At 46.0% G+C, this 126,654-nt stretch overlaps 1 protein-coding gene across 1 annotated transcript; it reads left to right on the top strand.

The window, feature by feature from the left end:
- Positions 1 to 27,385: 27,385 nt before the first annotated feature.
- On the top strand, positions 27,386 to 65,887 carry LOC309560970 ((3R)-3-hydroxyacyl-CoA dehydrogenase-like; the record flags this gene model as incomplete). Its single annotated transcript, XM_082264673.1, has 9 exons — positions 27,386 to 27,488; positions 36,262 to 36,464; positions 36,542 to 36,658; positions 52,206 to 52,301; positions 54,913 to 54,998; positions 57,323 to 57,407; positions 57,491 to 57,533; positions 63,929 to 64,003; positions 65,654 to 65,887. 9 exons carry the CDS (start codon positions 27,386 to 27,388, stop codon positions 65,668 to 65,670), a joined length of 825 nt encoding a protein of 274 aa, XP_082120799.1. The 3' UTR covers positions 65,671 to 65,887.
- Between the last annotated feature and the right edge of the window lie 60,767 nt (positions 65,888 to 126,654).

Here is a 126,654-nt window from a genome sequence, read left to right as displayed (position 1 = left end):
ACAATATTTTTCAAATTTTTTTATATGAAATTCCCCCCCAAAAAAAGTAAAAATCAAAATTTTTTAACATTTTCGGCCAATTTGTTTTATGCTACATATGTTTGGTAAAAAAAATCGCAAAAAGCGTATTTTGATTGGTTTGCGGAAAAGTTATCGCGTTTACTAACAAAGGGAAAGATTTTTGTCATTTTTGGTGTTTTTTTTTTTAACGCGTAATGGCGGCGATCTGCAATTTTTTTTTTTTTTATTTTTTTTTTTTGCGGTACTGCGACATTGGGGCGGACATATCGGACCCTTGACTGACATTTTTGACACTTTTGGGGTTACCAGTGACATTTCTACAGTAATCAGTGCTATATATATGCACTGTTACTGTAAAATTACACTGGCAGTGAAGGGGTTAACTTTATTTGAGAGGGAGGGGCTGTGTGTGTCCCTAGGGGCGTGATTCTAACTGTCATTGGCTGTGGCTTGAGCTGTAGGAACACTGATCAACGGTCCTACATAGTAGAACCGTATGATCAGTGTTTCTACACAGGGGAGAATGACAGGCAGCTTGTTTACACAAGCTGCCTGCCTTTCTCCCTCTCCCCCGACGATCGCAGAGTGAGCGGCGGACATCGGGTCTGCCGGTCACGCGCGCGGGGGGGGGTCCGTGACCGCGGCGCGCGCTCGTTTCCCAGAGCCTCACAGGCTAGTGACGTATATATACACGTCACTTTGCCTGTGAGGGGCTGACCGCCGCAGTATATCTACTTGCGGCGGTCGGCAAGCGGTTAAATAAAGTTAAAAGAAAAAAAATATATTTATAATTTATTTTTATTTTTTTTAACCACTTCTGGACTGGAAGGATTTACACCCTCAATGACCAGGCCGTTTTTTTTTTTTTGCGAAACGGCACTACGTTACTTTAACTGACAATTGCGCGGTCGTGCGACGCTGTACCCAAATTAAATTGATGTTCTTTTTTTTTCCACAAATAGAGCTGTCGTTTGGTGGTATTTGATCACTTCTGCGATTATTATTTTTTTTTTTTTTGCGCTAAAAACAAAAAGAGCGACATTTCTGGAAAAAAAAAAATCAATATTTTTAACTTTCTGCTATAAAACATTCCCATTAAAAACAAATGTACAAATCCAATTTTTTTTTATCATTTTAGGTCAAATTGTATTCTGCTACATATTTTTGGTAAGAAAAATCCCAATAAATGTATATTGATTGGTTTGCCCAAAAGTTATCTCGTCTACAAACTAGGGGAAAGATTTGTCCTTGTTTATTTCTTTGCTACTAATGGCGGTGATTAGCGATTTTTAGCGGGATTGCGGTGGACAGATCTGACACCGAACAGTAATCGGTGCTAAAAATATGCACGGTTTCTGTACTAATGACATTGGGGGGGTGGAGGGGTTAACACCAGGGGCGATCAAAGGGTTGAATGTGTCCCTAGGGAGTGCTTTCTAACTGTGGGGGGGGGCTTATGGAACACAGGATCCCTGTGTTCATAACTGACAGAACAGCGGTCTGCCGTGTTTACAGCGGCAGACCGCTGTTCTGTCTCCACAGGGAGCGATCACGTGTGCCCGACCTTGACTGCGAGTGCCCGACAGCGAATGGGCGCGTGCTCAACCCTGCTAGTGGTCCTGCGATGCGACGTGCAAATGCGTTGTTTCGCTGGGCAGAGCCAACATGCTGCCGTAAAACTATGGCGGCTGGTCGGCAAGCGATTAATGTGCAGAAAAAAAAAAAAAATACATTGTACTCTTCTTTCCTCCATCTTTCGTGGTGCAGCGGGTGACATCATCCTCCCCAGGGTATGCTTCTCCTAGGTCTGCTAAGGTCCCGGGGCAATGCTGCTCCAAGGGCTGATGAGGTTCTAGAGAACACCACTTCATTGTCATAGGGAGGAGTGCTACTACAAGGTCCAACGAGGTCCCAGGAAATGCTACTCCAAGGTCTGTCAAAGATCTACTACTACAAAGTCCTTGGGAATTCTACTTTATAGTCTGAGGAGCTCCTAGGTTTGCTACTATAAGGTCCAAGGGAATGCTTCTTCAAGGTCTGATGAGGTCCAAGGGAAAGCAACTTTCTGGTCCAAGAGAATGCTACAACAAGGTAATAGGGAATTCTTCTCCAAGGTCTGGTGAGGTCCCAGGGAATGCAGCTGCATTGTCCAAGAGGGTCCAAGGGAATGCTACTACAAAGCCCTAAGAAATGTTACTCCAAGGTCCGATTAGGTTCCAGGGAATGCTACTCCTAGGTCTGAAAAGGGCCCTGGGAATGCTATTGCACAGACTGAGAGGGTCCAAGGGAATACTACGCCAAGTTCAGATGAGATCTTAGGGAATGCTACTCCAAGATTCAACAAGGCCCAAGTAAATGCTACTCCAAATCTTCCAGCACAGTGCTGGGAGTGTCTTCTTGGCCAGATTTGGGGAACTCTCCATTCCCAAGTCTTGCTGGAGAGAGGACAATGTCATCCTGACTAGGCACTGCAGGTGGTAGCCAGGGAAAGGTGAGGGTACTATTATTTTTCTGTTAGAGGCATTTATTTTTTTGCAGCGGTTTTGCAAGGCAAAGGGGGGGGGGGATGAAAATGATAAAGCAGATCTTACTTTAATGGTGGAATGTCTGCTTTGGGTGTGTGTGTGTGTATGTGTATATATATATATATATATATATATATATAATTCTGTAAAAGATGGAAAATACCAGTATGTTGTAGGACAGGGGTGTCCAACTCCATTTCATCACGGGCCGCATCAGCATTATGGTTGCCCTCAAAGGGCCGGTTATATCTGTGATAAGACTAGAGGTCCAGAGCACCCCATGCCCCCTTACATGAGATGTCAAGAGTCACCCACCCACCATCAGAAGTCAAGAGTCACCCACCATTCCTTACATCACAACGCACACCCTTACCCTGTGCTACTGCCAGGAAGAAAATGCGGGTGGATCTGGGAAGAAGTGCAGGGTCTGGAGGAGGGCTGGAGTCAGCTTCCAGAGTCTGCTGAATGCTGAGACCAGGGGAGGCAGAGACAAGGTAGTGTTGTGGCTGCTTGGAGAGGTGCAGGATCTGTAGGAGGAGTTCTGCACTCCTCTCTGCTGCAGACTGCAAAGAAAAGGGGGGGGTAGTGGGAAAAGACGAGCCTTTCTGCAGCTGCACAGAGGAGTGCAGGATCTGGCAAAGGAGTTCTGTCCCCTCTGCTGCCGACTACAGAGACAAGGTGGGGACAGAGACAAGGGGGGTGCCACTGCTGCAGGAGAGATGCGAGGGCCACATGAAATGGCCTGGGGGGCCGCATTCAGCCCGGGGGCCTTGTGTTTGACACCTGTGTTGTAGGAGATCTGTTGCCAGTATAAGGACTAAGATAGAGATTTGTGCTATAGGGAAAAATGTGATTTTACTAAACAAGAAAATGTTAAAAAATACACCATTTTATTGGTTGTGATCCTTTAACACTCCTGAGCCCTTTCATGTCCTGGTGAAGGCAACAACTTATTCAAGCCAGAGACAGCCAGGCAAATTGTATTTTTTAAGAAGCAGTCAACATTGCAGCCCCGTCCGTACTCAATACATGTTTCCTTTTAAAGCTCAATTGAACTTTCAGTTTAAATCTGGTAAATATATTCCAGGTGCATCAAAACAAAAGTTGTGTGAAATCGTCCCTTTTTTTGTGTGTGTGTAAAGCAGCCACAGCCTGAGCATAAAATCCTGTCCTTTACCAGCATGCTGTAGAGCAGCTCTGTGTGGAAGCAGTGGTCTTTCTGCAGACGTCTGGCACATTCCCTGCTGAGTCAGCCCTATAGCTCTGCAATAAAACTGACTCTCCCTGCTGCATAGAGAGTTCTTCTTCCCCACAGAGAACAAGGATCCTTCTGTCCCCTGCCAGCATGTTGCAGAGGCTTTTCTACTCGCACTGTGGCTGCTTTCTAAAGAAAACGAAGTGTAAGACAATGCACACCTTTTTTGCTATTTTGCACCTGCTGCAAAGCTATTCTGACGCCAGGAAAAAGCGGCATCAAAAACGTGCCTTTAGCAGCATTTCGCATTACCGTCAATGCGTGTCTAGGTGCGTCGGCGCCAGTGTTAATTTCGTCGACTAAAACCGACTAAAACGTTTTCGTCGACTAAATTAACACAAACACAATTTTAGTCTACTAAAATACGACTAAAACTAAAACAATTCAGATGACTAAAATACGACTAAAACTAAAATGGCATTTTAGTCAAAAGACTATAACTAAAACTAAATTGAAATTTGCTGCCAAAATTAACACTGGTGCATGCTCAAAGCTTAATACCATAAATAATAACATATTAGATTTTTCACTCCAGGACCAGCAGTAGTATATAATGAGTTTGGAAATTGTAGAGAAATGCTTAAATAATGCATTACAAATTACAATTGAACTACACCCATTCGATTATAGATGACTAAAATGAGTTTTAGTCAACTAAAATGTACTGGAGTTTTAGCCGACTAAAATGTACTGGAGTTTTAGCCGACTAAATACGACTAAAACACTTGCAGAAGACTAAAATGGGACTAAAACTAAATTGAAATTTGCTGCCAAAATTAACACTGGTCGGCGCTTGGCAGCGTTTTTTTTTAAATAAACCCAACCCTCTTCTATTTGTGACCAATCACATTTTAAAAAACTCCTGACGCTGCTAAAAGCCGATATACAGCGTTAAGGCGCGTTTAGCAGCGTCAGGCGTTTTTACAGCTTAACGCTGCTGCTCCTGAATGCACTGGCCCTGGGTTTTTTTTTTTGCAGCTTAAAAATGCCTACGCCACTTGGAGCTCCTTAAAGCCCGTGTGTGCATGAGGCCAAAGAATAACATGGAGGGGCGTTTTTAGGTTGCCAAAAAAAAAAAAAAGTCTGACGCTCCTAACAGCAGCTGCAAAAACGCCCTGTGTGCATGGGGCCTTAAACTGAAAGTAAGTTCAGTTGGGCATTAATAAAATATCTCATCAGTGTATCTTCCTTTTTTTTTTTTTTTTTTTTTTTTATATAGTTTACAAAAGTGATAGAGAGTAGAAAATGTTCATTGTTTCGAAGGGTCAGACAGTCTTAGTACACCAAACTGAATCATTGTTACACAACCGCTCTGCTCTGTATAGGATTAGAGGTGATGGGGAGGGGTGATATAATGTATATATGTAATGAGTCTCTACCAGACATGGAAACCTTTATGCTCATCCAGCTGTAGAGGAACTATTAAGTCACAGCTTGCTGAGACTTGTAGTTCAGCAACAGCTGAAGGGAAATGTGCTACTGTTGTAAACAGTAAGAGAATGCACTAGAAGCTAGTGTCTGAACACCCGTTACAGTGTAACCGGTTTTCTTTCTGTGTTTTTTTTATTTTTTCAAATGTTTGTTCTGAAAGGTAACAGAACTTACATGTCATATAAGAGGTGGCGCCTCCTGGCTCACAGGCAGTGGCATTGCAGCTGACTGCTCTATGCACAAGCTATCTCTTTGTATCCAAGTGCTTTCCATGGGATGCTGGAAGCTTTTAATGTTTGGTTCTTGAAGGGTTTTCTCCTTTTTGTTTTTTTGTTTTTTAAGTAATTTAGACAGAAAATGGAATAAAAAGAATGAAAATGGCATCAGTCTCTGTATCTTTTTTTTTTTTTTTTTTACCCCAGGTGCTGTTGGTGATCCATACAGGGAGTGCAGAATTATTAGGCAAATGAGTATTTTTGAGGATTAATTTTATTATTGAACAACAACCATGTTCTCAATGAACCCAAAAAACTCATTAATATCAAAGCTGACTATTTTTGGAAGTAGTTTTTAGTTTGTTTTTAGTTTTAGCTATTTTAGGGGGATATCTGTGTGTGCAGGTGACTATTACTGTGCATAATTATTAGGCAACTTAACAAAAATCAAAGATACAGTATACCCATTTCAATTATTTTTTTTTACCAGTGAAACCAATATAACATCTCAACATTCACAAATATACATTTCTGACATTCAAAAACAAAAACAAATGTGACCAATATAGCCACCTTTCTTTGCAAGGACACTCAAAAGCCTGCCATCCATGGATTCTGTCAGTGTTTTGATCTGTTCACCATCAACATTGCGTGCAGCAGCAACCACAGCCTCCTAGACACTGTTCAGAGAGGTGTACTGTTTTCCCTCCTTGTAAATCTCACATTTGATGATGGACCACAGGTTCTCAATGGGGTTCAGATCAGGTGAACATTGAGGCCATGTCATTAGCTTTTCTTCTTTTATACCCTTTCTTGCCAGCCACGCTGTGGAGTACTTGGACGCGTGTGATGGAGCATTGTCCTGCATGAAAATCATGTTTTTCTTGAAGGATGCAGACTTCTTCCTGTACCACTGCTTGAAGAAGGTGTCTTCCAGAAACTGGCAGTAGGACTGGGAGTTGAGCTTGACTCCATCCTCAACCCGAAAAGGCCCCACAAGCTCATCTTTGATGATACCAGCCCAAACCAGTACTCCACCTTGCTGGCGTCTGAGTCGGACTGGAGCTCTCTGCCCTTTACCAATCCAGCCACGGGCCCATCCATCTGGCCCATCAAGACTCACTCTCATTTCATCAGTCCATAAAACCTTTGAAAAATCAGTCTTGAGATATTTCTTGGCCCAGTCTTGACGTTTCAGCTTGTGTGTCTTGTTCAGTGGTGGTCGTCTTTCAGCCTTTCTTACCTTGGCCATGTCTCTGAGTATTGCACACCTTGTGCTTTTGGGCACTCCAGTGATGTTGCAGCTCTGAAATATGGCCAAACTGGTGGCAAGTGGCATCTTGGCAGCTGCACGCTTGACTTTTCTCAGTTCATGGGCTGTTATTTTGCACCTTGGTTTTTCCACACGCTTCTTGCGACCCTGTTCACTATTTTGAATGAAATGCTTGATTGTTCGATGATCACGCTTCAGAAGCTTTGCAATTTTAAGAGTGCTGCATCCCTCTGCAAGATATCTCACTATTTTTGACTTTTCTGAGCCTGTCAAGTCCTTCTTTTGACCCATTTTGCCCAAGGAAAGGAAGTTGTCTAATAATTATGCACACCTGATATAGGGTGTTGATGTCATTAGACCACACCCCTTCTCATTACAGAGATGCACATCACCTAATATGCTTAATTGGTAGTAGGCTTTCGAGCCTATACAGTTTGGAGTAAGACAACATGCATAAAGAGGATGATGTGGTCAAAATACTCATTTGCCTAATAATTCTGCACTCCCTGTATGATGTTGCAGTGATGGAGAGGTGTTAAATGTGGTCTGTCTTTAACCACAAAAATGAAATGTTTCCTATTAATAGAAACCAAAAGAAGAGCTAGCCCTGGTTTGCCATAATCCAAAGAAATCAGAAAAAAGGGGGGAATGGTATAGCAGTAGCTAGACCAGAGAAAAGCGGACTTTAAAGGCATATGAATGGATAGGCAGTGATTGTTTAAAAAGTAAACATATTTATTGATTTATTTAAAACAAACATATTAAAAGAACATAAAGAGGGGTGCAATCCCTCAATATGGATTCATAGATATGGTGTTTGCATTATCATTACACAACATTTAATTGTTTGAAGGTGCAGATACAATACTAGTCTGAAAAGGGTCGACTCGTTTCGCAGTATGCTTCGTCAGGACCACAGACAATTGTACCACCTCTTCTAAGGTGCAGAGAATTATTAATAGTTTGTTAAATATATTTTATCTTTGATATTCATTTTCTGGTTAGCTGCTTGTGTAGCTTAGAAAATTTTATCTAAACTAGACAGCTTCTTCCTGTTCTTCCCTGACAACGCTATCTCCCTTTATCTGAATTTGCTAAGCTGTCTTTTACTTCCTGAAAAGGTTGTCAGTCTTTCTTAGACCGGGATGCCTAGACCTGCCCAGCCCTGCCCCCATCCCACCTATTTTTCACAGAACATCATCTTCTCCTGTCTTCATAGCCTCGACCGTCGCAATATTTTAAAGAAGGTTCAAAGGAACATTTGTGAAAGTTTTTAGAATGATACTGATCAATTTCTGTTGCTCATTACATGTGAGTAATGAGTTTTAGGCCCCGTTTCTACTAGTGCAACTTGTCATGCGACTTTGGACATAGTCGCATGACAAGTCACAGCCCATTGATTTCAAGTGAGACTTTGAGTGCAGCTTTGATCCAACTTTACACTCTCTGGATCAAAGTTGCATCAAAGTAGTGCAGGTACCTTTTTCAAGGTCGCTGATTTTTAAAGTCATGTAGATGGGAACGGGTGCCATTGAAATCAATGGGCTGTGACTTGTCATGCTACTTTGGACACATTCGCATGACGAGTCACTAGTGGAAACGGAGTTTTAAAGTCTACATTTCCATTATTGCAATTTAGAGTGCAACTTTGATCCAACTTTACGCTCTGGATCAGTTGCATCAAAGTAGTGCAGGTACCTTTTTCAAAGTCGCTGATTTTCAAAGTGGCATAGATGGTAACAGGTGACATTAAAATCAATGGGCTGTGACTTGTCATGTGACTTTGTGTATCCAAAAATGCATGACAAGTCGCACTAGTGGAAATGTAGACTGTTTGGTTGTCTGTACTATGATCATTTTAGACTGTGAGCTGAGACCCCAGAGCACTTCCAGCTATACTGACAGTTACACCCCCCCCCCCCACCCCCCCACCTATTCAGTTTCCTTCTCCTATGGAGTCAAGCACAGCTAACTGTATATGTGACTCATGGAGTCTTTGGACACATCTCTCCGCCTGATCCCCTCTCTGAGGCTTCGGGGCCCTCTGGGTCCCAACCAGCCATTGATGCATTGACGGCGATCCTGGAGACCTTTGTGTCCCAGGTGGAGGTGGCTTTAGGGCGATGGGCTAGCAAAGCGCTCCCGCCTTCCCCTGCCTCATCTGTCTCACCAGATCCTGAATCTGATTCAGCTGCCACGGATGTGGGTTTCCCTGCTGGGTCTGCGACCATGCGCCATGGAATCCTCAGATATTGAGGATGATTTCTCCACATCTGCAACCGCGCACGAAAAGGCGCTGGTGGAAGCACTGATTGTATTTGTGCGTGAGACCTTAAAGAAGGAAGACGAAGCTGTGAAGGAGGCGCAGGTTCCCTTTGGCACTCACAAGCCATCCAGAGCGACAAAGGTGTTTCCTGTCCCTGCCTATTTTGACAGAATTGTTGATAAAGAGTGGGGACGACCAAAGCGTCCCCTTGGGTTCCTAAGCGATTTGCTAGGCGATACCCCTATGAGGAGTCCCTTATTAAGAAGTGGACTGTTCTACCGGTGGTGGACCCTCCAGTTTCCAGATTGAACAAGGCAACCATGATTCCGGTTGAAGAGTCCCCCGTCTTTAAGGATCCAACTGACAGGAAGGCAGAGGCTCTGGCCCGCAATATGTACACTCTGGCTGGTTCGGCCAGGTCTCACAGGGGGAAAGCTTACCTTTCCTCCGCAGGCTACTAAGGGCAAGGACCCTCGTCGCAGACTTGGGCCCTCCTTCTCCGCAAAGCTAGACTATCTGGGTTTGACCGTGGACTCGGCCTTAGCCAAAGTGCTCCTTCCTCTGGACAAACTCCAGAAATTGCAGGCTGCAATTTGTCTCCTGCTGTCCAGCAGATGGTCATTCCTCCGGATTTGCATGCGGGTGCTGGGCCTGATGGTGTCTACCTTCGAGGCGTTTCCGTTTTCACAGTTCCATATGAGGTCCTTGCAAAGGGAGATTCTGGCCAATCCAATCTGGCTGAGAAGGGGAACGAAGGAGTCCTTGATATGGTGGCTTTATTCTCTGGCACTTTGGCTGGGCTAATCCTTCCTTCCCCTTGTAATGGACAGTGGTCACCACGAATGCCAGCCTGTCAGGCTCGAGAGGCGTCCTCCTCTGCAAAAATTCTGCTCAGGGGCTTTGGACACTGGAAGAGCCCAGACTACCGATCAATGTCTTAGGAACTCTGAGCAATCAGAATGTGCCTGAACTATTGGACGGATCGTCTTCTGGGATGTCCAGTGCGCATTCAATCGGACAATGCCACGGCCGTGGCTTATGTCAATCACGAGGGGGGCACCAGAAGTATCCCGGCGGCTCTGGAGGTAGCCGGCATTCTAAGGAGGGCAAAACGACTCGAGTATAAGCCTAGTGTGGGAAATGAAGCGGCTACTGGATAACCACGAGATACAAAACAAGGGCTGCGGGCATGGTACAGGAGACGGTTCGGGCACGGCACAGGTGACAATACAGGCACGGCACAGGTGTTAGAACAGGCATGGCACAGATGGTACAGGCATGGCACAGGGGATGCAGTGCTGTGGGCATAGTACAGGAGAATACAGGGGCTGGGGAAGAGTCTCACTTACCTGTCGGAGAGGCGCCTTACATTTAAAAAATGGCGCCAACACGTCACCGCGCATGCGCTGCCGATGCTCGGGAAAGCCCGTATATGTTTGGCTATTCCCGGGCAGATGGCGCATGCGCGGTGACATGTTGGCGCCGGGCAGTGCCATCTTTAAAAGGTAAGTGAGACCGTGACTAAAGTATAAGCCAAGCGGGGCTTTTTCAGCATAAAAAAACCTGCCCGGCGGACATCGGGTCCGCCGGGTACACGCGCTGGTGGATCCGTGAGCGAGCGGGAGCGCGCCTCTGGCGGCGTGCGCTCGCTCCCTAGAGCCTCACAGGCTACCGACGCTTTGCCTGTGAGGGGCTGACTGCCGACGTAAATAGTCGTTGGGCAGTCGGGCAAGTGGTTAATGGGGGCACAGACAGCAATAAAAACTGACAGGGGTTATAATCCCTCTCCACTCTAATCAAAACAAAAACCTCAAAAATATTCCTCAGTAGCCAAAAAGGATCTAAATTTGTTGCTTGCAACAAATGCCTTTGCAAATTTAGATATTTCCTTGTAAAAAGTAGCAGTGACATCATCAATGTTCTGTACATACCCTGTGAATAGAACAGAGCTGTGGGAGGGACCCAGCAGGCTCCACCTACTACAGTCTGCCTACAGAAAACTACAAGAGGGGTGGAGACCAGACCAGTCACCCTGCACAAGGAGAGAGAGCAGCAGTGACTGGTCTTTGGAAGTCTTACACTGGATTACTGCACTGATACTGAAGAAATACACAAAGCACACTAAGATGCAAGTAAGAATACACATGACTTTCTAAACAAAGGGTCAGTTTACTGTCATTGAGACTTTAGGGGGGCTGGCGTTGGCTTCAGTGGGGGGTATAGTGCCCCATAGTTGGTGGCAGTTGGAGGAATAGTGCCACACTGTTGGTGTCAGTTGGAGGAATAGTGCCCCACTGTTGGTGTTAGTGTGAGGAATAGTGCCCCATCGTTGGTGTCAGTGGGAAGAATAGTGCCCCATCGTTAGTCAGTGGGAGGAATAGTGCCCCATAGTTGGTGTCAGTGGGAGGAATAGTGCCCCATCATTGGTGTCAGTGGGAGGAATAGTGCCCCATCATTGGTGTCAGTGGGAGGAATAGTGCCCCATTGTTGGTGTCAGTGTGAGGAATAGTGCCCCACTGTTGGTGTCAGTGGGAGGAATAGTGCCCCACTGTTGGTGTCAGTGGGAGGAATAGTGCCCCACAGTTGGTGTCAGTGGGAGGAATAGTGCCCCATAGTTGGTGTCAGTGGGAGGAATAGTGTCTTGTATCAGTAATAGTTACACTGCCCCAAGGGCCAGATAAAGGAAAGCATAGGGCCACAGGTTGGAGACCACTGTATTAGACTATATTTGCTCAATCCGGAGTTCAGCTTTAAAATAGAACTTTCTTTTTTTAGAGGAAATCCTCTAATGGTGACACCAGTTCTTGAGACCCTGGTGACAGCAAGACATTTCCCCTCACTTTCCTGTCTTGGTTATAACCTTCCCTTAAAGTGAAAGTACAGCCAAAGCTCGTTTGGTTGTACTTCTGTGGATCGCAGGAGTGCAGTTAATTCTGCACTCCTGTGACTCATTTTCAGCAGACAGCGGGCTGAAGCTCACCATCGGCTGACGTCACAGAGCTGGAAACCTTGTGTGTGAGCCACTAAGGCCTGGATAGGGTGCCAGTGCCGGTACACTGCTGTGAGTGCTGGCGGGGGAGGGAGTCTGTCCCAGCTCCAAACATCAATGTGTAGGATTATAGATATCCCTTAAGTAGCACATCAAAGCAAGCCCGCTCGTGATGGTGTGTGCCAACCTCGGCCTGGGTTCCTGCCAGGCCACACCCCCCAATGCATTTCACTCCGCCTCTCAAAGCTTAATCATGGGAAAACTCTGCTTTACAGTCAGGTCCATAAATATTGGGACATCAACACAATTATAATCTTTTTATAATTATTATCTTTTTATGTCACAATTCTAATCCATTGTGGTGGTGTATAATAATACACCACCACAATAGATTTGAAATGAAACAAACAAGAAGTGCTTTAACTGCAGACTTTCAGCTTTAATTTGAGGGTATTTACATCCAAATCAGGTGAAAGGTGTAGGAATTACAACAGTTTGTATATGTGCCTCCCACTTTTTAAGGGACCAAAAGTAATGGGACAATTGGCTACTCAGCTGTTCCATGGCCAGGTGTGTGTTATTCCCTCATTATCCCATTTACAAGGAGCAGATAAAAGGTCCAGAGTTCATTTCAAATGTGCTATTTTCATTTGGAATCTGTTACTGTCAACTCTCAATATGAGATCCAAAGAGCTGTCACTATCAATGAAGCAAGCCATCATTAGGCTGAAAAAACAAAACAAACCCATCGGAGAGATAGCAAAAACATTAGGTGTGGCCAAATCAACTGTTTGGAACATCCTAAAAAAGAAAGAACGCACCGGTGAGCTCAGCAACACCAAAAGACTTGGAAAATCACGGTAAAAAACTGTGGTGGATGACCGAAGAATTCTTTTCCTGGTGAAGAAAACACCCTTCACAACAGTGGGCAGATCAAGATCACTCTCCAGGAGGTAGGTGTATGTGTGTCAAAGTCAACAATCAAGAGAAGACTTCACCAGAGTGAATACAGAGGGTTCACCACAAGATGTAAACTATTGGTGAACCTCAAAAACAGGAAGGCCAGATTAGAGTTTGCCAAACATCTAAAAAAGCCTTCACAGTTCTGGAACAACATCCTATGGACAGATGAGACCAAGATCAACTTGTACCAGAGTGATGGGAAGAGAAGAGTATGGAGAAGGAAAGGAACTGCTCATCATCCAAAGCATACCACCTCATGAGTGAAGCATGGTGGTGGTAGTGTCATGGCATGGGCATGTATGGCTGCCAATGGAACTGGTTCTCTTGTATTTATTAATGATGTGACTGCTGACAAAAGCAGCAGGATGAATTCTGAAGTGTTTCGGGCAATATTATCTGCTCATATTCAGCCAAATGCTTCAGAACTCATTGGACGGCGCTTCACAGTGCAGATAAGCAATGACCCGAAGCATACTGCGAAAGCAACCAAAGAGTTTTTTAAGGGAAAGAAGTGGAATGCTATGCAATGGCCAAGTCAATCACCTGACCTGAATCCGATTGAGCATGCATTTCACTTGCTGAAGATAAAACTGAAGGGAAAATGCCCCAAGAACAAGCAGAAACTGAAGACAGTTGCAGTAGAGGCCTGGCAGAGCATCACCAGGGATGAAACCCAGCGCCTGGTGATGTCTATGCGTTCCAGACTTCAGGCTGTTATTGACTGCAAAGGATTTGCAACCAAGTATTAAAAAGTGAAAGTTTGATTTATGATTGTTAATCTGTCCCATTACTTTTGGTCCCTTAAAAAGTGGGAGGCACATTTACAAACTGCTGTAATTCCTACACCGTTCACCTGATTTGGATGTAAATACCCTCAAATTAAAGCTGAAAGTCTGCACTTAAAGCACATCTTGTTTGTTTTATTTTAAATCCATTGTGGTGGTGTATAGAGCCAAAAAGATTAGAATTGTGTCAATGTCCCAATATTTATGGACCTGACTGTAGGAGATATTTACATTACATGCAGCCAGTGACATCACTGGTGCACACGCTCTGAAGGAACGGTCACCCGTGCTGTTCCTTCCAAGCCCTATGCATGCGTGTGGGAGTGACGTCATCGCAACTCCAGCCAGTCACAGAGCCAGAGCCCGACAGCAAGACAAGTGAAGATGGAACAGTGGCACTAGAACACCTTTGTTTTACCTTTGTGCATACTAGCATATTATGACTTTACCTTGCAAGAAAATAAAAAAAAAGGCCAGCGTTATACAATTGCTTTAAAGGCTGTACTACTCCTGTGGATCGCAGGAGTGCAGTTCGTTCTGTACTCGGCAGGCTAAACCCCACCATCAGCTGATGTCACAGAGGCGGTCCAGGCTCGGGCAAGATTGTGATGAAGTCAGGATTGGCCCACATGCCTGGACCTGCACCAAGCTGCTCCCACCCTCTCCACAGCCCGGCAGAGCAGCGAGCATGGATGGGGCAGCAGAGCAGCGAGCCGGTGACTGACAGCAGCTCTTTCCTCAGGAAACTGTGAGAACCGAGCGATCAGCAGGGTTTGATTGCTCAGTTCTCAGTCTTAGAGCCAGCTGGAGACAGATGCAGCATTGGACGGATGCTGCATCCTCCTAGGTAAGTATGATTTGGGGAAAAACAAGTCCACGCTTCTCTTGCCTTTAGTTCTACTTTAACTCTTTTTACTGCATCCAGGGGTCCTGCACATACTCTTGGCAGCTGCAGCCATCAGGACTGTGTGTGCATCCCACAAGAGTCAACTGTTTAATGAAAGTGATCCAGCCGCACAATTGCTTTCTGTGACACCCAAATTGTGCCCCCTCCCCAACGCGACCCCAGTGCTCTGCATGGGAGGGGTGTCTCCAGATGGAGAGATTGGGGACCAGCAAACGTCTATTCACTGATCTTCCCTAGACAGGATAACCCTGGAAGCGAAGTCTAAAACATCACATAGGGTTTCTGGTGTCACTTTTCTCTAACTCTTGCAGCCAGAGATTGAAGTTAATGGAGGGTGATCAATGCTCCATTAGCTTTAAAGGAAAGCAGGTGAGACAACAGAGGTCTAAAAGACCCCTGATGTTTCATTAAAGAGAACCTGTCACAAACACAGGAATATCGCATAGGGGATTTTGTGCCAGGTCTTCTCCTACCTGATCTCACTAATGGCTGAATGGAAATTCTCTCAGACACACTCCTTCATATGGAAAGTCTTCCTAGGAAGAATGGAGGCTATGGTAAGCCACAAAAGGGGGGGGGGGGGGGAGATTACAAATATTCATGGTTTTGGAATGGAATGTTTAAAGCTCATCTCCAGGAAACTTGAAAATGATCCCTTGTAGGTGTGCTGCGCCTGTACTGCAAAGGTTAATTGCTCGTCTAAGTATAGCTGCGCGTGCGCGATTCTGGATAAAATTAGAGTCACAATTTTTTTGCTTAGAATAAAGATCACGATTCTCTGTTTGCATTATACAGAAAAATTGGGCTAACTTTACAGTTTAATGAATTAAAAAAAAAAACTAAAGTGTATTTTTTCCCAAAAAATTGCATTTGAAGACCACTGCGCAGATACAATGTGACATAAAATATTGCAACGAACGCCATTTTATTCTCTAGTGTCTCTACTAAAAATATATATATAATGTTTGGGGGTCCTAAGTAATTTTCTAGCAAAAAATACTGATTTTAACTTGTAAGCAACAAGTGTCAGAAAACTGCTTTAGTCTTTAAGAGCCAGTTCACACTGGGGCGACTTGTCAGGCGACTTGATCGCCTGACAAGTCGCCGTGGGTCGCCTGCCATAGATTAGCACAGGACCCGTTCTAATAGGAGCGACACAAGTCACTCCGACTTAGAAAAAGGGTCCTGTACTACTTTGGGGCGACCTGCATTGACTTCAATGATATGACCCCGGCAAGTCGGGTCGCCTGTATGTGAACCGGCTCTAAGTGGTTAAACTGACCTCATTAACAGACTGAAGTTCATCCCTTTGATCTAAAAGAACAAAACGATACAATGTTTCTCTTTATTTCTCAGTGCTGAGCAATGTTGTGATAAACATTTGTAGCTGCTTTTTTTTTTTTTTTCTTTGACAGCTGTGAGCAGAGAAGAGCTCTAGTCTATACTGTTACAAGAATCTTGAAAATGCCGGTGATCTGTCGAATAATGCCTCCCGTCGAAAAATTCATCCAAAGGCCTGCGCATGCTCAGTAAGTGACGTCACTCCAGCTGATCTGTCGATCAGCTGGCGGTGACGACACTGGCATGCACAGTTTGTCGGATACATTATCCAACCAGAGACAGAGAGCGGCGGGACGAGAATCTAATGTCAGATTCTGCCTCGCTCTCTGCACTATCTGCGCATGCGCCCAATGGACATCTATTCTTATTGGGCGGATTATTCTCATTTTAGATTCATATTGGCAAATGGTGGGAATATTGTCGTGATTACAGAACACACAGCTCTGACCGGGACACATTAAAGGGGCACTCTGATGGTGTAAAGGAGGACTCTGACGGGGACACTGATGTAAAGGAGGACTCTGACAGGGACACTGAAGTCAAGGGAGACTCTGACGGGGACACTGATGTAAAGGGCAACTCTGACGGGACACTGATGTAAAGGAGGACACTGATGGGGACACTGAAGTCAAGGGGGACTCTGGCGGGGACACTGATGTAAAGGGGAACTCTGACGGGGACACTGATGTAAAGGGGAACTCTGACGGGACACTGGTGTAAAGGGGGAACTCTGACGGGGAGATTGATGTAAGGGGGGAACTCTGACGGGGACACTGATGTAAAGGAGTACTCTGACGGGGACACTGATGTAAAGGAGTACTCTGACGGGGACGCTGATGTAAGGGGGAACTCTGATGGGGACACTGATGTAAAGGGGAACTCTGACGGGGACACTGATGTAAAGGGGAACTCTGACGGGACACTGGTGTAAAGGGGGAACTCTGACGGGGACACTGATGTAAAGGAGGACTCTGACGGGTACACTGATGTAAGGGGGAACTCTGACGGGGACGCTGATGTAAGGGGGAACTCTGATGGGGACACTGATGTAAGAGGGAACTCTGACGGGGACACTGATGTAAAAAGGAGTACTCTGACGGGGACACTGATGTAAAAAGGAGTACTCTGACAGGGACACTGATGTAAGGGGGGACTCTGACGGAGACACTGATGTAAAAAGGAGTACTCTGACGGGGACACTGATGTAAAAAGGAGTACTCTGATGGGGACGCAGATGTAAGGGGGGACTCTGATGGGGACACTGATGTAAAGGGGCACTCTGATGGGGACACGGATGTAAAGTAGGACTCTGACAGGGACACACTGGATGTAAAGGAGGACTCTGACAGGGACACACTGGATGTAAAGGAGGACTCTGACAGGTACACACTGGATGTAAAGGAGGACTCTGACGGGCACACACTCGATGACACTGATGGGGACATGGACACAGGCTAAATGACGGCGGGGACACAGGCTTGATGATGATGAGGGACACACTGATGTTGCACAGATGAGGCACAATGAGCACTGATGAGGCACAGATGGGCATGGATGAGGCACAGATGGGCATGGATGAGGCAGGGGTGGTGCCGATCGGTGTGTGAGGAGAGAGCTGAACTGGGCATGCAGCGGTTTGTTGACAAATGATCGGGCCGTCATTGGATGAAGCGCTCACGTGGTAAAGGGCCCCTGTCGTTGGCCCTTTACCACAATCCGCGGGAAGCACAGTTCTGGGAGGAGGTCCCTGTACGCCCTCCCAGAATAAGCTGACCGCGCTGTAGCCGTCACTGGGCAAGTAATTAATCCCCATAGCCTTAGCTATCCGATAGGACCCATGAAGCGGGGCTTTGCATTACCTATGTTCCGCAGTATTTGGCCAAAGACGATTACCATGCCAGTCCCTGTGAAAATTAGGCATTGCCCCCCAAAAAAATTGTGTTGCTACAGGAGGTCCTCTAGTATAAGTTTGCCAAGTATGGTGCCCTTAACCCCCTGTAGTTTGGGCCCTACATTTATAGTAGCTATGTTAAGGGCAGGGTCTTAGTCTGAAAATTTGAGGGGCTACAGCTTGGACCCCAAATGAGTCTGGGGGACCCAAATTTGGCACAGAGGTAGGGGGGGGGGGGCTTCCTTTACCACCCCAAACAATTTGGGGTTTGTTAGCCCAAAAATTCCCTGGTCAACTTTTTATAGGGCCCCTTGAGAGTATGTGGCCCCTGGGCCGTACGGCACAGCAGGGATTGCTGGATACCTCAGGAATCCCTTGACTATTCTGTGGTGGTCAGCTAAAGTCTACCCCAATGCAGGTCCCTGTGAAAATTAAGCATTGGCCCCAAAAAAATGTATGTGTCCCCTGGGGATCATATAGTATCCCTGTCCAAAAACCTGGTGCCCCTGGGCACCGTGGTTCAGCTACCACAGGGCCCTGCATTTAGGCTAGCCTGGCCCCGCTATGTTAATCTATGGTGCAGCCGCAATCGGGAATTTGATGGGCCACAGATCGGGCCCTGAATTAGTCCAGAGGCCCAAATTTGGCACAGGGGTAGGGAAGGTCTTCCTATACCACCCCTACAATTTTGAAGTCACTAGCCTGAAATTTTATGGTCAACTATTTAGGGGGCCCCTTGGGAGTGTGTGGCCCTCGGGCGCTACTGCGGAGCTGGAATTAGTGAGTGCTGCAGGAATCTCTGGACTCTTAGCTATTTAACAGTTTTTGCAGAGCGGGGCTTTGCAGTTCCTGCATCCTGCGGTGGTCAGGCAAATTCCTGCCCTATGCAGGTCCCCATGAAAATAAAGCATTGGCCCCAAAAAATGTTTGTGGCCCCTGGGGGTCCTCTAGTAACCCTGTACCAAGTTCGGTGCCCCTGAGCATCGTTCTGCTACTACGGGGCACTACATTTAGGCTACCTTGGCCTAGCCTATGTTAATATATGGCACAGTAGGGAATTTTGAGGGGCCACAGCTTTGGCCCCAAACATATCCAGGGGCTCAAGCTGTGGGAGCCTGAACTCTTTCTGGGCCCAAGCTGTGGACCCTCAAATTCCCAACCACGACCGAGCAATAAATTAACATGGTGGGCCAATCTACCATAAATTTAGGGCCCTGTTGTACCCGAATCACGGGGGTTACGGGCACCAAACTTGGTACAGGGATATTAGATCTCCCCCAGGAGACACACATATTTTGTTGTGGCCGATGCCTAATTTTCACGAGGACTGGCATGGGAGTCAATTTGCACAAATACTGTGGAACATAGGTACCAGTCAGCCCTGCTCTGCAGGTACCATTGGATAGCTAAGAATATGGAGATTAATATAGTACCCAGCAGTCCCTGCTCCACGGTACTGCCTAAGGGCCACACACTCCCAAGAAGCCCCTGAAAAAGTTGACCAGAATATTTGGAAATAGTTGACAAGAAAATTATGGGCTAGCGACTCCAAAATGTTTGGTAAAGGGAGACCTCCCCTACCTCCATGCCAAATATGGCCCCCCATACTCATTCGGGGCCTGAGCTGCAGTCCCCCAAAGGTCCAGACTACGATCGTGCCAAAGTTTAACATAGCGGGCAAGCTACTATAAATTTAGGGCGCTTAACCACGGGGGTTAAGGGCACCATACTTGGCAAACTAATACTAGAGGACTTCTAGGAGCCACACAAATTTTTTGGGGCCAATGCTTCATCTTTACATGGGCTGGCATGGGGATCGACTTTGGCCAAATCCAGCAGAACATAGGTAATGCAAAGCCCCACTTCATGGATAGCTAAGTCTATGGGGATTAATATGGTACCCAGCACTCCCCGCTTTGTGGTATTGACTGACAGCCATATGCTCCTCAGTAACCCCATAAAAATTTGACAAAGATATTTTGGGCTAATGACTCCAACATTTTTGGTATGGTAATGGTAAACCTCCCCTACCTCCCTGACAAATTTGGACCCCTGGACATGTTCAAGGCCCGAGCTTTGGCCTTGCAAATGTGCCAACTCCAAGCTTGCCATACTGCACAAAGCTGACCAAACCCCGGGGTCTAGGGGCACCAAATTTGGCACAGGGATACTAGAGGCCCCCAGAGATAGACCTCCCCTATCTCTGTGCCATATTTGGGACCCTAGCCCCTCAAAGTTTGCCTACTGTGACTTCACCTATAGTAACATGATGGGCCCCCACTCCTCTAACCGCTTATTCGTTCCCACCACTGACAGATCCCCCATCTTCATGTTTAAGCCACTGTGAAATCCCCAGGAATAAGCACTGACTGTGTCCCCCCCCCTCATCCAGCCTGAATCCCCCCATCATTCAGCCTTTGTCCCCGTCGTTAATTCAGCCTGTGTCCCCCACCATCATTTAGCCTGTGTTCCCACCGTCATTTAGCCTGTGTCCGTGTCCCCGTCAGAGTCCTCCTTTACATCGAGTGTGTCCCTGTAAGAGTCCTCCTTTACATCGAGTGTGTCCCTGTCAGAGTCCTACTTTACATACGTGTCCCCATCAGAGTGCCCCTTTATATCCAGTGTGTCCCCCCTCAGAGTGCCCCTTTACATCCAGGGTGTCCCCGTCAGAGTCCTTAACATCCAGTGTCCCCATCAGAATCCCCCCTTACATCAGTGTCCCTGTCAGAATCCTCCTTTACATCAGTGTCCATGTCAGATTCCTCCTTTACATCAGTATCCCCGTCAGAGTTCCCCTTTATATCAGTGTCCCCCATCAGAGTTTCCCTTTACATCAGTGTCCCCATCAGAGTCTCCCTTTACATCAGTGTCCCCATCAGAGTCCCCCTTTACATCAGTGTCCATGTCAGAGTCCTCCTTTACATCAGTGTCCCCGTCAGAGTTCCCCTTTATATCAGTGTCCCCCATCAGAGTTTCCCTTTACATCAGTGTCCCCATCAGAGTCTCCCTTTACATCAGTGTCCCCATCAGAGTCTCCCTTTACATCAGTGTCCCCATCAGAGTCCCCCTTTACATCAGTGTCCATGTCAGAGTCCTCCTTTACATCAGTATCCCCGTCAGAGTTCCCCTTTATATCAGTGTCCCCCATCAGAGTTTCCCTTTACATCAGTGTCCCCATCAGAGTCTCCCTTTACATCAGTGTCCCCATCAGAGTCTCCCTTTACATCAGTGTCCTCATCAGAGTCCCCCTTTACATCAGTGTCCCCGTCAGAATGTATGGGAATGGACGATTACTGACTTGATCTTGCAGAGTCCTCTGCGGCAGAATCTGCCTCCTGGGGTAGATACAGGCCTGAACAGTGGCGGCTGGTGAAGTTTTAAGATGGGGGGGCGCAAGACCCCGCCCTTCTATTTTGGCCCCTCCCATTTCTCAGAAGCCACACCCCTTATAGACCCCACCCATTTTGTCCCCTGTATTTTGCTTGCGTGAACCAATTCTCCCAATATATCACATATTAAGGGCTCCATCAGTACTAGTATATCCCATAATAGGGAGCAGGGGCCCTATTATGGGATACACTGACAGAGTGGCACAAACCCCACAGTACAGGCCCCTTGTACAAACCCCACAGTACAGACCCCCTAGCACAGACCACACAGTACATGCCCCCTTTCAATGTAGTGACCAGCGTACATGCCCCCTTTCAATGTAGTGACCAGCGTACATGCCCCCTTTCAATGCAGTGACCAGCGTACAGGCCCCCTTTCAATGCAGTGACCAGCGTACATGCCCCCTTTCAATGTAGTGACCAGCGTACATGTCCCCTTTCAATGCAGTGACCAGCGTACATGCCCCCTTTCAATACAGTGACCAGCGTACATGCCCCCTTTCAATGTAGTGACCAGCGTACATGCCCCCTTTCAATGCAGTGACCAGCGTACATGCCCCCTTTCAATACAGTGACCAGCGTACATGCCCCCTTTCAATGTAGTGACCAGCGTACATGCCCCCTTTCAATGAAGTGACCAGCGTACATGCCCCCTTTCAATGCAGTGACCAGCGTACATGCCCCCTTTCAATGCAGTGACCAGCGTACATGCCCCCTTTCAATGTAGTGACCAGCGTACATGCCCCCTTTCAATGTAGTGACCAGCGTACATGCCCCCTTTCAATGCAGTGACCAGCGTACATGCCCCCTTTCAATGCAGTGACCAGCATACATGCCCCCTTTCAATGCAGTGACCAGCGTACATGCCCCCTTTCAATGTAGTGACCAGCGTACATGTCCCTTTCAATGTAGTGACCAGCGTACATGTCCCCTTTCAATGCAGTGACCAGCATACATGCCCCCTTTCAATGCAGTGACCAGCGTACATGCCCCCTTTCAATGCAGTGACCAGCATACATGCCCCCTTTCAATGCAGTGACCAGCGTACATGCCCCCTTTCAATACAGTGACCAGCGTACATGCCCCCTTTCAATGTAGTGACCAGCGTACATGCCCCCTTTCAATGTAGTGACCAGCGTACATGCCCCCTTTCAATGCAGTGACCAGCGTACATGCCCCCTTTCAATGTAGTGACCAGCGTACATGTCCCTTTCAATGTAGTGACCAGCGTACATGTCCCCTTTCAATGCAGTGACCAGCATACATGCCCCCTTTCAATGCAGTGACCAGCGTACATGCCCCCTTTCAATGCAGTGACCAGCGTACATGCCCCCTTTCAATGCAGTGACCAGCGTACATGCCCCCTTTCAATGCAGTGACCAGCGTACATGCCCCCTTTCAATGCAGTGACCAGCGTACATGTCCCCTTTCAATGTAGTGACCAGCGTACATGTCCCTTTCAATGTAGTGACCAGCGTACATGCCCCCTTTCAATGCAGTGACCAGCGTACATGCCCCCTTTCAATGCAGTGACCAGCGTACATGCCCCCTTTCAATGTAGTGACCAGCGTACATGTCCCCTTTCAATGTAGTGACCAGCGTACATGTCCCCTTTCAATGTAGTGACCAGTGTACATGTCCCCTTTCAATGCAGTGACCAGCGTACATGTCCCCTTTCAATGTAGTGACCAGTGTACATGTCCCCTTTCAATGTAGTGACCAGCGTACATGCCCCCTTTCAATGTAGTGACCAGCGTACATGTCCCTTTCAATGTAGTGACCAGCGTACATGCCCCCTTTCAATGTAGTGACCAGCGTACATGCCCCCTTTCAATGCAGTGACCAGCATACATGCCCCCTTTCAATGCAGTGACCAGCGTACATGCCCCCTTTCAATGTAGTGACCAGCGTACATGTCCCCTTTCAATGTAGTGACCAGTGTACATGTCCCCTTTCAATGCAGTGACCAGCGTACATGTCCCCTTTCAATGTAGTGACCAGTGTACATGTCCCCTTTCAATGTAGTGACCAGCGTACATGCCCCCTTTCAATGTAGTGACCAGCGTACATGTCCCTTTCAATGTAGTGACCAGCGTACATGTCCCCTTTCAATGCAGTGACCAGCATACATGCCCCCTTTCAATGCAGTGACCAGCGTACATGCCCCCTTTCAATGCAGTGACCAGCATACATGCCCCCTTTCAATGCAGTGACCAGCGTACATGCCCCCTTTCAATACAGTGACCAGCGTACATGCCCCCTTTCAATGTAGTGACCAGCGTACATGCCCCCTTTCAATGTAGTGACCAGCGTACATGCCCCCTTTCAATGCAGTGACCAGCGTACATGCCCCCTTTCAATGTAGTGACCAGCGTACATGTCCCTTTCAATGTAGTGACCAGCGTACATGTCCCCTTTCAATGCAGTGACCAGCATACATGCCCCCTTTCAATGCAGTGACCAGCGTACATGCCCCCTTTCAATGCAGTGACCAGCGTACATGCCCCCTTTCAATGCAGTGACCAGCGTACATGCCCCCTTTCAATGCAGTGACCAGCGTACATGCCCCCTTTCAATGCAGTGACCAGCGTACATGTCCCCTTTCAATGTAGTGACCAGCGTACATGTCCCCTTTCAATGCAGTGACCAGCGTACATGTCCCCTTTCAATGTAGTGACCAGCGTACATGTCCCCTTTCAATGTAGTGACCAGCGTACATGTCCCTTTCAATGTAGTGACCAGCGTACATGCCCCCTTTCAATGCAGTGACCAGCGTACATGCCCCCTTTCAATGCAGTGACCAGCGTACATGCCCCCTTTCAATGTAGTGACCAGCGTACATGTCCCCTTTCAATGTAGTGACCAGCGTACATGTCCCCTTTCAATGTAGTGACCAGTGTACATGTCCCCTTTCAATGCAGTGACCAGCGTACATGCCCCCTTTCAATGCAGTGACCAGCGTACATGCCCCCTTTCAATGTAGTGACCAGCGTACATGCCCCCTTTCAATACAGTGACCAGCGTACATGCCCCCTTTCAATGTAGTGACCAGCGTACATGCCCCCTTTCAATGTAGTGACCAGCGTACATGCCCCCTTTCAATGCAGTGACCAGCGTACATGCCCCCTTTCAATGTAGTGACCAGCGTACATGTCCCTTTCAATGTAGTGACCAGCGTACATGTCCCCTTTCAATGCAGTGACCAGCATACATGCCCCCTTTCAATGCAGTGACCAGCGTACATGCCCCCTTTCAATGCAGTGACCAGCGTACATGCCCCCTTTCAATGCAGTGACCAGCGTACATGCCCCCTTTCAATGCAGTGACCAGCGTACATGCCCCCTTTCAATGCAGTGACCAGCGTACATGTCCCCTTTCAATGTAGTGACCAGCGTACATGTCCCTTTCAATGTAGTGACCAGCGTACATGCCCCCTTTCAATGCAGTGACCAGCGTACATGCCCCCTTTCAATGCAGTGACCAGCGTACATGCCCCCTTTCAATGCAGTGACCAGCGTACATGCCCCCTTTCAATGCAGTGACCAGCGTACATGCCCCCTTTCAATGCAGTGACCAGCGTACATGTCCCCTTTCAATGTAGTGACCAGCGTACATGTCCCTTTCAATGTAGTGACCAGCGTACATGCCCCCTTTCAATGCAGTGACCAGCGTACATGCCCCCTTTCAATGCAGTGACCAGCGTACATGCCCCCTTTCAATGTAGTGACCAGCGTACATGTCCCCTTTCAATGTAGTGACCAGCGTACATGTCCCCTTTCAATGCAGTGACCAGCGTACATGCCCCCTTTCAATGCAGTGACCAGCGTACATGTCCCCTTTCAATGTAGTGACCAGTGTACATGCCCCTTTCAATGTAGTGACCAGTGTACATGCCCCCTTTCAATACAGTGACCAGCGTACATGTCCCCTTTCAATGCAGTGACCAGCGTACATGTCCCCTTTCAATGCAGTGACCAGCGTACATGTCCCCTTTCAATGTAGTGACCAGTGTACATGCCCCTTTCAATGTAGTGACCAGTGTACATGCCCCCTTTCAATACAGTGACCAGCGTACATGTCCCCTTTCAATGCAGTGACCAGCGTACATGCCCCCTTTCAATGCAGTGACCAGCGTACATGTCCCCTTTCAATGTAGTGACCAGCGTACATGCCCCCTTTCAATACAGTGACCAGCGTACATGCCCCCTGCAGAGGTATGGCAGTGGGAGAGATGGGATCAGGCAAAGGGATGGCGGTGGGAGGGATGGTCATGGGATGAGGCAGAGCAGAGGGGGATGGCGGTGGAAAGGCTGGATGGATGGATGGATGGTCATGGCCCATGATGACCATCCATCCAGCCTTTCCACCGCCATCCCCCTCTGCTCTGCCTCATCCCATGACTCATGGGATGAGGCAGAGCATAGGGGGATGGCGGTGGAAAAGCTGGATGGATGGTCATGGAGGACTGACAGGACAGGAGGACCACGAGGACTCACCGGTGGTGATGTCTTCTTCCAGCAGATGACCTCCAGTGGTCTGGTCTCCTCTCCGGTGCCGCCGTCACTCCCGTCCGGTGTCCACCCGAGTCCAACTCCATCGCCCGCGGTCCGGTCCACTGCTGCGAGTGACGTCAGCGGGGTCAGCGTTGGATGTCCTGGATGCTGTGATTGGTCCAGGCTGGAGGCTGGACCAATCACAGCCAGGAATCCACGAAGTGGGGGTTTCCAAGGAATCTGCCTTGCGCCCAGGTTACGCCCCCCACGCCCCCCAGAAGGCAGCCAATCGGCGCCTCTTCTGGGTGGTAACCCCACCCCCCCATCCCCTCCACATCGGCTGGCGGCGGCGGCGGCGAACGCAATTTTTTTTTTTTCAAACTTTATTGCTCGTTTTGCAATCTTTTTTTTTTTTTTTATCTTTTTTTTTTTCTTCCTTTTTTCAGGGGGGGCGGCGCCCTGGCGCCCCCTATGCACCGGCCGCCACTGGGCCTGAATGGGTCACTGATTGGGTTTCCTCCACTGCCCAATGAGAATCCACTCATGGAGCCAGTGGGGAGACTCCCCTCTCAGCAGAGACACCTTGGAGATATGACAGCCATGATGAAAATCATGGCCCTGCAGTTAGGCAGCCAAAGCCCACTACACTTTACCTAGCACCTACCTGGTAGGGTGCTATATATCATACAATCATTCCATAAACACATACCACATACACTGCATATATCATTTCAAGAAAATATGCTTATAAAATAGTTTACAATTTGCAAAAAAAAAAAAAATATATGTCCCCGGATTTAATTTTAAAAATATGGTCACCTTAATATAGATCAGACCAAATTGAGGGACAAATGAGGAGGAAAAAGGGACAGAGGGACTTTGTTTCAAATCAGGGACAGTCCCTCCAAATCAGGGACAGTGGGGGAGCTATGTTTTAACATGTGAGCAGAATATGAAAAGAAATTGCCCCGGTAGGCAAATGATTGAAGACAGCTGTGCTGGAATGAAGGCAGGAGGGACATTTCTCTCCTTGTTTAGGCTCCATATACACAGGACGTTGTTAAAAGTCCCTTTGAATGCTGGAATTTTTAGGACGTTTGAAACGTCCGTTCGGTCGCGTTTGTACCCGCGTTTAGCGGGCGTTTAGCGGCGCTTGCGGGCGTTTGCGTTTAGAAGCGTTCCTAGAGGTCAAAAAAATTATTCCCCTTCAAAATGGAAAAACACGAACGCTAAACGCGGGTCATCGCGTTCGGACGCGTTTGTGCGTTTGAAACGCCGGGAAACACACGTTCAAACGCAAATAATTGCGTTCTAAAAAAAGTCCCTGAACGCAACTGCCTGCAAATGACTGTAAACGACCTGGTGTACATGGACAGATAAGATAAAATGTAGATGGGTTCAGGGGCTTCGGAAAAAAACGCCCAACTGCTCCTAAACGACCATTTCCAGCGTCCCGTGTACATGGAGCCTTAGTGTTTTACAATTGCTTGCTGTTCATCTCAGAGCTGCAACCAGCTTGTAAATTGTGGCACATTGCTATGCTGCAAACTGCAAGACAATCTATCTTTCTTTCCTCTCTAAGGTGTCAGACGGTTTATCCTCTCTCCTCTATGGTGTGAGACAGTCTATTCTCCCTCCTCTATGGTGTCAGACAGTCTATTCCCCCTCCTCTATGGTGGAGGTCAGTGGCAGGGAATCATGGCTGCCTCCAGCAGGCTGAAGTCCACATTGGCTCTGGTGACAGGTCATTGAATTATATTCTCATTGCTGTTCCGAGATACAATTTTACTGTCTATATTTTGTACTAATATATATATATATATATATATATATATATATATATATATATACACACATATACACACTATACTATATATGTATATACTATTATTTATATATATATATATATATATATATATATATATATATATATATATATATACACACTATACTATATATGTATATACTATTATTTATATATATATATATATATATATATATATATATATATATGTGTATATATATATATATATATATATAATATGCGTGTGTGTATGTGTATATATATATATATATATATACACACTATATGTGTGTGTGTGTGTATATATATATGCTATATGTGTGTGTATATATATATTCTATATATGTGTGTGTGTATATGTATATATATATATATATATGTATATATATATATGTATATATATATATATATATGACACTGCCTCTTACCTGCTTTACACAGCTCTCTGATCTCTTCCTGCCTTTTTACCTGATTCACCTTTAGGACCCTGCATCTGGGGGCCGTGCGACTGCCCAGGGCTGAATGCTGTACCAGGTGGCATCTGCATTTGGGACCCCGTCCATTCAAGAATGAGGTTCCAAAGCACAGCTCTTCTGCTTTCTTTTATATTTTTTTGGCAGACTTTATAACTTTTTCCTTTATAAAAAAAAATCTTTAGTTGGAAAACTGCAATGCCTGTCTTCACCGATCTCCTTCTGCGGTTTTTATTTTTTTGCGCTATTAAAAAAAAAAAAAAACACATATTTAGAAAAAAATATATATTTTTTACTTTCTACTATAAAACATATCCAATAAAAATGTAAAAATAAAATACAATTTCTTCATCAATTTAGGCCACTATGTATTCTGCTACATAGTGAAAAAAAAAAAAATCCCAATAAGTGTATAATGAATGGTTTGCGCAAAAGTTATCACGTCTACAAACTATGAGATATTTTTATGTAATTTTTATTTATTTATTTTTTACTAGTAATAACTGCAATCAGCAACTTATAGCGGGACTGCAATATTGCAGCGGACAAATCGGACAGTGGCACTTTTGATGCTTTTTTGGGGACCAGTGACACCAATTCAGTGATCAGTGCTAAATAATATGCACTGTCACTGTACTAATGACACTGGCAGGGAAGGGGTAATCAAAGCATTAAATGTGTCCCTAGGGAGTGCTTTCTAACTGTGGGGGAGGTGTGTGTACTGTAAGAAGATAGAGATCCGTGTTCCTCCTTAGCAGAAACACAAGATCTCTTTCTTCTGTCACAGAATGTGATCTGCTTTGTTTACATAGGCAGTCCACGTTCTGTCTTCCTTGGGAACAATTGGTGGGTCCCGGCAGACATTGGGTCTGCCAAACCCGCTAATTGGCTCTGGCTGTGTCCAATCACAGCGGGAGCTGGTCGCCAGCGACGTGCGTGCGCACCCCAGACCAACAAAGGTGAAGTCACATACAGGCAGGGCCGGGACAAGGGGTGGGCAGGAGAGGCGGCTGCCCTAGGGGCAATGGTTTATTGCAGGGATGTGGGCGCCCTGACCCTAACCCTAAGGGAAGGGGGGGCGCAGCTTGGCAACTTTGCCCTGGAACTGGATGGCCTTGTCCCGCCACTTCATACAGGTACGTGATTTCACGCAGAGAGGCTGTTAAATATCCAAAGCTTGAAAAGGAATGTCACAGATTTTTGTATGAAATTCAAGAGATTTTTTCATGTAGATCCTAACCCAGTCACTAAAATCTAATAGAGGCTTTCACATAATAATTTTATTACCAAAGTTATTTCCAATACGTCTGCAGGTTTCAGTATTCATTGGTGATCCTGCCATGAAGGTCTGTGTTCAGGCACTTCCTGTTACAGGATGACAATGCTCTGTCCTTGTTTCCAAACTGCTCTTCTGCTTTGTCACCCTCATCTGCTTCCCTGGTGAAGATTATAGGTGGCCATGAAAGTGCACATTGCACATCTCTAAGAAACGGTCTGTGGAAATTCACACAACTATAGCTGGAGTGCAATGGAATGTTGTACTGTGTAAAAATGGTAACTGTTTAAGATAAACTGGGGCGGATGTATTTACTAAAACTGGAGCGTGCAAAATTTTTGCGCAGCTGTACATAGTAACTGATTAGTTTTTAGGTTTTAGGCCCCTTTCACACAGGGGAGTCCCTCGGCGGACTCCGTTTTTCTCAGCGTGGGATCGATCCGCCGATCCCCGCTGAGCAGGCGGATGGTAGCTGTGTCTCCGCGCTGTGTGCAGAGACCACAGCTGTCAGGTCCCCGCTGTTCTCTATGGGGGAATCGGATGGGAACGGACCGCCTGTCCATTCTCATCCGATCCGATCCGCTGGACGGATGGAAAATAGGGTTTTCATCCTTCCAGATTTGACGGATCGGATGTCAGTGGACATGTCTCCGCTGACATCCGATGCCCCATAGAGATGCTGTGGGCATCCGTTCAGATCCGCCAAAAAAAAGATCCGCCTGTGTGAAAGGGGCCTAACTGTCAAAGCTTAAATGAACGACCTAAAAGCGGAGTTCCACCCAAAAGTGGAATTTCCGCTTTAGGTAGCTCTAACCCCCGACATGCCACATTTGGCATGTCATTTTTTTGGGGGGGAGTGGGTACCTAGTTTTGACAGGTACCCGCTCCCACTTTCGCTTGGAGCGCCGCGGTGCCCTGAGCGGAAGTTCTCCTCTCCCCCTCCCTCCCTGCAATCTTCTGGGACATGTCAAAGGTCCCAGAAGACTGCCGGCCAATCACGACGCGTAGCGCAACTTGCGCATGCGCAGTGCGTACCCGGCTGTGAAGCCGCAAACTGTCACAGCCGGGTGCCCACACCAGTGATGCCGGCGCCGCAGAGCAGAAAAGGAAAACAGCAAAGCTTCGGGCGGCCGCATCGCTGGACCGTGGGACAGGTGAGTGTGTGTTTAGGCTGGAACTCCGCTTTAAAGTGGAGTTCCACCCTAAAATTATACTTACCTCCATCTTCTTGCTCCGGGTCACCTGAAAAACAAATGGATAATCGCAATTTTTTTTTTTTTTTTTTACTTACCTTGTTTAGAAGAAAATATACTTACCTTACTTCCTCTTCCTCCCCTCGGCGGCCACGGCGATTCGTCACTTCCTGGCTTGCAATGATTCCTGGGAGCTGAACGTCATCGCTCCCAGGAATCAATGCGCCTGCACCGGCCCCGACGTCAGTTCTGTTGCAGGCGTCGTCATACCTTGCTAAACAGCTTCTGGGCATGCCCAGAAACTGTGCAGGGATGACGCTGCGGCACCGGAAGTGACGGCGGGGCCGGTGCAGTGCATCGTGGGACCGAAGAAGACGGAAGAGGACACAGAAGAGGATCGCGCTGGCTTCAAGCTGCCCACACCTGAAATGGCAGCGCTGGACAATACATTTTCAAGGTAAGTATTTCTTCTAAAAGGTAAGTGCGACCCGGGACAGATCAGAGGCTATCCATTGTGGAATGCACTAGCCCTGACTGTCCCGGAGGTATTTTTATTAAAAAAACTATTCCCAGGGTGGAACTCCGCTTTAAGTTAGAAGTTGATTGGTTACTATGTACAGCTGCACCAGATTTTGAGTGCTCCACTTTTAGTAAATCTCCCCCCATGTTTTTTTAGCAAGTGTTAGATGTTACGGTTTACCTTCACATTAAGGGGTAGGTTTACTTTAACAGAAGACGATCCATACACTGTACTAGCAGCACCGCATGTAAACATCATTGTGCTCATAATGGCGAGTGGTTGACCAAAGAGAATTTCTTCCTTTTTCTGGGAAGCTTTTCTGGAAGAAGACTCAGAAGAGATTAACCACTTGCCGACTGCCTGCTGCAGCCCTACGTCAGTCGCGCACGTGGTGTTGGGGGGTGAGCACGCACCGCCAGCGGCGCGCTCCCGCCCCAACTAGGCAGCAGGGATGCTGATTCACGGGGCCGGCTCAGCCGCGCAAAACAACGAAAGCCCTACGTCAGCCGCACACGTGGTGCTGGGGGACGAGCGCGCGCCGCCAGCATCGCTCTCCCGACCCCCCTAGGCAGCAGCGATTGCCGAACCACGGGGCCAGCACGGCCGCGCAAAACGACGTATCCCTATGTCGGGCCGCGCACGTGGTGCTGGGGGGCGAGCACGCGCCACGAGCAGTGCTCTCCTGCCCCCACTAGGCAGCAGGGGGATGCCGATCCACGGGGCGAGCAGCCACAATCGCTCCCCGTTGAGAAAGAAGGACGGTCAGCTATTGTAAACACAGCTGACCGTTCTCTCTGGAACGATCACAGAGCGCCTGTGATCCTTCTATTAAGGATCACAGGTCTCTCTGATCATTTCACAAGTCCATCCCCCATACAGCTAGAAAACACCCCCTAGGCATACAGTTGACCCTTTGATCACCCATGGTCTTAACCCCTTCCCTGCCAGTGCTATTATTACAGTAACATTGCATATTTATAGCACTGATTACTGTAGTAATGTCGCTGGTCCCCCCCAAAAGTGTCAAAAATGTCGGGTCCGTTCGGTCCGCCGCAACGCAGATCGCTGCCATTACAAGTAAAAAATAAAAACGAAAAGTCTTTCCCCTAGTTTGTAGACACGATAACTTTTGCGTAATCCAATCAAAATACGCTTATTGCAGGTTTTGTTTAACCAAAAATATGCAGCAGAATACAAATTTGCCTATGAAAAATTTTGATTTTTAATTTTTTTTTTTTTTGGGAATGTTATATAGCAGAATGTGAAAAATATTTTTTTTTCAGAAATGTCCCTCATTTGTTTGTTCATAGCGCAAAAAATAGAAAAATAAAATTAGCAGAAGTGATCAAATACCACCAAAAGAAAGCTCTATTTGTGGGGGAAAAAAAGGACATCAATTTTATATTGGTACAGTGTTGCACGACCGCGCAATTTTCCCGTTGAAGTAACGCAGTGCCGAATCGCCAATAAATGGCCTGGTCATTAAGGGGGCAAATCCTTCCCATCCAGAACTGGTTAATCAGCATGGTCACATAGCCGCTCTGACCAATACAGATCTCTTCTTTCTTCGGAGAAGCCTTTCCAAGAAGAAGACTCAGAGGAGATTCTCATTGGTCAGCATGGTCACCTGGCCTAACTAACCAATGAGAATATCTTCCTTCCCATTCTTGAAGAAGGCTCAGAAGAGATTCACATTGGTCAGTGTGGTCACATGGCTGCACTGACCAATGAGAATCTCTTCCTTCTTCTGGGAAGCCGTTCTGGAAGATAAAGGCTCAGAAAAAAATGTCATTGGTCAGCATGGTCATGAAGCCAAACTGATGAATGAGAATATCTTCTTTCTTCAGGAAGTTGTGCTTGAAGAAGGTTCATAAGTGATTCACCTTGGTCAGCGTGGCCACATGACCGTGCTGACCAATGCAATCTCTTCTTTCTTCTGGGAAGCCTTTTCAAGAAGAATACTCAGAAGAGATTCTTTTTGGTCAGCGTGGTCACGTGGCCACTCTGACCAATGTGGATCTCTTCTTTCTTCTGGGAAGCCTTTCCAAGAAGAAGACTCAAAAGAGATTCTCATTGGTCAGCGTGGTCACCTGGTCAAACTGAGCGATGAGAATATCTTCCTTCCTGTTCCGGAAGAAAGCTCAGAAGGCATTGGTCAGTGGGGTCACATGGCTGCACTGACAAATAAGAATCTCTTCTTCTGGGAAGACGTTCTGGAAGATGAAAGCTCAGAAAAAATTCTCGTTGGTCAGCATGGTCATGAAGCCAAACTGATGAATGATAATCTCTTCCTTCTACCAGGAAGCTGTGCTGCAAGAAGGTTCATAAGTGATTCACCTTGGTAAGCGTGGCCACATGACCGCTCTGACCAATGCACATCTCCTTTTTCTTCTGGGAAGCCTTTCCAAGAAGAGATTCTTGTTGGTCAGCGGGGTCATGTGGCAACTTTGACCACTGCAGAATAGATCTCTTCTTTCTTCCGGGAAGCCTTTCAAGAAGACAACTCAGAAGACGTTCTCATTGGTCACCTGGCCAAAACTGACCAATGAGAATATCTTCCTTCCTGTTCCTGAAGCTGTGCTAGAAGAAGGTTCATAAGTGATTCACCTTGGTCAGCGTGACCGCACTGACCAATGCAGATCTCTTCTTTCTTCCAGGAAGCTGTTTCAGTTCTTTTTTTCTTCTGGGAAGCCTTTCCAAGAAGAAAACTTAGAAGAGATTCTCGTTGGTCAGCGTGGTCATGTGGCAACTCTGACCAATGCAGATCTCTTCTTTCTTCCCGGAAGCCTTTTCAGGAAGAAGACACAGAAGAGATTCTCATTGTTCGGAGTGATCGCCTGGCCAAACTGACCAGCAAGAATATCTTCCTTCTTCCATGAAGCCTTTGCAGAAGAGATTCACATTGGGCAGCATGGACACATTGCAACACTGACCAATGAGAATTTCTTCCTTCTTCAGGAAAGAAGGCTCAGAAGAGATTCTCATTGGTCAGCATGGTCACATGGCTGCCCTGACCAATGACATACTCTTCCTCCTTCTGGGAAGGCATTCCAGAAGAAGAGATTCCAATTGGTTAGCGTGGTCACGTGGCTGTGCTCATCAATTATTACCATTATTGACCATTGCGATGTTAACAAGCTCCAGGGTTGCTAGTACGGTGTATGGACCATCTTCTTTGAAAGTAAATTTGCCCTTTAACCACTTCCGCCCCGCCCACCGTACATTTACTGTGGCACTCTGCCACTTACAGGCAAAGCGACGTAGACCTACGTCGCTCATCCACGCAGACTGTAGAGGGCGAGCGCGCACCACTGGCAGCCAGCGCGTGTGACCGGCAGCTCCAATGGCCGCCGGTCACTCGCGATCTCCCGCAGCAGAGGGAGAAAGACAGACGCTGATGTAAACATGTCATTCTCCCTGAAGTAAGCACAGAGGCTATGCGATCCTGCTATGTAGGATCGCATGTCTCTGTGGTTACTTCACTAGCCACGCCCCCTAACAGTTAGACTCACGCCCCTAGGGACACACTTAACCCCTTGATCACCAGTAAAGTTAACCCCTTTCCTGCCAGTGTCATTATTACAGTAACAGTGCATATTTATAGCACTGATTACTGTAGTAATGTCACTGATACCCCCAAAAGTGTCAAAAATGTCAGTTAGGGGTGCGATCTGTCTGCCGCAATGTCGCAGTCCCGCAAAAAAAAAAAAAAAAATCGCAGATCGCCGCCATTACTAGATAAAAAAAAAAACTATAAAAATTACATAAATCTTTCCTGTAGTTAGTAAACGCAATAACTTTTGCGCAAACCAATCAAAATACGGTTATTGCGATTTGTTTTTTTTTACCAAAAATATGTAGCAGAAAACAACTTGGCCTAAAATGTTAAAAAATTTTGATTTTTAAATTTTTTTTGAGAATTTCATATAAAAAAAATGTGAAAAATATTGTTATTTTTTTCAAAATTGTCGCTCTTTTTTTGTTTAACCACTTTACCACCGGAGGATTTTGCTGTCTTACGTCCAGGCCACTTTTTGCGATTCGGCACTGTGCAACTTTAACTGACAATTGCGTGGTAAATACCCAAACTAAATTTACGTCCTTTTTTTTCCCACAAACAGAGCTTTCTTTTGGTGGTATTTGATCACCTGTGCGACTTTTACTTTTTGCGCTATAAACAAAAAAAGAGCGACAATTTTGAAAAAATAATATTTTTCACATTTTACTATATGAAATTCCCCCCCCCCCCCAAAAAATGTAAAAATCTAAATTTTTTATCATTTTAGGCCAATTTGTTTTCTGCTACATATTTTTGGTAAAAAAAATCGCAATAAGCCTATTTTGATTGGTTTGCGCAAAAGTTATTGCGTTTACTAACTAAGGGAAAGATTTCTGTTTTTGGTGTTTTTTTTTTTTAACGAGTAATGGCGGCGATCTGCGATTTTTTTTTTTTGCGGGATTGCGGCGGACAGATCGGACCCTTGACTGACATTTTTGACACTTTTGGGGGTACCAGTGACATTACTGCAGTTATCAGTGCTATAAATATGCACTGTTACTGTAAAAATGACACTGGCAGTGAAGGGGTTAATTTCTATTGGTGATCAAGGGGTTAATGTATGCCTGGTGCTTACTGACGTGTGTGGGGGGAGGGGACTATGTGACACAAGGACAGATCGCAGGTTCAGCTATGCTGAACCCTGCAATCTGACCCTGCCTGTCACTTAGGAGATCCGCCCGCTTGTGCTTACACAAGCAGGCGGATCTCCACACTCGATTCCCCGACGATCGGGGAAGAGCAGCGGCGATCGCCGCCGCTCCTCCCCTGGCCCGACTCCCGCTGTGACTGAATACAGCGTGGGCGAGCATCCGGAGGGGAAGGGGAATGTCTGGTGACGTAGGTCTATGTCGCCAGACGTTATCGAGCCACTTTGCCGCAGTAGAGCTCTAGTGAGCAGCGGCAAAGTGGTTAAAGCACAAAAAATAAAAATCGCACAGGTGATCAAATACCACCAAAAGAAAGCTCTATTTGTGGGAAAAAAAAGACATCAATTTCATTTGGGTACAGCGTCGCACGACCGCGCAATTGTCCGTTAAACTCACGCAGTGCCGAATCGCAAAATAGGGCCTGGTCATTGAGCAGCCAAATCCTCCGGGGCTAAAGTGGTTAAGACTCTTTTCCAGGCCCTTTTGGCTGCGAGTCACTTTTCAGAATGTAATTCGAATATCCTGTTTCTCTTTTATATCACAGGTGGGGGCAGCGGCATCGGACGAGCGGTGTGTCAGAGACTTTCCCAGGAGGGGGCTTCGGTTGCTGTGGTTGATGTGAACATCAACTCTGCCAATGGCACTGTACAGACGTTATCGTCTAACCTCCCCGGACAAGAGCATGCGGCATTCACCGCCGACGTCTCCCAAGGCGACAGCGTCAGTGCGCTATTGGAGCAGATACAGGTAGGCGGGAAGCGGCGTCGTATGATTCCGATGAGCCGGGCAATTCTCCTGATAACCTTTCTGTCTTGTCTCCTCAGTCTCGCTTCTCTGCCCCTCCTCGTGTTGCTGTCAGCAGCGCCGGAATCACCCGGGACGAGTTTCTGCTTCGCTTGTCAGAGGAAGCCTTCGATTCTGTGCTCAGCGTCAACCTCAAGGTAATCTGACAGGCTCCATTACACTTCTGACAGCCTCATTTATCAAATGAGAATTGTCTGCAAATAGTCCAATTCAGGGTTATGTTCTAAGTAATTTTCCAATGCATGTTTGGTGGCTTTGAAGCAACACAGACAGTCCTTCTTGCAAACGCTGGTAAACTACACTCACCGGCCACTTTATTAGGTACAACTGTTCAATTACTTGGTAACACAAATTGCTAATCAGCCAATCACATGGCAGCAACTCAGTGCATTTATGCATCTAGACGTCGTAATGATGACTTGCTGAAGTTCAAACTGAGCATCAGAATGACAAGGAAAGAGGATTGAAGTGACTTTGAAGGTGGCATGGTTGTTGGTGCCAAACGGACTGGTCTGAGTATTTCAAAAACTGCTGATCTACTGGGGTTTTCACACACAACCATCTCTAGGGTTTACAATGAATGGTCTGAAAAGGAGAAAATATCCAGTGAGTGGCAGTTGTGTGGAGGAAAATGCCTTGTTGATGTCAGAGGAGAATGGGCAGACTTGTTCCAGGTGATAGAAAGGCAACAGTAACTCAAATAACCACTCGTTACAGCTAAGATATGCAGAATACCATCTCTGAATGCACAAAGCATCAAACCTTTAACCTCCCTGGCGGTATGATTCTGTCAGGAATTCTGTTCCAAAAGCGGTACAATTCTTTTCATGGAAATTTGGCGTTATGTATTATAGGCCTACAATTCTTAGTAATTACTGACTTAAACCTGACCAAAACAAGTCTCTAGTAGACATCCCAGATGTGATAAATTTGAAACACAAACAAGTGAATTATAATCGAATCAATAATATTATTTTATAATTTAATATATAATATATATAATAAAATTATATTATTGATTAGATTATAATTCATGAGCTATATATTATATATATATGTGTGTGTGTGTATATAGATATATATATATATATATATATATATATATATATATATGTGTGTGTGTATATATATATATATAACGTATGAATTATAATCAAATCAATAATATAATTTTATATATATATATATATATATATATATATGTGTGTGTGTGTGTGTGTGTATAGGTATATATATATATATATATATATATGTATATATATATATATATATACATATAAATATATATATATATGTATATATATATATATATATATATATATATATATTTGCATATATATATATATATATATATATATATATATGCATATATATATGCATATATATATATATATATATATATATATATATGCATATATATATATATATATATATATATATATATATATATATATATATATATATATATATATATGCATATGCATATATATATATATATATATAATATATATATATATATATATATGCATATATATAATATAAAATGTGTTATGTGCAACTTTTTTTTTTTTTTTGAATTTCCCTCTCTAGTTCCGCTCCCATGCAGCATTGCTGCTGCAGGGAACGGAACTAGGAAGTCCTCCTACCGACAGACGAGCGGCGGAGATCTCGCTGGCGGTCACAGCAATGAGAGCTCATCGCTGGATCGCCAGGATAAGGTAAGAGAAGCTCCGCTGCGCTCTCTGCACGCTCTGCCCATTGACCCCGAGCGTGACTCGGGGATACCGCTAATAGCAGAAAATTCCTACCCCGAGTCACGCTCGGGTTTACCGCTAAGGCGGTTAAAGCAGATGGGCTACAGCAGCAGAAGACCACACCGGGTGCCACTCCTGTCAGCTAAGAACAAGAAACTGAGGCTACAATTTGCACAGGATCACCAAAATTGGACAATAGAAGATTGGAAAAACAATTCATGGTCTGATGACTCTCGATTTCAGCTGCGACATTCAGATGGTTGGGGCAGAATTTGGTGTAAACAACATGAAAGCATGGATCCATCTTGCCTTGTATTAATGGTTCAGGCTGGTGGTGGTGGTGTAATGGCGTGGGGGATATTTTCTTGGCACACTTTGGGCCCCTTAGTATCAACTGAGCATCGTTTAAACACCACAACCGACCTGAGTATTCTTTTTTGTAAATTAGTTTATTGAAACAGAAAAAGGCATAAGACAAGTCACATGAGAAATACAGTGATCAGGTCCAATATAAAACAAGGTACACAACTCTCAGTCTACATATCCAGCATGAAATAACAGAATAACAACATATTGGAACGTGAGGACGGATATAACACGACAACCCAGTATAATTACAGCTACCCCTGAGAACATAGCACAGAAAGAGATATGGAACCCAGTGTGTACCAAGGAGCCCAATGACCATGTTGGGGCAATCCACCGGCATCTAACATATGGCCGGCACCAGGTGCACGGGGGGCCCCGCCTCGACAGCCACCAAATCGCTCCTCAGGCACAGGGGGAACTGGTGTCAGTATGTCCGACTGGGAGCAGAACATGGATCAAACAGACAACTAGGGAATTATGCCTGGTAGAACAAACCAAAAATAGAGGAAACAGCGAAGGAGGAAAAAAAAAGAGAAAAGAAAGGGGGGGGGGGGACCGCGCGGCCCCCGGGCCACCCACATCATCAGAGCAGCAAGTCACGGTATTCCGCAGTAAATGTAAATTCGTGCCAGTAGTACCAGCGCTTCGAAAATTTCTCTCTGGTTCCCCGCTCCATTGCCATCAGGTCTTCCATTTCATTGATGCATTTAACTTTACGGAGCCACATGGCTACAGTTGGGGGCTGAGCCTGCTTCCAGAGGGGGGGATGCAACTTTTCGCTGCCGTGAGCAACAACAGCAGAATGGATTTCCGATAGGACGCCCTTGGGAACTCATGATGGTGGAGAAGGAAAAGAGCAGGGTCCAGCAATAAAGAATGGTCCGTGAATTTCTCGGCGATGGTGCGTACCAATGCCCAGAAAGGCCGCAGCAGCTCACACGACCAGAAAATATGAAGGTACGTCCCCTCCTCCTTCCCACATCGCCAGCAAGTGTCAGCACAGGTCGGGAACATCAGACTCAGCCTTACCGGGGTGTAATGCCACCGAGTCAGGCATTTGTACCCCACTTCCTGGTAACGTGAGCAGAGCGAAGTCTTATACGCGAAAAACAGTAGGCGTTCGACATGTTGATCGGTGAAGGTCAGGCCGAGATCCCGCTCCCAGCGTGCAATGTAGGGGGGTCGAAATGGTGCCTCGGGAGAGACCAGAGCCCTGTACAGCAGGGAAATAGTGTGTCGTAAAAGGAGACGGGACAGAGCAAAGATCTTCAAAATAGGTGAGACGTTTGGTAAACAGAGGAGCCGCAGGCAGAGACTGCAAAAAATGAGAAAGTTGGACCTGCTGCCAGAAGGTCAACGTAGAGAAGGCGGCGTCCGAGTGAAGGAGAGACCTAGGGACCCATGCCCCGGCACCACAAAATGACGGGCCTGGCCAAATCTGGCCTCCCTCAGGGACCGAAATCCCGGATGGAATATCCCCGGCGGAAAATCAGGCCTGTCAACCACCGGGAGAAGTGGGGACGGCAGAGTAGCCAGTTGGCCTCCGTGACACAACCGCCTACCGACCCGCAAAGTAGGGCCAATGGTCGGGTGGTCAGACAGTTCCCTAGGAAAGGGGGAAGGAGTCCACAAAGAGGACTCAGGGGGGGTCCCCACCGAGTGCCTCTCCAACCGCACCCACTGCTTCAGGGGGCCATGGCGGTACCAGTCAAGGATACGGGACAGGTGGCACGCCTCATAATAGGCCACGGCATCCGGTAGAGCCATGCCGCCGCTCAATTTAGGCATGCACAGGATGCGTAAGGCCAGCCTTGGGGGACCCCTATGCCACAGAAACTCCCAGAATAGTCTGTTCACCTTCCGAAGGAAGGAAGACGGGACGGCCACCGGCAAAGCCTGGAACACATATAGTAAGCGGGGCATCACATTCATTTTTATGATATTGCAACGCCCGAACCACGAAAACCTGCCACCGTGCCAGTCATCGAGATCTTTCTTAATCCGTGCCAGTACGACCTGAGTATTCTTGCTGACCATGTCCATCCCTTTATGACTACAGTGTCCCCATCTTCTGATGGCTCCTTCCAGCAGGATAATGCAGAAATACAAAAGCTCAAATCATCTCACCACTGGTTTCTTCACCATGACAATGAGGTCACTGTGCTCCGATGACCTCCACACTCACTACATCTCATCCAATAGAGCACCTTTGGGATGTGGTGGAACTAGAGATTTGCATCATGGATGTGCAGCTGACAAATCTGCAGCAACTGCATGATGCGATCATGTCACTATGGACCAAAATCTCTGAGGCATGTTTCCAACACCTTGCTGAATCTATGCCACGAAGAATGAAGGCAGTTCTGAAGGCAAAAAGGGGTCCAACCTGGCACTAGCCATGTGTATCTAATAAAGTGGCCAGAGGGTGTATATTTACAGTATCTCACAAAAGTGAGTACACCCCTTTACATTTTTGGAAATATTTTATTCTATCTTTTCATGTGACAACACTGAAGAAATGACACTTTGCTACAACGTAAAGTAGTGAGTGTACAGCTTGTATAACAGTGTAAATTTGCTGTCCCCTCAAAATAACTCAACACACAGCCATTAATGTCTAAACCGCTGGCAACAAAAGTGAGTACACCCCAAAGTGAAAGTGTCTAAATTGGGCCCAATTAACCATTTTCACTCCCCAGGGTCATGTGACTCGTTGGTGTGAATGGGGAGCAGGTGTGTTAAATTTGGTGCTATCGCTCTCACTCTCGCTCTCTCATACTGGTCACTGAAAGTTCAACATGGCACCTCATGGCAAAGAACTCTCTGAGGATCTGAAAAAAAGAATTGTTGCTATACATAAAGATGGCCTAGGCTATAAGAAGATTGCCCAGACCCTGAAACTGAGCTGCAGCACGGTGGCCAAGACCATACAGCAGTTTAACAGGACAGGTTCTACTCAGAACAGGCCTCGCCATGGTCGACCAAAGAAGTTGAGTACACGTGCTCAGCGTCATATCCAGAGGTTGTCTTTGGGAAATAGACGTATGAGTGCTGCCAGCTTTGCTGCAGAGGTTGAAGGGGTGGGGGGGGTCAGCCTGTCAGTGCTCAGACCATACCCCGCAAACTGCATCAAATTGGTCTGCATGGCTGTCGTCCCGTAAGGAAGCCTCTTCTAAAGATGATGCACAAGAAAGCCCTCAAACAGTTTGCTAAAGACAAGCAGACTAAGGACATGGATTACTGGAACCATGTCCTGTGGTCTGATGAGACCAAGGTAAACTCATTTGGTTCAAATGGTGTCAAGCGTGTGTGGTGGCAACCAGGTGAGGAGTACAAAGACAAGTGTGTCTTGCCTACAGTCAAGCATGGTGGTGGGAGTGTCATGGTCTGGGGCTGCATGAGTGCTGCTGGCACTGAGGAGCTATAGTTCATTTATGGAACCATGAATGCCAACATGTACTGTGACATACTGAAGCAGAGGATGATCCTCTCCCTTCAGAGACTGGGCTGCAGGGCAGTATTCCAACATAACGACCCCAAATACACCTCCAAGACAACCACTGCCTTGCTAAAGAAGCTGAGGGTAAAGGTGACTGGCCAAGCATGTCTCCAGACCTAAACCCTATTGAGTGTAGCAGTATTTCCAGGTCTGGTGCCTGATGTGGGTCTGCCATTGTTACCGGTAACACCTTCAACACATTTGAGTTGTGACCCCAGGGGTGAGAGCTGAGACAATGACCATTCCGGCATCTTTGGTTTGTTTGTTTTATTGTATTTAGGGGATGGGAGAAGGGAATGAGTGGGATACTCCTCTGGCTCAACTAGGTACACTTGAAGAAAAATGCCTGTTGGGCGCTGTATTGACGCCAGCTGAATGCCCACCAGTGCTTCCTGACACTTAGATGTTAGACAAAGATACTGTAGTACTGAAACTGTGCTGGAACCTCGACTTTAACTCAGAAGATCCAGGACTGTAGAACACTTGACTCCTGACACGGCTTTAGCTCAAAAGTCACTGAACATCTCCCTCCAGCCCTGCACTGGCTGAGGTAGCTCTGTGTAGATACTTGTGCTGCTGCAACTCTTAACATTGTACACTTCACACTGTACACTGACTCTTCAGGGCCCAAACTGCTGGCGCCCCCTTTTACACTTCAGGGTCCTCGCCCTAGGTACCCCCTCTAACACTTCAGGGTCCTCTCGCTAGGTACCCCCTTTACAACTAGCTGACACTGGATCCTAGAACCTTCTCCGGAGCAGTCCCCTCTGACACTAGGCAGACCCCCAGGGGCAGTCCACAGTACTCAAGACCTTTGTAGGCTTTCCTGGAACTGGACCACTCTCTCTCTCCACTGGTTCTCGGCACACCGGATCCCCTCTGCAGCTCAGCTTCACACTCTTTGGATTCCCAGGCCGCCACCCGGGACACCCGCTTCCTCTGACAGGAGGAGAGACAGCCGTACTCTCCCTCCTGGGACTCTGCTTCCCGCCAAAGACGCTGCGTCATGCGTTCCCTTCAAACTTATACCCACTCCCAGAATCCTCTGCGGCAGAATCTGCCTTCTGGGGTAGATACAAGCCTGACTGAGCCACTGATTGGGTTTCCTCCACTGCCCTATGAGAATCCTCTCACAGAGCCAGTGGGGAGACTCCCCCCTCAGTAACCTCACCTGGGGGACATGACAGTCCAGCTGGAGCCTTTTTTAAACCAATCTACTGAGCTGGCCAGAACCACCTCTGGAGGGAGTCTACTCCACATTTTCACAGCTCTTACGGTGAAGAAACCTTTCCATATTTGGAGATTAAATCTTTTTTTTCTCCACACGTAAAGAGTTGACCTTAAAGTGAACAACTCAACACCAAGTTCACTATATGGATCCCTTATGTATTTATACATGTTGATCATATTCCCCTTATTCTCCTCTTCTCAAGGCAGAATAAATTTAGTTCCTCTAATCCACAGGTGGCAAACACAAGGCCCCCGGGCCGAATCCAGCCCGCCAGGCATTGTCGTGTGGCCCGTGCAGCGGCCGTCACCTCCTGTTCTCACCAGCTGTTTTCCGCTGATACGGAACAAGTCTCCTTGCCAACCGCAGTAAACACTTCCTGCTCCCTCCTCTTCAGTCTCCCCAGCGGCGCCGGCTGCGTGAGTAGCTGAACGCATGCGCTGTTCCGGTATAGCCTGTCAGCCCAGGAGCCGTCAGGTACATCTGCCAGCATGTGTTCTAATCGACATCCAGCAGCTGCATCTTGAGGGCGGGCTTTTAAAGAACTTGTAGCAGTAGTGGCCATGAAAGCATTCTTGTACATGCCATCTTACCTCAGGTACAAAGATTACAGATGTGAGGTTTGCTTTTTGAAGGTGTGTAGAAAGATGTGTTTGAAGGCGGAGAGATTGGGGCAGAGAGCTGAGTGCAGGGATCAGAACCCAGGAAGAGGGGTGGAAATAAGAGGTTGCCCATTATGTACAGCGCACCCCTGAATCCCTACCCTGAGTACATATGGCACCCCTGAATCCCTGCCCTGAGTACATAGGGCAACCCTGAATCCCTGCCCTCTGTATGTAGCGCACCCCTGAATCCCTGCCCTGAGTACATAGGGCACCCCTGAATCCCTGCCCTGAGTACATAGGGCACCCTGAATCCCTGCCCTCTGTATGTTGCGCACCTCTAAACCCTGCACTCTATACGTAACGCACCCCGACTCCCTGCACTCTATACATAGTGCACCCTTTACTTCCTGCACTCCATATGTAGAGCACCCGTGAATCCTGCTCTTTGTACGCAGAACACCTCTAAACCCTGCTCTCTATATGTAGCGGACTCCTGAACCCTGCCCTCTATATGTAGCACACCCCGACTCCCTGCACTCTGTACATAGCGCACCCCTGAACCCTGTTCTCTGTATGTAGCGCACTCCTCAACCCTGCTCTCTATATGTAGCTCACCCCGACTCCCTGCACTCTGTACATAGTGCACCCCTGAACCCTGCTCTCTGTATGTAACGTAATCCTGAACTCTGCACTCTGTTCATAGTGTGCCCCAGATACAACTGGCCCTTTGAGGGCAAGCACGATGAAATTGAGTTTGATACCCCTGCTCTAATCTTTCCTCATAGCTGAGCTCCTCCATGCCTCTTATCAGTTTGGTTGCGGCAAATATATTAATTCCTCTGCATCAAAATCATTTATTTGACAAGCGCTGCACCAAGATAAGATGTCATGTGCGACAACTCGCATTTCTCAACATCCGCCTTTGGCTCACTATGCTTTAGGTATAAGATGACATTCAGAAGATTTGTCTGCCATATGATATATTTTTGTTGAGTGATAGTGACCTAAACATTAGGGCTGCACAATATTGAAAAAAAAAAGTATATTGCGATATTTTTTTTCCCAACGATATATATTGCGATATTGAGAGCCATGTTAATGTAGGGCAGTACTGCAGCCTTCTGATTGTACCATACAGGGTTAATGTAGGGAAGTAGTGCAGCCTTCTGATTGTACCATACAGGCCAGGGTTAATGTTAATGTAGGAAGGGAAGTATCACAGCAGGTTAAGAAGACAGTGTGGTGGAAGGCAGAGAAGTCAGGACTCACAGTGAGTAGAAGAACACAGCCTGATATCCGTCCCCTGACATGTTCAGTCTGCCCTGGAGATAGTTCTCCTGACTGAGCGGTGAGCGCCTTGATCAGCGGCACAGTGAACCAATCACGTGTGCCTGCGCCGTGAGCAGCGGCACAGCGAACCAATCACCCGTGCTCTTTACCACGTGATCAGCTGTGTCCAATCGCAGCTGTTCATGGATGTAAACAGAAACCGGTTATCAGCACTCCTTTCCTCAGGCTGACAGCCTAAGGGGAGGGGAAGAATGCCGATAACCGGCTTGTGTAAAAGGGACGTGTACACTCATAATCAGGGCATTCATTATCAGTGCAGGCCCAACAGTGCCCACCAGTGCTGCCAATCAGTAACTACCAGTGCTGCAATGCAGTGCCCATCAGTGCCCATCAGTGCAGCCTCATCAGTGCCCATCAGTGATGGAGAAAAATTGCCTGTTTACAAAATTTTATAACAACCTATGAAAAGTGGTTTTGTTTTTTTTCAAAGTTTTCGGTCTCAAGGCCCCTTTCACATGATTGGACTGATCGGGTGTAAGATCCTGGTACTTTCAGTACCTTTCTAGCCTCTTACTTCCGCATTGCGTTCCACCATTCAGGTAAGTGGAACGCATATAGCTGCATGTCTCTTTAACATCTCATGACGTCATCACTAGGCGCCGCTCTGAGCGGCTATTTCAACCGATGCTGTGCACTCACAAGGTGTTCGTGCAACCGCTCGTTATACATCCCTGTCTGACGCTGCCGAATCCTCCAGCTATCTTCCTATACCTGGATTGACCGGAGCCTCGCTACCTGATCCTTTACCTCGCTACCTGATCCTTTACTTCGCTTACCCGCTAGTGATAAGTACCCCGCAGGGGATCCCTTCCTATCAAGTCACATGCTATCTATTCTTGCATATTAAGAACTGTTGCTAAACTCTAGGATATATGCACTACAATATCTATCACCTGCATCGTTACCTAGATTGCTAGCTCTTGAGCCTACTACCACCTGTAACTTATATCCTTGCATTAACTTAGCATCTCCTGTACACTTCATCTGCTATCCCCTGCCACCTGTTACTTGTACATGATTGCTAACCCTCCTGCATACTATCTATCACCATCTGCTATCGCTCCTGCAACATTACTACCTGAGTGCCTATCATTAATTGCTATCACTACTCAAGCCTATTCCTTCAGTATATCACCTCAATACTATTGCATAGATATCTATCACTCCAGCAACATCTTATCTGAGTGTTTGTGTATGTGCATACTGAAGCGGGCTGAGCCACTATGATGAGTCAGGAGAGTTGGATAAGGTGATTCAACACATCTCTACAAGACTACTGAGTGGAAATTTTGCAGCTGCAAATCCAGTTCACTTAATCAAACCCCAGAGCGTTACAGATTGCACAAACCCCAGAAAAAATGGATTCAGCAGAATTAGCCACTCGTGTGATGCACCTAACACAAAAGGTAGATGCATTAATTGTTTCTCTTACCGAAGTGCAAAAAGAAAATCAGACTTTAAGACAGCAGATAGCCCGTGTATCACAGCTCACTGCTGCTCAACCCCGTGAGCCCAAAATAAACCCTCCACAAGTGTTTACAGGTGATCGGAAAAAATTTAGTGAATTTAAAAACGCATGTCAATTGCTTTTTAATTTAAAACCTCGTACTTACAATACAGACCAAATTAAAGTCTGCACCACTATCTCATATATGTCAGGTGATCCACGGGCTTGGGCAGACTCTCTCTTTGAGAAAAATGACCCTCTTCTCAACTCCTATCCTGCGTTCCTAGCAGAACTCTCTAGCCTGTATGAAGACCCAAATAGGCAGAGTACTGCTGACAGCCAATTGAGGGCTTTAAAACAGGGAAGGAGACCTGTTGAAGACTTCGTAGCAGAGTTCAAGAGATGGACCCTTGATTCAGTGTGGAATGATGCATCTCTGCGAACCCAGTTCAGGCTCGGGTTATCCGAAGCCGTTAAAGACGAGCTCGCCCGAGCGGATTTACCTGGCACTTTGGATGCCTTAATACAACTCAGTATCAATATTGACAGACGTTTACGAGAAAGGAAGGCTGAGAAAATGGGAGTACCATTACCCAATCCTTCTCGGTTTTTGTCCTTTGACCCTACTCCTATGGAGGTAGGAATCATACGCCAACCATTATCGTCTGTTGAACGAGCCAGGAGAAAATCTCAAAATCTCTGCATGTATTGCGCTTCCGCTGATCATCTGATAAGCGTCTGTCCCCTTGTCCGCAAAAAAGAGGGTGAGTGTTCACATGTATTACTGGCGGGATTAACAACTTCTTTTTCTAATCCTTATCTTTTCATTCATTTGATCTTACAGTGGGACCAAAATAGAATCACTACCAAGGCTATGATCGACACAGGATCTTGTGGGAACTACATTGATACTAGTTTTGTTGCTTTGAATAAAATACCTATTATTTCAAAACCTATTCCTGTCTCTGTTAGTTTAATTAACGGTATTCCGTTATCTTCTGGTCCAATTACCAATCAGACACAAGCACTTCTTGTTACTACTAACGAGTCTCATGTTGAGACCACCTCCTTTGATGTATTACCTTCACCACATTTTCCCATTATTTTGGGGCTTCCCTGGTTACACATACATCAACCAAACATTGATTGGAAAACGCGGACACTAACCTTCCCCTCTCACTATTGCGAGACCACGTGTAACCTCCAATCTTATAAAAAAATCCTGTCCATGGTGTCAGATGAAATCACACCACCACCATGCTATCAGGATCTATCTGAAGTCTTCCTTGAGAAAAATGCTCAAGTATCGCCTCCCCATAGGGACTATGATTGTTCTATTGATCTACTCCCTAATAGTAAACTACCTTTCGGACATGTTTATCCTCTATCTCAGGATGAACTTTCTCATCTTAAGGAATACTTGGATGAGAATTTAGCGAAAGGGTTTATTAGACCCTCTACTTCTTCCACAGCTGCAGGGCTTTTCTTTGTCCGCAATAAGGATCTAAGTCTCAGGCCTATCATTGACTATAGGCAGTTAAATACTATCACAATAAAGGATCGCTATCCTTTACCTCTCATTCCGGAACTCATTGAACAAGTGCGTGGAGCCACCTACTTTTCGAAGTTGGACCTAAAAGGGGCATACAATCTCATCCGTATCCGTAATGGGGATGAGTGGAAGACGGCATTCAGAACTAGATACGGACTATTCGAATATCTAGTGATGCCCTTTGGATTGTGTAATGCTCCCGCAGCATTCCAGCGGTTTATAAATGACATCTTCAGAGACCTACTCGATGTTTGTGTTGTAGTATATCTGGATGATATACTCATTTACTCTCAATCCTTGTCTGAACATGTAAGACATGTAAGACTTGTGTTGTCCAGATTACTCGCACACAATTTATATGTAAAGCTGAAGAAATGCCTATTTCATAAGGAAGAAGTATTATTCCTAGGATACATCATATCAAAGAATGGCATCAAGATGGATATGAGCAAGATATCGTGTATTCTGGATTGGCCTGTACCAACAACTCGTAAGGCATTACAACGATTCCTTGGGTTCTCAAACTTTTATAGGAAGTTCATCAAGAACTTCTCTTCTATTGTAAGACCGCTCACACAACTTACAAGTGTAAAAAAAAACATACAAATGGTCTGAAGAAGCAAATAAAGCTTTCCACTTGTTAAAATCAAGCTTCACTTCTGCTCCCATACTACGCCATCCAGACCCATCCCTCCAATACATCCTAGAGGTGGATGCGTCAAATATGGCTGTAGGAGCAGTTCTTTCCCAATGACCAACGAATACTTCACCACTCCACCCAGTTGCTTTCTTCTCTAAAGCACTAAGTAGCCCAGAGGTGAACTACCCAGTGGGTGAAAAAGAGTTGCTTGCCATAAAACTGGCACTTGAAAATTGGCGACATTTACTTGAAGGTACCCGGTTGCCAATACTCATATATACAGATCATAAGAATCTCCAATACCTTCAGACCAACAAGACCCTTTCCCATCGGCAGGTACGTTGGTCATTATTCTTCCTAAGATTCAATTTCTTAGTGACCTACACACCTGCAGATAAGAACAAGAAGGCGGATGCCTTATCACGGTTAACCGAAGATAACTGTGCTGAATTCCCTTCACTTCCTAGAATACCCCATGACCGTATTATTGGTGTTGTTCGTTCCTTAAAGGAAGAGATTCTGCACAGTCTAGGACTGGATTCACCACCACCACAACTAAGTGCTGATGCAGAAGGCTTCCTCTACTTTGACAACAAACTCTACATACCTCCTGGTATGCGTACTAACATCTTGGAACTATCACATGACGTACCTATGGCAGGACATATGGGTATGACTAAGACATTTAATTTGCTCACCAGGCAATTTTGGTGGCCTGGAATGAAGACGTCTGTACAGAAATTTGTTTCCTTATGTGACATCTGTGCAAGGTCCAAAATTGACACTACAAAACCATCTGGTCTACTTTGCAGTCTACCAATACCAAAGTTCCATGGGAAGTTGTGTCTCTAGACTTCATAGTAGAATTACCACCTTGCAAAGGATTTACTACCATCCTAGTGTCAGTGGACCATCTGACAAAGATGGCACATTTCATTCCTATTCGCAGACTACCTTCATCTAAGGAAACAGCGGAATTACTAGTAAAACATGTGTTCAAACTACATGGAATTCCAAAGACTCTTCTATCTGACCGGGGTTCACAGTTCATCTCTAAGTTTTGGCAAGCTCTATGTCATATACTACGTATTGAGCGAAAACTTACTTCCCCTTATCACCCACAGACCAATGGACAAACTGAAAGAGTCAACCAGTGTATTGAACAATATTTGCGTTGCTACACCTCATACCTACAGGATGATTGGGTGGACCTCCTCCCTTTGGCGGAATTTGCTTATAATAATGCAACCCACAGTACTACTAAGCAAAGTCCGTTCTACCTAAACTATGGGTTTCATCCCACACTTCTTCCACCACGCATCCTACCATCAAGTAATCCAGTAGCCTCTGACTATCTTACCCAAATAAAAGAATCTCTGGGTTTACTTAACACCACCATCTCACATGCTCATAGCCAACAAAAAAGGTACTACGACCTTCGTAGAAGACCTTCTCCTCAATATACTATTGGGGATCTTGTTTGGCTATCTACAAAAAACTTTAGGTTGAAAATCCCCAGTAAAAAGCTTGGACCTCTGTTTTTGGGACCTTTCCCAATCGAGAAACTCATTGGGACATCTGCAGTTCGACTTACTTTACCGGCAGATCTTAAGATACACCCCATTTTCCACGTATCTCTACTAAAGCCACATATACCCAACCAAGGAATTAGACCTACCATCTTGCCTCCACCTCCAGTACAAGTTGAAGGGGGAGAAGAATTTGAGATTAGGGAGATTTTGGATTCTCGTATCCACAGAGGAAAACTCCAATATCTCATCAGATGGAAAAACTATGGACCCCAAGAGGAGACCTGGTTGGATGCTTCTGACGTTCACGCATCCAGGCTTATAAAAAGGTTCCACTCAAAATACCCTGAGAGACCAGTGCTATAGGCCTTCTGAAGCCGGCCTTATGGGGGGGGGGTACTGTAAGATCCTGGTACTTTCAGTACCTTTCTAGCCTCTTACTTCCGCATTGCGTTCCACCATTCAGGTAGGTGGAACACATATAGCTGCATGTCTCTTTAACATCTGATGACGTCATCACTAGGCGCCGCTCTGAGCGGCTATTTCAACCGACGCTGTGCACTCACAAGGTGTTCGTGCAACCGCTCGTTATACATCCCTGTCTGACGCTGTCGAATCCTCCAGCTATCTTCCTATACCTGGATTGACCGGAGCCTCGCTACCTGATCCTTTACCTCTCTACCTGATCCTTTACCTCGCTTACCCGCTAGTGATAAGTACCCCGCAGGGGATCCCTTCCTATCAAATCACATGCTATCTATTCTTGCATATTAAGAACTGTTGCTAAACTCTAGGATATATGCACTACAATATCTATCACCTGCATCGTTACCTAGATTGCTAGCTCTTGAGCCTACTACCACCTGTAACTTATATCCTTGCATTAACTTAGCATCTCCTGTACACTTCATCTGCTATCCCCTACCACCTGTTACTTGTACATGATTGCTAACCCTCCTGCATACTATCTATCACCATCTGCTATCGCTCCTGCAACATTACTACCTGAGTGCCTATCATTAATTGCTATCACTACTCAAGCCTATTCCTTCAGTATATCACCTCAATACTATTGCATAGATATCTATCACTCCAGCAACATCTTATCTGAGTGTTTGTGTATGTGCATACTGAAGCGGGCTGAGCCACTATGATGAGTCAGGAGAGTTGGATAAGGTGATTCAACACATCTCTACAAGACTACTGAGTGGAAATTCTACAGCTGCAAATCCAGTTCACTAAATCAAACCCCAGAGCGTTACATCGGGTCTGCCTGCCTGTTTTTCAGGCAGACCCGATTGGGCCACCTATCGACCTCTATGGGGAGGTGGATGTCCGCTGACACCCACCTGGCATCCGATCCGACAAGATAATTTATTTAGCAAGAAAACGAAAAATAAAACCAGGGGAAAAATAATAAAGTTTGGGTACAGCATTGCATGACCCCAATTTTCATTCAAAGTGTGACAGCTCTGAAAGATGTCTGGAAGGGGGTAAAAGTGCCCAGTAGGCAAGTGGTTAAAGAGAAAACTAATGTCAAGCTACAATATATAAAATTTTGGCTTGGGGTTCACATACGCTTTTGGGCAACCTATCATCAACAGTTTGTCGGGAGGTTGGTGGGTCACCATGATCGTTCGATTTTTTTGTAGTAATAGTAGAAAGTTTGTTAAGAGTAAGGTGAAGGGTTAATTCTCTTTGTTTCCTGTAGGGTCCATTTCTGATCACACAAGCCGTGGCCCGAGCTATCATAGCCACGGGACAAAATGGAGGTTCCATCGTCAACATTGGCAGTATTGTGGGAAAGGTGAGCCCTCGAAGTATCAAGTTTTGTCCCAGAGATGGAGAGTGATAAGAGAAAACATTTTAGTTGTTATAACTCTGGTGAGGCCATTCCTTAATTAAGCAGATGTAAACTCTGACTGAATAATATTAATTGGTCCACATCATGGCCCCATCTCTGCTTTAACCACATCTGGACCAAAAGGATTTGCCCCTTTAATGACCAGGCCATTTTTTCGATTCGGCACTGCGTTACTTTAACGGACAATTGCGCGCTCGAGCAACGCTGTACATAAATAAAATTGATGTCCTTTTTTCCCCACAAATAGAAATCTCTTTTGGTGGTATTTGATCACCTGTGCGATTTTTATCTTTTGCGCTATAAACAAATAAAGAGCGACAATTCTGAAAAAACAAACAATATTTTTCACTTTCTGCTACATAACATTCCCAAATAAAAAAAAATTAAAAAATCGAATTTTTTCATCATTTTAGGCCTATTTGTACTCTGCTACATATCTATGGTAAAAATAAAATCACAATAAGCGTATTTTGATTGGTATGTGCAAAAGTTATCGCGTCTACAAACTAGGGGAAAGATTTATGTAATTTTTATTTATTTTTATTTTCTTTACTAGTAATGGCGCCAATCTGCGATTTTTAGCGGGACTGCGACGCTGCGGCAGACAGATCGGACACTTAACTGACATTTTTTACACTTTTGGGGGGACCAGTGACATTTCTACAGTAATCAGTGCTAAAAATATGCACTGTTACTGTAATAATGACACTGGCAGGGAAGGGGTTAACCCAGTGGTGACCAAAGGGTTAAGTGTGAGCCTAGGGGAGTATTTTCTAACTGTATGGGGGATGGGCTTGTGAAATGACCATAGAGACCTGTGGTCCTGTATAGAAGGATCACAGGCGCTCTGTGATCATTTCAGAGAAAACAACGGTCAGCTGTGTTTACAACAGCAGACCGTCATTCTCTCTCAGCGTGAAGTGATCGCGGGTGGCCGGTGGCAATTGCGGCCGTTGGCTCCGTGGATCAGCACCCGCGCGGCCTAGTGGCGGCAGGTGCGTGCTGCTGACAGCTCCCGCAAACTGACATACCAATACGTGAATTCGTGCAGCCGAGCCAGCCTGCCGCAGTATATCTGGCAAGCGTTTAAAGCAGAACTCACATAAAAATGAATATCCAATTAACCACTTGCCGACCAGTCACTGGGACTGTACTGCGGCAAAGTGGCTCGTTCCCGTCCAGCAACGTAGTCCTACGTCGCTGGACTCCTCCCCTTCTGGGTGGCGCTTGCGCGCCGCCGGAGGCTCGCTCCTGCTGTTTTCAGTCACAGCGGGAGTCGGGCCAGGGGAGGAGTGGCGGTGATCACCGCTGCTCTTCCCCGATCGTTGGGGGAATCGAGTCTGGAGATCCGCCTGCTTGTGTAAACAAAGCGGGCGGATCTCCTAAGTGACAAACAGTGACAGATTGCAGGATTCAGCATAGCTGAACATGCGATCTGTCCCTGTGTCACTGTCGCCTCCCCCCACACATGTCAGTAAGCACCAGGCATACATTAACCCCTCCCTCTCCAATAAAATTAACCCCTTCCCTGCCAGTGTCATTTTTACAGTAACAATGCATATGTATAGCACTCATTACTGTAGTAATGTCACTGGTAACCCCAAAAGTGTCAAAAATGTCAGTTAGGGGTCCGATCTGTCCGCCGCAATGTCGCAGTCCCGCAAAAAAAATCGCAGATCACCGCCATTACTCGATAAAAAAAAAAACACCAAAAATGACAGAAATCTTTCCCTTAGTTAGTAAACGCAATATATTTAGCGCAAACCAATCAAAATCGGCTTATTGTGATTTTTTTTTACCAAACATATGTAGCAGAAAACAAATTGGCCTAAAATTTAAGAAAAATTTTGATTTTTACATTTTTTTGGGGGGGAATTTCATATAAAAAAATGTGAAAAATATTGTTATTTTTTTCAAAATTTACGCTCTTTTTTTTGTTTATAGCGCAAAAAGTAAAAATCGCACAGGTGATCAAATACCACCAAAAGAAAGCTCTGTTTGTGGGAAAAAAAGGACGTAAATTTAGTTTGGGCACGGCGTTGCATGACTGCGGAATTGTCAGTTAAAGTCGCTCAGTGCCGAATCGCAAAAAGTGGCCTGGACGTAAGACAGCAAAATCCTCCGGTGGTAAAGTGGTTAAAAGATAAAAAAGCAAAACCAGCTTTTGCTGCAAGCTTCAGCTTCAGTCCAGAGATTTCCCCCGTAATACTTTTTCTCTGCCAGAAGATGTCCTTAGTCTGATGGCCAGCATCATTTAACCCACTTCTATGGAGCCCAGGTTGTCCTGCTGGACCCCCTCCCCCACCCTTCCCCAGCCTATCTGATGGTATGTCCACTATACATACATTAATCCCCTTAGCTTGCTAAAGCACTTTGTATTATAAACAAGTGTCATTTTTTCAAATTCTGTTTTTGGGTTTTTCCTTCCTTTATTGTTTGTCAGCTTTTTCCTGCAGCCACTTCCAGTCTACATCCAGTGATGGCTGAATATCGTCATATTGGGACAGTCAGTAGATATCATTACATCTCAAACAATTATTTTGGTCTCTCACAGGTGGGCAATCTTGGTCAGGCCAACTATGCTGCATCTAAGGCTGGAGTAGAAGGTTTAACTAAGACCGCTGCTAAAGAACTGGCCAAGTGAGAAAACTCTTTTTATCTGTTAAGCAATCTGTACAGAATTAATATTTCCTCAGATCTCAATGGCCTAAAGAACTTTAAGAACTTATATTTATTAGCAGGGGGTCTCCAAACTTTCTAAAAAAAGGGTTGGTTTACTGTCCTTCACACATTGAGGGGGCCAATGTGTTAATAGAATATGCTTGGCATCAATGGGAGTAAATAATGCCCCATCATCATTGGTGTCAGTGGGAGGAATAGTGCCCCATCATCATTGGTGTCAGTGGGAGGAATAATGCCCCATCATTGGTGTCAGTGGGAGGAATAGTGCCCCATCATTGGTATCAGTGGGAGGAATAGTGCCCCATCATTGGTGTCAGTGAGAGGATTAGTGCCCAATCATTGGTGTCAGTGGGAAGAATAGTGTCCCATCATTGGTGTCAGTGGGAGGAATAGTGCCCCTTCACTGGTGTCAGTGGGAGGAATAGTGCCCCTTCACTGGTGTCAGTGGGAGGAATAGTATCCCATCATTGGTTTCAGTGGGAGGAATAGTGTCCCATCATTGGTGTCAGTGGGAGGAATAGTGCCCCATCATTGGTGTCGGTGGGAGGAATAGTGCCCCATCACTGGTGTCAGTGGGAGGAATAGTGCCCCATTGTTGGTGTCGGTTGGAGGAAAAGTGCACCATCATTGGTGTCAGTGGGAGGAATAGTACCCCATCACTGGTGTCGGTTGGAGGAATAGTGCCCCATCATTGGTGTCGGTTGGAGGAAAAGTGCCCCATCATTGGTGTCGGTTGGAAGAATAGTGCCCCATCATTGGTGTTGGTGGGAAGATTAGTGCCCCATCACTATTGTCAGTGAGAGGAATAGTGCCCCATCATTGGTGTCGGTAGGAGAAAAAGTGCCCCATCATTGGTGTCAATAGGAAGAATCGTGTCCCATCATTGGTGTCATTGGGAGGAATATTGTCCCATCATTGGTGTCAGTGGGAGGAATAGTGCCCATCATTGGTGTCAGTGGGAGGAATAATGCCCCATCATTGGTGTCGGTGGGAGGAATAGTGCCCCATCATTGATGTCAGTGAGAGGATTAGTGCCCAATCATTGGTGTCAGTGGGAGAAATAGTGTCCCGTCATTGGTGTCAGTGGGAGGAATAGTGTCCCATCATTGGTGTCAGTGGGAGGAATAGTGTCCCATCATTGGTGTCAGTGGGAGCAATAGTGCCCCATCGTTGGTGTCGGTGGAGGAAATAGTGCCCCATCATTGGTGTCAGTTGGAGGAATAGTGCCCCATCATTGGTGTCAGTTGGAGGAACAGTGCCCCACCATTGGTGTCGGCGGGAGGATTAATGCCCCATCATTGATGTCAGTGAGAGGAATAGTGCCCCATCATTGGTTTCAGTGGGAGGAATAGTGTCCCATCATTGGTGTCGGTGGGAGGAATAGTGTCCCATCATTGGTGTCGGTGGGAGGAATAGTGCCCCATCATTGGTTTCAGTGGGAGGAATAGTGTCCCATCATTGGTGTCAGTGGGAGGAACAGTGCCCCATCACTGGTGTCAGTGGGAGGAATAGTGCCCTATCCTTCATGTCGGTGGGAGGAATAGTGCCCCATCATTGGGGTCATTTGGAGGAACAGTGCCCCATCATTGGTGTCAGTGGGAGAAATAGTGCCCCGTCATTGGTGTCAGTGAGAGGAATAATGGCCCATTATTGGTGTCAGTGGGAAACAGGCCCTCACTGGGACAAAAAAACAGGCTCAGGAATTCCAGACCAATTCCTTCAGGGACAGGGGGTGGGGGTTGGGGCGGTCGACCTCAGGGGCGACCGGCGATGAGACATCCACAGAGCCGGTCCCCCGCATTGCAATGCAAAGGAGCACTGCGACACAAAGAGGACTGCACTGCAAAGGGGCACCACAATGATTACAGTGCCCCCCCCCCCCACAGTGCAGCCCCCAGCAATCACATTACCCACAATTATTTAATGATAAAAATGTCATTTGAGTACAGCATTGCATAACCGCGCAATTGCCTTTCAAACATTCAAAGTGCGACAGCGCTGAAAGATGAGAATTGGCCTGGGCCGGAACGGGGGTTTAAGTGCCCAGTAGGCAAGTGGTTAAAGTGAATTTAGGCTTTGACTGTGCAGGGCAATTTTTTTTCTGATCTTACAACTTTGAAATCCTGAAATCTGAATGGTTGATGAGGATTATGGGACGTGGCACATCACTGTTCCTTTGTATGATATTATCAATAATCTAAATGACTTATCACACCTATCAGTAGACTGCCTCATATAGGGGTTAGCGCTTCCTGTCTTCTCTTCTGTTGTCACCTCACCAGGTTCGATATCAGATGTAATACCGTATTGCCTGGATTTATCGCCACACCGATGACTGACAAAGTCCCACAGAAAGTCCTGGACAAAGTGAGATGATGTGAACTCTGTCTGTATGTGTGTTTCTGTGTGTTTTTCGGGTTTCTGACTTTGTTTCGGATCTTTGCCCGCAGTTAGCTGGTCTGATTCCAATGGGAAGACTTGGTCAGCCAGAAGGTAAATGACAAACTTTCATGCTAAGTTTTTATTTTCATTTCTGTTTTTCCCTCCTTTTGCTTTCAGTTTTCACTTTCAATTAATTTTTATTGAAGTGTTATAAAATACAGGTCATGACTTGAAACAAAAAAAAAAGAGATATAGCCTTGTCCAGCAAGGAATTTCAAAGAACCATAATGGAAGTCTAAGGTTATTTAAGCACATCCCGACCGGTCACGTTGACCGTACTGCGGCAAAGTGGCTCGATTCCGTCCAGCGACGTAGACCTACGTCGCTGGACTCCTCACCTGTAGGCGGCGCTCGAGAGCCGCCGGAGGTGCGCTCCCGCTGTTCTCAGTCACAGCGAGAGTTGGGCCAGGGGAGGAGTGGCGGCGATCGCCGCTGGCTCTTCCCCGATCGTCGGGGAATCGAGTTTGGAGATCCGCCCGCTTGTGTAAACAGAGCGGGCGGATCTCCTAAGTGACAAGGAGTGACAGATTGCAGGGTTCAGCATAGCTGACCATGCGATCTGTCCCTGTGTCACTCAGTCACCTCCCCCCCACACACGTTAGTAAGCACCAGGCATACATTAACCCCTCCTTCTCCAATAAAATTAACCCCTTCCCTGCCAGTGTCATTTTTACAGTAACAGTGCATATGTATAGCACTGATTACTATAGAAATGTCACTGGTACCCCCAAAAGTGTCAAAAATGTCAGTCAAGGGTCCGATCTGTCCGCCGCAATGTCGCAGTCCCGCAAAAAAAATCGCAGATAGCCGCCATTACGCGTTAAAAAAAAAAAAACAACAAAAATGACAGAAATCTTTCCCTTAGTTAGTAAACGCAATAACTTTTGCGCAAACCAATCAAAATACGCTGCTTGTGATTTTTTTTACCAAACATATGTAGCAGAAAACAAATTGGCCAAAAATTTAAAACAATTTTGATTTTTACATTTTTTTGGGGGGGAATTTCATATAAAAAAAATTTAAAAATATTGTTATTTTTTCAAAATAAACGCTCTTTTTTTGTTTATAGCGTGAAAATCCAGGAAGTGAACAGGCAGCAGCTTCAGCTGCCCAGAGTTAAAATGGCTTTAGCTAGGGATGCACCGAAATGAAAATTCTGTGCCGAAACCGAAAATGCAGGATGCCTTTGGAGGAAAACCGAAACCGGAAATTACTTTTTCCCCCAAAAAAATTTAAAATGGATAGAACAGGGGCATACACCAAAAACAGGTAGCGACGTACACCTGTCGGTGCCACCCTGTCACAGTATATGTACTGTGATGGGTTGGCAAGAGGTTAATTTAATTACCAATGGTATTTGTATTATGCAGCATGAGGGGGTTAATGTATTGCCACTGCTGGTCACTCATCTATTAGTGACCGACCAGTGGCAGTTAATTTACCCCTTTGTGCTGCATTAGTGCAACCAGTATCAGTGTTAATTAACACTGGTTGCACTAATGCAGCACAAAGGGGTTAATTAACTGCCACTTGTCGGTCACTAATGCATCAGTGACCAGCAGTGGCAATACATTAACCCCCTCATGCTGCATAATACTAATACCATTGGTAAGCTGCCTCAGCTACCCCCCCCCCCCACTGCCTCAGCGTCCCCCTCGGCAGTACACCCTCCCCCCAGTGGCGGCTGGTGCTCAAAATTTTTGGGGGGGAGGCGCAAAAAGAAAAATGTAATAGGTATTGCTTCGCGTCAAAAAACGCAGTAAAAAATTGCGTGACTTTGAAGTCATGGTACAGGCATGGCACAGGTGATGGTATAGGCATGGCATAGGTGATGGTACAGGCATGGCACAGGTGATGGTACAGGCATGGCACAGGTGATGGTACAGGCATGGCACAGGTGATGGTATAGGCATGGCATAGGTGATGGTACAGGCATGGCACAGGTGATGGTATAGGCATGTCACAGGTCATGGCACAGGTGATGGTATAGACATGGCATAGGTGATGGTACAGGCATGGCACAGGTGATGGTACAGGCATGGCACAGGTGATGGTATAGGCATGGCATAGGTGATGGTACAGGCATGGCACAGGTGATGGTATAGGCATGTCACAGGTCATGGTACAGGAGATGGTATATGCCCCCTTTCAATGCAGTGACCAGCGTACATGCCCCCTTTCAATGCAGAGACCAGTGTACATGCCCCCTTCAATGCAGAGTTCAGCGTGCGTGCCCCCTTCAATGCAATGAACATTGTGCTGTGCCCCCTTCAATGCAATAAACACTGTGCTATGCCCCCTTCAATGCAATAAACACTGTGCTGTGCCCCCACAATGCAGAGTTCAGCGTGCATGCCCCCTTCAATGCAACTGTGCTGTGCCCCCTTCAATGCAATGAACAATGTGCTGTGCCCCCTTCAATGCAATAAACACTGTGCTGTGCCCCCTTCAATGCAATAAACACTGTGCTATGCCCCCTTCAATGCAATGAACACTGTGTTGTGCCCCCTTCAATGCAATAAACACTGTGCTGTGCCCCTTCAATGCAATAAACACTGTGCCCCCTTCAATGCAATGAACTCTGTGCTGTGCCCCCACAATGCAGAGTTCAGCGTGCATGCCCCCTTCAATGCAACTGTGCTGTGCCCCCTTCAATGCAATAAACACTGTGCAGAGTTCAGCGTGTGTGCCCCCTTCAATGCAACTGTTCCGTGCCCCCATCAATGCAGAGTTCAGCGTGCGAGCCCCTTTCAATGCAGAGCGCCACAGCATTGTCCCCAATCACTGCAGAGCGCCACAGCATTGTCCCCAATGATTGCAGAGTGCGCCACAGCATTGTACCCCAATGATTGCAGAGTGCCACAGCATTGTCCCCCAATGATTGCAGAGCGCCACAGCATTGTCCCCCAATGATTGCAGAGCGCCACAGCATTGTCCCCCAATGATTGCAGAGCGCCACAGCATTGTCCCCCAATGATTGCAGAGCGCCACAGCATTGTCCCCCAATGATTGCAGAGTGCCAGCATTGTCCCCCAATGATTGCAGAGTGCCCACAGCATTGTTCCCCCAATGATTGCAGAGTGCCCACAGCATTGTTCCCCCAATGATTGCAGAGTGCCCACAGCATTGTTCCCCCAATGATTGCAGAGTGCCCACAGCATTGTCCCCCAATGTTTGCAGAGTGCCCACAGCATTGTACCCCAATGATTGCAGAGTGCCACAGCATTGTCCCCCAATGATTGCAGAGTGGCCACAGCATTGTCCCCCAATGATTGGAGAGTGGCCACAGCATTGTCCCCCAATGATTGCAGAGCGCCACAGCATTGTCCCCCAATGATTGCAGAGCGCCACAGCATTGTCCCCCAATGATTGCAGAGCGCCACAGCATTGTCCCCCAATGATTGCAGAGCGCCACAGCATTGTCCCCCAATGATTGCAGAGCGCCACAGCATTGTCCCCCAATGATTGCAGAGCGCCACAGCATTGTCCCCCAATGATTGCAGAGCACCACAGCATTGTCCCCCAATGATTGCAGAGCGCCACAGCATTGTCCCCAATGATTGCAGAGTGCCACAGCATTGTCCCCAATGATTGCAGAGTGCCACAGCATTGTCCCTAATGATTGCAGAGTGCCACAGCATTGTACCCCAGTGATTGCAGAGCGCCACAGCATTGTCCCCCAATGATTGCAGAGCGCCACAGCATTGTCCCCCAATAATTGCAGAGCGCCACAGCATTGTCCCCCAATGATTGCAGAGCGCCACAGCATTGTCCCCCAATGATTGCAGAGCGCCACAGCATTGTCCCCCAATGATTGCAGAGCGCCAGCATTGTCCCCCAATGATTGCAAAGCGCCAGCATTGTCCCCAATGATTGCAGAGCGCCACAGCATTGTCCCCCAATGATTGCAGAGCGCCAGCATTGTCCCCCAATGATTGCAGAGTGCCAGCATTGTCCCCCAATGATTGCAGAGTGCCAGCATTGTCCCCCAATGATTGCAGAGTGCCAGCATTGTCCCCCAATGATTGCAGAGTGCCAGCATTGTCCCCCAATGATTGCAGAGCGCCAGCATTGTCCCCCAATGATTGCAGAGTGCCAGCGTGCGTGCTCCCTTCAAACCTACCTGGCGGCGGGGCGGCTCAGCTTCTTCCTCTTCTGCGGCGGGTCCTTCTCCCTCGTCTCGGCGGCGGGCAGCCTGCTCCCTTCAAACTTACCTGGCGGCGGCGCGGCTCAGCTTCTTCCTCCTCTTCTGTGGCGGGTCCTTCTCCCTCGTCTCGGCGGCGGGAACCGGCGGGTGGCCTCTCCTCTTCTCTGAGCGGCGGTGACGGTGAGTGACTGACGCACGCACCGGCACCGCCCCCATTGCGACGTCAGCGATATCCTGGATGATGATTGGTCCAGGCTGTAGACTGGACCAATCACAGCCAGGATATCAGAAAGTGGGGGTGTCCAACCGCAAAGACTTGCGCCCAGGATACCCCCCTACCCCCCAGAAGGCAGCCAATCGGTGCCTCTTCTGGGACGTAACCCCACCCCCCCCCCAGCCACCAGTTCCTTCAGGCAAGGCCGGCGAACCCAATTTTTTTTTTTGAACAACTTTATTTGTTCGTTTTTTTTCTTTTTCTTTTTTCTTTTTTTTTTAGGGGTAGGGGGGCGGCGCCCTGGCGCCCCCTATGCACGGGCCGCCACTGCCTCCCCCCCCCTCTGCCTCAGCGTCCCTCCCCATCCCAACGATTAAATCTCCTTACTCTCACTCTGCTGAGTGCTCCTCCGGTGTCCTTCATTCAAAAGACGCGCCTCTGGCCGGCGGCCCACCTCCCGGTGATGTCACTACTACGATCTGTGTATGAATGAACTGACACACCCTGGGCGAGCGGCCGCTAATAGCTATAACTATGTGAGCTTCACTTCACTTCCCTGTCAGAGGAGATACCCGCATGACAGGGAAGTGAAGGCTCACATAGTTATAGCTATTAGCGGCCGCTCGCCCGCCCCCCCTACCCGGTGTCAGGTCAGTTCATTCATACACACAGTCCCGCTGACAGGGAAGTGAAGGCTCACATAGTTACAGTTATTAGCGGCCGCTCGCCCGCCCCCCCTACCCGGTGTCAGGTCAGTTCATTCATACACACAGTCCCGCTGACAGGGAAGTGAAGGCTCACATAGTTACAGCTATTAGCGGCCGCTCGCCCACCCTCCCGCCCGGTATGTCACTTCATTCATACACAGATCGTAGTAGTAGGGATATCATTGAGAGGCGGGCGGCCGGCCTGCCAGAGGCGGGACATTTCAAACCTGCGCTGCGCCCTCCTCCTTCCTCACGGCAGCCATTAATTTCGGCATTGTTAACCCATTATCGGCCGAAATGGGATAGGCTCATTTTCGGCCGATAATTTCGGTGGCTGAAATTTCGGTGCATCCCTAGCTTTAGCCAGACTTAGTGGAGGGAGATTTCTGCAATATATTTGGCAAGTACAAAATCAAAGTATATATAAAATAATATGCAAAGTGGTTGAAGAAAAGCTTCAGAATGGCAAAGATGTTTTCTTTATAAATTATTTGAGTAGACTGCAGTTCCTCTTTAGGAGTTCCCTTCACTGGAACTAAGAGGTCAAGCCCAATCCCTGTAAAACAACCCCCACACCATAATCCCCCCTCCACCAAATGATTTGGACCAGTGCACAAAGCTCCTAAACCTTGTGGAAAGCCTTCCCAGAAGATTTGAAGCTGTTATAGCTTCAAAGGGTGGGCCAACTCAATATTGAACCCTACGAACTAAGACTGGGATGCCATTAAAGTTCATGTGCGGTTAAAGGCAGGCGTCCCGCCATACTCGCTGATAAAGTGCAACTTTTTGAAAACGCCTGGAGCCCGTGGCTTCGGTATTTGGAGGGGGACCCCCGAGCTGGATAATTGTAGACCGCATAGACGAGCCTACATACGTCGTATAGCAATTGCCGTGTATTCAGCACCAAGTGCCCCACTTTTCACAAACCTGAAGAACTTCTCCTTTATCCAATACTCTCCATCTTTGTTGCTCTGTTCTCTGTGTTTCCTTTCCTCTCTTCCTTTTCTAGGGTGGTCTTCCCCAACCCAACTTCTCTGAGGTTCCCTTGGTGTCCCTTTCATTCTTATGGACCCCATACAAGGCAGAACCCTAAAGTAGGAGAGCTGGGCATCATATAGGGGCTAATTCGTATTGTTTACTGATTTTATCTTGGTTCTAGCCCACCCCACTCATATATGCTCCTTCGGTATTACCGGAGGCTGTCCGCTTTCAGAAAGGTTCATATGCTTGTTTGCTAATTTAATATTGCTTACTTGTTATGTTGTAAAATGAAAAACTTTTAATAAAAATATTGAAACAAAAAAAAAAAAAAGGCGTCCCAATACTTTTGGTAATATAGTGTATGTCACAGTGTTAAAGTTGTCCTCTGCTGTTCTAGATATCGCAGATGTCTGTGCATTCCTGGCTTCAAATGACAGTAGATATATAACGGGAGCAAGTATTGAAGTGACAGGTAATAACCAATCAGGTGGGGTCATTTCATGCATCTTCTTTGTGTTTGCTCTAGCTTGTGATTCAAGTAAACTGTTCAGCCACTTTAAACTGTTAGAATTAGTCATGCCAAAGTGCCCGTACCACAGGATGCCTCAGAGCAAATTAAAAGTGCCACTCCAAGCGCCAGCATTCCTTCCTCCTCCATGCGGCATTCTTCACTGTGCAGCACACCGCCTTTACATCAAAAACATGGTACTCCCGATGACGTCAGTGTGACGAAACGCGTCGAGAGCGTAACCACATCACTTCCGCCTTTTGGTCTGTCAGCTTGGGACGCATATCCGGCGGGTGGAACGCATGGCGTTCCGGGTACATACCGCGAGAGAGGAAGTTGCGGCTCCTATACTATATCAAGACAATATTTCCACTAAAAATACACCAAAATTATTATATTTATATATATATATATATATATATATATATATATATATATATATATATATATTTACAATATGTTATTTTTTTTACAGGACAGGGAAGCCAGCAGCGCTGTGGTAAGGGGGGTGGCACAGTGAAAGGGGCACACACGGGGAGGGAGGGATCAGAAGCAGGCAGAATAAGGAAGGGGGATCGGTGTCAGAGAAGCAATTACAAGAACGGTGCCCTGTGTCTGTGTCTCTCCCTGCAGCAGCTGAAAGCTGGCAGGAGGGGGGAGAAACTGTCTTTCAGCTGCTGCCCGCAGAGGGCCGCACAGGGCTTCCTTCTGTAATTGCCCTTCTGCCCGACCACACCGATTCCCTGTGCTGTTGGGGCCCCCCTGTGTGCCGGGCCCCCTACTGGAGGACTGGTGGTCCCCCTCCCTATCAGCGGCCCTGGCGCTGCACCATCTATGCGCACTAAGAGGAAGACTCAATAGGGACATTCTTGCTGGGCAGGGCCACACTGCAAAGATGGCTGGTCTGAGGAGGAAGGTAAATATCTGAGCAGGTGGGTTGCAGTCAGGAAGATGAAGGGAACCGATTAAAGGACAATTGTGTGAAAGGTACAGTTGTCCTTTAAAGTGGTTGGAAACCCCATAAATATACCCAATGAAGTGACTGGTCTCACGTGATACATAGAGATGAAACAAATCATCCTACATCAGTTGTACCTGTGTGTCTGCAGCCCTCTCTTCTCTACAACCATACAAAGTCCAGAATTTGCACAGGATCTCTCAGCTTTGAATAGGGGGCGGGGATCTGAAGTTACACTCTGCAGAGCTCAGTGAGGGACCTGAGCCCTGATTGGAGGGAAGAGACCCCCCCCCCCCCACTCCACACAGCACACAAGAACAGAGCTGAGGCTTTCAATCACACACTGTGTGCTGGAGCTCTCTCCCCTGTCACTTTTTTTCTCTTGGTGTCAGTAAAACTTGTCAGAAATGACTGATGCTGATAGCAGAGGAAAGAGGCAGTGGACAGAAATGACACAAGCAGTGCTCTGGATTGTGAAAAGTACACATTATGAAGGGATATGCTTTGTTCATATTTCACGTCTGAGGTTTACAACTACTTTTAAATTTAGTTCTCTATGTATGATTTTAGTAGTTCTAGAAAATGTAATATTAATGCTACAGTATAAATCAGGATGACTGTAGTGACGATTGTTCTTTTCATCCTGTTTTCTCCAGGTGGACTTTATTTATGATCCTCTCTGGTACCTGCAGTCTCCATGGAGCAGCAGAAAGAACCTTACAAGCTTCTTGTAAAGAGAGAAGAACTGCTGCCTCTGTGTTTCTGTGCCTGTGAATCTTTTATGTACACTCTCCAAAGAGTATAGGACCGCCAAATTATATATATTTTTTTAATTTAATTTCTTTAAAATGCAATACAAATGTTGTATATATTATGAAAATTATAGCTGACATTTTGTTATAACAGAGCAGGAAACCCAGGCGTGCGCAGGGGGTGTGCCAGGTGTGCCTGGGCACACCCTAATCACTATGCCCGCTCCGCAGTGCTGCTGGCTTCCCTCCTCTCCCCTCCCCCTGACTGCTGTGGGGGATGTTTTTAGGATGGAAAGCGGGGTAATTTACCAACCCCTTCTTTTTCTAAATGAACACAGTGAATACACTCGCTCACTGTGTCCATTCATAACTGAAGCATAGTAAACTGTTTACTTTACTTCAGTTTGTGAATAAACAGGAAGCTGCTCAGCACAGAGCACTTCCCATTCATTCACTGCCTTGTGCAGCTGAGGCTGCAGAGAAAGGCATATGTGTTTGAGCTTTGGGGTGCACACCGTATTGTAAAAGGGTGCGCACACCTATGGCAGGAAATAATCGGGTTCTTCCATCTACTTCTTGCAAAGCAATACTCTGAGCTCAATTCATTGTCTGCTGTTCTTATTAAGTCCCTGCGGTGCAGATGAAAGCATGCAGAGGATGTGAAATGAATGACTGATGCACTGAGGTCACAAAGGTTTCAAAAAATTAGGATTGCTGTTGAGTTTATATTTAAAGTGGTTGTAAACCCTGATTCCTTTTTAAAAATAACAAACATATTATACTTACTTGCTCCACGCCCCCGGGGGGGGGCACGCAGAGCTGCGATCGTTGCTGCGGTGTGTCACTCTGACACACTGCATCTCCGATCTCGGTAAAGAGCCTAATGACGTAGGCTCTTTGCCATGTGACCAGCTGTGTCCAATCACAGCTGGTCACATAGTAAATAGGAAGAGCCGTCGATCGGCTTTTCTCAGTTCGTGCCTGACAGGCACGAGTAGAGGAGAGCCGATCTGCGGCTCTCCTGACAGGGGGGTCTGTGCTGGTAATGAGAGCATTGATTACCAGTGCAGACCCTTGGGGGGGTGCCACTAGAGCCAACAGGGATTGCCTACCCATGGCCACCAGGGATGCCCACCCATGGCCACCAGGGATGGCAATCAGGGCCCAGGGACCCTTTCAGTGACCTCCCCATCAGAGCTGCCCATGATTGCCATCTATCAGTGCCGCCCAACCGTGCCCACAATTGCAATCTATCATCCAGTGCCCATTATTGCCCAACAGTGCCACCCACCAGTGCCTATCAGTGCCCATCAGTACCACCTATCACTGCCCTTTCAGTGACCTCCCCATCAGAGCTGCCCATGATTGCCATTTATCAGTGCCGCCCAACCGTGCCCACAATTGCAATCTATAATCCAGTGCCCATTATTGCCCACTAGTGCCTATCAGTGCCCATCAGTGCCACCTATCAGTGCCCTTTCAGTGACCTCCCCATCAGAGCTGCCCATGATTGCCATCTATCAGTGCCGCCCAACTGTGCCCACAATTGCAATCTATCATCCAGTGCCCATTATTGCCCACCAGTGCCACCTATCAGTGCCCATCTGTGCCGCCTATCAGTGCCCACCAATGCTGCATATCAGTGCCTCTTCATCAGTGCCTGTCAGTGCGGCCTCATCAGTGTAGGAAAAAATTTATCTATTTACAAAATTTTATAACCTAAACAAAAAAACTTTTTTTTTTTTTCAAACTTTTCGATCTTTTTTTTTTTATTTGTAGCAAAAAAAAAAAACCTTGCAGTGATCAAATACCACCAAAAGAAAGCTCTATTTGTGGGGAAAGAATGACATCAATTTGGTTTAGGTACAGTGTTGCACGACCGCGCAATTGTCATTCAAAATGCAACAGCGCTAAAAGCTGAAAATTGGCCTGGGCAGGAAGGGGGTGAAAGTGCCCAGTATTGAAGTGGTTAATGTATTGAATGCATTAAGGTGAAAAACCTTGAGGCACTTACAACCAACAAAATAGCGATCACCTTCCATTCTCAGAACCTTAAACCCGCGTTTCAGGTAAAATATACCCCCTTGCAATCAGTCCAGCATTCCCTGTAGGCTCTCGTTTGCTTTGCCAGGCCATTCTCTGCAGAACGGAGCTCACAATGAAGTGCACTAGGCAGATCTGCTTATGCCAGTTGAGGGCCGGTTAATCTTTGCTGAGCTTTGCATGGTATGATTGAGCAGATCTAGGTGTGTTAACTTACATTGTAAGCTGCAAAAGCAGAGCCCTTTTATTCCTTTCTGTGTTTTATTCAACTGTGTTGTAATTGTACTTTATATTGTAAAGCGCTGCACAAACAGTAGGTGCTGTATAAATCCTGTATCATAATAATAATACTGGTAGCAGTCATACATATCTTCCTGCTGTATGGGCATGTGCAGTGCTGTATCTTGGCCTAGGCCAACAAGGCCCAGGCCTAGGGCAGCACTTTGCAGGGGGGCAGAAAAAAAGCTGCACCACGCACAAGAAAAAAACAGTCTCCTCCCGCCTCCCCCACTAAAAAGAGTCCCTGACGGATTGCGCTACACACTTTTAGTATAGTGCCAGTCTTATAGGGCGAATTGGGCTGGAGGGCAGGGTCCAGGAGGCAAATCAGTCTGGCACCCCCATAAAGCGGTCACACTGCTATCTCCTGGTATGATAGGGTATGGTATGATGATGGGCACTGCTGAGGCTGACCTTCTGGGAACTGATGAGGCTACACTGATGGGCACTGATAGACTGTGGTTGTGGTCTGTGGTTTACAGATGACAGGGCGGGTCATAAACAGGAAGAGGTGTGGCCTTTACAGGAAGGGGTGCGTCATATTTAAATTAGGGGATGCACAAGTTTAGTCAGGCCTAGGGCAGCACAAAACCTGAATACACCACTGGGCATGTGCCCAGATGGGAAACATTCAAAGATCCCTGGGGGACAGGCAACATTATCGACCTACAGGACAGCCATTGACCATTTCCTCTTCTTACAGTGAATCTATGTGCAGTATTTCACACGGGGCGGACTCCGCCATTGAGTTTACAGTTGAACAGTTGTGGTAAGATGCAGGGTTATTCAATCTGCATTTAACCACTTTCCGCCCGGCTTATAGCAAAATCATGGCTGGGCAGAGGTTCCATTATCATGACTGGGTGTCATGTGACGTGCAGCAGGATAAGCCGCTCGTGCGGGGCCCGGGGGTGCGATCGGTGGTGCAGTGTGTCAGTCTGACACACTGCATCTCCGAACCAGGTAAAGAGCCTATGACGTAGGCTCTTTACCACGTGATCAGCTGTGTCCAATTACAGCTGATCACATTGTAAACTGGAAGTGCCGTTTTATCGGCTTTCCTCCTTTCGCGCTGACAGTGCGCGGGTAGAGGAGAGCAGAGATATGCTTACCATTCCACTGATCCTCTGAGCACAGGACCTGTCCCTGCTGCTCCTGCCAACCCTCCGCCCGCAGGCTAGCGGTCTTGTGCATGGACTGTTCTAGACGTCATCACACCCATAGACCAGCTGTGGACATGAGGACCGCAGGAACAGTCCACCACTGGACATGGGGGAACGCTGTTTTCTGGAGGATCGAAGGATCGGGTAAGTATAGCCTTTCTGTGAGCCGCTAGACAAAAAAGATTCCCAGAGTTCTGCTTTAACCTCTTCCTGACTGCCACACACATTTTATACTGAGGCAGGGTGGCCCTCCTGGGCGAAATCACGTACCTGTATGTGATTTTTACTTCTGGGTCCGGGACACGTACGCCACCGGTGAACCGCTCCCGCTGTGATTGGACACAGCAGGAGCCAATTAGCAGGTCCGATGTTCACCGTCACCCCACGATCGTTCCCGAGAGAGGCAGAATTGCGATCTGCATATTTCAAGTCAGAGCACCCTTCTGTGGGAGGGGGAGGTGGAGATCTTGTTTTTCTGCTAAGCAGGAACACAGATCTCTGTCTTCCAAAAGTCAAAGCACCCCCCTCTCCCCAAATAGTTAAAAAAGGACTCCCAGGGAACACATTTAACCCTTTGATCGCCACTGATGTTAACCCCTTCTCTGTCAGTAGTACAGTGACAGTCCTTTTTATTTGCACTGATCACTGTATTAGTGTCACTGGTCCCCAAAAAGTGTCACTTAGGGGTTTATATACTAAAGCTAGAGAAGGCAAAATTATTCACAATTCTGCAGAGAAACCAATCAGCTTCCAGGTTTTATTGCTAAAGCCTAATTAAACAAGCAGAGGTTAGAAGCTGATTGGTTTCCCTGCAGAATTGTGACTAATTTTGCCCTCTCTAGCTTTCGTAAATAAACCCCTTAGTGTCAGATCTGTTCGCCACAATGTCACAGTCCTGCTAAAAATTCGCTGATCGCCGCCATTACTAGTAAAAAAAAAAAAAACTCCATAAATCTAACCCATAGTTTGTAGACGCTATAATTTTATTTAAAACTTTATTTACCCTAAACGCTTATTGGGATTTTTTTTTTTTTTTACCAAAAACATGTAGCAGAATACATATTGGCCTAAACTGATGAAGAAATTAGATTTTTTTTCCTTTTTTTTTAACCACTTAAGCCCCGGAAGATTTTACCCCCTTCCTGACCAGGGTGTATTTTGCGATTCGGCACTGCGTGACTTTAACGGCCAATTGCGCGGTCGTGCGACGCTGTACCCAAATGAAATTGACGTCCTTTTTTTTCCCACAAACAGAGCTTTCTTTTGGTGGTATTTGATCACCTGTGCGATTTTTTGATCATGCGCTATCAACAAAAAAAGAGAGACAATTTTACAAGAATAACAATATTTTTCAAATTTTTTTATATGAAATTCCCAAAAAAAAAAGTAGAAATCAAAATTTTTTAACATTTTAGGCCAATTTGTTTTCTGCTACCTATGTTTGGTAAAAAAAAAAAATCGCAAAGAGCGTATTTTGATTGGTTTGCGCAAAAGTTATTGCGTTTACTAACTAAGGGAAAGATTTTTGTCAATTTTGGTGTTTTTTTTTTTTAACGAGTAATGGCGGCGATCTGCGTTTTTTTTTTTTTTTTTGCGGGACTGCGACATTGCGGCGGACAGATCGGACCCTTGACTGACATTTTTGACACTTTTGGGGGTACCAGTGACATTACTACAGTAATCAGTGCTATACATATGCACTGTTACTGTAAAAATGACACTGGCAGGGAAGGGGTTAACTTTATTGGAGAAGGAGGGGTTAAGCGTGTCCCTAGGGGCGTGCTTCTAACTGTGATTGGATGTGGCTGTGTGTGTAACAGCAGAGATCTACGGTCCTACATAGTAGGACCATATGATCTCTGCTGTTACACAGGGGAGAATGACAGGCGGCTTGGTTTACACTAGCCGCCTGCCTTTCTCCCTCTGTAACTGACGATCGCGAGTGACACACGCAGGGATCAGAGTGAGCGAGCGGGGGCGGGAGCACGCCTCCGGCGAAGCGCGCTCGCCCCCTATTGGCACGCAGGCGAGTGACGTACCGGTACGTCACTTTGCCTGGCCGGGGCTGACCGCCGCAGTATATGTAATTGCGGCGGTCGGCAACCGGTTAATATGTTTTATAGCATAAAGTAAAAAATATTGGTTTTTGTTTTCAAAATGGTCAGCCATCTTTTTGTTTATAGCGCAAAAAATAAATGCCCCAGAGGTGATCAAATGCCACCAAAAGAAAACTATTTGAGGAGGAAAAAGGGACATCAATTTTATTTGGGTACAGTGTCGCACGACTGCCGAATTGTCAGTAAAAGTAACGCAGTGCCGTATCACAAAAAATGGCCTGGTCATGAAGAGGGGTAAACCTTCTGGGGCTGAAGAGGTTAAAGTGATTTGGATGTTTACCATTTTGACTTGGCGCTGTTTTTTTATGCTGTGATATTCTGGGTACCCCTTTGAGTGAAGCTTTTTAGGTACATTCGTTCATGAAAGAATTTTGTTTCCCCCATATTCGTTATGTTGAACAGATTCGTTTTTTGGAATTTGTTTTGTATCTTCTGCATTTGTTTTGTATATTCGTTGATCCGGGTGGATTCGAAAAAGTTTTTTGAGGACCATTGCTATTATCAGTTTTTGGTTTTCGATATTTTGGGCAGATTCGTTATTCATATATTGAAATTAGTCAATGGTTTCGGAAGCAACGGAATAAATATAACGCGAAATTCGGCACCCCAACATTTTTCCAAACCTAAGAATTGTATTAGACTGTGGAACTGAATGACTGTGACAATTTTACAAATTCAATTTAAATCACAAATTTACATGAATCTGAATTATCGAACTAATTTGAAAGTTAAATTGTTTTCTCCGTGGGCCCAAATACTATTGCATCATGTGATGTCATCCAAATGAAACCAATGCATTTATTAATTTCGTTATACGTTTTTTTTCCGGATTCATTGACATTCGTTACTATGTCCGTTCTGAGATTCGTATACATCCGAATCTCCGAAAATTAATTTTGCGTCCACAAATTGATTTGTTACAAAACGAAACGCACTTGTCTAGCCCTTGTGTGAGCTGCTCAAACAGCTTTAACCACTTCACCTCCATATGGTTTTACCCCCTTAATGACCAGGCCATTTTTTGTGATTCGCCATTGCATTACTTTAACAATTGCGCGATCATGCAATACTTCTAGATTGTAAGCTCTAATGAGCAGGGCCCTCTAATTCCTCCTGTATTGAATTGTATTGTAACTGTATTGTTTTCCCTCACATTGTAAAGTGCTGTGCAAACTGTTGGCGCTATATAAATCCTGTATAATAATAATACTGTACCCAAGTACAACTGACGTCCTTTTTTCCCACAAATAGAGCTTTCTTTTGGTGGTATTTGATCACCTCTGCGGTTTTTAGAATTTGCACTATAAACAAAAAAAGAGCGACAATTTTGAAAAAAAAAAAAAAAAACACAATATTTTTTACTTTCTGCTATAAAACCTTTCCAATAAAAAAATCAAATATTTTTTATCAGTTTAGGCCAATTTGTATTCTGCTACATATTTTTGGTAAATAAAAATCACAGAAGGTGCAAAAGTTATAGCATATACAAACTATGGAATAGATTTTTGAACTTTTTAGGTTTTTTTGTTTTGTTTTTATTAGTAAGGGCGATTTTTAGTGGGACTGCGACATTGCAGTGGACAAATCTGACACTAAGTGGCACTTTTTGGGGACCAGTGACATTAATATATTAACCAGAAGCTGTTTAGCAAGGTATGACGTGCCTGCACCGGAACTGACGTCGGGGCCGGTGCAAGCGCATTGATTCCTGGGAGCGATGACGTTCAGCTCCCAGGAATCATTGCAAAGCGGAAGTGACGGCGCGGGTCGCGGCTGAGGAAGGAGGAAGTGGATGGTAAGGTGAGTATATTATCCTCTCTAATAAGGTAAGTAAGCAAAAAAAAAAAGCAGAGAATATCCAATTCTTGCTCGGGTAAGGAAAAGGAAGCGGATGCCATAAAATCTACAGGCATGATTTTGTGGGCGGAACTCCGTTAAGTGTAAGCCTAATTGTGCTTGCTAACTGTGGGGGAGGGGGGCCTTTGTGACAGGCACACAGAGATCAGTGTTTCAGCTTAGCTGAGACACACAATCTCACTGTGCCTGTCTGACAGGAGAGCCGCCTGCCTATGTAAACAAAGCAGGCAGCTCTCCTGTCAGACAGACACAGTTTCCCCAAAGATCGCGGGAGGCCGGCGGCGATCGAGCCCGCTCCTCCCGCGGTTTGGCTCCCGCTGTGTCTAATCACAGTGGGAGCGTGGCTCCGGCGGTGCACGTGTGCACATAATCACGTACATGTAAAATCTGTGTGGTCACGCAGTAAATGTGTGGGCCGGTCAGCAAGTGGCTAAATGATTTCCCTGCACTTTATACAGAAGTATTGAAGTTTCAGCGCCTCTTGGATGTGTCCCTTTGTAATCTGTTACAGAACTTAAACTATAATAAGGTGCTATGTACAGCAAGGGCTTATCTATTTCCATAATACAATGTGGTGTAATTATTAAAAAAAAAAAAAAAAGATTTGCAGAGCTTTACATTAAACTGCATGTACATTAAATTTTGTGTGAATGTCGGCAAAGTTGAATGTTAATAGGCTATTTTCTCTATAGATTGAATGTTCTTCATTCTTAAAAATAGCAAAAAAAATAATACATTATGGGCACTAGATGGAGCCGATGATCATAGTTATAAAAACCTACATTTTTTCCTGTGATCTCCATCTAGGGGCCAAATTGTCGTATTTTCCTTTTTACGCTATGTATATGAATAAAGAGAATATGACTTGTGAAGTAAATCGCCTCATTACATTCGATCTTGCTCGCATTTGCTCAGAACAAATTTACATGCAGTTTCACAGGATAAATGGCGCTCTGTAAATTTTTTAGAAATACACCCCAATATGACTGCTATTGAAGTAAAGGCGATTTCTGTCTAACTGCGTAATGCTCAGGAATAACACCGGAAACTGAATGCATATTATAGTGTAACTGTGAGAAGATAAAAAAAGATCGTCATTTAAACTAGCTTTGTAATTAATATTAATAAAAAAAATGTATTTTTAAATAGTACTTATATGCCTGTTTGAGTTTGTCCATGTATTGGTTTGTGGCATTCCTCTCCCCAGCAAACCCAGAGACAGGGGCAGTGATAGGAACTGATTAGCTCTACCAATCCAACACTGGAAGCTTGATGTCAGGAGGAGAGAATAGAACGATGTAGAAAAGAACTTCGACCAGGTGCCAAACATATCATGCCTCCATCCCCATACATAACAAACACACAACCAATATTTGACCACGGGACCTTAAATGAGGCATGATACAAAAGTCATGAAATCTCAATTTATTGTACAAGGATTGCACACATAAATGTATATATAAAGTGCACACAACAAATATTTGGCATATCAAGCCAATGGGTTACATGACTTAACAATAAATAATGTACACCAAGCTGGTATATTTTCAAATACATGCTTTACATAACCAAGATGACTGCAACATGGGAGAGGAATGCATCTTGTAACTCGAAGCGTTTCTTGAATACTTTTCACTTGCTCATCTTGCTGGTGGTAAATCCAAGTATCCCGGGGTGACTGCGCCCATTAAGCTCCACCTATAACTGAAAATTCGACTTTTGGATAGACTGACCATTTAGGTCTCATTCACATGGGGTGCTTACCCCGGTAGTCTGTGAATGAGCCGTGTCTTTTAGCGGCGCGCGCTCGCCCCCTATTGGCTCCCAGGCTAGTGACGTACTGGTACGTCACTTTGCCTGGGAGGGGCTGACCGTATATAGTCGGGCGGCGGTCGGCAAGTGGTTAACCACTTTACCACCGGAGGATTTTGCTGTCTTACGTCCAGGCCACTTTTTGCGATTCGGCGCTGTGCGACTTTAACTGACATTTGCGCGGTCGTGCGACGCCGTACCCAAACGAAATTTACGTCCTTTTTTTCCCCATAAACAGAGCTTTCTTTTGGTGGTATTTGATTACCTGTGCGATTTTTACTTTTTGCACTATAAACAAAAAAAGAGTGTTTATTTTGAAAAATTATTTTTTAATATTTTTTTATATGAAATTCCCCCTCAAAAAAATGTAAAAATCAAAATTTTTTTACATTTTTGGCCAATTTGTTTTCTGCTACCTATGTTTGGTAAAAAAAATCACAATAAGCGTATTTTGATTGGTTTGCGCAAAAGTTATTGCGTTTATTAACTAAGGCAAAGATTTCTGTCATTTTTGGTGTTTTTTTTTTAACGAGTAATGGCGGCAATCTGCGATTTTTTTTTTTTTTTTGCGGGACTGCAACATTGCGGCGGACAGATCGGACCCTTGACTGACATTTTTGACACTTTTGGGGTTACCAGTGACATTACTGCAGTAATCAGTGCTATATATATGCACTGTTACTGTAAAAATGACACTGGCAGGGACGGGGTTAATTTTATTGGAGAGGGAGGGGTTAATGTATGCCTGGTGCTTACTGACGTGTGTGGGGGGAGGTGACTGAGTGAGTCAGGGACAGATTGCATGTTCAGCTATGCTGAACACTGCGATCTGTCACTCCCGGTCACTGAGGAGATCCGCCTGTTTACACAGGCGGGCGGATCTCCAAACTAGATCTCCAAACTAGATTCCCCGATGATCGGGGAAGAGCAGTGGCGATCGCCGCCGCTCCTCCCCTGGCCCGACTCCCGCTGTGAATGAAAACAGCGGGAGGGCGTCTCCGGCAGCGCGCGAGCGCCGCCTACAGGGGGAGGAGTCCAGCGACGTAGTACTACGTTGCTGGCCGATAACTAACCACTTTGCCGCAGTACGTGGTTAAGTGGCAAGTGGTTAAAGACATGGCCCATTCACGGACTACGGGTGTAAGCATCCATGTGAATGAGGCCTCAAGTCCACTTCTGGACCGGGCCTATTTCTGAAACTTGTTGTTTACAAGTTAAAATAATTTTTTTTTTTTGCTAAAATTGGAAACGATCAGGCGGCTGTGCACTTTCACACACCTTGGAAGCACTGGAGAGCACCAGCAGGGGGCACCAGAGGAGGAGGATCGGGGCTGCTCTGTGCAGTACAATTGCATAGAGCAGGTAAGTATAACGTGTTGCCCTAATGTTGTATAGCGCTGCGCAAACTGTTGTCACTAAATCCTGTATAATCATAATAATAACATAATGTATATTATATATATATTTTTTTTTACAATCAATTTTTATTAATCTGTAAAGAATAACGATACACAAATTAATAAGCAGTAGTTGATAACATTGGTGTAAACTTCAATACAAGGAAGGGTCAGTAACTTTTTATAAAAAAATTTGATATCCCTGATCATCCCACCCCAGACTCAGCGGTGCGGCTACGCTTTAAAATTTTTTTTACAGGTTACCAGTTTAGAGTTACAGAGGTGGTCCAGTGCTAGGATAACCCACATGTGTGGTTTGAACGCCGTTTACATATGTGGATCCGACCTAGGTATGCATTTGCTTTTGTGTGCGAGCACGACGGGATAGGGGTGTTTTAATTTTTTGTTAATTTTATTTTAATTTTTTTTATTTTTACACTGGGGGAGGGGCCAGGAGAGTCGGCGAAGGACCCAAGAAGAGGAGGATCAATGAGGCTGCACTGATGGGCATTATTGAGGCTGCACTGATGGGCATTATTGAGGCTGCACTGATGGGCGCTGATGAGGCGGAACTTATGGGCACTGATAGACTGTGGTTGTGGTCTGTGGTTTACAGATGACAGGGCGGGTCAAAAAAAGGAAGGGGTGTAGCCTTGACAAGAAGGGGTGGGTCATATTTAAATTAGGGGGTGCCCAAGTTTAGTCAGGCCTAGGGCAGCACAAAACCTAAATACACCACTGTACTCGGCGTGACATCTTTTACAATACACCAAAAAAAAAAAAAAATGGGCTAACTTTACTGTTTAGTTTTTTTTTAAAAGCAGTGAAATGCATTTTTTTCCCAAAAATTGCGTTTGAAAGACCGCTTCGCAAATACCGCGCGACAAAAAATATTGCAACTACCGCCATTTTATTCTCCAGAGTCTTTGCTAAAAAAATATATATAATGTTTGGAGGTTATAAGTAATTTTCTAGGTAAAAATAAAGATTTGAACTTGTAAACAACGTGTCAGAAATGAGCTCGGTCCAGAAATGGTTAAGTAATCATCAGGCCTAAAATGTGTATTTAAAAAAAAAAAAAAAAAGTTGGGCAGGAGGTGAGATGTCCATCCGTGTGGGGAATTGATTGTTGGGGCCCCTTTTCAGGGCTCTTTGGTGCCCTTTCATGGTATCATTCCACCATGGTGCACCGCTGAGTTGACTGGGAATTGTCTTGTTGGGTTTTTGCACATGGTATCATTCTACCACGGCTTCCTGGTGACTTGAATCATGGTATTGTTCCACCACGGATTGTTGAGTCACTGGAAATTTTCCTCCAACATCTGACTTTTCACATGGTATCATCATTCAACCATAGCTTTTTGAGTTCACTGGGAATTGTCTTGTTGGGTTTTTGCACATGGTATCATTCTACCACGACTTCCTGGTGACTTGAATCATGGTATTGTTCCACCACGGATTGTTGAGTCACTGGAAATTTACCTCCAACGTCTGTGTTTGCACATGGTATCATTCCACCATGGTTTGCCCTATCAGCCATTCACGGCCCATGCTCTACCAACTGCACTGAATACTAATGAAACCATTATTGTATTTATACCCCCCATTTACAAAGCTTTCCAACTTATGGAGACTCAAATTTGACATTTTAAACTCAAAACCAACATTAAAATCTTTCTTATTGGCTTATATATCGCTTCCCAATCCTTCCGCCTCTATAAACCGTCCAGAAACTTAAATTATTTGCATTCTACCAACCCTGAGCTGACAAAATTCATTACCCAGAATCCTTTGCGAAGATATGCAAATGAGCTGGTGCATCCAGCTAACTGATAACTGTCACCAGTGTGCTTATGGCAGCACTCCGTCCCAACCTGCATTTTTTCAAACGGTAGCTGCTGCTGTAACTGATCACATGCGGCACCATGGCAACGGCAGGTCTGATCAGTTAATTAGATGGCTCCTTCCTCAGCTGGGAATGATTGGAGGATCTGTATTCTTTCTATCAATTCACAAACTTGGCCCAAATTTTTTTTTTACTAATATGAAAGATGATGTTACTTTGAGTAAATAAATTCATAACATGTTACTCTTTACCACTTGCCTATTAGGCCTATTTTTGACATTTGGTGTTTATAAGCTAAAATCAGTTGTTTTTGCTAGAAAACTACTTAGAACCCCCAAACATTATATATTTTTTTTTTTAGCAGAGACCCTAGAGAATAAAATGGAGATTATTGTAATATTTTTTATCACACCGTATTTGCGCAGCAGTCTTCCAAACGCAATTGTTTTGGAAAAAATTCACTTTTTTTAATAAAAAAAATAAGAAACCAGTAAAGTTAGCCCAATTTTTTTCCATAATGTGAAAGATAATGTTACGCCGAGTAAATAGATACCCAACATGTCATGCTTCAAAATTGCGCACGCTCACGGAATTTCTACAGGTTGCTATCTTAGAGTTACAGAGGAGGTCTAGGGCTCAAATTATTGCTCTCGCTCTAACGATCACGGCGATACCTCACATGTGTGGTTTGAACACCGTTTACATATGTGGGCGGGGTTTCCGTGTGCGTTCGCTTCTGCGTGAGCTAACGGGGACAGGGCGCTTTAATTTTTTTTTTTTTTTACTATTTATTTTATTTATTATTTTTTATTTTTACACCGTTTTTTTAAAAATTGATAATTTTTATTTCTAATACAAGGAATGTAAACATTCCTTGTAATAGAAATAGGCATGACAGGACCTCTTTTTTGTGAGATCTGGGGTCAAAAAGTCCTCAGATCTCACAAGTACACTAATAAAGATAGAAAGGAAAAAAAAAAAAAGGGACCTTTAAGCCGTTTGCTTGGCAACGACGTTTGCCGTTGCTCCGGTCCTCCAAGACAATAGAGTCGAGTGAGGGCAAGCTTGCCCTCACTCGACATCCTGTCTGTGAGGATCCGGGACCCGATCGTTTTCCCCGCTGCCGGCGGGTCCGGTAAGCGGGGAAAAGGACCGGGACGCGGCGGGAGGGGGGGGGCACCCCTTCCGCCATCCCGGAGGGTGATCTCGCGGTGAATCCGCCGCTGGGACCACCCTTATCGGAAAGCCGATCGCCTGCAGTTTAAAAAAATACCAGGGTTATGGCAGCTATCTGCTGCCATAACACCGGTATTTAGCTTTAAACTAAGGACGTATATATACTATTGCCAGATGGGAGGTGGTTAAAATTGCCCACACTCATGGAATGGCGCCAAACTTCAGTACCTAAAAATCTCCATAGGCTACGCTTTAAAAAATGTTTACAGGTTACCAGTTTAGAGTTACAGAGGAGGTCCAGTGCTAGAATTATTGCTCTCACTCTAACATTCGCTGGGATAACCCACATGTGTGGTTTGAACGCCATTTACATATGTGGATCCGACCTACGTATGCGCTTGCTTCTGTGTGCGATCACGACGGGACAGGGGCGTTTTCATTTTTTTGTTTATTTTATTTTAATTTTTTTGATTTTTACACTGGGGGAGGGGCCAGGAGAGTCGGCGAAGGACCCAAGAAGAGGAGGATCTGGGCTGCTCGGTGCAAAACCAACTGCACAGAGGAGGTAAATATTACATGCTTGCTATTTTTAACTAAAAAAAAACCTGATACTTTTACTTTACAAATATCATGTTGTGATTCTAGGTAATTTGTATGGAATTTGTTAATGATAACTAGAAAAGCAGAAAAATAGATCCCCTGGAGTCAGCAACAATAGACCCCCCCCCCCCCCACCACAATAGATCCCCCCAGCAACAATAAATCTTCCCTGCAAAAATAGAAAAAACAGTAAGGCCCCTTTCACACTAGTGCGACTTGTCCCGCGATTTTGGACCGCAAAATCGCATGACAAGTCGTTTTCCATTATTTTCAATGAGCCCCATTCATATCAGTGCATTTTGAAGTCGCACTGACTTCAAAGTAGTTCCTGCACTACTTTGCCACGATTTTAATGCGTTTTAAAGGTATATAGCCTTGCCATTGCTTTCAAAATCGCGACAAAGTCCTGGCAAAATCGCGGTAAAATCGTGTCGCATAAGTGTGAAAGGGGCCTACAATAGATACCCTGCAATCAGCAACAATAGCCACCCAGAAACAATAAATGCTCCCCTGCAACAATCGCCCCCCCCCCCCAATAAACCCTCCCCTGCAACAATAGACCCCCCCCCCAACAATAGCCCCCCGGCAACAATAGGAGTACCTGAGTGTCTGTGAGTACCTGCGAGTGTCTGTGAGTGTCAGTGAGTACCTGTAAATACCTGAGTGTGTGGGTGTGTCAGTGAGTGTAGCAGCATACCAGAGGGTAAGAAAGTAGAGTTAGGAAGCTAGAAAACAGCCACACAGATAGACTTAAATTACTGAATCCCCATTAGATTCGATTAGTAGGTACAATGCCCGGCAGGTGTGGAGATGCGATTCGGTGTACATCTTGTGGTATGCATACGTTCCTCGATCATGCGATCGAGGGAGAATAAAAATGCACAAAGTGTAAGCACGTTGTTTCCCTGGAAGCTCAGGTCCTGAATCTAGGGAAGCAGCTGGCAACACTGAGACGTATGTCCATACTGAAGGAGAGCTGGGATCGTACCCGTCAGGTGCAGGCTGGGGCCTGCACAGAGGTGGGCGGAGAGACGGAGGTGCAGGCATCAGAGCAGAGTAGATGGGTGACAGTTAGGAAGGGTAAAGGGGAAAAAGGCAAGGAGGCCGATCCTGGGCTGGAGCACCCCAATAAATACGCCTCGTTGCGTGATGTTGGGGAAACCAGTCAGGGACCAGCATTGCTGGAGCAGAACGACGCCCCTAGCTGCCAGGGGATGAACTCCTCCAGTGAGGCCAGGAGAAAGGGAAAGGAAAGACAGGTGCTGGTGGTAGGGGACTCAATCATTAGAAGGACAGACAGTGCAATCCCTCACAAAGACCGTGGGCGCCGAACAGTCTGTTGTCTACCGGGCACTCGGGTTCAGCACATCGTGGATTGGGTGGACAGATTACTGGGTGGGGTACACTTGGGTACCAATGACATAGGCAGAGGAAGATGGAGAGTCCTAAACAATTTCAGGGACTTAGGCGCTAAGTTGAGGAGTAGGACCTCCAAGGTAGTATTTTCAGAAATACTACCTGTACCTCGAGCCACACCAGAGAGGCAGCGGGAGATTAGGGAAGTTAACGAGTGGCTGAGGAGCTGGTGTAGTAAGGAGGGTTTCGGGTTCCTGGAGAACTGGGCCGTCTTCTCAGTCAGCCACCGGCCCTTTGGTAGGGACGGATTGCACCTAAATGGGGAGGGTGCAGCCGTACTGGGTGAGAGGATGGCCATAAAGTTAGAGGGGCTTTTAAACTAGGTAATCGGGGGGAGGGTACAGTTGTAGAATTAGCCAGCGGGGAGCAAGATTCAGAGGGCACAAATGGGGACATTAGTGGAAAGGTGTTTAGAGTACCTAAGGCCAGGGTGGCTATGGGGAAAAATCACAAGAGCAGCCTAAAATCAACATCAAACGAGGATATATGTAACCGGTCAAAACTACGAGGTTTGTATACCAATGCCAGAAGCCTGGCTAACAAGATGGGAGAGCTGGAGCTCCTGATGTTTGAGGAGGACTTAGATTTTGTGGGGATAACAGAGACTTGGTTCGACAACTCTCATGACTGGATGGCGACCATTCCGGGGTATTCCCTTTATCGTAGAGATAGAGAAGGTAAAAAAGGGGGAGGGGTATGTCTGTATATTAAGAACAGTGTACAGGTGGGTCGTGGCTTGGATGTAGAGCGGAGGATGGGAGCGCAGCACCCATCCTGCTACCTAAATATCGATCAGACTCACCTCCGGGACTCTCATCGGTGATCCGGTACATCCCTGGTACTCACCCATGCCTTCAAAACGCCGCCCGCCGGCCACCTCTAAGACCTTGGCTCCTTCGGCCGCATGCTCTGACGCCATCTTTGTGGAGCAGCTTCGTGCACTTCTTGCTGGCATGGCGGCAACTCAGGCCTCTGATTCCTCTCCTGGCGCATCGACTCCTGCGGTGGGACCTGACACGGAGGTCATTCTTCACACCATCGAACACAGCAAGACGTCCCTGCTGGTGAGGATTGACCATCTGGCGGAAGAATGCAACCTCATCCGCAACTACTTGGACAAGATCAGGGGGCGCCTCACCGAGGCTGAGCAGCGGGTCTCGGCCGCTGAGGACATCTCTACTACACACTCTGACCTCCTTGACGGATTGCAATCTAAAGTCGATCTCCTTATGGCCAAAGCTGATGACGCCAAGAATCGTATGCGGCGAAACAACGTGCGGGTCCTGGGCCTGCCAGAGGGAGCGGAGGAAGCTGCTCCGGCTGAGTTCGCCGAGCACTTCTTTAAGGATCTCTTGGGAATGATGGAGGTGTCCCCCACCTACGTGGTGGAGAGGGCTCATCGAGTCCCCACTGGTAGGGGGATTCCGGGTGCCCCCCCAAGACCCTTCCTGGTCCGCTTCCTGAACTACAGGGACAGGGATAGGATCCTTGGCGAGGCCCGCAAACCTCCTTTCCTGCGCTTTGAGAATGCTGCTGTACACCTATATGCTGACTTCTCGGCTGATCTACAGAGGAAACGCAAGTCTTTCACAGATGTACGTCGCCGACTACGGGAGAAGGGAGTGCAATACGGCATGCTCTACCCAAGTCGCCTGCGGGTCACTCATGGCGGAGTGGTGCGCTTCTTCAATACACCGGAGGATGCTGATGCCTGGCTCTTGCGTTGAGGCTCTGGTGGTACTCTGGGGGTCCCCTGCTATCTTCCCTCTCCTTTTGTCCTTCCTCTCCTTCCCCCCCATGATCACTACATGGCCTCCCTCTTCGTCTTCCTCACTACGGGTGGATACCTATTGACTGTTTGACGCCGGATTCCCCTTCCTTTTTCCTGCACTGGCCGTCCTGTCCTGTACTGTTTGCCATACCCCTGCACTTGATCCCTTGCTTAGGGAGCTCCCGAAGAGCGTGCTCATGGTTTTTTCAACCCCTTCTTCTTTTATATATTTTGTGTTTTTTGCCTTTTTCTTTTATTTTTCACTTTTGGCCTGTTATTCCACGGCTCGGACCTTTGAACTGGCATGGGTGGGGCTGCTACCCCGCGGACTGCTTTTGGGCCCGTGGTCTGACCGACTGAACGGTTTATTTTCCTGGCCTGCGTCAGATGATTGCTGCCTAGGCTTTTTTCTAGTCAGTGGAGCGTTGAGTTAAATTTTGGGGATGAAGTCGACCTGAAGCACGGTTGCTTCCTGGTCGACAGGGAGTCTTATGTTATTTTTGTCTTTTTCTACTTTTGATTTCTTGTTTATGGCTGCATACCCTCGTTACACCGTACAATTTTATGTCTACTATGCTGCTTCACTGTTTTATGGTCTTTCACTGTGGGACGAAATCTGGGCTCTGTGCCTCACTGGGATTGGGTGTGAGGGGTGGCGTGGCTGGTCTCCTGCCTGGCCTCTGGCTCCCCTCCCTTTGCGCTTCATCCTCCTGTTTAATGCTCCCCCTTGCTCCATGGCGGACCAAATTAAAGCGCTGTCTTGGAATGTGCGGGGCCTGAATAATAAATTTAAACATGCGCTCCTCTTTAAGTATCATCAGTCCTCCAAGCCACATGTGGTCTGCCTCCAGGAGACCCATTTAACGGGGAGTGCTGTATTGGCCCTTCGTAGATGGGCACCTTAAAGACCACAACATACAGGGGTATACAATGTACGGTTAACAGCAAACACACACACGCATCATAGGTTGAACTGGATGGACTGATGTCTTTTTTCAATCTTACAAACTATGTAAATAAATAGTTCCCCCAAGCAACAATAAATCCTCCGCTGCAACAATAGCCCCACCCACAACAAAATGCCTTCCAGCAACAACAATAGGTTCACCCCAGCAACAATAGATCCCCCAATAGCAAGCATCAATAGGCCCTTCAGCTCACCCCACTGACCCAGCACCCCTTTGCTATTGCATACATTCAGACTGGAGGTGCCAGAACTGCTTTCCCCCACGTTCCCGCTAAAAAAAGCCCTGCACTTAACAATAAATAATGTACACCAAGCTGGTATATTTTCAAATACATGCTTTACATAACCAAGATGACTGCAACATGGGAGAGGAATGCATCTTGTAACTCGAAGCGTTTCTTGAATGCTTTCACTTGCTCATCTTGCTGGTGGTAAATCCAAGTATCCCGGGGTGACTGAGCCCATTAAGCTCCACCTATAACTGAAAATTCGACTTTTGGATAGACTGACACATTTAGGTCTCATTCACATGGGGAGCTTACCCCGGTAGTCTGTGAATGAGCCGTGTCTTTTAGCGGCGCGCGCTCGCCCCCTATTGGCTCCCAGGCTAGTGACGTACTGGTACGTCACTTTGCCTGGGAGGGGCTGACCGTATATAGTCGGGGGGCGGTCGGCAAGTGGTTAACCACTTTACCACCGGAGGATTTTGCTGTCTTACGTCCAGGCCACTTTTTGCGATTCGGCGCTGTGCGACTTTAACTGACAATTGCGCGGTCGTGGGACGCCGTACCCAAACGAAATTTACGTCCTTTTTTTTCCCATAAACAGAGCTTTCTTTTGGTGGTATTTGATTACCTGTGCGATTTTTACTTTTTGCACTATAAACAAAAAAAGAGCGTTTATTTTGAAAAATTATTTTTTAATATTTTTTTATATGAAATTCCCCCCCAAAAAAATGTAAAAATCAAAATTTTTTTACATTTTTGGCCAATTTGTTTTCTGCTACCTATGTTTGGTAAAAAAAATCACAATAAGCGTATTTTGATTGGTTTGCGCAAAAGTTATTGCGTCTATTAACTAAGGCAAAGATTTCTGTCATTTTTGGTGTTTTTTTTTTAACGAGTAATTGCGGCAATCTGCGATTTTTTTTTTTTTTGCGGGACTGCAACATTGCGGCGGACAGATCGGACCCTTGACTGACATTTTTGACACTTTTGGGGTTACCAGTGACATTACTGCAGTAATCAGTGCTATATATATGCACTGTTACTGTAAAAATGACACTGGCAGGGACGGGGTTAATTTTATTGGAGAGGGAGGGGTTAATGTATGCCTGGTGCTTACTGACGTGTGTGGGGGGAGGTGACTGAGTGAGTCAGGGACAGATCGCATGTTCAGCTATGCTGAACACTGCGATCTGTCACTCCCGGTCACTGAGGAGATCCGCCTGTTTACACAGGCGGGCGGATCTCCAAACTAGATCTCCAAACTAGATTCCCCGACGATCGGGGAAGAGCAGTGGCGATCGCCGCCGCTCCTCCCCTGGCCCGACTCCCGCTGTGAATGAAAACAGCGGGAGGGCGTCTCCGGCAGCGCGCGAGCGCCGCCTACAGGGGGAGGAGTCCAGCGACGTAGTACTACGTTGCTGGCCGATAACTAACCACTTTGCCGCAGTACGTGGTTAAGTGGCAAGTGGTTAAAGACATGGCCCATTCACGGACTACGGGTGTAAGCATCCATGTGAATGAGGCCTCAAGTCCACTTCTGGACCGGGCCTATTTCTGAAACTTGTTGTTTACAAGTTAAAATAATTTTTTTTTTTTGCTAAAATTGGAAACGATCAGGCGGCTGTGCACTTTCACACACCTTGGAAGCACTGGAGAGCACCAGCAGGGGGCACCAGAGGAGTAGGATCGGGGCTGCTCTGTGCAGTACAATTGCATAGAGCAGGTAAGTATAACGTGTTGCCCTAATGTTGTATAGCGCTGCGCAAACTGTTGTCACTAAATCCTGTATAATCATAATAATAACATAATGTATATTATATATATATATTTTTTTACAATCAATTTTTATTAATCTGTAAAGAATAACGATACACAAATTAATAAGCAGTAGTTGATAACATTGGTGTAAACTTCAATACAAGGAAGGGTCAGTAACTTTTTATAAAAAAATTTGATATCCCTGATCATCCCACCCCAGACTCAGCGGTGCGGCTACGCTTTAAAATTTTTTTTACAGGTTACCAGTTTAGAGTTACAGAGGTGGTCCAGTGCTAGGATAACCCACATGTGTGGTTTGAACGCCGTTTACATATGTGGATCCGACCTAGGTATGCATTTGCTTTTGTGTGCGAGCACGACGGGATAGGGGTGTTTTAATTTTTTGTTAATTTTATTTTAATTTTTTTTATTTTTACACTGGGGGAGGGGCCAGGAGAGTCGGCGAAGGACCCAAGAAGAGGAGGATCAATGAGGCTGCACTGATGGGCATTATTGAGGCTGCACTGATGGGCGCTGATGAGGCGGAACTTATGGGCACTGATAGACTGTGGTTGTGGTCTGTGGTTTACAGATGACAGGGCGGGTCAAAAAAAGGAAGGGGTGTAGCCTTGACAAGAAGGGGTGGGTCATATTTAAATTAGGGGGTGCCCAAGTTTAGTCAGGCCTAGGGCAGCACAAAACCTAAATACACCACTGTACTCGGCGTGACATCTTTTACAATACACCAAAAAAAAAAAAATGGGCTAACTTTACTGTTTAGTTTTTTTTTAAAAGCAGTGAAATGCATTTTTTTCCCAAAAATTGCGTTTGAAAGACCGCTTCGCAAATACCGCGCGACAAAAAATATTGCAACTACCGCCATTTTATTCTCCAGAGTCTTTGCTAAAAAAATATATATAATGTTTGGAGGTTATAAGTAATTTTCTAGGTAAAAATAAAGATTTGAACTTGTAAACAACGTGTCAGAAATGAGCTCGGTCCAGAAATGGTTAAGTAATCATCAGGCCTAAAATGTGTATTTAAAAAAAAAAAAAAAAGTTGGGCAGGAGGTGAGATGTCCATCCGTGTGGGGAATTGATTGTTGGGGCCCCTTTTCAGGGCTCTTTGGTGCCCTTTCATGGTATCATTCCACCATGGTGCACCGCTGAGTTGACTGGGAATTGTCTTGTTGGGTTTTTGCACATGGTATCATTCTACCACGGCTTCCTGGTGACTTGAATCATGGTATTGTTCCACCACGGATTGTTGAGTCACTGGAAATTTTCCTCCAACATCTGACTTTTCACATGGTATCATCATTCAACCATGGCTTTTTGAGTCCACTGGGAATTGTCTTGTTGGGTTTTTGCACATGGTATCATTCTACCACGGCTTCCTGGTGACTTGAATCATGGTATTGTTCCACCACGGATTGTTGAGTCACTGGAAATTTACCTCCAACGTCTGTGTAGGCACATGGTATCATTCCACCATGGTTTACCCTATCAGCCATTCACGGCCCATGCTCTACCAACTGCACTGAATACTAATGAAACCATTATTGTATTTATACCCCCATTTACAAAGCTTTCCAACTTATGGAGACTCAAATTTGACATTTTAAACTCAAAACCAACATTAAAATCTTTCTTATTGGCTTGTATATCGCTTCCCAATCCTTCCGTCTCTATAAACCGTCCAGAAACTTAAATTATTTGCATTCTACCAACCCTGAGCTGACAAAATTCATTACCCAGAATCCTTTGCGAAGATATGCAAATGAGCTGGTGCATCCAGCTAACTGATAACTGTCACCAGTGTGCTTATGGCAGCACTCCGTCCCAACCTGCATTTTTTCAAACGGCTGCTGCTGTAACTGATCACATGCGGCACCATGGCAACGGCAGGTCTGATCAGTTAATTAGATGGCTCCTTCCTCAGCTGGGAATGATTGGAGGATCTGTATTCTTTCTATCAATTCACAAACTTGGCCCAAATTTTTTTTCTTACTAATATGAAAGATGATGTTACTTTGAGTAAATAAATTCATAACATGTTACTCTTTACCACTTGCCTATTAGGCCTATTTTTGACATTTGGTGTTTATAAGCTAAAATCAGTTGTTTTTGCTAGAAAACTACTTAGAACCCCCAAACATTATATATTTTTTTTTTAGCAGAGACCCTAGAGAATAAAATGGAGATTATTGTAATATTTTTTATCACACCGTATTTGCGCAGCGGTCTTCCAAACGCAATTGTTTTGGAAAAAATTCACTTTTAATAAAAAAAAAAAGAAACCAGTAAAGTTAGCCCAATTTTTTTCCATAATGTGAAAGATAATGTTACGCCGAGTAAATAGATACCCAACATGTCATGCTTCAAAATTGCGCACGCTCACGGAATTTCTACAGGTTGCTATCTTAGAGTTACAGAGGAGGTCTAGGGCTCAAATTATTGCTCTCGCTCTAACGATCGCGGCGATACCTCACATGTGTGGTTTGAACACCGTTTACATATGTGGGCGGGGTTTCCGTGTGCGTTCGCTTCTGCGCACGAGCTAACGGGGACAGGGCGCTTCAATTTTTTTTTTTTTTTTTACTATTTATTTTATTTATTATTTTTTATTTTTACACCGTTTTTTTAAAAATTGATAATTTTTATTTCTAATACAAGGAATGTAAACATTCCTTGTAATAGAAATAGGCATGACAGGACCTCTTTTTTGTGAGATCTGGGGTCAAAAAGTCCTCAGATCTCACAAGTACACTAATAAAGATAGAAAGGAAAAAAAAAAAAGGGACCTTTAAGCCGTTTGCTTGGCAACGACGTTTGCCGTTGCTCTGGTCCTCCAAGACAATAGAGTCGAGTGAGGGCAAGCTTGCCCTCACTCGACATCCTGTCTGTGAGGATCCGGGACCCGATCGTTTTCTCCGCTGCCGGCGGGTCCGGTAAGCGGGGAAAAGGACCGGGACGTGGCGGGAGGGGGGGGGCACCCCTTCCGCCATCCCGGAGGGTGATCTCGCGGTGAATCCGCCGCTGGGACCACCCTTATCGGAAAGCCGATCGCCTGCAGTTTAAAAAAATACCAGGGTTATGGCAGCTATCTGCTGCCATAACACCGGTATTTAGCTTTAAACTCAGGACGTATATATACTATTGCCAGATGGGAGGTGGTTAAAATTGCCCACACTCATGGAATGGCGCCAAACTTCAGTACCTAAAAATCTCCATAGGCTACGCTTTAAAAAATGTTTACAGGTTACCAGTTTAGAGTTACAGAGGAGGTCCAGTGCTAGAATTATTGCTCTCACTCTAACATTCGCTGGGATAACCCACATGTGTGGTTTGAACGCCATTTACATATGTGGATCCGACCTACGTATGCGCTTGCTTCTGTGTGCGAGCACGACGGGACAGGGGCGTTTTCATTTTTTTGTTTATTTTATTTTAATTTTTTTGATTTTTACACTGGGGGAGGGGCCAGGAGAGTCGGCGAAGGACCCAAGAAGAGGAGGATCTGGGCTGCTCGGTGCAAAACCAACTGCACAGAGGAGGTAAATATTACATGCTTGCTATTTTTAACTAAAAAAAAACCTGATACTTTTACTTTACAAATATCATGTTGTGGTTCTAGGTAATTTGTATGGAATTTGTTAATGATAACTAGAAAAGCAGAAAAATAGATCCCCTGGAGTCAGCAACAATAGACCCCCCCCCCCACCACAATAGATCCCCCCAGCAACAATAAATCTTCCCTGCAAAAATAGAAAAAACAGTAAGGCCCCTTTCACACTAGTGCGACTTGTCCCGCGATTTTGGACCGCAAAATCGCATGACAGGTCGTTTTCCATTATTTTCAATGAGCCCCATTCATATCAGTGCATTTTGAAGTCGCACCGACTTCAAAGTAGTTCCTGCACTACTTTGCCACGATTTTAATGCGTTTTAAAGGCATATAGCCTTGCCATTGCTTTCAAAATCGCGACAAAGTCCTGGCAAAATCGCGGTAAAATCGTGTCGCATAAGTGTGAAAGGGGCCTACAATAGATACCCTGCAATCAGCAACAATAGCCACCCAGAAACAATAAATGCTCCCCTGCAACAATCGCCCCCCCCCCAATAAATCCTCCCCTGCAACAATAGACCCCCCCCCCCAACAATAGCCCCCCGGCAACAATTGGAGTACCTGAGTGTCTGTGAGTACCTGCGAGTGTCTGTGAGTGTCAGTGAGTACCTGTAAATACCTGAGTGTGTGGGTGTGTCAGTGAGTGTAGCGGCATACCAGAGGGTAAGAAAGTAGAGTTAGGAAGCTAGAAAACAGCCACACAGATAGACTTAAATTACTGAATCCCCATTAGATTCGATTAGTAGGTACAATGCCCGGCAGGTGTGGAGATGCGATTCGGTGTACATCTTGTGGTATGCATACGTTCCTCGATCATGCGATCGAGGGCGAATAAAAATGCACAAAGTGTAAGCACGTTGTTTCCCTGGAAGCTCAGATCCTGAATCTAGGGAAGCAGCTGGCAACACTGAGACGTATGTCCATGCAGCGTCCCACTCATGACACGTGGGAACTGCAAATGTATTTACTTCTTTGTCATCGCTATATTGCATATAATTTTGCATTTGCCATTTGTTAATCCCTGTTCATAGGCTGGTCAAGTGTGCTTCATACTTCCCACCACAAGATGGGGATAGCACCACTCTGGGATATCTATCCCAGCTCAGGTTTATCTGTGGTCAGTTGTGCAGTTCAGGAAGGGAGTGTACAGAGGAGAAGCACCATGTAGAAGGTTAGTGAAGGTCAGTCCAGAGAAGGGACAAATTGAAACTGCTAAAATCAAAGGGTAAAAGCCACCAAACGGCAGCAACTGACCTTTGAGAATAAAGGTGAAGGATTCTTTAGCCACTGGCAACCTCACCAAATTTCACTGGATTCTAAAGGGATCAGAAACAAGTGAGCATTATACTGAACCACAGCCTGAGTCCAGCATTACTAAAACCTATTAACAGTGGATAAGCAGAATTCCTCTATTTACCCAGAGACTGTATTCTATCTGGATGTTTGTACTGCAATCAAAACCAGTGACAGTAAAAGTTTTGAGTTGTATCCTACCACTGTCTACCTCATTCTTCACTATTGCTATTACAACTGGTTGTACCACCATTAACGGTACTGGCGTCACGACAAATACCATCAAGGGACCCAGCCACCACAAGCACTCTAAACACCCCTGTCATCACGGGCACCTCAACCACCATCTTGGCTGGCATTTCCCTATCACAGAGCGTGCCCCGGAGGATTTCGCGCTGTCTTCCTCTTCACTGTGCGACCAGCCCAGGGAGGCTTTCTGCTAACCGTGAGTAAACCGATGAACTGTATTATTGCTGTCTCTAATCGGCCCACCGTGCACCTCACGTGTCACCCCTGCGGTTCTGGCTCGTCACATAAAAATTTGGCGTCACGAACAGGATATTAACCCCTGCGCCTTATCTAAAAGACTGTCGCATCAGAATAAGCCCCTTGCTTTATTGAGAGACTGTTTACTTATTGCACGCTGTGTGGGGCCACAGAACTGTTTAAACTGTTTCAAAGTCGCATGGAAGTGTTATCCCAGTTATCAGCATAAAAATCGCAGCATCCAAAGAGAGGAAATCAGACATTTGTGTGTCAACAAAACTGCTTGCTGTATTTGAATTGACTGTTTCTATTCACTTAAAATGGCTGCCGGAGGCCTTCCTGTTCAAAAATGTCTGTGCCATCACTGTGGATAAGTTAGTGACACCCCCTGAAGAGCGGGAAATTTTGTTGCCACCCATTTATGCAAAATTGTCCGGCCAGCCAGCCTTACCTTTGCTGTGTCAATCCTGGGTGGAGAGTGTGACAAGCGCACGCCCCAGAAGTCGCGAGACTTCGCATGCGAGCAAAAGAAGAAAAAATAATCGCATTGCTTGCCGTCCGAGCAGTAATCGCAACCTGGCAGTTGCCTCTACTAACCATAAGGAGCACTAATAGCAGGAACTCTGCCAGAGACCCAAAATCAACATTGCTGCAGCATTGTATTCAGCTGACATTAAATTCTTAAAGGGCCATACACCCGCAAGACAGCGGTTGCCCATAGCAACACTGCACAAAAAGTGTCTAAAAACGCATTTGACTTACCTAACTAGAATTCACCTACTGTTACCATGTCTGTGCATGAAGATGACGTGCAGCCTGACCTCAGCAGACCCCCTGCAGCAGCCGCAGTCGGTCCCAGTACAATCCCAACCGCTGCAGCACCAAGCTTAATGCCTTTAACCATGCCTTATTATTTTGGGGCCCCCTGGTTCCCACGATATTCTGGAGAAATTCATACTTTAAGGGACTTTAAAGAAAAAATTCTTGCTGTGTTCAGATTGTACCCTGTATCCTCAGAGCAACAGATGGAGATTCTTCTTGCGCAATTGGAAGGAGCTGCGCTCAGAGAAGTGAAATCTTGGCCGAGCTCAGAGAGAAAGACCATTGAGCAGATTTTTGAACGTCTCTACACCACCTTTGAACCCAGAACCGTGTCAGAGGTCAAGATGAGGTTCTTCAGCAAGAAACAGCAATCTGGTGAGTCACTCAGAGACTTTGCATTATCTTTGCAGGAATCCCTTAGAGCTGTTGTCCAAGTAGACCCCCGTGAGGCAGAGAATCAGGACAAAACCCTGAAAGAACAATTTATTGAAGGCGTCAATACAGACAATCTAAAGAGCCAACTAAGAATGTTAGCCGCCCAACATCCAAGAGCTACCTTCTTAGATTTCAAAGAATTAGCTATCAGCATACTGGGAAAAAACCCACCAACAGAACCTGTTAGATCTGTTGAAGTGCCTGTATCACAGCTGGTTACCCCTGTAAAGTCTTTACCTATAGTCAGTCAGGCAACCCAAGCTCCAGTTACTGACGCAGTTGCCGCCTTGACTGAGCAAGTCCATTTCCTGACTAAAAGTCTGGAGAAAGTCCACCAAAAGTTGGAACAATGGGAGAAACCATTAATGCTAGAGGATGAGAAACCTGTATCCAGAAGACTCTTCCCCTCTAATTATAGAGAGACTTATTCCAGAAATTCTGGCGGACGCCCCCCTGACCGCACTAGTACCCCTAAGCGGCCTATCTGCACGTACTGTCACAAGCCAGGCCATACAGAAGCAACCTGCTGGCAGTTAAACAGGGAAACCCCCGAGGCCAAGGACCACCCCTCGGGAGTTAAACCAATAGGTCCAGAAGATCCCCACTGGATGCCAAGATACGTTGGATCCCGTCCTGAAGTGGCACTTCAAATAAACGGTATTCCTTTTGTTGCCCTAGTTGACACCGGATCCCAAGTCACCACTATCCAACAAGCAGCCTTTGAAAAATACTGGGATCAAAATCAGCTTACCCAGCCTCCAGAATCCTGGCTGAGTCTCATAGCCAGTAACGGCAAACCCATACCAGTCCATGGTTATTGGGAACCTACCATTCAAGTAGGAGGAACTACACTACCTCGACAAGGCCTTATTGTGGTACGAGTCAAAAGCAATAACCCTAACCCTCCAATAGTCCTAGGAATGAATGTCCTCAGGAACTGTTATGTTGAGATGCTAGAAGCCTTGCACCAGTTAGTGCCTACTGCCTCTCTTGATTCTAAGAAGGTGATCCAACAAACCATCCGTGTACTAAATGCGCAACAGAGATTCACCAACGAAAAAGGAGAAATTTGCTGTGTCCGCATCCGGGATAAGCAACCTGTGATCCTCAAACCCAACACCGAAACTCTCTTGTGGTGCCGAGCTGTAGTCGGAATTCAAGGTCAAGACTACCAAGCCCTGGTAGAGCCTGTTGTTTTGGAAGACTATCCTCTAGTTAGAGCTGCAAGGAGCCTAGTGACCGTCTCTGAAGGTAAAGTGCCTATTCGACTCCTAAACTTGAGTGATAGCAGTGTAACACTAACAAAACACCGTCCTATCGCACAGCTAATCCAAGTCACTTTTCAAGATGTCATCAGTGTGGCTACAGCTACCACAGAGCAAATTACCAAGAGACAGAACCCACAGGACCAACATGTGAACACATCCTGGTGGAAAGAACTTCATGTGGGAGATGCTTCCACACCAGCAAACCAAATTGAGGGAGTACTAAAAATTGTGAAGGAGCTTCACCATGCCTTCAGTAAGCATTCTACAGACTATGGAGAAGTGGATATCATCAAGCACTCCATCCCTACAGGTTCACACCCACCGATCAAGGAAAGATATCGGCCTATACCACCAACTATGTACCAATCTGTAAAGCAAATGATCCAAGAGATGAAGGACTCCAATGTCATTAGAGACAGCCATAGTCCATGGGCTGCACCTCTAGTCCTTGTCCGTAAAAAGGATGGTAACATCAGATTCTGTGTGGATTACAGAAAAAATAACCAAATCACCCACAAGGATGCTTACCCTTTACCACGCATAGAGGAATCTTTGACAGCTTTAGGATCTTCAGCCTACTTCTCTACCCTTGATTTAACCAGTGGATACTGGCAAGTACCAATGGCACCTGAAGATCGTGAGAAGACTGCATTTACCACCCCTATGGGCCTATTTGAGTTCAACTGCATGCCTTTTGGACTTTGCAATGCGCCCGGAACTTTTCAAAGATTAATGGAGCGTTGCTTAGGACACAAAAATTTCGAAACCGTCCTGTTGTACTTAGACGATGTCATCATCTACTCCAAATCTTATGAAGATCACTTGAAACATTTGGCCGAAGTTTTTCAAGTCCTCATTAAACATGGACTCAAAGTCAAACCATCTAAGTGCTATCTACTGAAGTCAGAAGTCAAATACTTAGGGCATATTGTAAGCTCTGAAGGTGTTAAACCGGATCCAGAGAAGATAGCCGCAGTCCGAAATTGGCCTACTCCTACTACAGTGAAAGAAGTGAGGAGTTTTCTCAGTTTCGCAGGATACTACAGACGCTTTATTCCTCATTTTGCCCAAATTGCGGGGCCAATACTAGAACTTCTGAGAGGACATCCTAAGAGGTACCAAAAGTCTCCAATACCAGTTGAATGGAACACAGAAAGAGAAATTGCCTTCCAGATCCTGAAGAAGAAGTTAACAGAACCACCAATCCTAGGCTATCCAGATTACCAGCAGCCATTTCATCTTTACACAGATGCTAGTAAGAAAGGTCTGGGAGCTGTCCTGTCGCAAGTACAAGAAGTTAAAGAAAGAGTTATTTCCTACGCTAGTAGATCTCTTAGAGGTACTGAAAGAAACGACCAAAACTATAGTTCCTTCAAATTGGAATTCCTCGCACTCGTGTGGGCTGTTACAGAAAAATTTAAAGATTACCTTGCCGCAACACCATTTGTGGCCTTCACAGATAACAACCCGCTAGCACATCTTAATACCGCTAAGTTGGGAGCATTGGAACAAAGATGGGCCTCACGCCTAGCTAACTACGATTTCACCATAAAATACAGAACAGGAAAAGCAAATGAAAATGCGGATGCATTATCCCGTCTGCCTACCCAAGAAGACCCTACTACACAGGAAGATGTGTGGGAAGAGGTAGAAATGCCAGCTTTTTACAAAAATTTTGCCCAACAAGACATTATCACAATCAAAGGAAGAAAAGTCCTTAACCTTCAACAACAAGTGGATCCAAGATCCCAAGTGGACAAAGAAAAGTGGATCAAGCTGCAAAATGAAAGCAGAGTGTTGGGAGAACTGCAAGATTTCTTCACCAGCGGAAGAACGCCTGAAAGAATTTGCAGAAGAAATGCTGATCCAGAATTGTCAAAACTTTGGAGACACAGAAAACATCTCTTCCTACAGAAGGGCCTACTATTGAGAAGAACTTTAGACCCAATTACCTGGGATCGTCTATACCAAATCTTAATACCACGCCGAGATGCAAGAATCATTCTTGAGATGTATCATGACCAATCGGGACACTTTGGCGTGCAGAAGACAGAAGCTACCATCCGTAGAAGATTCTATTGGATTGGGATGAGAGGAGACATTGAAAAGTGGTGTCGAGAATGTTCCACCTGTGCTTTTGGAAGAAATGAGAAACATGACCAAAAAGCACCCTTACATCCCATTGTAACCCAAACACCGCTAGAAATAGTTGCAATTGACCATGTGAAGCTGGAACCAAGTCGCTCAGGTTACACATATGCCATGACCATCATTGATCACTATACCAAATTTGTTGTAGCCGTACCTGTCAAGGACTTGACCGCTAAAACAACTGCAGATGCCTTCTGGAAACATTTCCTATTGCCATATGGATGCCCAGAAAGAATCCTTACAGATCAGGGATCTGCCTTTGAGTCGCAACTCTTCAAAGAACTGTGTGCACTTCACAATTGTCAGAAAATCAGGACCACAGCCTACCACCCCCAAGGGAATGGACTTTGTGAGAAAATGAACCAAACTTTAATTGAGATGTTAAGAGCAGTACCACCTGCTACAAGAAGTGATTGGCCTACTCTATTGCCTCAATTGATGTACACCTACAATAACACCATTCACTGTTCTACTGGGTATACACCTTACTATCTCATGTTTGGCCGACAAGGTAAACTACCTGCCGACCATACTTTGGGCGTACAAGTGCCTGATGAAATCAACCCTCTACCAAAGACTGATTGGGTGAGTGAGCACCAAAGACGTCTAATTGATGCACAAGAAATTGTTCAACATCGCATGGAACATGCTCATGAAAAGCAACAAAAAGATTATAACCAATCTGCCAAAGCAGAACCTCTCAAAATAGGTGACCATGTGTGGTTAAAAAACGACCATCGCACCAGCAAGTTAGATAGCAAATGGGAGAGAGAACCTTACACCATTACAGCTATTCGCAATCCAGAGACTCATACTTATGCGATCACCAAAGAGAACAAATCACGTGTGGTACATCGCAATCGCCTTAAGTTATGTCTCAAGGAAAGTACTCAAGAAGAAACTCTTCAAGAAGAAGCTGTCCAAGAGGAAACACAATCCATAGAACCAGAGCCTACAAAATCATCTGATTCAGAGAATCCACTACAGTCTTTTGGAAAAGCATTATTAGACTCGGATCCTTTACAATGGTTCCTTACACCATGGCTCAATATCTTAGTGCCTGCCACGACCAATACAACCGCACTTCAACCAGAGGAGCTATCTCAAGAAGTGTCTACTACAGCTCAAGAGACACCAAGTTCCCTTGAAACAAGGCCTGTAGAAACTCAGCCGCTACGAAGATCTGAAACGACTACAAGAGGACAACCACCTGTCCGTTATAAGGATTTCCTACACCAGCAGCCGAGAAGACAACTACCAGCCCTGCCATCTCATCGTTGAATGCATCCTTACATTGTCTGAAGTTCCAGAGTGAAAAGAAGACTTACTTGTGATGATATGTTTATTTCCTTTAAAGGACTTTTTAAAAGGACTACTTACCTACTGTTTTGCAACGTTCAAGCCTGCACCCGGAGATAGACTTTCACGTACCTGAGCCTCCATGATATTCTTCTGTTGACATTTTTCATGTGCCCAGGGAACGGACTCATACCCTGTGAGCCTCCTGAGATATTATTTTTGTTTTGTTTTCCTTTTTCCATCTCATCATGGACTATTCTGGTTTTGCCATACATCACCAGTCTTCAGAGGAAAAACTACACCCCTTTTTGTCACCTTTTGACACATTTCGTTGTTGCCTGAGATATGTTTGCCTAACCCATTTTACTTGCAGATACAAGAAGTACAAGAATGGGGTTATGTTGTTATTTCCTATGCATGCATGCTTTTCCCTTTCTCTTATATCTTACAGGAAGACACAACATCGAGTCAAAAATGTGTCGAGGTCGACACACGTTTTACCATGGGGGTATGCAGCGTCCCACTCATGACACGTGGGAACTGCAAATGTATTTACTTCTTTGTCATCGCTATATTGCATATCATTTTGCATTTGCCATTTGTTAATCCCTGTTCATAGGCTGGTCAAGTGTGCTTCATACTTCCCACCACAAGATGGGGATAGCACCACTTTGGGATATCTATCCCAGCTCAGGTTTATCTGTGGTCAGTTGTGCAGTTCAGGAAGTGAGTGTGTGGAGAAGCACCATGTAGAAGGTTAGTGAAGGTCAGTCCAGAGAAGGGACAAATTGAAACTGCTAAAATCAAAGGGTAAAAGCCACCAAACGGCAGCAACTGACCTTTGAGAATAAAGGTGAAGGATTCTTTAGCCACTGGCAACCTCACCAAATTTCACTGGATTCTAAAGGGATCAGAAACAAGTGAGCATTATACTGAACCACAGCCTGAGTCCAGCATTACTAAAACCTATTAACAGTGGATAAGCAGAATTCCTCTATTTACCCAGAGACTGTATTCTATCTGGATGTTTGTACTGCAATCAAAACCAGTGACAGTAAAAGTTTTGAGTTGTATCCTACCACTGTCTACCTCATTCTTCACTATTGCTATTACAACTGGTTGTACCACCATTAACGGTACTGGCGTCACGACAAATACCATCAAGGGACCCAGCCACCACAAGCACTCTAAACACCCCTGTCATCACGGGCACCTCAACCACCATCTTGGCTGGCATTTCCCTATCACAGAGCGTGCCCCGGAGGATTTCGTGCTGTCTTCCTCTTCACTGTGCGACCAGCCCAGGGAGGCTTTCTGCTAACCGTGAGTAAACCGATGAACTGTATTATTGCTGTCTCTCATCGGCCCACCGTGCACCTCACGTGTCACCCCTGCGGTTCTGGCTCGTCACATCCATACTGAAGGAGAGCTGGGATCGTACCCGTCAGGTGCAGGCTCGGGCCTGCACAGAGGTGGGCGGAGAGACGGAGGTGCAGGCATCAGAGCAGAGTAGATGGGTGACAGTTAGGAAGGGTAAAGGGGAAAAAGGCAAGGAGGCCGATCCTGGGCTGGAGCACCCCAATAAATACGCCTCGTTGCGTGATGTTGGGGAAACCAGTCAGGGACCAGCATTGCTGGAGCAGAACGACGCCCCTAGCTGCCAGGGGAAGAACTCCAGTGAGGCCAGGAGAAAGGGAAAGGAAAGACAGGTGCTGGTGGTAGGGGACTCAATCATTAGAAGGACAGACAGTGCAATCCTTCACAAAGACCGTGGGCGCCGAACAGTCTGTTGTCTACCGGGCACTCGGGTTCAGCACATCGTGGATTGGGTGGACAGATTACTGGGTGGGGTACACTTGGGTACCAATGACATAGGCAGAGGAAGATGGAGAGTCCTAAACAATTTCAGGGACTTAGGCACTAAGTTGAGGAGTAGGACCTCCAAGGTAGTATTTTCAGAAATACTACCTGTACCTCGAGCCACACCAGAGAGGCAGCGGGAGATTAGGGAAGTTAACGAGTGGCTGAGGAGCTGGTGTAGTAAGGAGGGTTTCGGGTTCCTGGAGAACTGGGCCGTCTTCTCAGTCAGCCACCGGCCCTTTGGTAGGGACGGATTGCACCTAAATGGGGAGGGTGCAGCCGTACTGGGTGAGAGGATGGCCATAAAGTTAGAGGGGCTTTTAAACTAGGTAATCGGGGGGAGGGTACAGTTGTAGAATTAGCCAGCGGGGAGCAAGATTCAGAGGGCACAAATGGGGACATTAGTGGTAAGGTGTTTAGAGTACCTAAGGCCAGGGTGGCTATGGGGAAAAATCACAAGAGCAGCCTAAAATCAACATCAAACGAGGATATATGTAACCGGTCAAAACTACGAGGTTTGTATACCAATGCCAGAAGCCTGGCTAACAAGATGGGAGAGCTGGAGCTCCTGATGTTTGAGGAGGACTTAGATTTTATGGGGATAACAGAGACTTGGTTCGACAACTCTCATGACTGGATGGCGACCATTCCGGGGTATTCCCTTTATCGTAGAGATAGAGAAGGTAAAAAAGGGGGAGGGGTATGTCTGTATATTAAGAACAGTGTATAGGTGGGTCGTGGCTTGGATGTAGAGCGGAGGATGGGAGCGCAGCACCCATCCTGCTACCTAAATATCGATCAGACTCACCTCCGGGACTCTCATCAGTGATCCGGTACATCCCTGGTACTCACCCATGCCTTCAAAACGCCGCCCGCCGGCCACCTCTAAGACCTTGGCTCCTTCGGCCGCATGCTCTGACGCCATCTTTGTGGAGCAGCTTCGTGCACTTCTTGCTGGCATGGCGGCAACTCAGGCCTCTGATTCCTCTCCTGGCGCATCGACTCCTGCGGTGGGACCTGACACGGAGGTCATTCTTCACACCATCGAACACAGCAAGACGTCCCTGCTGGTGAGGATTGACCATCTGGCGGAAGAATGCAACCTCATCCGCAACTACTTGGACAAGATCAGGGGGCGCCTCACCGAGGCTGAGCAGCGGGTCTCGGCCGCTGAGGACATCTCTACTACACACTCTGACCTCCTTGACGGATTGCAATCTAAAGTCGATCTCCTTATGGCCAAAGCTGATGACGCCAAGAATCGTATGCGGCGAAACAACGTGCGGGTCCTGGGCCTGCCAGAGGGAGCGGAGGAAGCTGCTCCGGCTGAGTTCGCCGAGCACTTCTTTAAGGATCTCTTGGGAATGATGGAGGTGTCCCCCACCTACGTGGTGGAGAGGGCTCATCGAGTCCCCACTGGTAGGGGGATTCCGGGTGCCCCCCCAAGACCCTTCCTGGTCCGCTTCCTGAACTACAGGGACAGGGATAGGATCCTTGGCGAGGCCCGCAAACCTCCTTTCCTGCGCTTTGAGAATGCTGCTGTACACCTATATGCTGACTTCTCGGCTGATCTACAGAGGAAACGCAAGTCTTTCACAGATGTCCGTCGCCGACTACGGGAGAAGGGAGTGCAATACGGCATGCTCTACCCAAGTCGCCTGCGGGTCACTCATGGCGGAGTGGTGCTCTTCTTCAATACACCGGAGGATGCTGATGCCTGGCTCTTGCGTTGAGGCTCTGGTGGTACTCTGGGGGTCCCCTGCTATCTTCCCTCTCCTTTTGTCCTTCCTCTCCTTCCCCCCCCATGATCACTACATGGCCTCCCTCTTCGTCTTCCTCACTACGGGTGGATACCTATTGACTGTTTGACGCCGGATTCCCCTTCCTTTTTCCTGCACTGGCCATCCTGTCCTGTACTGTTTGCCATACCCCTGCACTTGATCCCTTGCTTAGGGAGCTCCCGAAGAGCGTGCTCATGGTTTTTTCAACCCCTTCTTCTTTTATATATTTTGTGTTTTTTGCCTTTTTCTTTTATTTTTCACTTTTGGCCTGTTATTCCACGGCTCGGACCTTTGAACTGGCACGGGGTGGGGCTGCTACCCCGCGGACTGCTTTTGGGCCCGTGGTCTGACCGACTGAACGGTTTATTTTCCTGGCCTGCGCCAGATGATTGCTGCCTAGGCTTTTTTCTAGTCAGTGGAGCGTTGAGTTAAATTTTGGGGATGAAGTCGACCTGAAGCACGGTTGCTTCCTGGTCGACAGGGAGTCTTATGTTATTTTTGTCTTTTTCTACTTTTGATTTCTTGTTTATGGCTGCATACCCTCGTTACACCGTACAATTTTATGTCTACTATGCTGCTTCACTGTTTTATGGTCTTTCACTGTGGGACGAAATCTGGGCTCTGTGCCTCACTGGGATTGGGTGTGAGGGGTGGCGTGGTTGGTCTCCTGCCTGGCCTCTGGCTCCCCTCCCTTTGCGCTTCATCCTCCTGTTTAATGCTCCCCCTTGCTCCATGGCGGACCAAATTAAAGCGCTGTCTTGGAATGTGCGGGGCCTGAATAATAAATTTAAACATGCGCTCCTCTTTAAGTATCATCAGTCCTCCAAGCCACATGTGGTCTGCCTCCAGGAGACCCATTTAACGGGGAGTGCTGTATTGGCCCTTCGTAGATGGGCACCTTAAAGACCACAACATACAGGGGTATACAATGTACGGTTAACAGCAAACACACACACGCATCATAGGTTGAACTGGATGGACTGATGTCTTTTTTCAATCTTACAAACTATGTAAATAAATAGTTCCCCCAAGCAACAATAAATCCTCCGCTGCAACAATAGCCCCACCCACAACAAAATGCCTTCCAGCAACAACAATAGGTTCACCCCAGCAACAATAGATCCCCCAATAGCAAGCATCAATAGGCCCTTCAGCTCACCCCACTGACCCAGCACCCCTTTGCTATTGCATACATTCAGACTGGAGGTGCCAGAACTGCTTTCCCCCACGTTCCCGCTAAAAAAAGCCCTGCACTTCACAATAAATAATGTACACCAAGCTGGTATATTTTCAAATACATGCTTTACATAACCAAGATGACTGCAACATGGGAGAGGAATGCATCTTGTAACTCGAAGCGTTTCTTGAATGCTTTCACTTGCTCATCTTGCTGGTGGTAAATCCAAGTATCCCGGGGTGACTGAGCCCATTAAGCTCCACCTATAACTGAAAATTCGACTTTTGGATAGACTGACACATTTAGGTCTCATTCACATGGGGAGCTTACCCCGGTAGTCTGTGAATGAGCCGTGTCTTTTAGTGGCGCGCGCTCGCCCCCTATTGGCTCCCAGGCTAGTGACGTACTGGTACGTCACTTTGCCTGGGAGGGGCTGACCGTATATAGTCGGGGGGCGGTCGGCAAGTGGTTAACCACTTTACCACCGGAGGATTTTGCTGTCTTACGTCCAGGCCACTTTTTGCGATTCGGCGCTGTGCGACTTTAACTGACAATTGCGCGGTCGTGGGACGCCGTACCCAAACGAAATTTACGTCCTTTTTTTTCCCATAAACAGAGCTTTCTTTTGGTGGTATTTGATTACCTGTGCGATTTTTACTTTTAGCACTATAAACAAAAAAAGAGCGTTTATTTTGAAAAATTATTTTTTAATATTTTTTTATATGAAATTCCCCCCCAAAAAATGTAAAAATCAAAATTTTTTTACATTTTTGGCCAATTTGTTTTCTGCTACCTATGTTTGGTAAAAAAAATCACAATAAGCGTATTTTGATTGGTTTGCCCAAAAGTTATTGCGTTTATTAACTAAGGGAAAGATTTCTGTCATTTTTGGTGGTTTTTTTTTAACGAGTAATGGCAGCGATCTGCGATTTTTTTTTTTTTTTTTTTTTTTTTTTTTTTTTTGCGGGACTGCGACATTGCGACGGACAGATCGGACCCTTGACTGACATTTTTGACACTTTTGGGGTTACCAGTGACATTACTGCAGTAATCAGTGCTATATATATGCACTGTTACTGTAAAAATGACACTGGCAGGGAAGGGGTTAATTTTATTGGAGAGGGAGGGGTTAATGTATGCCTGGTGCTTACTGACGTGTGTGGGGGGAGGTGACTGAGTGAGTCAGGGACAGATCGCATGTTCAGCTATGCTGAACACTGCGATCTGTCACTCCCGGTCACTGAGGAGATCCGCCTGTTTACACAGGCGGGCGGATCTCCAAACTAGATCTCCAAACTAGATTCCCCGATGATCGGGGAAGAGCAGTGGCGATCGCCGCCGCTCCTCCCCTGGCCCGACTCCCGCTGTGAATGAAAACAGCGGGAGCGCGCCTCCGGCAGCGCGCGAGCGCCGCCTACAGAGGGAGGAGTCCAGCGACGTAGTACTACGTTGCTGGCCGATAACTAACCACTTTGCCGCAGTATGTGGTTAAGTGGCAAGTGGTTAAAGACATGGCCCATTCACGGACTACGGGTGTAAGCATCCATGTGAATGAGGCCTCAAGTCCACTTCTGGACCGGGCCTATTTCTGAAACTTGTTGTTTACAAGTTAAAATAATTTTTTTTTTTTGCTAAAATTGGAAACGATCAGGCGGCTGTGCACTTTCACACACCTTGGAAGCACTGGAGAGCACCAGCAGGGGGCACCAGAGGAGGAGGATCGGGGCTGCTCTGTGCAGTACAATTGCATAGAGCAGGTAAGTATAACGTGTTGCCCTAATGTTGTATAGCGCTGCGCAAACTGTTGTCACTAAATCCTGTATAATCATAATAATAACATAATGTATATTATATATATTTTTTTTTTTACAATCAATTTTTATTAATCTGTAAAGAATAACGATACACAAATTAATAAGCAGTAGTTGATAACATTGGTGTAAACTTCAATACAAGGAAGGGTCAGTAACTTTTTATAAAAAAATTTGATATCCCTGATCATCCCACCCCAGACTCAGCGGTGCGGCTACGCTTTAAAATTTTTTTTACAGGTTACCAGTTTAGAGTTACAGAGGTGGTCCAGTGCTAGGATAACCCACATGTGTGGTTTGAACGCCGTTTACATATGTGGATCCGACCTAGGTATGCATTTGCTTTTGTGTGCGAGCACGACGGGATAGGGGTGTTTTAATTGTTTGTTTATTTTATTTTAAATTTTTTTATTTTTACACTGGGGGAGGGCCCAGGAGAGTCGGCGAAGGACCCAAGAAGAGGAGGATCAATGAGGCTGCACTGATGGGCATTATTGAGGCTGCACTGATGGGCGCTGATGAGGCGGAACTTATGGGCACTGATAGACTGTGGTTGTGGTCTGTGGTTTACAGATGACAGGGCGGGTCAAAAAAAGGAAGGGGTGTGGCCTTGACAAGAAGGGGTGGGTCATATTTAAATTAGGGGGTGCCCAAGTTTAGTCAGGCCTAGGGCAGCACAAAACCTAAATACACCACTGTACTCGGCGTGACATCTTTTACAATACACCAAAAAAAAAAAAATGGGCTAACTTTACTGTTTAGTTTTTTTTTAAAAGCAGTGAAATGCATTTTTTCCCAAAAATTGCGTTTGAAAGACCGCTTCGCAAATACCGCGCGACAAAAAATATTGCAACTACCGCCATTTTATTCTCCAGAGTCTTTGCTAAAAAAATATATATAATGTTTGGAGGTTATAAGTAATTTTCTAGGTAAAAATAAAGATTTGAACTTGTAAACAACGTGTCAGAAATGAGCTCGGTCCAGAAATGGTTAAGTAATCATCAGGCCTAAAATGTGTATTTAAAAAAAAAAAAAAAAAGTTGGGCAGGAGGTGAGATGTCCATCCGTGTGGGGAATTGATTGTTGGGGCCCCTTTTCAGGGCTCTTTGGTGCCCTTTCATGGTATCATTCCACCATGGTGCACCGCTGAGTTGACTGGGAATTGTCTTGTTGGGTTTTTGCACATGGTATCATTCTACCACGGCTTCCTGGTGACTTGAATCATGGTATTGTTCCACCACGGATTGTTGAGTCACTGGAAATTTTCCTCCAACATCTGACTTTTCACATGGTATCATCATTCAACCATAGCTTTTTGAGTTCACTGGGAATTGTCTTGTTGGGTTTTTGCACATGGTATCATTCTACCACGGCTTCCTGGTGACTTGAATCATGGTATTGTTCCACCACGGATTGTTGAGTCACTGGAAATTTACCTCCAACGTCTGTGTAGGCACATGGTATCATTCCACCATGGTTTACCCTATCAGCCATTCACGGCCCATGCTCTACCAACTGCACTGAATACTAATGAAACCATTATTGTATTTATACCCCCATTTACAAAGCTTTCCAACTTATGGAGACTCAAATTTGACATTTTAAACTCAAAACCAACATTAAAATCTTTCTTATTGGCTTGTATATCGCTTCCCAATCCTTCCGCCTCTATAAACCGTCCAGAAACTTAAATTATTTGCATTCTACCAACCCTGAGCTGACAAAATTCATTACCCAGAATCCTTTGCGAAGATATGCAAATGAGCTGGTGCATCCAGCTAACTGATAACTGTCACCAGTGTGCTTATGGCAGCACTCCGTCCCAACCTGCATTTTTTCAAACGGCTGCTGCTGTAACTGATCACATGCGGCACCATGGCAACGGCAGGTCTGATCAGTTAATTAGATGGCTCCTTCCTCAGCTGGGAATGATTGGAGGATCTGTATTCTTTCTATCAATTCACAAACTTGGCCCAAATTTTTTTTTTACTAATATGAAAGATGATGTTACTTTGAGTAAATAAATTCATAACATGTTACTCTTTACCACTTGCCTATTAGGCCTATTTTTGACATTTGGTGTTTATAAGCTAAAATCAGTTGTTTTTGCTAGAAAACTACTTAGAACCCCCAAACATTATATATTTTTTTTTTAGCAGAGACCCTAGAGAATAAAATGGAGATTATTGTAATATTTTTTATCACACCGTATTTGCGCAGCGGTCTTCCAAACGCAATTGTTTTGGAAAAAATTCACTTTTTTTAATAAAAAAAATAAGAAACCAGTAAAGTTAGCCCAATTTTTTTCCATAATGTGAAAGATAATGTTACGCCGAGTAAATAGATACCCAACATGTCATGCTTCAAAATTGCGCACGCTCACGGAATTTCTACAGGTTGCTATCTTAGAGTTACAGAGGAGGTCTAGGGCTCAAATTATTGCTCTCGCTCTAACGATCGCGGCGATACCTCACATGTGTGGTTTGAACACCGTTTACATATGCGGGCGGGGTTTCCGTGTGCGTTCGCTTCTGCGTGAGCTAACGGGGACAGGGCGCTTTAATTTTTTTTTTTTTTTACTATTTATTTTATTTATTATTTTTTATTTTTACACCGTTTTTTTAAAAATTGATAATTTTTATTTCTAATACAAGGAATGTAAACATTCCTTGTAATAGAAATAGGCATGACAGGACCTCTTTTTTGTGAGATCTGGGGTCAAAAAGTCCTCAGATCTCACAAGTACACTAATAAAGATAGAAAGGAAAAAAAAAAAAAAGGGACCTTTAAGCCGTTTGCTTGGCAACGACGTTTGCCGTTGCTCCGGTCCTCCAAGACAATAGAGTCGAGTGAGGGCAAGCTTGCCCTCACTCGACATCCTGTCTGTGAGGATCCGGGACCCGATCGTTTTCCCCGCTGCCGGCGGGTCCGGTAAGCGGGGAAAAGGACCGGGACGCGGCGGGAGGGGGGGGGCACCCCTTCCGCCATCCCGGAGGGTGATCTCGCGGTGAATCCGCCGCTGGGAACACCCTTATCGGAAAGCCGATCGCCTGCAGTTTAAAAAAATACCAGGGTTATGGCAGCTATCTGCTGCCATAACACCGGTATTTAGCTTTAAACTCAGGACGTATATATACTATTGCCAGATGGGAGGTGGTTAAAATTGCCCACACTCATGGAATGGCGCCAAACTTCAGTACCTAAAAATCTCCATAGGCTACGCTTTAAAAAATGTTTACAGGTTACCAGTTTAGAGTTACAGAGGAGGTCAAGTGCTAGAATTATTGCTCTCACTCTAACATTCGCTGGGATAACCCACATGTGTGGTTTGAACGCCATTTACATATGTGGATCCGACCTACGTATGCGCTTGCTTCTGTGTGCGATCACGACGGGACAGGGGCGTTTTCATTTTTTTGTTTATTTTATTTTAATTTTTTTGATTTTTACACTGGGGGAGGGGCCAGGAGAGTCGGCGAAGGACCCAAGAAGAGGAGGATCTGGGCTGCTCGGTGCAAAACCAACTGCACAGAGGAGGTAAATATTACATGCTTGCTATTTTTAACTAAAAAAAAACCTGATACTTTTACTTTACAAATATCATGTTGTGGTTCTAGGTAATTTGTATGGAATTTGTTAATGATAACTAGAAAAGCAGAAAAATAGATCCCCTGGAGTCAGCAACAATAGACCCCCCCCCCCCCACCACAATAGATCCCCCCAGCAACAATAAATCTTCCCTGCAAAAATAGAAAAAACAGTAAGGCCCCTTTCACACTAGTGCGACTTGTCCCGCGATTTTGGACCGCAAAATCGCATGACAAGTCGTTTTCCATTATTTTCAATGAGCCCCATTCATATGAGTGCATTTTGAAGTCGCACTGACTTCAAAGTAGTTCCTGCACTACTTTGCCACGATTTTAATGCGTTTTAAAGGCATATAGCCTTGCCATTGCTTTCAAAATCGCGACAAAGTCCTGGCAAAATCGCGGTAAAATCGTGTCGCATAAGTGTGAAAGGGGCCTACAATAGATACCCTGCAATCAGCAACAATAGCCACCCAGAAACAATAAATGCTCCCCTGCAACAATCGCCCCCCCCCCCCAATAAATCCTCCCCTGCAACAATAGACCCCCCCCCCCCAACAATAGCCCCCCGGCAACAATAGGAGTACCTGAGTGTCTGTGAGTACCTGCGAGTGTCTGTGAGTGTCAGTGAGTACCTGTAAATACCTGAGTGTGTGGGTGTGTCAGTGAGTGTAGCAGCATACCAGAGGGTAAGAAAGTAGAGTTAGGAAGCTAGAAAACAGCCACACAGATAGACTTAAATTACTGAATCCCCATTAGATTCGATTAGTAGGTACAATGCCCGGCAGGTGTGGAGATGCGATTCGGTGTACATCTTGTGGTATGCATACGTTCCTCGATCATGCGATCGAGGGCGAATAAAAATGCACAAAGTGTAAGCACGTTGTTTCCCTGGAAGCTCAGGTCCTGAATCTAGGGAAGCAGCTGGCAACACTGAGACGTATGTCCATACTGAAGGAGAGCTGGGATCGTACCCGTCAGGTGCAGGCTGGGGCCTGCACAGAGGTGGGCGGAGAGACGGTGCGGGCATCAGAGCAGAGTAGATGGGTGACAGTTAGGAAGGGTAAAGGGGAAAAAGGCAAGGAGGCCGATCCTGGGCTGGAGCACCCCAATAAATACGCCTCGTTGCGTGATGTTGGGGAAACCAGTCAGGGACCAGCATTGCTGGAGCAGAACGACGCCCCTAGCTGCCAGGGGAAGAACTCCTCCAGTGAGGCCAGGAGAAAGGGAAAGGAAAGACAGGTGCTGGTGGTAGGGGACTCAATCATTAGAAGGACAGACAGTGCAATCCGTCACAAAGACCGTGGGCGCCGAACAGTCTGTTGTCTACCGGGCACTCGGGTTCAGCACATCGTGGATTGGGTGGACAGATTACTGGGTGGGGTACACTTGGGTACCAATGACATAGGCAGAGGAAGATGGAGAGTCCTAAACAATTTCAGGGACTTAGGCGCTAAGTTGAGGAGTAGGACCTCCAAGGTAGTATTTTCAGAAATACTACCTGTACCTCGAGCCACACCAGAGAGGCAGCGGGAGATTAGGGAAGTTAACGAGTGGCTGAGGAGCTGGTGTAGTAAGGAGGGTTTCGGGTTCCTGGAGAACTGGGCCGTCTTCTCAGTCAGCCACCGGCCCTTTGGTAGGGACGGATTGCACCTAAATGGGGAGGGTGCAGCCGTACTGGGTGAGAGGATGGCCATAAAGTTAGAGGGGCTTTTAAACTAGGTAATCGGGGGGAGGGTACAGTTGTAGAATTAGCCAGCGGGGAGCAAGATTCAGAGGGCACAAATGGGGACATTAGTGGTAAGGTGTTTAGAGTACCTAAGGCCAGGGTGGCTATGGGGAAAAATCACAAGAGCAGCCTAAAATCAACATCAAACGAGGATATATGTAACCGGTCAAAACTACGAGGTTTGTATACCAATGCCAGAAGCCTGGCTAACAAGATGGGAGAGCTGGAGCTCCTGATGTTTGAGGAGGACTTAGATTTTGTGGGGATAACAGAGACTTGGTTCGACAACTCTCATGACTGGATGGCGACCATTCCGGGGTATTCCCTTTATCGTAGAGATAGAGAAGGTAAAAAAGGGGGAGGGGTATGTCTGTATATTAAGAACAGTGTACAGGTGGGTCGTGGCTTGGATGTAGAGCGGAGGATGGGAGCGCAGCACCCATCCTGCTACCTAAATATCGATCAGACTCACCTCCGGGACTCTCATCGGTGATCCGGTACATCCCTGGTACTCACCCATGCCTTCAAAACGCTGCCCGCCGGCCACCTCTAAGACCTTGGCTCCATCTGCCGCATGCTCTGACGCCATCTTTGTGGAGCAGCTTCGTGCACTTCTTGCTGGCATGGCGGCAACTCAGGCCTCTGATTCCTCTCCTGGCGCATCGACTCCTGCGGTGGGACCTGACACGGAGGTCATTCTTCACACCATCGAACACAGCAAGACGTCCCTGCTGGTGAGGATTGACCATCTGGCGGAAGAATGCAACCTCATCCGCAACTACTTGGACAAGATCAGGGGGCGCCTCACCGAGGCTGAGCAGCGGGTCTCGGCCGCTGAGGACATCTCTACTACACACTCTGACCTCCTTGACGGATTGCAATCTAAAGTCGATCTCCTTATGGCCAAAGCTGATGACGCCAAGAATCGTATGCGGCGAAACAACGTGCGGGTCCTGGGCCTGCCAGAGGGAGCGGAGGAAGCTGCTCCGGCTGAGTTCGCCGAGCACTTCTTTAAGGATCTCTTGGGAATGATGGAGGTGTCCCCCACCTACGTGGTGGAGAGGGCTCATCGAGTCCCCACTGGTAGGGGGATTCCGGGTGCCCCCCCAAGACCCTTCCTGGTCCGCTTCCTGAACTACAGGGACAGGGATAGGATCCTTGGCGAGGCCCGCAAACCTCCTTTCCTGCGCTTTGAGAATGCTGCTGTACACCTATATGCTGACTTCTCGGCTGATCTACAGAGGAAACGCAAGTCTTTCACAGATGTACGTCGCCGACTACGGGAGAAGGGAGTGCAATACGGCATGCTCTACCCAAGTCGCCTGCGGGTCACTCATGGCGGAGTGGTGCGCTTCTTCAATACACCGGAGGATGCTGATGCCTGGCTCTTGCGTTGAGGCTCTGGTGGTACTCTGGGGGTCCCCTGCTATCTTCCCTCTCCTTTTGTCCTTCCTCTCCTTCCCCCCCATGATCACTACATGGCCTCCCTCTTCGTCTTCCTCACTACGGGTGGATACCTATTGACTGTTTGACGCCGGATTCCCCTTCCTTTTTCCTGCACTGGCCGTCCTGTCCTGTACTGTTTGCCATACCCCTGCACTTGATCCCTTGCTTAGGGAGCTCCCGAAGAGCGTGCTCATGGTTTTTTCAACCCCTTCTTCTTTTATATATTTTGTGTTTTTTGCCTTTTTCTTTTATTTTTCACTTTTGGCCTGTTATTCCACGGCTCGGACCTTTGAACTGGCATGGGTGGGGCTGCTACCCCGCGGACTGCTTTTGGGCCCGTGGTCTGACCGACTGAACGGTTTATTTTCCTGGCCTGCGTCAGATGATTGCTGCCTAGGCTTTTTTCTAGTCAGTGGAGCGTTGAGTTAAATTTTGGGGATGAAGTCGACCTGAAGCACGGTTGCTTCCTGGTCGACAGGGAGTCTTATGTTATTTTTGTCTTTTTCTACTTTTGATTTCTTGTTTATGGCTGCATACCCTCGTTACACCGTACAATTTTATGTCTACTATGCTGCTTCACTGTTTTATGGTCTTTCACTGTGGATTGGGTGTGAGGGGTGGCGTGGTTGGTCTCCTGCCTGGCCTCTGGCTCCCCTCCCTTTGCACTTCATCCTCATTCTGTGACAATCCTTGCACTTTTATAATTATCTCACCTGGCTTGTATCTTGATATCACCTTTTTCACGGCACAACTAGGTGCACCCTGTCCATCTGGCCATGGGTCGTTTGGATTATCTTAATCTTTTACATTTTTTACTTCAACAACAGTTTATTCACTTTCAATATTTATCAACTCTTTTATATGGTATACTTTGTTTACAGATTACACTGGTGGCAATTTCCTGAAGTCTTAACTTGTCTAGGTTTTGTGTGCCCTGGTGACCATGGATTCGGTTTCTTCAGTCCCCGACCCAGACGTTCCCCAGGGATCTCTGGTCTCCTCAACATGTTCATGCTAACATCAGGCTTGACTGTGAGTACACTGGTCGGAGACACCCTAAGGTTAGGGATGATCACATCCCTTTCCTATGATTATACAATCATTATTATCATTATATTTTATACGCTGTTTAAAAAGGACTCTTTCTTTTCTACAGCAATGTGATGCACCTGCTCCTGAGGAAGTGGAATGTATTCCATGAAACGCGTAGAGCTTGTTCGTGGTGCACTTTTTTAGTTTTATACCTTTGGATCCTTTATACCTATGGACTACAATGCTCCATCTCAGTTTACAACCAGTCAGCCTCAATGTATTAACATATCTGGTCTGTCATAGTACCACTTATTTATTGTACCATTTTAGCTACGCCATGATGTCATTTTATGTATGTTGATTAATACAATTAAATTGCTTTTGTAGGATTATACTAGACCCGCCTAAATTATTTTATCGATTTGTCTGTTTATGCATTATTATTTTTTGCACACCTCATCTAAAGTCCCAAACGTTTCCCCTCCTTTACCCTATTTTCTCCATATGTAACAGCTGGCTTAATAATATATTATTACATAACTTTTTGATTTATATGGTTATACCTATGTTACAGTTGTGTTCAAAATTATTTAACCCCCAAAGCTGTAAAGGGTTTTAGGGAATTTAGTGTACATTTGTAGTTGTATTCAGAATGAAATCCTACAAGGACTTCTTAAAGAACCATATGCAACTAAAATGACATCAATTGGTTTTGTGAATTCTTCATTGACACAATTATTCAACCCCTTAAAGACTACCACTCTGAAGAACAGAGGTTCATTGAAGTGTTTTTAATCAGGTATTGAAAACACCTGTGGATGTCAGGGAGCAGCAATAAAGCCTAATAAGCACCAATTAGGCAGCTTTAAAATGACTGTGATACTCAGCTCCTTCTAGACATTTACTGGTGTGGTTACAAACATGGTGAAGTCAAGAGAATGGTCCAGGAAGACAAGAGAAGAGGTGATTACTCTTCACAGGAAGGGCAATGGCTATAAGAAGATTGCAAAGATGTTAAACATACCAAGAGACACCATAGGAAGCATCATTCACAAATTCAAGGCAAAGGGCACTGTTGAAACGCTACCTGGCAGAAAGAAGATGCTGACTTCAACTGCTGTGCGCTACCTGAAGCGTAGAGTGGAGAAAAGTCCCTGTGTGACTGCTGAGGAACTGAGAAAAGATTTGTCAGATGTGGGTACTGAAGTTTCTACTCAGACAATGCGGCGCACACTGCGTAATGAAGGCCTCCATGCCAGAACTCCCAGGCGCACCCCCTTGCTGTCTCCAAAGAATAAGAAGAGTCGACTGCAGTATGCCAAAAGTCATGTGGACAAACCACAGAAGTTTTGGGATAGTGTTCTATGGACTGATGAAACAAAATTAGAACCGTTTGGGCCCATGGATCAATGCTATGTTTGGAGGAGGAAGAACAAGGCCTATGAAGAAAAGAACACCTTGCCTACTGTGAAGCATGGCGGGGGGTCAATCATGCTTTGGGGCTGTTTTGCTTCTGCAGGTACAGGGAAGCTTCAGCGTGTGCAAGGTACCATGAATTCTCTTCAGTACCAGGAGATATTGGATGACAATGTGATGCAGTCCGTCACAAGCCTGAGGCTTGGGAGACGTTGGACCTTTCAACAGGACAATGATCCCAAGCATACCTCCAAGTCCACTAGAGCAGTGGTCCTCAACTCTGGTCCTCAGGGCCCACTAACAGGCCAGATTTTAAGTATTACCTTGGGGAGATGCAGACTAGAGTACTGCAATTACTGAGCAGCAAATGATATCACCTGGGATGTATTTCAGTTATCTTGCAAACCTGGCCTGTTAGTGGGCCCTGTAGGCCAGGGTTGAGGACCACTGCACTAGAGCATGGTTGCAGATTAAAGGCTGGAACATTTTGGAGTGGCCATCACAGTCACCAGACTTAAATCTGATTGAGAACCTCTGGTGGGACTTAAAGAAAGCAGTTGCAGTGCACAAGCCTAAGAATGTGACTGAACTGGAGGCTTTTGTCCATGACGAATGGGCGAAGATACCCGTAGATCGCTGCAAGACACTTGTGACAAGCTATGCTTCACGTTTTTAAAAGCTGTTATAACTGTAAAAGGATGTTGTACTAAGTACTAAGTTTGAATGTCACTTGGGGGTTGAATAAAACTGATAATGATGTGAACATAGAAAAGACATTTGTGGTTATTTCATTATAAATGTTATGTTATATTTGTCTGACCTACACGTGCCTCTTTGATTTAATTGTAAGCAGGATGACTGAATGATCAAAATCAATGTCAAACTGGCCAAAACAATCAATTTCAGTGGGGGTTGAATAATTTTGAACACAACTGTATACACATGCCAGCTGTCAATGGTATCTGTAATTACTCTTCCTATTCCCCTTTCCCCCTTTTTTCAAACAATAGGGATGGAAGCATTTTTTCCCTAGTGGAGAGTGCTTCATTCAAAGTCCCAACATTCTTTTAATTGATTGTCTTCCTACCAATCAATTTTTTATAACAAATATAAATTGAGCTAATTTTACAGTTTTCTTATTTTTCAATTATAAAAAGTGAATTTTTTCCCCAAAAAATTGCATTTGGAAGACCGCTGCGCAAATACAGTGTGATAAAAAAATATTACAACGATCTCTATTTTAATCTCTAGGGTCTCTGCTAAAAAAAAAAACAACGACCCCCAAACACACCTCTAAGACGACCACTGCCTTGCTAAAGAAGCTGAGGGTAAAGGTGATGGACTGGCCAAGCATGTCTCCAGACCTAAACCCTATTAAGGATCTGTGGAGCATCCTCAAACAGAAGGTGGAGGAGCGCAAGGTCTCTAACATCCACCAGCTCTGTGATGTCGTCATGGAGGAGTGGAAGAGGACTCCAGTGGCAACCTGTGAAGCTCTGGTGAACTCCATGCCCAAGAGGGTTAAGGCAGTGCTGGAAAATAATGGTGGCGACACAAGATATTGACACTTTGGTCCCAATTTGGACATTTTCACTTTTGTTGCCAGCGGTTTAGACATTAATGACTTTGTGTTGAGTTATTTTTAAGGGGACAGCAAATTTACACTGTTATACAAGCTGTACACTCACTACTTTACATTGTAGCAAAGTTTCATTTCTTCATTGTTGTCACATGAAAAGATAGAATAAAATATTTACACAAATGTGAGGGGTGTACTTATTTTTGTGAGATGCTGTATGTCTTAAAGTAGAACTATAGGCAAAACTTTATTTTTTTATTTTGGATAGAATAAAAAAGTTTCATAAACCTTGTCAGATTTTTTTTTTCCGCCATCTGTCTCACTTTCTTGTCCCATAGCCAAACAGGAAGTGGGGGGAAATCCCTGCAAATTAGAGAGGAAGTAAACTTCCATAAGTAACTTTTACCTATAGGTAAGCCTATAATAAGTCTTACCTATAGATAGTGTAAATATCTCCTAAACGGGCACAGTTTAGGAGATATTTACTGTGCATGCAGCCAGTGACATTACTGGCATATGCGCCCTGAAGGAACAGCCGCCCTGTGTGTAATCGGCGGCTCCCACGCCTAATCGGCTCCGGCCAGTCACAGAGCCGGAGTCCCCGATTCCCAGGAGCAAGACGGGTGAAGATGGGCGCATCTGTGGCGATTCGCGAGAGGGGAAGCTGATCTGCGGGGCCAGCGGCCACGATTGCCGCTGGGCACCCGCGATTACTACCCGGGGAGACAGAACGGCAGTCTGCCATTGTAAACACAGCAGACCGTTGTTCTGTCAGTTATCATCACAGGGCTCCTGTGTTCCTCCTATTGTTGATCCTATGGTGATCCAATAAGCCCATCCCCCTCACAGTTAGAACCCCCCCCCCCCCCAAGGCTCACATTTAACCCTTTGATTGCCCCTGGGTTAACCCCTTCCCTGCCAGTGTCATTATTACAGTAACAGTGCATATTTTTAGCACTGATTACTGTAGTAATGTCACTGGTCCCCCCAAAAATGGTGGCCACACAAAATATTGACACTTTGGGCCCAGTTTGGACATTTTCACTTAGGGGTGTACTCACTTTTGTTGCCAGTGGTTTAGACATTAATGGCTGTGTGTTGAGTTATTTTGAAGGGACAGCAAATTTACACTGTAAGGCCCCTTTCACACAAGGAGTCCGTTCAGAAATGCCTGTCAGTTTTTTTTGGCGGATGTGAACGGACGCCCCATGCATCTCTATGGGGCATCGGATGTCAACGGAGACATGTCCGCTGACATCCGATCCGTCAAATCCGGATGGATAGAAACCCTATTTTCCATCCGTCTGGCGGATCGGATGACAATGGACAGACGGTCTGTTTCCATCCGATTCCCCCATAGAGAAGAATGGGGACCTGACAGCTGTGTCTCCGCGCACAGTGCAGAGACACAGCTGTCATCCACCTGCCGATCCCCTGCTGAGAAAAACGGAGTCCGCCTGACGGACTCCCCTGTGTGAAAGGGGGATTATAAAAACTGTACACTCACTACTTTACATTGTAGCAAAGTGTCATTTCTTCACTGTTGTCACATGAAAAGATATAATAAAATATTTACAAAAATGTCAGGGGTGTACTCACTTTTGTGAGGTACTGTATATCATAGGTGCAGTCCCAATACAGGGTCCTGAGCTGAGTCTCTGTATATCGCATGTACAGTCCTGAGCCGGGTCTCTGTATATCGCATGTACAGTCCTGAGCCGGGTCTCTGTATATCGCAGGTACAGTCCTGAGCCGAGTGTCTGTATATCGCAGGTACAGTCCTGAGCTGAGTATATGTATATCGCAGGTACAGTCCTGAGCCGAGTATATGTATATCGCAGGTACAGTCCTGAGCCGGGTGTCTGTATATTGCAGGTACAGTCCTGAGCCGGGTGTCTGTATATTGCAGGTACAGTCCTGAGCCGGGTGTCTTTATATCGTAGGTACAGTCCTGAGCCTGGTCTCTGTATATCGCCGGGTCTATGTATATCGCAGGTACAGTCCTGAGCTGGGTGTCTGTATATCACAGGTACAGTCCTGAGCCGGGTCTCTGTATATCGCAGGTACAGTCCTGAGCCGGGTGTCTGTATATCGCAGGTACAGTCCTGAGCCAGGTGTCTGTATATTGCAGGTACAGTCCTGAGCAGGGTGTCTGTATATCGCAGGTACAGTCCTGAGCCGGGTCTCTGTATATCGCAGGTACAGTCCTGAGCCGGGTCTCTGTATATCGCAGGTACAGTCCTGAGCCGGGTGTCTGTATATTGCAGGTACAGTCCTGAGCCGCGTGTCTGTATATCGCAGGGACAGTCCTGAGCCGGGTGTCTGTATATTGCAGGTACAGTCCTGAGCCGGGTGTCTGTATATTGCAGGTACAGTCCTGAGCCGGGTGTCTTTATATCGTAGGTACAGTCCTGATCCAGGTGTCTGTATATCGCAGGTTCAGTCCTGAGCCGAGTCTATGTATATCGCAGGTACAGTCCTGAGCCTGGTCTCTGTATATCGCCGGGTCTATGTATATCGCAGGTACAGTCCTGAGCCGGGTGTCTGTATATCGCAGGTACAGTCCTGAGCCGGGTGTCTGTATATCGCAGGTACAGTCCTGAGCCGGGTGTCTGTATATCGCAGGTACAGTCCTGAGCCAGGTGTCTGTATATTGCAGGTACAGTCCTGAGCCGGGTGTCTGTATATCGCAGGTACAGTCCTGAGCCGGGTGTCTGTATATCGCAGGTACAGTCCTGAGCCGGGTGTCTGTATATTGCAGGTACAGTCCTGAGCCGGGTGTCTGTATATTGCAGGTACAGTCCTGAGCCAGGTGTCTTTATATCGTAGGTACAGTCCTGAGCCTGGTCTCTGTATATCGCCGGGTCTATGTATATCGCAGGTACAGTCCTGAGCCGAGTGTCTGTATATCACAGGTACAGTCCTGAGCCGGGTCTCTGTATATCGCAGGTACAGTCCTGAGCCGGGTGTCTGTATATCGCAGGTACAGTCCTGAGCCGGGTGTCTGTATATTGCAGGTACAGTCCTGAGCCGGGTGTCTGTATATCGCAGGTACAGTCCTGAGCCGGGTCTCTGTATATCGCAGGTACAGTCCTGAGCCGGGTGTCTGTATATCGCAGGTACAGTCCTGAGCCGGGTCTCTGTATATCGCAGGTACAGTCCTGAGCCGGGTCTCTGTATATCGCAGGTACAGTCCTGAGCCGGGTCTATGTATATTGCAGGTACAGTCCTGAGCCGCGTGTCTGTATATCGCAGGGACAGTCCTGAGCCGGGTGTCTGTATATTGCAGGTACAGTCCTGAGCCGGGTGTCTGTATATTGCAGGTACAGTCCTGAGCCGGGTGTCTTTATATCGTAGGTACAGTCCTGATCCAGGTGTCTGTATATCGCAGGTTCAGTCCTGAGCCGAGTCTATGTATATCGCAGGTACAGTCCTGAGCCTGGTCTCTGTATATCGCCGGGTCTATGTATATCGCAGGTACAGTCCTGAGCCGGGTGTCTGTATATCGCAGGTACAGTCCTGAGCCGGGTGTCTGTATATCGCAGGTACAGTCCTGAGCCGGGTGTCTGTATATCGCAGGTACAGTCCTGAGCCGGGTGTCTGTATATCGCAGGTACAGTCCTGAGCCGGGTCTATGTATATCACAGGTACAGTCCTGAGCCAGGTCTCTGTATATCGCCGGGTCTATGTATATCGCAGGTACAGTCCTGAGCCGGGTGTCTGTATATCGCAGGTACAGTCCTGAGCCGGGTCTCTGTATATCGCAGGTACAGTCCTGAGCCGGGTCTCTGTATATCGCAGGTACAGTCCTGAGCCGGGTCTCTGTATATCGCAGGTACAGTCCTGAGTCGGGTGTCTGTATATTGCAGGTACAGTCCTGAGCCGGGTGTCTGTATATCGCAGGTACAGTCCTGAGCCGGGTCTCTGTATATCGCCGGGTCTATGTATATCGCAGGTTCAGTCCTGAGTCGGCTCTCTGTATATCGCAGGTACAGTCCTGAGCCGGGTCTATGTATATTGCAGGTACAGTCCTGAGCCGGGTCTATGTATATCGAAGGTACAGTCCTGAGGCGGGTCTATGTATATTGCAGGTACAGTCCTGAGCCTGGTCTCTGTATATCGCCGGGTCTATGTATATTGCAGGTACAGTCCTGAGCCGGGTCTCTGTATATCGCAGGTACAGTCCTGAGCCGGGTGTCTGTATATCGCAGGTACAGTCCTGAGCCGAGTGTCTGTATATCGCAGGTACAGTCCTGAGCCGGGTGTCTGTATATTGCAGGTACAGTCCTGATCCAGGTGTCTGTATATCGCAGGTTCAGTCCTGAGCCGAGTCTCTGTATATCGCAGGTACAGTCCTGAGAGCGGGAAAGGTGCCCCTGCCGCTTCCTAGTCGTTTCCGAGCTTACCGGAGCCAATCTGATGTGGCCCGATGGCTGGACAGGAAGCCGAGTGAGGGCAAGATAGCCCCCCACTCGGCTCTATGCCCTTGGAGGACCAGAGTGAGCTCCAAAGTCACTTCCGTTTCTCAGGCTTAAAGCAGTGTTAATTTTGGCAGCAAATTTCGATTTAGTTTTAGTTATAGTCTTTTAACTAAAATGTCATTTTAGTTTTAGTCGTATTTTAGTCTTTTGACTAAAATGCGATTTTAGTTTTAGTCGTATTTTAGTCATCTGAATTGTTTTGGTTTTAGTCATATTTTAGTAGACTAAAATCTCCAGTACACTTTAGTCAAATAAAATCTCATACATTTTAGTCAACTACAAATCGAATAGGTTTAGGTTAATTGTAATGCATTATTTAAACATTTCTCTAGCATTTCCAAATGAATTGTATACTCCTGGAGTAAAAATCTAATAATATATTATTATAAGGTTTGAACACGCACTACAGACACAGATTTAGCCATTGTGATATATAACATCTTTACAAATAAAACCAAGTTTCATAAACAGAAATACTGCTTTTTGACAAACCGAAGTGCAACTCAGCGTAGCGATCATGAGCAGAATCACCACGATTCTGCCCGCGATCCGGAAATCATTGCAAATCGCGGGACACCTGTGCGTTGCCCGTGATTTGCAATAGCACCCCAAACTCTGTGCGATGTTGCCGCGATTTCCGCCTGCCGAATCGCGGTAAAATCGCGCAAAAAAAAATCGCGGGATGCATGATGCAGAAAAAAGGTACAAGAGCTTCTTTGGGGCGTAATGCGTCCCGCGATTTTTTTTGCGCGATGTTACCGCGATTCGGCAGGTGGAAATCGCGGCAACATCGCACAGCGTTTGGGGTGCTATTGCAAATCACGGGCAATGCACAGGCGTCCCGCGATTTGCAATGATTTCCGGATCGCGGGCAGATACTTTGGTTTTTTAGGGTAAATGAGAGATCTGAGGTATTTTTGACCCCAGATCGCGCAATAAAGAGGACCTGTCCTGCTTATTTTTATTACAAGGGATGTTTACATTCCCTTATAGAGGAATAAAAGTGATCACAAAATGAAAGAACAGTGTAAAAATAAAAAGTAAAATAAGAAAAAAAAATGTATAAAAAAAACACCATCGCTCCGTGCTCGCACGCAGAAGCGAACGCATACGTAAGTCACGCCTGCATATATAAATGGTGTTCAAACCACACATGTGAGGTATCGCTGTGATCATTGGAGCAAGAGCAATATTTCTAGTCCTAGACCTCCTCTATAACCCTAAACTGGTAACCTGTAAACAATTTAAAAGCGTCGCCTATGGAGATTTATAAGTACTGTAGTTTGTCGCCATTCCACGAGTGTGCGCATTTTAAAGCATGACATGTTAGGTATCGATTTACTCGGCGTAAAATCTTTTACATTATACAAAAACATTGGCCTAACTTTATTGTTCTTTTTTTCTTTTGAAATTCATTAAATTTTATTTTTTTACAAATTGCGTTTGAAAGACCGCTGTGCACAAAAAGTGTGACATAAGATATCGCCATTTTATTCTTTAGGGCCGGGGTCCTCAATAGGCGGACTCTGGGCCGCCTCCGGACCCACATGGACTTAAATCTAGACCGCCAAAGCGGTCTGCTTCCTTCTGTCATCAGCGGGGGGGGGGGGGGGGCAGAATTGAGAGGATTGGAGTGGCTGTGTCTTACACTTGCAGCGCTGCATGATTACAAAAAGCCGAGTACAAGTTCTTACCCGGCGGAGAGGCTGTCCTACAAAGTCCCGCCTCCTGGGCCGGCTCTTACCTATGAAAGACAGAACACTGGTGACGTCTATCATAGGAGGCGGTGTCCAGGAGGCGGGACTTTGTAGGACATCCTCTCCGCCGGGTAAGAACTTGTACTCGGCTTTTTGTAATCATGCAGCGCTGCAAGTGTAAGACACAGCCACTCCGATCCTCTCAATTCTGCCCCCCCCCCCGATGACAGAAGGAAGCAGACCGATTCGGCGGTCCAGATTTATGGGGGTACGCACACTGGTCAATCTGCATTAATGGGGGCACGCACACTGGTCGCTCTGCATTAATGGGGGCACGCACATGGTCGCTCTGCATTAATGGGGGCATGCACATGGTCGCTCTGCATTAATGGGGGCACGCACATGGTCGCTCTGCATTAATGGGGGCACGCACATGGTCGCTCTGCATTAATGGGGGCACGCACATGGTCGCTATGCATTAATGGGGGCACGCACATGGACGCTCTGCATTAATGGGGGCATGCACATGGTCGCTCTGCATTAATGGGGGCACGCACATGGATGCTCTGCATTAATGGGGGCATGCACATGGTCGCACTGCATTAATGGGGGCACGCACATGGTCGCTCTGCATTAATGGGGGCACGCACATGGCCGCTCTGCATTAATGGGGGCACGCACGCTGATCACTCTGCATTGGATGGGGGCAAGTTTTGGGGAATGCCTTTTTTTGTTGTTGGCGTTCTGTATTTGGAATTTGACGGTCACTTTTCCGGACCTCGGACTGAATGGAAAATTTGTAAGCGGACCTTTCAAGTTTACATTTGAGTACCCTTGCTCTGTTAGGGTCTCTGCTAAAAATATAAATGTTTGGTGGTTCTAAGTAATTTTCTATCAAAAAATACAGATTTTTACTTGTAAACAACAAATGGTAGAAAAGGCCTGCTCTTAGTGCTGATTTACACTATTGCGATGCCTGATATTGCATGTGATTCGCACCACATTGCTGTGCAGATCAAATGTGATGTCTGTGCGATGCAAATTCAGCCTTGCAAACTGGCTGAAATCGCATCGCATTCACACCAAAATGGTGCAGGACCCTTTTTTTGGTCCAGACTGGAATTGGATCACATGGATGTTCACACCTTTATCTGATTCCTGCACCATTTCACAGTTCGCACTGCGAACCTATCTGGGAGTGTCACTAACTTTACATGGACACCTGAGGCAGTTCACAGATGTCAGTGTGAACCGCTGGCGATTCAGGATGCAATGTGGGAACCCGCACTGAAGCGCAGGGTTTCCCGCACCACATCAGTGTGAACCGCCAGTGAGTCAGGATGTAATGTGGGAACCCGCACGGAAGCGCAGGGTTTCCCGCACCACATCAGTGTGAACTGGGACTAAAAGTGGTTGAAGTGCCTTTTTACCACTGTTATTCCTTTACAGTGGGTATGGAAAGTATTCAGACCCCCTTAAATTTTTCACTCTTTGTTATATTGCAGCCATTTGCTAAAATCATTTAAGTTCATTCTTCTTCCTCATGAATGTACACATAGCACCCCATACTGACAGAAAAACACAGAATTGTTGACATTGTTGCAGATTTATTAAAAAAGAAAAACTGAAATATCACATGGTCCTAAGTATTCAGACCCTTTGCTGTGACAGTCCAGCTGTGTTTGATTATACTGATTGGACTTGATTAGGAAAGCCACACACCTGTCTATATAAGACCTTCCAGATCACAATGCATGTCAGAGCAAATGAGAATCATGAGGTCAAAGGAACTGCCTGAAGAGCTCAGAGACAGAATTGTGGCAAGGCACAGATCTGGCCAAGGTTACAAAAAGATTTCTGCTGCACTTAAGGTTCCTAAGAGCACAGTGGCCTCCATAATCCTCAAATGGAAGACGTTTGGGACGACCAGAACCCTTCCTAGAGCTGGCCGTCCGGCCAAACTGAGCTATCGGGGGAGAAGAGCCTTGGTGAAAGAGGTAAAGAAGAACCCAAAGATCACTGTGGCTGAGCTCCAGAGATGCAGTCAGGAGATGGGAGAAAGTTGTAGAAAGTCAACCATCACTGCAGCCCTCCACCAGTCGGGGCTTTATGGCAGAGTGGCCCGACGGAAGCCTCTCCTCAGTGTAAGACACATGAAAGGAGTTTGCTAAAAAACACCTGAAGGACTCCAAGATGGTGAGAAATAAGATTCTCTGGTCTGATGAGACAAAAATAGAACTTTTTGGCCTTAATTCTAAGCGGTATTGTGGGAGATGGGGAGATATCAAATTCTATGTGTCCTCCATTCTTTATGTTCCTACTCCATTTTCTATTTTTTTTAGTTATACAAGCTATCTAAGTATGTACGGGTCAAGGTCTAAGTGTGTACGTGTTATAGATATAGCACGTTTCTGTTCTTTATGATGAAATCATGTCAGGTGATTCTAGTCACACGATATATGCCCTATATGGTATTATTCCCCGAAGTGACCTTTGGTCTCCTTAAACTGTTTAACCAATAAGAACGTAACAAGTATCCTATATTCATGACATACTGCCTTATCTTTACTATATAACAGACAACGAGCCTATAATAAACTGAGAGCTTGGTTTCACTATACATCTGTCTCCGTCTGTGTTATTTCCAGAAACCAGCCTCCCGGGCCTGCAGACACAATACGAGCAAAGGAGCCATAGGTAGTCCGGGACTACCATCGGGACCAGGGGTCCTAAACACCAACAGTTTTGGGGGCTCGTCCGGGATATGAGAATCACTCCCCGCGGACACCCACTCGCCCGGTAAGTAGAAAAATCCTTTTCTATGTAACCGTTTGTAGTGAGGTTCCGGGGGACCCTGATTAGACTCATATCCAATTGAACAGGGGTTGGTGTGTTCCGGGAACACACGCAACATACCTATAATTGAAATATTTCAGGGAAATATTTTAGTCTCAGGGAGACTTAAGAAGTGATATAAATTTGCTCGTATTGTGTCTGAAAAATCTTTAAGCTTTCCTTCTCTGTCGCATAGAAGTATAAGATAATTTGTATTGTTTGTCTATAATGGTAGGAAAACTTTCTTGATAGCCACTGTACCCGGGAGGTATTGGTCAAGACTCGGAAAGGGTTTTTTTTTCCTTTTGTCCTAAAAGGGACACCCGAGTCCAAAAGTATATGGGTTTAATTTATATACATCAGTGGCTTGAAGGAGGGTTTTGAAACCATAAAGGGTTACCATGGTAACAAGTGATTATGTGAATGTGTAAATCATAGAGACATGTCTTATTGAGTGAAAGAATATTGGTATTTGTTTATTGTCTTGTTATGTAAATGGCCGGGAATATTTGGTGAGTAATATTCCTGGAAGTAAATTAAGGTAGAAGAACTGTCTACCTAAAGTTAAAGTGTTAAGAATTAATGTATATTGTATATGTGAGTTATACTGAAGATTTTAAGTGTATTATGATTTCATTTATACACCTTTGGTAGCAGCACACTCACATTTATCAGCGTACTTTTTCATTCATATACATTAGACAGACTCTTGGCCGAAGGTACATTTAAAATAGTACTACCTCACAAGATAACATGGCGCCCCTGTTTTTGTTGTTCTGAATATTCATTTTCCAAGTTAGACATACATAATTGTTTGAAGCTGCGACGTTGACCCTGACGTTGGTACATTTCTAGGGAGAGGCGGTTCCCACATTCCTAGGGAGGGGGTCAATTCTTGTGCGGAGCCTGATAGGACTACGTGTTCCAGCTCGTGGGACTATGGGTCCCAGCTTGTGGGACTATGCGTCCCAGCATTGCCAAACATATGCAATTATCTTTTTATGGAATTTTTGGAGTTTTGCCATTTATACATTTGTGCATAAAGCATAGGAACCTCTGGGAAGAGTAATAATAGTGAACAAATACAGTTTTTATCAGGCAAAACATAGTTCGCCGTAGTCGGCAAGATATTTTGAGGTTATTTTTTATAGAATTATAGATAATGAGAAATTACATTTTACAAATGGGTCCCTTGTGTCCCTAAACGTAAAAGGGAGCTCTGGTGTAAAATTTTGAAAATTGGCTACTTGCCAAGAAAGGGTTCAAACTTAAATATTTTCATTCCTGTTATAAGTTATGAAATTTATTTTGGGACAGAAAGGGTTACCGCAATTAGTGTGACCATTGGACCCTATTGGCATCGAGCCAAAAGTTTCAAATCAGATTAACTTTTTATCTGATTTCAGTTTTTGGGTGATATTTTAGGGGAGTCCTCTATTGAGGGAGGGGAACCTCTGGACAGGTTTTTGTTAGATTGGCAGGAAAAAAAAAAAAAAAAAATTTTTTTAGTAAGATTGGCACAGAGCCAAAAAGTTTTAGTTTTATCTGACTGAAGTATGTAGTATGCAAGTGGTATCTGATGTGCCATCTCTACTGATAGCCATACCATCCGATGCTACCCACTTTACAGTGATTGGTTGAAGTAATGCGTTTTTTTTACCGTCCTAGTGGACGAGGAGACACAGCCATCTTTGTTTCTTGTTTTGTTAATCAGTCCAGGTAACTGACCTGGTGTAGAAGTGCCTCAGGGCTAAATAGACAGTTTTAGTTGTCTGCTCTATAGTTCTCCAGACCACGCAAGAGGGGATGGACACCTGCTCATGAGTCAGTCCCGCTACAATATGTGGATAACATATGTAGTCACTCTGTGGAGGCCAGTCAGAGCGAGTGAGTTCATTGAGAAATGTACATGTATGTGGACACAAAGTGTCACAGGAATAATGACAATGGTGTCAGGAAAGTGTTGTTTACCTTGGTTTTGCTCTCACAGAGGGGGAAAAGGAGAGTCAGTCACGTGGGTCTTGCCAGCCCACAGTGGGTCTTGCCCGCCCACAAAACCAGGATCATTGATTGCAATGGATCCGACTGCTCCTATTTTATGACAACATTTTGAGACAAGCCACAGGTCCAGAAATGTCACAAGTAATGTTGAATGCGTTTATGTATCTGAAAAATGCTATGGTTGTAGCGCCTGCACTGGGCCTCCCAAATTATGGAAAAATGTTTTGTGTTTATGCAAGGGACAATTGTAAGACCATGACAGGTGTACTTGCCCAGGAGTATGGTGATGGACTTTGCCCTATAGTTTTTGTCCAAAGATGGTCGCAGTCCAGGTCTAAGGCATGCCTGAGGTGACTCCAAACATAGCATCTTGTGAGATGGTAATAGGGATGGCCACATTTTTTGCCCTAGGTAGGCCCCAGTTTTAAATGGGTTACTGGGATTAAAGGGTGTGTTACACAACAACATGATTGTATAGACATAATATATCTAGACAGCCATAGAGGGAGAAGAGGATGTTTTTGTAGATGGTTCCTGGTTGTAGAGCTGAAAGTCAGGCCAAAAGATCACACATTATTAGAGCTACAAACGCATGCTACAGAACAGGTTTAAGGAATTAGGTGATGGTTTAGAAAAAGTTGAGAGTGGCCTTTTTCTAAAAGA

Source organism: Pelophylax lessonae (genome assembly GCF_965119305.1).
Source record: "Pelophylax lessonae genome assembly, chromosome: 7".
NCBI classification, from domain to species: Eukaryota; Metazoa; Chordata; class Amphibia; order Anura; family Ranidae; genus Pelophylax; species Pelophylax lessonae.
Note: the sequence above shows the minus strand (reverse complement) of the source record. Positions and strands in the feature narration are given on the sequence as shown.